The sequence below is a fragment of the Cololabis saira genome, chromosome 13, assembly GCF_033807715.1.
Source record: "Cololabis saira isolate AMF1-May2022 chromosome 13, fColSai1.1, whole genome shotgun sequence".
Lineage (NCBI taxonomy): Eukaryota > Metazoa > Chordata > Actinopteri > Beloniformes > Belonidae > Cololabis > Cololabis saira.
In genome coordinates, this window is record NC_084599.1 from 17693729 (window position 1) to 17837907 (window position 144179).

Consider the following 144179-nt stretch of genomic DNA (forward strand, 5'->3'; position numbering starts at 1 on the left):
TGGTCAGTTTCATTTTGAGTTAAAAGAAAAGATCTCTTGTTAACTGTCTAACAAAGATATATCTGTAACAAGTGGGGAATTTGTGTCATAGCATAAATACCTGCTTAAGTGTTTCTAAATTCTGTGTCAACGAGCTGGAATGCGGAGGGATCTCTTTTACTTCATTTTCCTCTCTTCATCTAAGCTGAAAAAAATAAATCTAAGCGCATGTAAATATGACATATCTGTGATATTTAAAATGAAGTTTGTTGCTTTACATGAATACATCTAGTTATGAACTTAATCTGCATTTGTTCAAAAAACAAGACATTGTGCATTTTTTCCTTAACAAGCAGTATTTATGTAATCCCAGGCAATCTTTTCATTTACACACAAACAACAAGCAATGATCTTGTTGTATTTACCTTTCCTTTAACAATTTTAATCTATTGGGCAGATTGACCAACGTTTAGATGTAGAACACCACAGTAAAAAATATATTGCTTGATCTACTTTAAAAAAAATTAAGGCAACTTTTTCGCATGAGATTTTTATGTAGATCAAGAAAGACCAGTCTTTGTATAAACTACTTAATTTTTAGTATGTACAAAATTCATTTGCAAGTAAAGTCAACTTAATTTTGGTAAATAAAGTGAACTTAATTTTGGTAAATAAAGTGAACTTAATTTTGATAAATAAAGTCAACTTAACACAATTAAGTTGACTGCACTTGCAAAATGTATTATTTACATACAAAAAATTAAGTAGTTTATACAAAGACTGGTCTTTCTTGATCTACATAATAATCTCATGCAAAAAGTTGACTTAATTTTTTTAAAGTAGATCAAGCAAGATATGTTTTAGTGTTGTGTTCTACTTAAACAAATAGAGCATGTTTCATCTAAACGTTGGTCAATCTTTTTTTAAATAGATCAAGCACAATATTTGTATCAGCGAAGATCCACACATCACCCACGGGTCTGCTCTCAACAGCAAAGTGTACAGATATTTGAGATGCGACATCTTCCCTGCTCAGAGGGGATCACAGAAATTAACCGTTTTTAAGGAAAACGGCTCTAAAGCAGAATAAAAGTGACCTGTCGGTGATTCACTGCGCGCATACGCGGTGCCAGCCGGGCAACATTCCTCGGAGACAGGAAAAAACACACACACAAGTTGAGCGTCAAGGCTGATTTATGGCTCCGCGTTACACCGACGCAGAGCATACGGCGTAGGATACGTACCCTACGGCGTAGGCTCTGCGTCGATTTAACGCGGAACCATAATTCAGGCGTTACAGTGTTGCGCTGAACGCTCACCTGGAGCCAGACCCGTCTGACGAGCCTGGCCGTTTCCCTGTAGATGACAGAGACCTGTCTTCATTCCACTGAAACCCGGAGCCGCGCACGGACGCACGCCCCCCTCGGCCAGAGGAGAGACGCGCTCCGTCCTGGACGCTGACGCATCTCAACTCCGCTTTATCCACGCTGAAGTGTCACCAGACACACCATGACCGGCTGAGGAGGAACATTCAGTCAATTCATTAAGTACTTTTGATTCAAGAGGTTTTTTGGTGGATAATTGACGCTCACAATGGATCAGGTGCGTTTCCGCCATAAGGCAATTAAAGGCAATTTCTAATAACAGTCTTCGTCTTTATCCTATGATATTACTGTGTGAATATCTGGCATGATGAGTATTTGCGTCAATATTTTGATAACGTAGACAGCATTATACATATGACTTTGTGAAACTGCTCACACACGTTTAAAGGACATGCGTCTGAAAATCTGATTTGAAACACATCTATCACTTTGATAAGGCCTTCCGACCATTTGTGATTAATTTGAAAATCGTATCTTGTTTTCAGTCAAAGTCAAAAGGAATCTTTCTCTCTCAAGAGTAAATCAGATCTGCTAATCAAGATCAAACCTCTTGGTACATGTTGACAGAGTTGTTAGAGCTGAAAGATTTTGAAAATCTTTTTTTTTTAATCTTTCACATAATCAGAGTGTGTCACCCGATAGAAAATCGTGTTAGAAGATCGTGTAAAATGCTATATCACGTCTGATACGCCATTCGAAATGGAAACCTGAGTAAAACTGGAAAGTTAGGTTTGACCGTCAGATTGTTTTGTCTTGGAAGGAGGAACAAGGCATATAACTGAAACTTTCTGAGGAAGGATTCACGAGTTAAATGTTCAACAAATATCACACACTGTAGCCTATATGAATTTGTAATTTTAGTCAAAAATATTTGTTGTAATGTATACCGTAATATGTATTTCATTAATGGCAAATTGCCAATAATACAAGTTAGGATAAATACCACCTAGACACAATTCTTCAACCTGATCAAAACTGCAAAATCAATCTTTTTAATGGTGGTATCTGTCTTGCTCTAAGTAATTGTTTTAACTGTTTAGTAAAATGTAGGTAAAGATAAGAATTATACTTGCTTTAAAAATAAATGTCACTCTTTTTGTCATCCTGAATATATAATGTTCATGTTTCTGCCTGACGCTGGCATAATGTCTGTGGGTGGATCTGTGAAACTGTCAGCAGGAGGACGCGATGGACTTTAAGAGCCTGAGGGCCAAGTTCCAGGAGGAAGATCTCTTCATGAAGCAACCCAGGACCAGACCTGTTCTCCCAGAGAAACCAAAGGTGGTGCCTCCCCCCCAGAGCCCCACGCACTACCTCCCTGCAGGAGCGCGCCCCTCCCTGCTCACCTCCATCAACCACACCCTGGACGGGAAGAACATGTATGCCCCCAGAGTGGTCTTCAAGGAGGACACAAAGGAGAGCAAACAACCTCTCATCCAGAATAACTCAAAGGGAAAAGAGAAGAACGAAGCCAAGCCGAAGGGAGGGAAAGACAAGCCTGCAAAAGCAAGCAAGGAGAAGCTCAAGGACAATGGACCCGCTCAGAAGGAGAAGAAGGAGAATGGGAAGGACAAAAAACGTCAGCAGAAGGGGGCTACGGTAGACCTGGTGGCCGCCAGTCCTCCTCCCAAAGCCCCAACACAAAAGAAGAAGGGAATATTTGGCTTCAGAAAGTCTACAAAACCAGATCCAGTGGTGATCCCATCGGATCCAATCCTAGACGCCCCGAGCCCGGATGATCCAGGACCAACTCCACTCATACCACTGATGCCATCTAATGTTGGAGACACGCCAGACATCTCAGAACCAAGAGCAAACCAGGCTGAGGTCTTACAACGGAAAGCCATCCTACCAAACATTACCTTACCTGACCCCACTGCTGTGGAGGAAGCGGCCCCGCCCTCCCCTATCCCAGAACCTCCTGACTTCTCCCCACCTCCTGCCGTCATTCCTGACATTCCAGTTCCCATAGTCCCAACGCCCCAGATCGAAACCCCAGCGGAGATAGAGGCATGTTGGAACCCAGGAAATCCTGATTTCCCTGTTTCCAGACCAGACAGCAGAAATGGAAATGCTCCCAACCCCCCCAGATCTTCGCCAACCCCTCCGACCAGTTCTGCCATCCCAGATCCTCCCCCGGTGGCGTCTGCTCCGTCCCCATCCCCTCCTGAGCCTGAGGTAGCTGAGGCCGACATCGAGGCTGTGATTGCAGCTGCTGTGGAGAAGCCCCCCTCTCCACCCATGGACCCTCCGTCTGGGGTCACATCGTCCGGAGCCGAGCGTCCGATCTCGGCGCTGTCTGCCTTGGAGAGGGCCGAGGACATGATGCCGGGAAAACGGACACCTCCTGGGGACCAAAGGATCTTAGATGCCCTGGAGAAGGCACGCAAGAAGAGCGCCAGGTAAACCATAAAACCCCTAAACTCTCCTTGAAGTGCTTTTCAGTAACTTGCTGTCGGTAACTTATCCCATGTCTGTTCTCAGCCCCTTGTCCAACCCCACCCGATCCTACTCCATCACCCCCCCTCCACTTGAAGACCTCTCCCCCCCTCAGAGCCCCACCCAGGATCTCCCATATCTCCCACCTGTAGATTACGAAGCAGGCAACGCCCCCCCACTGAAACCAGCACCAGTTAACGGCGCCGAGCACCGTAAGTCACAGCTGAGGTCATCTGTCTTCTGAGCCTCTTGCTCTTGTAAGGGTTTTTGTTGTTGAAGTCACCCTAACATGAAGTGCAGGGCCACTTACGCCATCCTCAGGACATCAGGTATGTGCCGGAGAGCTGCACAACATTATTAATTACGGTAGACCTGCAGCTACGCAATCAAGTGTGGTATGTGAAGTAAAGTTTTCTCCTGGGGTGGGGTTGCAGCTGTGGAAATGTATGCACATATGACAGCCTTAGCATTGTTGTTTTGAGCCAGAAACCACTGAGGAGCCAACAGGGCAGACCCGTGGAGGTATGCCAGCTATCAGGACGCTGCAGCAGAACGGCTCAGCGTGAGCAGGGAGCGTGCTGATGTGCTGAGACAGACTTGGGATAGCAGAAGTGAGCTGGTTACACAGACAGATCTCTCACCTTTCACGGAGCCTGCTGTTACATCTCAGTGCATGCATGTGTGGCCTCAGCATGTTTGCAGAGTTTGCAAACTTGATATTTTGAAAAGAATTTTGAAAAGATATTTTGTGTCATTAAAGCAGCACAATGTAACTTTCAGCTTTTGTTGAGTCTCCTTTGGACAAAAGCGGTAGTGCTTTACCAGTAGTGTGGAAGGGTTCCTACCATCCACCTCAAAGTTACACAGTGCCAGTGAAGGCGATACAGACCCCTCAGACCTTGACAGAGGTGTCATTAAACCTGTTGTAAGTTGATGTACCATCACAATGACTCTGGAAATATGATATTAAGGTGGAAAAGTTACATTGTGCTGCTTTAACAGGGTAAGCAGGAACATGTAATGGTACTGCCCCTTTTTAAAACAGTGCTTTAACCTTCTCAGACCTGGCGTACGCACATGTGGACGTCACACGTTTTATCGTCTATGTCACAATATTCACTTTCTTTATAGGGGCCCAAAGCAACAAGAAAAAGGTCTTAGGTGGTTAAAGCTCCTTTAAAGGAGCTTGAGGCTCCTTTTAAGAAATGAGGCTCTCTAGCGCCACCCTTCACCACGATGGCCGTTGGGGGTACTGCAGCCAACAGTGAAGCCGGCACGGGAGAACGGGGAGAACGTGCATGCAGCGTCATGTGACGTCACATCCACAGCCCAGCGCGGGAAATTCGGGGCCGAATTGCAGCACATTTTGCAGAACACAGCCTGTTCAAGGCAACGGACAGATATACTAGAGGGCTCATTCTTTTGGGTTTGGAACGCTTCATCTGACATTATTACTAGAAAACTTAAAACGTATACGGATTTTTTTCATAAATCCTGCCACAATCCGGCCTCAAGCTCCTTTAAAACAGAAGAAATAATAAATCTTTTAGAAAAAGTGCAGACCCAGTACAAGGGAGGTTTTAAGGGATATCTTTCCTCAGGAAAACACTTCCAGTGTTTGCCTGGTTTGGTTCCTTCACAAATCAGATTCCACACTTGACTTCTCTTCCTTCAGGTGCTGTTTTGCTGATATTGACGTAATGCCCTCAAGGGTGAATCTCGCAGCTAAGATGAGCGTGTCTGTTTAACATTACATGAGGCTTGGACATTGTAAAACAGCTGAACAGCCAACACCAGTCGCTGATGTATTTGGTGTGACTGTTTGCAGGACCAGGCTCTCCAGTGCTGGAGCCCACCACTGAGGAGGGGGACGAGGCTGTCCCCGAGCTGCTGGTGGTACCTCCACCCAGCCGGGCCCAACCAGACCTGGAGTGTACGCCTGACGCTCCAGAGAAACCCGACAGACCTCCCTCCGCCGACCTGAGGGAGTTCCTTCCCCCTACTCTCTCTGAAGGTAACTGCGTGGCCTCCACCGCTACGCTCACACATCACTGAGACAAAGCTCCAACCCTGCTGCTGCTTCACTTCCCTCTGCAGTGATCCCCGTTCCACCCGGCTTTTCAGAGGAGTTTGATGACGTGGCCTCAGACGCTTACTGCTCGGAGCTGCCGGTGTCAGAGTGGGGGAGTGAGGAGTACGGCGGCACACACACTCCGGACGAGCAGGACGGGGCCGACTTTTACATTAACGACGTGACTCATCCAGGAGCCGACATCCACTCGGAGCCAGCATATGAGACAGAATACCGAGAGGATCTGTTCCCAGAGCCTTCCCCCTCTGTCCCTGAGGACCCACCACCAGCAGAGGAGTAAGACCTTCAAGTCCAACGACAGCGTCTGTGCTTTAAAATGCTTGCTCTTCTCTGGGAAGCTGGCATTCATCGCTGTTTATTCCAACTTTCTGTGTCCTGAAGGTCCAAACCAGAGAACCACAACAGTGTCGGTGAAGTTGCAGAAAATATGCACAACGATGTCGGCAAATCTCCCAGCAAGAAGAAGGGAAAGAGCGAAAATGGCAAGAAGCGCAAAGGAACACCAAAGAGTAAGGGCCGGCTTGTAACGTCACGTCTCTTTCTTAGAAGTTCCCAGCAGAAATCAGAACCGGCCGCGTTGCTCCACTCCCCCTTCCACTGGTGTCATTTCATCCCCAGTTCACAATCTCAGTTCAAAGTAATAGTATTGTAAAGACAACTGATTTACCAAAATACTTTTTGTGAAAAAAATGAGACAAGAGCAACAAAAGTTATTGAATGCTGAAAAACATTCACCATCACTGCTTATGAGTCAAGTTGTGTTACTGGGTTGAGAAGTTACAGCAGCAGTGAAGAGGGCTTCACCCCAGGTTGTCGAAAAGATTTAGGTAACATTTGTAACTGTAACATAAATAATAAATTGGGGATTCATTTTATATTACATTATAATTACATTAGAGGGTTGAGATGATCTAGAAAAATGACCCCTATAAACCCCAAGAATCCCACTAAGCCCTCTCACATGCAAGATAATAATATATGAATATATAATAATAATAATAATAATAATAATAATAATAATAATAATAATAATAATAATAATAATAATAATAATGATAATAATAATAATGATAATGATAATAATTATAATTATTATTATTAATTATTATTATTATTATTAGTAGTAGTATTATTATTATTATTAATAATAATAATAATAATAATAATAATAATAATAATAATAATAATAATAATAATAATAATAATAATAATAATAATAATAATAATAATAATAATAATAATAATAATAATAATACAGATGGATTCAGCCCAAGTGAAGCGGTCCTGTAGTCAGACAAATCCGGATAAGAAATGATTGTATCCCTGTAGGAGGAGGAGAACGGGCTTGTTTTCAGCTTTATGGCATCAACAAGAAAATGTTGAGGCTCGGCTTATTTCAACAAGAGAAGAAAAACTATATTCTGCATGTATTTTTATCTCCATGTTTTTTAACTTTTCATGTTTTGGTTTACTGAAGCTGTTGTTAGAGTTTTGTTTTGGAAGGGGTTTTGTGTGTGATTACTACACCTTATGTTCAGCGAGTCAAAAGCTCTTGTGCTGAACGTAATTTCCATGTTTACCCGCAGATCCATATGCTGCTGCTGAGACTCCACAGGAAACGGTAAGCCTTGTTCTTGTTCCTCTCATGACAATCTTAGCTGTTCCTTTAGTTAATAATTGTATCTAAAATAAATGAACTCATTTCTTTGATTACAGACTCAAGAGAAAACCAAGACGGGCAGGTTTGGCAGGTAAAAGTCTGTGGTTTTGGATCCATTCCTCGGTTTCTTATGTCAGTTATCTCCCCCAAAGATTTAGTGATGAGAGCTTCTGTTTCCCGCATAATCCTATCCAACCGCTGCTCCAGCACGCTGCAAGGACCCCGTCTCAAACGGGACGCCCCCCTTTATTCTTGTCTTCCACAGGAGTGAGAAGAAAGCGGCGGCGGAGGGGCCGGATGAGAAGGAGCTGAAGAAGAAAGAGAAGCAGCGGCTGGAAAAGGAGAAGAAGGAGCTGAAGGAGAGACAGGAGCGAGAGAAGAAAGAGCAGAAGGAGAGGGAAAAGAAGGAAAACGAGATGAAGAAGAAATTTAAAGTGAGTGCTGTTGCTGACTGACAGGAGAGGTATGGAGGGCGGCTGCGCTGCAGCCGAGGGTGGGGCGCGCTCAGGCGCACAAACCTGTCGGGATTCATTCCTCCCGCAGAGACGCGCTGAGCTACATGTGCAAACACAGTCTGGGTAAACATTTGTTTCATTCGTGGCAGCAACTCTAACAGAAGATCGATGGCTCTTGTTGCTTTTTAAATACCGGTAGTACTTTTTCAGCGTTTTCAGCTGTCTCTGCTGTAGTACAACAATCTAGCCCCGAGTCGTCTATTATCAAAAGTAGGTTGGTCAGATCAGCTGATCCAGCACTTCTGGAAAAGATCTGAACACTGAAGAGGCTTAATAATATTATAATGAGGCTGTGAAGATCCCTATTATTAGGAAACTGAACTAATGCCTCATCAGCTGCTCACATTTAGTGGCTGAATAAGTTTGGGGTGTGCAAATGTGGTCAAGACGGCCTGCTGATGTTCAAACTGAGCATCACCTGAATAATTCGTCATGAACAACCACTTCTAGACTGAGAATGGTCTGAAAAAGAGAAAAGAGCTGATTAATGGCAATTCAGGTGAAAATGAAGAGATGTGGATGTCAGAGGTCAGAGTGAAGAGGACAGAATGGTTTGAGATAGTAAGGCAGCATCCCAAATAACCCCTCGGTACAATCAAGGGGTGCAGATGACGAACAACATGCTTGTTGAGCTGATGAAACCCCACAGCTCACCTGAATCCTGCTGCTGACTGACCATATCTCCTTTAATGACCTGCTGCTACTTTCAGCAGGACACCAGGACGCTTCCCAGGAGCTTAAAGAATCTCAAAGTGGTTCCTTGAACCCGACGGGCAGGTCCCTGGCCGTCCTCAGAGGGCCTCCACCGTCCCCACATCTCAGTGTAATAGAGCACCTTTGGGATGCGGGGGATCAGACTGTTCAGGTCGATATGAGACAACATCTGAGTGTTTCCAGAATCCTGTTGAAGCTTTTCCAAACAGAAGCAGGACGTGGTCCAGTCCAGGACCAGACAGACAGACCCGTGAAAGTGGCCGGTGACCATGTCCTGCATCAGGCAGTCGTCCTTCTGACCGTCCAGATTACACACTCAAGACTCTTCGTCATCAGTGTTTCTACTCACAACAAACAGTCCAAACCAGCTCAGATCAGTGACCAGTTCTACTGTGGAAGTTCTTTCTTTAGGAAAATAAAAGACAGGGCCTCGTCACTTTCCCTGAAGAATCTTAAAATCTATTTCTGGTTTGAGTGAAAATGTCTTTAAACCTCGAGTTGTCAACACTTGATTTTACTCTTGTTTTACCTGTTTTCATGCATATAAACTGACTTATATACAGGATGTATGTCAGTTGTAGGAAGTATTTAACAAAACAGCGATAACAAACTAGATTCCATATAGATGTACTCTGAGGTAGTGAAGTTATTCAGGTCTAGATCTGTTCCCCACAATGCAGCCTATCAACAAAAGGACAGACTAAATAAATCTGTAAACAGTTTTTAATCCACACCCACACCCAGTTAACTGAGACTTTGATCCACCCAGAAAAATCACCTGCAGCGACAACGTTTCCTGTCAGCTGTCATCCAAGAACGTACCAGATAAACATCCCCTGGCCTTGATTGGAAAGTTTCTTTGGTTTAATTCTGCTCCAGATCTGTCATCCAAAACTGAGTTTTACCTATAGAGAATGAAAATAAAAAATCCCGTCCATTCAGCTCGTGTCTTCTTTATCTTACTGTTACTATTTGTAATCATGAGCAAACCGCTAGATGCTGCATTTGTAACAGCGTTGGAATGGAAGGCTATAAATGATACGTTTTAACGGCTAAAACTCTCTTATTGGACACACTGCTTAAGTAAAACCACTAAAGAAAGTGATTACCCTCTTTTAAAAGTATTTCATTCTGTGACTTATCAACCTAATCTGCTGATTCCCAGTTCTTTCAGCTGAGTTTATATTTTCTTTGATATGTGAGTTGCTTTGACTTCTTCAGCTTTGTCTGGATATTTTACTCACATCCAGCACTCCATCCTCACACAGATGATCTGTTTACACTCTTTCTGAGTAAAACAGGATGTATTGTTGTTGTTGTGTAGATACTGTTTCAGTTAAAAAAAAAACAGTGCAGAAACTTCTTTTATGTGATGTAACGTGTCAGATTCTCTAAAATCGAGTCTGTCTAAGCTGGAAACTGTCCCTGAGATGCTCCGGAGGTCATTCATATTCATAATCACACCTGCCTCCTCTTTAAGATGCTGCTGCTCAGCATTCATTTCATTCAGAGAGAAGAGGTTATGAGGTTACACCCCGAGGGACTGTTTACAAAGATGCTATCAGATTCAGTTTATACAAACACCCAGACAGCTGTCATCGTGTCTGTTAGATCACGGGACAGGACGACGCCATGTACCAGGCAAAAGTAACCGTGACAACAAAAGGACGCAAGAACGATTTGCCCGTCAACAGCGGAGACATCATCAGCATCATCCGAACAACCAACTGCCCCAAAGGGAAGTGGCTGGCCAGGGACGGCAGCAACACCTGTGAGTTACACGCCCCGGTATCCCCGCCGGGGATCAAGGACGAGCCGAGTTCTGCTGGTGTCTCTGAGAACACGCCGTCACTGACGCTGTGCCTGTGCTGCAGATGGATACGTCGCCGTGGACCACGTGGAACTGGACATCAAGGAGATGCTGGAGCTGGGAAAGAAGGCTGGACGCAGGAGCACCAACACCCTCCCCGAGGCCGAGGTCACCAGCACGGGCAGCAGGTGCGTGTTCCACCCACGATGCACCTCTTCAATCAATACTATCGCTGTTTAAATAATCAACTGAAATTGCTTGATCTTCTACTACACAGGAATTCCAACCAATTCCCACAATCAACGGAAAGCTGTGAGTATCTGTGCTGTTACTGGGGATCGTGGTGTGTGTGACGTAGGGGTGGGTATTGGGAAGGACCTCACGATACGATACGCATCACGATACTTGAGCCACGATACGATACACATTGCGATATCCCGATTATGCGATATCCCGATTATTATATTCTACATAGTTCACCGAAAAATTTAAAAATGCATTACACATCTTAAAATCCAAGTTGTATATATGTACATCAGATGATAGTGATGGATCTTAAAATCCGAGTTGCACGTTCATCAGATTAAAGTGACAATTCATGGGACAAACTGAGTCAAAACAATGTTTTATTATAACTATACAAGCTAAAGTTACAACATATTTGTATATGTTTTTCATATTATTTACATCATATGAAATTAACATTAAATTTAGTATGAGGTTGCTTTAATTATGTGGCAAATGATAATAAACACAAGAAAGATGGGTACTAAAACCAAGGACAGGCACAGTGATCAGTCAGTATAGATATAAATCCATAAATAAATAAACCTCTGTCCATTGTTTTTCATTTATCAAGGACAGGCAATTGTGTTATATAAAAAATAAATTATAAAATGAAATAAAACGTGAAATAAAACCTGAGCTCAGTGCAGGGCCCTCCCAGGGTTGGTAGAGAGTGGCAATGCCCAGGACTGTCACTTAGGCAGGAGCACTGGGTGATATAATGGGAAAAAAAATCTGGGATAAAAAATATTAAAAAAAAAAAAAATCGATATTCAAATTTTGAATATCGATATGAATCGGCTGGAAAAGTATTGCGATATATTGCCATATCGATATTTTTGCCCACCCCTATGACGTCACTGGGCAGCTGTTTAATGTTGTTGTTGATGCTCAGTCTCAGATGACAGCGAGGAGTGGACCTGTGACGACGACGAGCCTCTGTCTCCCTCTGAAGCCGCAGACTCGCTCCCTCCAATGTAACTAACAGTCCCTTTACCGTGATCGATTTGGCGCCACGGCTTTTTTCCTCCCACCAAAACCTGTTTTGTTGATGTTTTTACCTCTGCAGGGGCCACGCAAGAACCCTCTCCATGCCTGATATGGGTAAGATATATCACGTCACTCGAGCGTGACGTCATCGCTCTTCCTGCTCAGAGAGGTTTTCCTCAAATAACTGACCCCGAAGTGCTTCAGCGCTCAAACTTGTATGTCAAACTAATGAGGTGGAAATCTTTTCAAACTGGTTGTTACCCACAACCCAATTATGTTGCTTCAGAGTGGCACCTGCACTTTGATGTGTTTACTTCCTCTGTCGGTTATCTCAACGGGGGTATGAGGACACGATACGCCAAGGTACTTCAAATATCCGGATTTTCTGAACCGATATGTTATCCAGTCACCCAGATAAGGTCGTTGTTTCATGCAAGATGTGCATCTCTGCAGCACGTTTCTGTTCAGGTGTGTTGTTTTACTGTGCAGAGGCAGATGGTTTGAAACTTTGTTGGTGTTTAATAGTTTTTCGCTGACATTCAGTGCTCCAAGAGGACAAAAAGTTGATGAAAGTCAAAAATTTCATTTACATTTCAGCTGTTCCATGTACAATCACGTCAGTCTGTTTAATTTAATTCAAGGTGGAGGTCAGAGAGTTTTCTGTTGCAGAAAATGGTGAATTCTCAAAGCTCAAAGCGCCTTTTAAAGGTAGACGGCATGTAATCTGTGCTTGTTCTGATGCCTTCATGAGCCAGCAGAGGATGAACAGCTGCAGCAGAAGGCATTCAAATGGATTATTTTGCATCTATCTAATTAGATTGTTGCGGGAGCGTGAGAGCGACACCGGATATAAATAGCTCTTAATGACCAGTCATTACCATGCAGAGGCCATGAACCAATACTCTGTGTTTACATGATGCAGTACACCGCCGCGCTTGGATTCATTTAGCACTTTTCAATTAATTCGTTTACATGCTTTAGTTCATTTGTCCGCATATTTTTGGTCAATTCATGCATTTCAGTTTTATTCAGACTTTTACACTAAAGTCTCAGTGTTCAAACCGCCTCTGCACTAAAAAACTATGTTTAAAAGTGAAAATTAATGTATTTCCATACACACGATGTGAAGAAAGAACAAACATTGGGGTTAAACCGCTATGTAGTCTTAAGAAAAGCAGCTCAGTCATTAGCTGACCAGATGATGCTCTTCATGCCCCCTGAGTCCAGATTTCCCCTGATGCATCAGCGTGAGACAGGCAGTGGATGAAGTGATGATGCCATAATGCCCCGTGGGGGGAGTATTATGATGAGGGGCTTCACCTGAATGCACTGAAGAACCAGGATCCGTAGATAATTTTTTTCCTCGATGGCAGTCATAACCAAAGATGATAAAAGCATCTTTCACTGAGAGGGTTCAGGGAGCCATGACAGTCGGGATCTCAGCACCACTGAGGAGCTTTAGGAGTCTGGTCTGACTCTCACATTTAAATCTAGACATTGATAACTGTTAGGACGTTGTATATGCTTACTATAAACGTATATACCACACTGTACAAAATATAAGAGTGCGCTTTTTTGTTTATTTTCGATCAGCCAATGCATAAACAAAAGTGACACCATTGCGACCTGAAACTCCGATGTTACATTACATTTCAACTTCTCTGTGAAGTCACCCTGCGTGCAGTTCATCTGACTTTGACTTTTTGAACTGTTTTATTGAACTTCCAAGTGGGAGTTGTTTGTTGATGTCAAGGTTCAGCAGGAACGTCAGCTACTCCAGTCCGACGGGTTGATTCAGCGTTGCTATCGACATTCAGCAGCAGCTGCTGCAGCTTCAATCTAACCCTGTTTAAAGCTGCTTAAAACCTAAAAACCTTTTAGATGGCGCCTCAGTCCTATATGTTGCACGTTTCGTCTGGGTGGATGAGCAGATTATTTATGTAAACAGGAAGACGTTGACTTGTAAACGTTAAATAATGACGGGATTAGTGGTATTGATGTTATTCCGTTAATTATTATTTTTCATGCACAGGAAACAAAGACCTTCCCGTTAACCATCAGCACAGTCACAGTGACCTGACCGATGATAACCCCCACATCCAGTGAGTTCCCCCTCATAGTGTTTTAAACACACACACATACATAAGCATGATATTTATTTTCCCATGTGTCTTTGAATTAGAGCAAGATACGAGGCTCTCCAGAAGTTGGCGACATTTTTCCACTCACCTCAACCTCTGGACGCAGCTGTCAGGTGTGTTATCTACACGAGCCAGTGCAATGTGCTTGTAGACACACAAACATCTTTAATGAATACTTTTCCTTCTTGTCTTGCAGCAGCCCTGAACCAGAGACGAGTAAGTCACGCCTGAAAACTCACAATTACCAAATGTGTGATCTATTTGTACTAATAGATCACACATATAATGACTAATAATGATGATATGCTCCAGGTTCCACTGCTGATCCAGAACCAGGGACGGAAGGAGGAGTCGATCTTGCGTAAGTGCAAAAGAAACCAACACTCTTACATACACAAACAGAAAAATGCCAAACATGCTACCCAACCTGCCGACGGACAGGTTTCCTTGAATCTGTCTGTGATGATGGGCTTCTGAGCATGAAAAGAGCCAGTGTTATTCTAGTGTGTTTGAGAGAAAGTGAGACAGACTGGAAAGTCGCACCGTCTCACCATTGGTTGAGCTGGCATGTTTTCTGGGAGGACAATGAGACGCTGTCATCTTAATGTCCTTAAACCCTCAGCAACAGGTCACATGGCAGCATCTTCCGGCTCCTAAAGTGGAGAATCCACACTCGTTTTTTAACTTGTTTTTTGTTGTTTTTTTTCAGCCCAGAGGATTGTTCAGCACTGGAAACAGACTTTGATCCCGCTGCTCTCATTTTACCTCCCCCTGACCTCTACGCCGACGTGACTCTGGACTGATCAATCATCTGGACTCTCCGCTGTCCTTCATGGGGATTTGCCATGCTGACCTGCTGCTTGCTCCCGTCTGTAACAGCCTGTGGATAAGGAACCGTCTGGAGCGCCATTCACCCGTCCATGGCAACTGCATCTTCTTGACTTTGACCCTCATTTACCTGGTGACTCCGCTTGTGGATCCGTACGATGATGTGCAGCGAGTGAAACACCACGGACGCAGCTGCAAATCTCTATTCTGTTGCTTCAAGCCGTGTGGAAACACTGAGCCCCTCTAGATTGCCTGGCTTTGAACTGTGGACCAAGAGGAGTTGCTGATCCCGGGAGAGAGCTTAAAAGTTGTAAAGTTTCTTTGAGGGGGGCGGGGTAATACATCTAAAGCAATGAAATAAGGACAAAGAACTGAAGATGCAGTGCTTTTTAGTTTGAGGCACTGCTCTGACACACGTGTGAGTGGGGGGGTAAAACTGCTCATTACAAGTTAGTGTTCAGAAGCTGCAGCATCTGAGTACTCATCCTTGTCCACAGAGAACAGCTAATTCTCTTTTACTTTACCAAATTTCCAGTAGACTAAACATTGTAAACCTACAAATGAAAGCACCCACATGATCCACTTGGTCCCTGCCCTGCAGTCTTCTACGTTTGACTCTGAAAAGACTTTTACCATGTTTTCAAGACCATCTTCAAAGATTGAGACATTGAGACTAATTATTTTCGCACACTTTGTGAGCTGTTTTGTGAGCTCTTCCTCTCTTTTTGTGTCTTTCGTTGTCTTTGTAACTGCTCATGTTGAGATATTTAAACTTGTTAGGTTCATGTAACTCTTTCATTGCATGCAAAAAAGCTAGAGAGTATAGTGTAACACATATGACTTAGGAATGACATCCCAGATCTGCTAAATACCATCAGAGGGTGGGGGGAAATGTCATGCGTGAGCTTTGCTTTCCTTTATTACTAGCAGTTGTGCCTTATACCTGTACGTGCCTCGGGCTCTGATGCTTTTCTTTTAACAGGAGATTATTTCAGGTATGTCAAGTTACTTACTTACCTGTGTGAGTGTTGACAAACAGACAAAAGGCTTAGGAACCAAAGTATTGTTGTTTAATATGTTTATTTTCTTTTCAATAAATATTCATTAAAGTGCAACTCAGAACAGCAATATCATGCAGTGCATAATAAGAGAAATCCAAACCCAAATCAGAGACACCTCAAACACACACTCACACACATACACGGAAACATACGAGTGCCCACGTTCATAATAAGCAACGGGCACCCACAAAGATATCCCACCGCTGACATACATGGGGGTATTTGAGGTCATATGAATCAGAATTACCCCATTACAGTTAACAGAGAGCACAGTTTTACTGTGGAAAATACTCACTTTGGTACAATGCAGAAGGTCTGCTGGCATTTTGTTCAGCCCTAAACACAGATGAGTTTACATAACTAACATGCCGATGGTAGTGCTCTGTGGTGTCCGTTACCAGGCTTCACAGCGGCGGGGGCAGAGTACAACACCTGATGGTAAACACTGGACACTTTTTTAACTTTAAATCTGACCCATAACTCCTGCAGGACAGCCCAGTTCATGATACCCTTGTTGTGCTGTGTTGTTATGAGCAACGGTACCGGGATGAAGCCACGTAACGCCAAGAAATGTAGTGTTAAGATGCTTGGATGGTATTTACACAGGTGAGTGCTGCAGCAGGAAACAAACGCAGACAGGAAATCAAAACCAAAAACCCCACACTGGTTGACATACTTGACAAGGGCTTTAGGAAGGTATCAGATGACGGGGATTTCACCTTTTTAGCTCAAAGTCTTACCAATGCTTTTATAAGACAAAGATACTGTAACCCTTTTAAACACAATGATGGCAAAAGTCAGAACCAGAGTTGCACCAGTGCAGAGTAACGTGCCAGTGAACTGAGGGAAGCGTGTCACAAAGTAACCAGTTAGTGCTACAAGTGCTCGCTCTGTTGTTGCAATGGTAAACTGTGTTTGCAGTTTCAGGCACTGGTTACTTCATTGTTGTCTTGTGAATAAACCTTGATATTGCTGAAGTTTTATTTTGAAACTGTAATTGAAAGACAAAGAAAGTAACATTGAAATGTAAATGGGCCCTCGGTGATGATAAATGTCAGCCAGCTGCTTAGAGCTCGACTTCAGAGTGAAGAAGTACCTGCTTGACGCTGATGAGGAGACTAATGCTGGCTCTACGGCTCTGAGACGGAAAACAATTAGCCAAAAGCTGTTAATCAGAGGAACATTAACAGGCTTGTCTCTTGATACAAGATTTGAAGGCAGGTGTTCAGGAAGTTACAATGTAACCAACATGTCCTCTAACAAGTTGCTGTCCCCAGTCTGTCATGCAATTTAGCTACCAGTACAAATGACTACAACTTTGTATTCAGCCTAAGGTCCAATAGATCTTTCAAACAGTTACAGTCTGGGATAGTTGAACCTTGAACATGGCAGCTCTGAATGATCTAACAAAGACCTTATTTCAACATAAACCAGTAAAACAACTCAATCCATTTTATTTCTGCTTTCTCATATAATAGTAATGCTTAACGGTTATTTCAGTGGCACTTTTATTCATGTCATTTTTCATAGTGCTGTTACTAAACACTGCCTCCCTTCCCTTCAGATAATCACGTCATCTGCCAAAGAAAACAATGAAAGAGTTATTTATTTGCTGAATAACACTGAATACTGTTTGACTTAAACTCACTCTTTTACTGCTTTTTTGTGGTAAATTACTTCTGAATGGCCTTTAGGAACCATTTTTCAAAGATTTGAGTTACCACACAACTGAAGAATCATTACACTGAGACCTCTGTGCTGGACTAAACGGCAGAAAAGCAGAAGCTCTGATGATTAAAAATGAAAGAATGGGATGAGCGATGGCTCATGAAACAGCTCTGGCTTTCATTTTACATTCAGATGAAATGAAAAAATTAAATAAAAAATTAAGATTCATAAATTATGTATGACAACAGTGTTGCAAAGCATTGCAGCTACAGGACGATGAAGAACGCTTCTACCAGTATTGATGCTGCAGTGTTCATCGGTACGGACCAGAAACAACACATACAGTTCATTCCCCACTCAGGTGGTGTCGGTGCAGCGAACAGTAAATCTGCAAACTGCTGACCTCGGTGAAGGAGTTTTAAAGTGCAGACTGAACAGAAAAGAACAGCAAAACAAAACTGACACCAGGACAAGATGCTACACAATCATAGCCGACTGATCTGATGCTACCACCTTCAGGCATTTACAATTAAACCAAAACCTTCCCATCACTCTTGTACAAAGTCGGTAAAAACACAACACGGCATGACACAAACTATGTGATTATCATTGCACACAATGGCTCACAAACACACCCTCCATCTACATGTGCAGAGTTATTGTGTTGCATTCTTTAAGGCAACTGGAGAAAGGTTTCTGTGGCTCCTGCACCAGATGTACACCATTTCACATACGTTTTGCTATCATTTTTCCCCTCCATAAGCATCATCATATACTTTTACAACAATTTTTTAAGTGCAGAATTGTAATAAATGCTTTTATATATGCATATATATGTTTGTATATATACGTTACAGTTCTACAACTTCAATATTTACTGTAGTGTTGTTTGTGTTTTGGCACCACTGACAAGTTGCCTGACAGCTCAATGTATGAAATAACTAACGATGAAATATGTTCCTATAATAATTACAAAAGGATTTATAGTCATTATAAATATCTGAGATGCACTGATTGCGATTTACTTGACTGAGATATATGATTTTTTGCGATCAGTCAATTCTGATTATCTGTGCAGCATGCAAAATATGTTCTGCAACTTTTGTTTTCATTTCACATTCAGCAGCAAAACAAGGACTGAACAAGCAGAGCTTCAGCCGGTCATAAGACCTTCTGTCTCCGGCACTGGAGATGTAAAAGATAAATGCTGCAGGGTCCTGGATGGAGGCATTTGTTCAAACTTCAACAGAAAATGTACTGCAGTCTATCCCACCTTCATGCACCACAGTACAGGTCCATAAGCTTTTCTTTTCTCATCTACAAATATAAAAATTCCACCAAAAAGTTTTTGATTTCTTTTGTTTTTCAAGTTTAAATTATGGTATTTTTGAATGTATTTACTTGCAGATCAAAATCAGTGCTTCAGCTAATAAAAACTGAGCAGCGAGACTAGACATGAACATCCAGCTGAGTGTTTGTTGTAAAGCTGTGTGACCGCCTCTCAGCAGGTACATGTCTTGTAATGCAACATCAGCAAAAGATTTCCTAGTCAGCACCGTTTATTTTGGCCTCAGGACACATCGCATTTCAGAAACTTCTATGTCCATCTAAAGAAAATTACTCATCAGTGCCAGCAGCTCTGATTGTTCTTGTAACACTGATCATCAGTGATCAATAACTCTCATCAACTCACACTATCCTTAAGATGTTTATGATTAAAAAAAAAAAAAAAAAATGTTTATGATGACTTTATGATTAGATTCAAATTAAAGCCACAGAATAACTACATTCTCACTCACATTAATGTTAAAGATTAACAGTAAAGATTAGCAGATCACCTGTCCTTCACCTTTTGGTTGCTCCTCCATGGCTTATTTCTACCTCACAATCTGTGGCTACACTGAACTCAGAGAAACACACCTCGCTTGCCAGAGGGACTGAGGGACCGAGTGTGATTGTTATCATGTACATGTATCCACAGGTTAGACCTCATCCCCCGAAAACAACAACAAAATGGATTTGTCAGTGCTGCATGTAGAGTATTTTGCATTTGGTGACTGGAAAACAAATGATATTTCCCCCTGTCTGGCCAGCTAGCGGACAGTCAGAGCAGGTCAAGCTGAAAATCATCCAATCCCAGTCATGGGACAATCAATTGCTGCTTCCAGAGGAAAAGCCCATGTGAGACGGTGTACATCTGAATGCATCACAGTCGTTTTATGAAGAGTGCTATTGTTCCACCATCCTGCTCACCTGTCTCGCATTGATCATTAATCATCTACAGGCTATTCAAAAATCAGGTTAAACTCTGCTGATTAAGTGCTTAAAGAATATAACTACATTACCTAAAAAAAATTATCTTAAAAAATAAATATGGATCTGATACCTAAATAATAATAATTTTCTTTAAGATGTATAAAGTATGCTATTTGGTATACCTTTGTCAGCCTTTTCAGCTTTGAAGTATCATATATTTATAATATAAATATACATGGACAATAAAGGTGTCTTTACAAACCATATAAAAGCTCAAATAGAACTCCAAATAAAGTAATGTTGCCTCTCACATATCTGCAATAGCATTTTATCAACTGTATCCAATTCAAATGCATGACAAGGTCCAGAACTGACCTGCGTCTGCGGTGGACCAATGAGGAGGTCCCGTCAGTAAGTGTTACAGTAGCTGATCAAATGTTGACAGTATTTATGGTAAATTGACCTTTTGTTTCATGTGAGACACCTTTGAACTGTAACCTCTTTCTTTGCTGGCTTCCACAAATTAATCAACAGAACCTGGTGGCAGGATCAGTTTTCCCATGCTGAGGCCCAATATGTATTTGCAGATGTTGAAAAAATAGTAAAAAAATAAGTGATAATCTGCCTTTGCCTACTTTCTCTCTCCTTCATCTGAGGTGCCAACTGCACAGGCATTGTTTCCCTTGTTTCCACTCAGAGGAGAGCAGATGGAGAGGAGACAGAAAGAGGTCACTCCAAACATTTCACCCCCCCATTTCCCAAATTGAACAGGTATTTTAAACTCCCACCAACACCCAGGTAACGTAGGCTATAGAGGAGGCTGACTCAGCGTGCTAGTGTAGTGATCAGACTGGCACACATCTCAAAGAAGTCCATGGTGTGTGATCCCTGGCGCAGGGTGAGCATTGGAGAGCTACCAGACAGGGATCCCGGGAGAGAGGAGCTGAGCATGGGCAGGTCAAACGCTGCGCTCGCAGAGTCGATACTCAGCCTGGGCCGGAGGAGACCGGCTGTCGATCCCGACCTCTGAGGGGTGGACGACCCCGATTTAAAGCCAACTGCCTCGATGATGTCATCTATGGATAAAATCATGGTAGCATCACAATTCATAGAGTGGAGTGGGCTGTTTTCTAATCTTATTCTGCTATTTGTTAAGAATTACCCCAAAAGCTCAGATAACTAAGTATAAAGTATGGTATTCAATAAGTATAATGTTTTGTGGAATCTGTTAAAAACAACTTACTGGGGCAAACTTTACCTGTTTTATCTGTTGGTGCTACTGACGCAAGAGATAATTAGAGAGATTATTATATGGCTAGCGAATGCCAATCAAGCCAGAGCTTTTATAAACGTCCACCCTTCATTATTCAGATTATACTTTTTTTAAATTGTATTTTGTTAGTTGAAACATGAATATATTGAGTGTTCTTTTAAATAAATAATTCCTTATGTTATGATATACAAGACAATATAGAACTCTTTCAGGACTAGTTATATATAATTTTGCCTTCATATCCTTGTTCAGAATAAAAATAAAGTATTCAAGACCCATGATTCCGTTTGTTTTGCAACAGTTTGTTTGCTACTTAATTCAAAAGTGCACATCTTCCTAAACACAACATATTTCAATCGGCAATCGAAAGTCATCAAAATCTAGTTTCCAGCTGTTTTTGGCTTTGCTTATATGATGTGGTTGTGCTAAAACACTGCTTAATCATTAGGCACTACCGCGGATGAGGACTTTGCCTCTGAATAATCATTTAAATGATCATCTGCTGCCTTCATCATTTGAATATTTTCAGCAGTGGTAGCAGCAATCACAATAATTTCTCAAAGATCAAATATGTTTTTGTCCATCTTTTTCAACATTGAGATTTTTCTTTTATGTTGTTCTGAAGAGAGGTCGCGCTGGACGAGATATAGAGAGTCAAGAGAATTATGCTCATTTGAAAAACACTGTTTAATGGAAACACCAACCCCCTGCAGCGGTACCTTTATCGCAAATTCAACTAAACGTTCATCAAATGTTGGATCATCAGACCAACAAATGAAATATAGCACATGTATCATCTTAATTTACTATTTCCTCAAATGTTTCCCAGACTTTACTTTTTCTATTTGTGTATCTTTTTGTCCTCAACTTTTCCCCGGCCGTCTCATTTACCTGCCTGCGTGTCACGCACACCTGCAAGTAAAGCTTATGCTGCATCTTTGTGACAATCACCCAATGATGTCTTAGCATTTATGACAAATAATATCGCCTGGATATTCATATGCTATAAAATTGTATAAAATTGTGAGTTTGACTGACTCACATGTGTTATTCCAAACACTAAATATAACTAAATGAGTTTTGTCACTGACCATCGATGCTCCTGAAGTCGAGGAGATAGGATCTGTTGTCCACTTGATAGAGCTGCAGGCTCATCTTCACCAAGTTTCCCGTCACTGGATTCTTCCTCCGCACCCGCAGGTGGTACGGGTTCACCACCTGTGATCCAAAGATACTGGTTATCATGAGTAGACCTACATGTGTACTCTACCAATGTCTGTTTACTATGAAAAGTGTTACCTTCCAGTCAAAACTGAGCTGTTTCATGGCTCTGTACACCTCAGCCATGATATCGTAGGGTCTGCTCTGACTCCGGATGCCCAGGTGCCACTTGGCTTTCTTCACTGCCAGTTGTTTGGGCCGGGTGGTGTTGAGAGCGTCAAGAGGACAACGAGACTTGGGGCTGTCGGCCAGGAGTGGAGGCATCCTTTCTGGATGGGGTTTCACCCCGGGGGGCAGCGGCATACCGTCCTCCATGAAAGAGCCCTGTGGAGGACTGGAGGCCAGGTAGAATTCACTGGCCTGGGTCATGATGCGCCGGTTATCTATGATGAGGTGGTAGGCTACTGCTAACTGATCCTGTATGGACAGAGGTGACACAGAAGGTACAGTGAGGACTAAGGAAATGATGAAGGCAAAAGACTTTATGGTTTCTGAAACCTATAAAAGAATTTAAATGCTGTCGCAACCCCCATGTGCTTGCTCATTTCCATTTGTAAACACATTTTTATAGTCATTTTCTTTATTCAGGGGAGTTTTTGTTATGATGATTTAAAGTGATCCCCACAACAGTAAAGGGCAACAGGAACTATAAAAAATATATATAATATTGTTTGACCCAAAAATTTCCCTTATTAAAATATATAAAAACCTAAAACCTGCTTAGACAGGTAGTGCTTTTCCTGTTTATGGACTTATATTTTATTTGGTCCCATGGCCTGTGTTTGTATTTTATGAATGACATTTTTCCCAGTTGCTCGGCCGGTACTGGCTGTGTGTCTGTCTTCCTCTACTCACCTGGTGCCCGGTGTTTCTCCTGATCCTGATCCGGCTGCATTCTGGCTGTCTGGTTCTAATCCTGCCCAGCCAATCAGCCATGTTGAACCTCTTAGACTTCAGCTAATCTAGTAATAACTAACTAGTCATCAACTGTGGCTGCTCATGTTGAACAGCACAACACACACACACTTTATCGCTTGCTTTTTTGAACTCATGGCTGTTTGTAATTCTCTGTTAGCAGATACTTGTTAAATTGTACTGGTTGGTTTTGCGGTTTTGATAACATTTGCCTATATTTGTTATCTTGTTTGGGGACTCTGTGTGTTTTTGACCCTGTTCTGGCATTTCTTTACAAAACAACATTTTGCAACAAGCGCTCATTTGTTTGTAACAGTTGATGTCTACCTGTGGATCACCGCTGTAGAGGCTGGACACGGCTTCAGACTCAGTGCATTCAAACTTGTCACACACTTCTCTGACAGCCTCCTCATCCAGAACAGTGGCATCATATGACGGGTCTTCTGGGAACAGGTAGCCTGGCAGCTCCTGCTTAAACCACTCATGTTCCCTAAAAACAGCAACAAAAACAACAAAAACAGCATCACCACTCAGTGGAATCACTGCGTACAAAATAAAATTAAAATATAAAGAAGCATCACAAAGTTTCTGCATGTGTGTCCTAAAGCAAACAGAAGTCAGGGCTGAGGCTATGACAGAAACATTTTGAACTTCATAGATTAAAAAAAAAAAAAAAAGAGCAAAGAGGAAGGATTATTCTCTTAAAAAGAAAGTGATCAACAGTGAGGACATACACAGATTACAAGTGAATGTGGATTTGAGTGCTGAAAGAAAAAAACTCATCAGAACCTGTAAACAACGTTTGAGTATTACTCTCATTGCCAGAACCGGAAAATTAAACAAGTATAATTCAAGTTGAACCTGCTGTCTTCACAACATTGTGGTGTGTCCAGTGTAAGCCTGCTGATAAAGAGCCCTCAAGTGTGTGCTAACGCAATCCCAAGGAGGACAGACACCAACAATGGTCTTTGAGAAGCAACTCTTGTCACTTATCCTTCTGAGAAGATTGATCCAAACAATATGCAACTCATCATCTACACTGACAAGATTATCCCCAAGTTGAAAACATGAGAATTCCAGAGTGCTGTCACTCTAATACATTAAGCCTTCGCTTTAAAAGAAGCTGTACTTGATAGAGGCATTATTCACTGAAAAGACTGGAGTTAGCACCTGATGTCTTTGATAGTGGCTCTCTTAAGCGGATCCACCTGCAGCATGAGCATTAGCAGCGAGGCCACGGAGCGGGTCAGGTACTCTGGGATGTAGAAGACACCTCCTCTGATCTTCTTAAACAGCGTAGGAACATGCTCATCATCAAAAGGCAGAGTGCCACACAGGAGGGCGTACAAGATCACCCCACAGCTCCAGATGTCGACCTCTGGGCCTGCATACAGCCTGAAAGAGACATTGAGCAGGTTTGATAAGTGTGAAGCAGCATAATACCAACTACTAAAATTCCTAGGTGCAGAAAAGCAGTAATTCTACAACTTTTTTCTGTGTTTTCGTAGCTGTAATCACATGTCATAAGACATATTCATGGGTTTTATTTTGAATTTTGCAAAATGAAGGGTGTCCTGATCAGTTTCTGAGCTACTGTAACACTATGGAGCAGATTTGTACAGGCATTCTGTTTGAATCACCCACACACACACACACATCTACACACGTGAAGAAAATATGTATGTAACACCTAATCATGTCAGTTGTAATCCACACAGCACTGTGCTGCAAAGCCAAATGATTGATTCATATCTATGATAAGGTATTAAAACTTAATCAGACTGCTCACTACGGAAAAAAATTGCTCTCCTTGATCATAAATGTGAACACACACACACCTTCCTGAGATGACTTCTGGAGCTGCATAGTTGGGTGAGCCACAGCTCGTCCGCAGGAACTCCCCATCTGACATCATGTTTGACAGTCCTGTTGACCAATCACAAGGGAAGCACATGTTAACGTCCATCAAACTTTACTCTGACTTCGATCAGAGGCAGAATTCTCTGCCATCCTATAATTGTTATTGGTCCTTTAATACAGATATAGGTCAAAGTGAATACTGCTGGGCAGTGAGAGTTACTGTACTGCGGACACTGATCAGATATTTGTCCTTCTTTACCCGCCAAGACTTTAAGCCATGAACACAAAGCTCCTCTAATTGGATGAGCCTCTCTCTCTGTCCGCCAAAGCCTGTGCCAAACACGAAACATCAGACAATCCACAGTGATTTGCTGACCTTCACTTTATCTTTTATTCTTGCTCCCCAGACACCCTGTCTCTCTGCTGCACAGTATCGTTGTGCTCTCAGCCAAAACACGTCTCCTGCCACACCCCCCTTGATTCTTTCCCTATCAGATGACACCGGGCCTCAAGGCTTCCTGCCAGACTTGATATGGGACCTGGACGTTGCTAAGGGACGTCTCTCCACCCCTCACGCCCTGCTGGGCACGAGGACCCTTGTGTGTTTTTGAAAATACTTTTTCACGGCCATACTTCATGAAACATTTTTGTCTGCAACTGTAAGATTTAAGGCCAAAGCTGATAAGTGAAGATCTGTAGAGACATAATTATTTAGTTAGAAAAAAATATATAGATATATACGGTGACACCACTATTTTCCACAAGAGGATCACCGAATATAACAAAAAACTGTCACATGGCTTGAATCAAACTGTCAATTACAATTTAATGCCACTCTGCTTTACAAACAACCCCTCCTCTTCTACTTAAACCCTGACAAGTCCTGTAGTTTTCTGCACCCTCTCAAAAACGTATAAAATATTCTTCTGCAATACCTATCCTTTTTTCTTTTCCTCCTCTTTATTAGTGTATTGATTAACCCTTACAAGGTGCATTCCCTCTGACTTGAGTCATTTTGTGCCGAGCCTTAGCACCTTGCAGGTGTCAAGGATCTTACCAAAATCAGCAATCTTGGCGTTCTTGTTGGCATCAAGCAAGACGTTTTCAGGCTTAAGGTCTCTGTGCACCACCATGTGCCTGTGACAGTAGTCCACAGCTGAGATGATCTGCTGGAAAAGACGGCGCGCTTCTGTGTCCTCCACCTGAAATACATAATATGAAGGAAAATGCTTTGAGTAGAGCTGGGTGGGTTTTGTTCTGATTTAAAATTGTGCAATTGAGACAAGTGTTAAGAACATATCAAAAACCTCTACAGACCAATTGCATGAAAGAGTTGAAAGAGCGAGGGAATTATGGAAAATTAAAAACTTAAAGAAGACTTAAATGAATCATCTGTGTAACATAAACTATGCATGACTCCAGATGTTAGTGTGTAAATATTTAGAGCCACTTTAGGGGAATGCAAAAAGTGTGAACAAAACTAACAAATTATGACCTTCTAAAACCATTATAAAAAGCAGTTGGCTTTTATTTATTAAATCAGAAAAAAATTACTTTACTATAGCCATGCGCGTTTTTATACCCTCTTTTAATTCTATGTTTTTTGTAAAAACATAAATAAAATCATCTGAGCCTTAGTTGTCAGACAGATGACCTCGCTCTAGGATAGTTTGTTATGCGGAGATGTTCAAGGTTGGATAGGAGCTGATTCGCCTGAAATGCTGTTTGGTTTTCTCTATGGCGCTTGGCATAAACGTCAAACAACTCCTCTTTGGTTTTATCTGTCCACAGAAAATTGCTCCTAAAGTCTTTGTTCAGATGCAGTTTTGTCAACGTCAGTGATGTTTCCAAGTTATTTTTGAAAAGAAGAATGTTCTGACAACTCTTCCAATCAAATTGTACTTCTTTGGTCCTTTTTCTGAATGTGCTGTCATGGACTTTAACACTTAACATGCTCTGTAAAGTAGAGTCTGAGATGTAGCTCTCTGGTTTTTTGTCTTTCCTTGAGGATTGCACCATCTGACTTGGGGTACATTCGCAGCGATGTTGCATATATTGCATCTCTAACTTATGTAGTTCCCTCTTACCACTCTATCAACATACACCTAAATATTCTAGATAGGGTTGCAAAGGGGTGGAAAATTTCCGGTAAATTTCCGGAAACTTTACGGAAACTTTCCATGGGAAGTTAAGCTGGGGAATTTTGGAAATATTCCAAATTGGAAACTTTCCATGGGAATTATGGGAATTTATGGGAATTATTGGGAATTTATGGGAATTAACTGGAAATTGGGGGTAATTTAAACAAACTGTATCATATCCAAACATTAGCACCTAACTTACTAGCCAGCTAGCTACTGTGTTAATACATTTTTATTTAATATTTGCAAGTTAAACATTAATACCATTATAGATCAAATATATTTACCCCATAATATTATCAAAACTTACTTGACTTTATATAGTCCGTGGGCTCAAATGTGTGGCTTCAATAGTCTTGTGCTTTGAGCTCAAATGTGTGGCCTCCAGGCTTCAAGAAATCACCTGTGCATGTGATGGAGGAATGCACAGTGCATGTAGGGGGTGTGGCCTCAATAGCCCTGCAGTAAGCTGTGTGCATGTGATGGAGGAATGCACAGTGCCTGTAGGGGGCGTGGTCTCAATAGCCCTGCAGTAAGCTGTGTGCATGTGATGGAGGAATGCACAGTGCCTGTAGGGGGCGTGGTCTCAATAGCCCTGCAGTAAGCAATGTGCTGTGTACATGTGATTGAGGAGTGTACTTGCATTAAATCTGGTTGTTTTAGCAAAGACTATGCTACAATATATTTCCCCCAACTATATTTAAGTTCCCTGTTAAGGGCCAACCTTCAATTCTGTAAATTTCTTATTTATTCCCGTTAATTCCCATATATTCCCGTTAATTCCCATATATTCCCGTTAATTCCCATATATTCCCGTTAATTCCCATGGAAAGTTTCCAACTTTGAAAATTCCCGGAATTTTGAAACCCTAATTCTAGACCAGTATCATGTTTTACATGGAAAAATACACAGGATTAAAGAGTGGGAGTAACTTTTGCACATGACTGTGTTTGTCTGTAGTTGTGTTTTGGAACATATAATGCTTTATTTAACTACCGTAATACAAAAATGGATAATTCCTCTTTGAGCTCTATTTTGGACTCTTTCACTACAGCGTGCTAGTGACAAATGGGAAACTTCGATGTTGTTTGTTTACATGCACTGTACTCTGGGTTTTTCTGAACATTTTCCACCAAATGCAACTTCCTGCTTTACCTTGCTATCTAGCTTAAATATCATATCCCATACAAGAAGTTAAAAATCAGAAAAAGCGTAGTCGCAGGATGGAGACGCATATTTTGATGTATAACACACCTGGGTGCATGTTACGGTTCGGGCCGTATTAACTGTCGAAGGAATGGCATAAATTGCTCCAAAATTATGCGATTAATACAGAATGTTCAAAATGGCCGATTTCCTGTTCGGTTTTGGCCATGGCGCCAAGAGACTTTTCTTTAAGTTGCGCCATGATACAGGTGTTTAGCGATTTTCGCACATGTACGTCAAACCGTATTGTGGGGCTTGAGGCACAAAGTTTTCTAGGCACTATGGGATAGGCAAGCCTTCTGAGGAACTCAGGGCCTTCGCTCTGGCTTGGGTCATTTTGACCCAAGTCTTAGTGCCTTGCAAGGGTAGTAGTTGAAGTTTATTTATAGTAGGATAAGCCCCTTGAGTTGTAACAACTCGTTTACGAGGGGGTCCTACACAAAAAACATCAAGACATACAACTCAGCACAATACAGTGAAAGGAGACAAGACAATACAATACAGACACGAAAACAAAACAAAAACAAACAATCAAACCAAAAAAAACAAACAAGACAGACATATACAAAAATCACTTCGACAAAATTGCGGGGGTAAAGATTTACATGTGTGAAAATAGATACAAAACGTGACTCTGAATAAAATGAAATAGATGTAGATAATGGATAAGAATGCGGAAACTTACAAAAATCATTAAAGTTGAGGATTAAAGATACATTGTAAATATTATTTTTCTTTCAGTTTTCTACTTATAATTAAAAACACTTAAAACAAGAAACAACATTCAACAATGAAATGTTTAAATAATTGTATTACCAAACAATACCATTTTCAAAGTATAAAAGCTGTGCCAGGGATTATTCCTGCTTAAACTCAGGCATAATAAACACTTTAACAACCAAAAACTTGTCTTCTGTTGTTTTGAAACGCTTATTCAAGTAAAACACAGCGATAGGCTGCTCAAAAAAGCTCAATGCAGCGGTCATGCTCTACATATTGCCATGTTCATATGGTTGCCTCGTGTGGCGATGCTGAAATACTGCGACTGTTTCGTCCATCACCTTTAAATGAGGTATAAATCCCATCAGGTGATTTATACTTTGTTTATCACCCATAAGATCATGTCTGCTTCTAAGCTGAACCAATGATGTACATACATCGCAGGTGGGGACCCCTGTATGGTTATGCCATGCACCTCCTCAGAAATGTAACTGTCCATTGATTCAATACCGTTATAGACAGAGAGAAGCCAAACTGTTCCCATGGTGGCAACTGAAATGGATGGAAGAGGCTTTAAAGCTCCAAATGCTGTACATGTTCACCACTATCATTTGCCATCTTAGCCGTCACAATACACGCTGCTGCACCAGAAAAATCTATCTGTGGCTCACATGACAGGCCCTCCCCAGAGACACTTTAAATAATGTGCAAAAACAGTCATTTCCGTTTGGATGTTAGGATTCGGCTTGTTGTAGCAATAGTACTTTGTAGATAACAACAAATGTTTGTGGAGGGCAGATTTTTGGTTTATCTGTCTATCAACACGTTGGTTGGAGGTTTACAGGACGTATCACACACACTCTGTAAAAGCAGTTGCCTAACCAGACAGGCTTGATGGACTATGTACCGGACTGTAACCAGTGCACGAGGATGTCAACCCACCATTCGGTTAAAGAGTAAAATGTCTTACCCGTCCGTTTTTGCAGATGTAGTCAAACAGCTCCCCTCCTGACACGTACTCCATGACCATGAAGAAATCTGTTGGTGTACTTATTACCTGGTAGCTGGAACAACAACACAAGCAGTTGTATTTACTGGAACTGGCTCTGTATTTATTAGACTACTTCGCATTTTGTCCTGAAATTTAATTTTAAATCATATCCAAGCTTCTAAACCCATTCGATCAACACAAGTATGTGCACAATATGAGCAAACAAACTCAAGGCTGAGCTGACTGATGTCAAACCAAAGTGCAGGTAATCCCTTCATAAAGGTCAGGTATATTAAACTACAGGACCGATCTCGTGAATGGTTGCTTGTGGGAGAGTCTGCACTTCATCACAATCAATTTCATTCCTGTCAAGCTGAGTGTAGTTCAACCCCACCGGCAATGTGGGGGAAATAGACAGATAAAACTCTAACAGACCCTTCTTCAACCTGCACAAATACAAAGTTTTTCTTTACAGTAAGTGTCCTGAGACCAATCGAAGAAATTCTGTAGCGTTTTTTTACAAATATGGTATACAGTAATTTTCTTTTGTCCTGCGTGCATGCATGTTACTGTCCACAGTAATGCAAACTGTGTGCATACCTAAGATATATTTGGATGTGCACCCTTATTTATGAATGTATACGTCTCTGACAGTTATACAGGCCTCCTGCTCATGACCTGAGAGCTCACATATCTGCCACCACTTGACAGTATGGACTCCTACCCTAAATATAACACAGGTATTGTACAGATGGATAAACAGAACAGAGTGACAAAGATATAGAGGCCAGTGACACAAGGAGGGCATTATTAAAGCTCTTCAAAGAAAATACAGAAAAGAAGTAACTTGGCTGAGAATTAACATTTACTTGTGCATGATCATATTGACCAGAGATCTGTACAGACTAGGAGAACATATTTCTTCGTTTGCTATCTCTGTGTACATTAGCATGTTTGTGTGATCCAGCCCGAGAGCGTGTGAACACACTAACTGAGTGCAGCGCCGCAGCAGTGAACATACGGGGCGAAGCAACACCATAAACAGAGAAAACAACAAACCAAAAGATCAGCATCACTGCAGCCATTACGGCAGGGCCTGAAATGGGGCTGAAAGATGTGTCGTATCAGTCCACTTACAGCTTTATGATGTGGGGGTGTCTGAACAGTTTGAGATTCTGAATCTCTCGCTTGATCTTCCCCACGACATCAAGACTACGGATCTTCTGTCTGTTCAGGATCTTCACAGCCACTTTATGGCCTGTCAGCTGATGCTCCCCGACTAAAAACAAAAGGATACACAGATGAAGGAGACACATCTGGCAGATGCTTTTAAAAAAAAGAAAGAAAGAATCATAATAATAGTAAATGAACATAAAATATTGTGCACAGGCTGTTGGCGTTTATTGAAGTGTAAATTCCAGATAATTGCATTGCAGACTATAAAACACTGAATTAAATTATAATATTATTTATTCTTGGGGGGGTTGGTTAGTGGTCATTTTCTGCCCTAGTGTCTGTCTGTGATCCTGGTGTCTACTAACGTGCAGTTTATACCAATAAACCTCACAAGGAAGGGAGTGCTTCAACTCTTTACACATTTTTACTCCGATCGCAATAATAATATTATTGTTCCGTCATGTTTCACAGCTCATCAGTCTTCACAGCAACGATGCTCGTTTAAACACGTAGCTGCGGTGCAGGTGGGGAAGACGTCCTTTAAACTGCGCAGTGAATAAGCAGGTGGGGGCAGAAAGCGCCCAGGGTCGTGCTGGAGCTGGAAACACGAGCCTGCAGCGGGGCTCCAACTGAGGGGTCGGTCCCACTGGGAGCCTTTATTTATTACCAACATGAAAAATACAAGTATAACAAGCACCTCCCAAATTCAATTCAATTCAATTTTATTTATAAAGCGTCTATTACAACAGAAGTTGTCTCTAGGGTCTTTCCACAGACCAAGAACATGACCCGCGAGCAGTTATTACATAAACATAAACAATGGCAGGTAAAAACTCCCCTAGTGGGAGAAAAACCTTAAACCAAACAGTGGCAAAAACAGTGGAAAAACTCCCCTTTAGGAAGACACCTGGATCAGGACCTACCAGATATACACACAACAAAGGGAGGGCATTACAAGACGACAGGTGGGGTTTCAAAGTGTGTATATAAAATACATAGTGTTTTGGTTTTTTTTTACCTGCCAGTGTTTATGTTATGTTTATGTAATAATTGCTCTGGAGTCATGTTCTGGGTCTCTGGAAAGATCCTAGAGACAACTGCTGTTGTAATAGAAGCTATATAAATAAAATTGAATTTAAAAAAAAAGAATATTATTTCCATTTAAACTGGTATTGGTCGCCAAATATCATACAAATACATTTTCACTGAAATGTTATTGAATGTAATGTGTGTGTGTGTGTGTGTGTGTGTGTGTGTGTGTGTGTGTGTGTGTGTTAATTGAAAAAAATTAAATAAAAAATAGGTCAAATGTACATTCAATAAACATCAAATGAAATAAATAAATAATAATAATATATATATATAATAATAATATATAAAATACATTTAATATTAAAATTTAAAAATAAAATAATAATATATAAAAAATAATATATATATATATATATATATATATATATATATATATAATAATAATAATAAACATCAAACGAATAAAAGAGGGGATTTGGTTCTCAGGGTCGGGCGTCTGTTATCGCGAGACTGAGCAGAACCCCCTCCAATAACATGATTAAACACAACACGACCCAGGTGTGAGGCTGGCTCACACGCTGCTGGCTGCAGGTATTTACACCTGTCCTCGCTGATAACTGCAGCCACAGGCGCCAGCTGCGCTGCAGGAATATGACTTTGAAGCGGGGCTATTCCCGGACCACAGTTACGCCACAAAAGCGTCGTGTTTGTGTCAGTAAAGCGTCCAGCTACGTAAACTGACCACTGTAGAGTTAAAGGGGGGCGAGGAGCTGCGGCCAAGACTTTACATGAGCCGCTCCGACTGACAGCCGCAGACGCACGCATAAAGCCCTCCGCGACACGCAAAAACACACGCACACACAACAGAAACGTGACTTAACTCTTCACTTTCCCGAAAGTCCCGACTCCGAGCGTGTCTCCGAGGACGTAATGGCCAATCTTCACCCTGCCTTCGTGCTTCTGCTGCTGCCGCTCTGCCATCTTCTCCGTGAGCGCCAGCTAAGGGGTCCGCTCGCTGCGGTGGCGCGGCGCTGCTGCCGGGCTGCCGGCGGAGGGGCGGGGGGGCGGGGCGCGGCGCTGCTGTGCGCCGCGCGGAGCCGGCGGCGGCGGCGGGAGTCCGGTATCAGAAACGAGGCGACGCCGCTTTTCCTGCGTTTCGGTGCCATCAGTCGCAAAAACGCAGCGTCATGTGCAGTGTACAAAGATTATACCTTTAAGAGCTGCGAGGTTTAACCCAATACATCCATGGGTTTAACCCCCACAACACCAAGGACAGGGTTACCAAGGTTGACCATTACAAGTGCATCAGATTTGTGGTTCTCCAGGCACTTTAGGACGTTTTTTCTTTTATATTAAGATATTTACTAGATCTATTACAGCAGACACATTTGGGTCTAATAATTCTTTTTTTCTTTCAATTCAGTTTTATTTATATAGCGTCTATTACAACTGAAGTTGTTTCCAGGATCTTTCCAGAGACCCATAACATGACCCCCGAGCAATTTAAAAAAAAAAAAAACCTTAAGCCAAACAGTGGAAAGGACAAAATAATAATGGACTATAATATGGAAAATAATATGGATTATACTGGGCTTTATAGCTCAATTAGTGCACTAGCATTATGTTATATGGGCCCGGCTTTGCCCAGAGGTCATGAACTGGGCCTAATATGGTTAAAGCATGTATCATGTGTGCCAGATGTGTCCTGAGGGTATAGCCAAGTGTCGTGTGAGCCAGGCGTGGCCAAAAATCTCGTATATTTCAGATGTTTGCAGTGTAAACAGCTTTACCAGGCACAGATGAGTCCACTATATAGGTTACAGTGTCCAAACTCCTCCTTTAGGCCTACTTATTAGTTTAACTTCATTTTTATGCATATTGCTTTCTTTCTTCTTGGATAACCTATTCTTATGATATAATTTTTTTTAATAATAAAAGTAATTTCACACAAATAAAGGATATGAACATTGCAACAGTGATGGGGGACCAATGCATGGGTGAAATCTTTATTTGGTTACTTACGCATCACAGCAGGGAACAATATGTAGTTTTGCATGACAAAGTGATAAAAATATCACTTTGTCTCCCCAAAATGATTGTGGGTGTGTTTTTGAATTTCCAAAAGCGACCGAGGCTCCTAGAAAGCTCCTATTTGTCCACTAGATGGCAGTGTAATATTGATAATTTAGCAACCTGGTTTGCTGTTCTTTCTCAAATTGGAAGAGGTGTTGAGTTTTGGTACGAGCTTACAATATCTAAGAAATAACTTTGAGAGATTTCTATTGTATGATTTCAATTTCACCTAACGATGTGATCAACTTCAATTTCCACTAAAAAATCTTTCTATTTTGGAATGCTGAGAAAAAAAGATTGAATAGATGAGTGCGTTTGTTGTCTTATTTTCCTGTTCTGTAACATGTTGTTTTACAAAAAAAACAAATGTAATTATGAAATGACAGAGTTTCCTGCATTAAAAAAACAGGCTTTGAATTAATGTAACTATAGAAAGTGTTGTCGCAGCATGCTCAAAACACAAGTGACAGTATTGAATTTAATTTAAAATTTGATTTCGGAATATACATTGCTTGGTTGTGTAAAAAAAAGAGAAAAAAATACATGTAGTGTAAGCGTAAACTATATATAGATGTGTGTGTCTCTATATATATACATTTGTGTGTGTGTGTGTGTGTGTGTGTGTGTGTGTGTGTGTGTGTGTGTGTGTGTGTGTGTGTGTGTGTGTGTGTGTGTGTCTATTTTATCTTTTTTCTTCTTTTTATTTATATTTGTTGTCACCATAGCACAAAAGTGTAACCCAGTTGGACCACACGGATCATTTGTTGTGATCAGCGTGAACACAGTGCGTGCAGCTGAAGCGCTTCCCTTCTGTCCGCGGAGCGCCTGTCCCGCCGCGCGTAACCGCTGGGGGCGCTGTTTTCACCTCTCAGTCGCTCCTGCCCCAGTCTCAACTTTTCCAAACAGGAATGGAGGTGACGAGCCACTAACGGAGGGAAGAGGAGGGCCAAAGCTGCTGGGGGAACTTGAAGACAGCTGGGGGAGGAGGAGGAGAAGAAGGATCGATATAACAAGAGCGGCTGTCGATGCGCAGCGCAATTCTCACTCACTCCAAGTGTTTGAACCGGTAAAGGGGAGCGGGCTTTCCATTCATTTACGTCCGCTGGCAACTTTTCTTACGCGAGTCCGTGGCGCAGGTCCATTCAGCGTAACTAACTTTTTTTTTTTCTCCTAAAGTTGTTATTTTTTATTTTTATTTTATTGTTTCTTGCCAAGCGAGACATCGGCAGATAAACTCCGCAACTTTTTGGAAAGCTTGTTCCCTGTTGAATTGCATGACAACTCTTTGAAGGACTTTTAGGGCTGACAGTTTCTTCACCTACAGCGTGGTGTGGAATTTTGAGCTCAATAGGTGAGCTTCTCCAATGCAAAAGTACATGTATGAGAAAGCAATGGCTCAAGAGACAAGGAACGGAGGAACTTCAACGTTAAACAACAACAATGGTGTTGAGAACACCAAGAAGAAACTGCTCATAGCGCTCGACGTCTTCTGTCTCCTTCTTGGTAAGTTTGCACACAACTCTCCATAATAAAATGATGGGCAACTGCTGTCTGTTAGGACTTGAATGTTATCTTCCGCCCGCTCGTCTGGACTTCATGCAAAAACATATCACACTGGGGCTCTCTTGTGTTCAAACCCCGAACCTGTGACAGTAGATAAACCCAACAGTGCCCGCGCCTTCTCAGGCTTGGCAATAAAAGTCTTATCGTTTTAGAAGTTTTGCAAGCTATCTGCAACTGCGGGACAACTTGGGCTGCAGCATCCTCCTTATCATCCAGCTCCAACATGCATCCCATGCGAGGGAAGCCAAACAAAGCCGCACAGTATTCACACTGTCACATTAAGGGATGATGATAAGAGACTGTTTTTTTTGTTCAAAAACAATTCAACGTCGGAAAAACACATTTATATACAGGTAATAAGACTGTAAATAATCCTAAAGTAAACTATACATTTTTCTTTCCCTTATATTTATTTCTTTCCATGACTGACAGAGGGGTAGTTTTCCCTTAGCTGATGCATCAAGATGAAATATGTTGTCTTCAACTAATATATTGATCATTGATAGTTGATGGAGTGTCAGTGTCGGAACTGAACAGGAGATGCTTCGGACGCCTGCCCACATTCCCAGGATGCAAATGTTTTGAAGTGTTTTACCCTGCCCTTTTACCGCCCTTAAAATAGCCCGCGATCCCCTGCTCCTCCCGTGCCCCGATACCCCGTCCGTGTGACCCCTGACCTGCAGTGGTGCCTTCCAGCTCGAGCTGTGTGCCTGTAGAGGTGAAAGATGGCTGAAGTGAAAAGTCTGAGTGCCGTCAGGTATTGATTAATAGCCGATGAACTTTCACCGGGGCAGATGTGATGGTCTGTGCTTGTTTTTGTGTCGGTCCGAACTTGTTATTCAGCGAGCGTCCCAAACAGATTCAGCATGGTGTGTTCATGCGTGTGTGTGTGTGTGTGTGAGCGTTGCTTTGAAAGCTGGTTTGCTTTCTGCTGCTGTCACTGTATTCCTTTTTGGGGTTTGAGATGCCATCCCCCCTCCCCCAACCACCCCCTCCTTTCTCCTTATTTCCAATTCCCCCTTTCTCCTTTTTAGAAAAGGATTACGGGAGTTGTGTTTAACTTCTACACATTCTCTCCCAGAACCCTTCAAATCCCTGGCAGGCCGCCCCTGATCACTCCACTTCAGACTGCTCTCTGTCTTCCCAGTCCTCCTTCAGCCTCTCTTGTCCAGGAGAATGCGTGGAATAATTGCCTAAGCATGTGTTGTGGCAGGGGGAGTGTTCCTCCAATCCAAAAGAAAGGTAGTGAGGAATGGGACCTGTGGCTGTACGGGCTTTAGAGGAGCAGGTGGGAGTCACGCTGACCGCCCGAGTTGTGCAACGCCGCTGCACACAGGAGCGGGGCTTTATTACTCGGGCTGTTACAAATGGTGCAGATTAACGACCCGTTCTCTTTAATGCCGTGAAGCAGGGGCCGATCTGCCTGACAGGAGTTTTCCAGCACGTTTATATCGGTTTGCTTAAAGAACCTCAGACAGAGATACACTGTTTCATGTGCGCTCATATAAATGCAGATGAGCTTTGAACATGTGGAGTGAATTTCCTCCGTTAACCCGACTTCCTTTCGCTGGTCTGTCTCCACTTGTTATGTCACACACATGTAGTGCTGCAAACACATGCCGTATATGTTTAAAGACTCGGTCACAAATGAGCACACAGATCCTCTTTTGTCATGCAAAACACAGTCTGGCTGCTCAGTGATTATTGGTTGGCCCACTTTAGCTGTTTGGGGTTAAAATGGGTGTAGGGTTTGGGGGTATTGAAAGAGAGGGAGAACGGGGGGAGTCGTGAGGGCATCCTGAATGAAGACTGGAGGATGCGGGTGCCCAGGGGCTCAGAAGAGGGCTTTTGTTTAATCTGTGCCTGGAAAAAGGTGTTTCACAGTTTACAGTTAATTAATGCATAAAAATCTCATTACTTTTAATCGATTCAGATCTGCCAGCTGGTCCTGCACACACACACGCACATCTTTATAAATGTCAGTCTCCCCATGAGTCACACTCTCATGCACAGCTAATGAGTGTGTATTTGCATAGAAAGCATCTGAGGCCATCTATAACCCGAAACATCATGAGCAACGTGTCCAATCTAAAAGAGTCTCTCACGGAGGCTGATGATATACCGGCGCCCCGCTCAGCGCCGGGCCGGTGAGAGCACAGTTGCAACGTACAGTTCTGGCAGCTGAGCTCCAGCATCACATGCTGATTTCACCTTGGCCCGGTTCCACTCTCCCACAGCAGGACGGTTGATTTAGCAACGCTATAAGGAGCGTGCACGCACAAACTATACGCTGACTATAAATACACAAACTTTCACCGCAGACTGTCAGATTTTTTGTCCTTCTGTTTTTGGCACCGCAGCGGCAATCCGACGTGCACTTTAAAAACATGTTTATTGTGAAAGCTCGCTCTCAGGAAACCATACTCCTAAAAGTGGCTTCACCTCAAATCGGTTAGCTTTTTACACAATGCAAAGACGACGTGTGGGGAAATGGTTTGGAAACCGTTTGGTGTTGTTGTTTTTCCTGCAGAACATAATCAGGAATTGTTCTCAATGCCGGGCATTTTTGAATTTAAGTGATCTCTTACTCCTTTTTGTCAGACATAAAATCATATCATGTATTGAACGTACATCAGCTGTTATTATATTTTTTCTTCGCATCTTATATTTCCCTCTTTGTTCTGTTCTGCCGTACAGTCAAGTATTCTGTGACATGAAAGTGTTCTGCTCTGGGAAATAAACATCAAAACTGGCCCCTTGGGCATTAACTTGTGTGTCTGCGCCCACCCTGGCCCCCCCCTCAGATAGTTTTGCGTTGCAGCAGCTCCCTCATTAAAGCCGGAGAGGGTTAACCTCTACCTCTCCAGCCACAGGCCACTTCAAACCGGAGCCGCTTCACAAATATTTCCCAGAATTTCTCAAATACTTCATCTGGCCCATGACTCTTGACGGGACATCTGGTGCAATTGGAAGTCAGTGAACCAGGGTGGCGAAGGGGCGGGGGTCGAGGGGCGGGGGTCTGGGTGCAGTTTGTGCATATGTATAGACGCCTCGGAGCTCAGGAAAGGGTGGGAAGTGGAAAGGTAGTGTCGGTCGGAAGTAGGTGTGGTTGTGAAATGAAATCCTGTCCTTTTTTTTTTTGACGCTTAGTCCATTTCCACCCTTTCCCTCCCCTCCTGCTCCCGGCTCCCTCTCTCTGCTTGAGCAAGTTCTTCTTCACATGAACTGCTGAGGGAGTTCTGCACGTAAGAAGGGAGAGTGTTGAAATTAAGACGATACTATAAGAACGTACATAAGACCGATCGTAGAAAGGTAATCGCGTTTAAGCGGATGTATCATTTCACCCTCATGAGCCTCATCTATCTGATAGCGGGAGATAATTAGTATTTGCCAAGTGTCTACAAGGAAACCATAATCAAACAGCAAGTGGGAGGTCTTCACACACAAACCCAAACACGGGCTCCCATCCAAAGCTGCTGACCTTAATCTAATAGCAAATATTCTCAGTCCTGCATGAGCCGAGCTGAGAAAAGCTTAACGGTACATGCACATTGGTCGGATGTTGGACTTAGTCTGCATATGTGCTGTACGTGTTGTTTTTTTGTTTTTTTTTAATGCATCAAGTGAGCCCAATTGTTTATTTTTGCAGCAGCCATGACAACAGATCTCTTATCTGCTAATGATGATGAGGGTTGTGAAGAAGCAGAGAGGTGCCGGGGCCGCTTGCATATTCAGTGTGTTTCAGTCTCGGCCTCGAGGCGCTCGGGTCCTGTGTCTGCTGGAAACCTGAGGTCACAGGTCACACAGAAAATTGACTCACACAGGACAATAGCCAGCGATGCTCTGTGGATGACATTTGCATGCCAACGTCCAGCGGGTATGCACAAAAGACCACGTTGCATTTATCTTAATACTTGCAGTGGCGCGTTTGTGCAGGGGATCGGTCTAGTTGATAGTGGAGTGCATGTGCGTTTGTGCTGCTCTGGCTGGCCCGTGGAGAGCTACGCTGCGTGACTCCCCGTGGCTGCAGGCCAAGGCGAGGCAAGGGCTCTTAAGAAGGTGACAAACGTCCCTTAGCTGAAGAGCATTATTATATTATGTAAGGAGATAACGACCGGGAGATTACGATGGCAGTAATCAGTAAACAGTGGCTGCTGCCTCACCAGGAATGTACAGCATCTGGCATTTACATCCGTGCCTAGATGTACGATTGCGTGTTTGCTGCCAGAGAGCAGTAGGAGTACGGATGCCAGACTTGTGTCTGTAACATATTCAGCCCGTCACTGTGACTCCCGCTGGTGTTAGAAGACAAGCCCCCGAGGTCGGTGTCTGCGCAGGCCTGCGATTAGAGGTGTGCTGGTGTGAGTGCCGGCGTGCATGTCTCGTGGGGTTCATGATGGAGACTGAGCACTCAAGCTGTCATTAAAGGGACTGGGGAAGGACCAGTGTGTGGGTCGCATGTGCGAAGCATCTGTGGCTTGATTTGTGTGTTTATGTGCGTCCCATGTGGCTCCCGTGGGCAAGCCAAAGGCACCAGACTCTTAACTCTTCACACTGGTGCACAGACCAGACTCATTCATCTCTTTTAACTACTTTTTTAACCGTCTCCATCCTGGCAAACAATCAGATTGTGCAATAAAGCAAAGACAACAGCATGTAGTTTACGCTTCGACAACAATGGAGCAGTAAAGCCTCTGTTTCTCCTGTCTCTGCCCACACTCTCATCTATGATTATATCCCTCCTTTATAAACACCTCCACACTGCTTATTTGGATCACTTTGGATTGCTGGGCTGGACCCTGCTATAAAGGTTTGTTAGTAGTCATTCTTGCATGTGTTTGAGCTTGTGTTTACCTTTCCTGCATGTCATCTAAATGTATATTTTGTGAAATTGTCAGTGCGGGCAATGAGGTTACTCGTAAACTTCAGGTTGTCCACGGCAGCACTGGAAAAAGTCTCTTGCGTTATACAACCCCAAATCATAAAAAGTTAGAACAGTATGTAATAAAAAAAACAAATAACAACGATTCTTAAAATTTAGTTTGGCTTTGCCAACAAATGAGTAAGAAAATGATTTAATGGTCAAGATAATGTTTCTCGGAGGGAGATTGGAAGGGGATTTGCATATTTTCTCGTCCCCAGTGCAGATGATATTACAGATTCAAGGTGTCTGGAGGAATTTCAGCATATAAAGGTCGAGAGCACAGATCGACACCTGCGATCACCGAGTGTGACTGCATTTTCCACATCTTTTCCTGATTTGGAGTCACGCTCGCAACGGTGTCTGTTTTACCAATCTGTTTCAGTTATTCTCACTTTTTTTTAACGCGGGACACAAAGCTTGAAGAGCCACCAGCGAAACAACGAGCCCTTCAATGTAAATGAGAGCAGAGACAGCAGATGATGCGAAGCTGTAGGCCTCATTACGTCTCCCCGTGTCCTTTCTTGGGCCTCCCCGCTGTTACACAGGCCCCTCTGTCTGTCACTTTCTCTTACTGCATTACCCGCTATAATCCTCTGCATTTGTGAGTGCACATACTGTGTGCATCCAGGGAATGGGAGGGGTTGGGGGTTCATGGAGATTTCACTGTTTCACAGAGAACAATGCCCCTTTTGATGCATCTCAGTGCTCTTTGTTTCGTTAATGAGGACCAATAGGCCAGTGGCAGACAGGAGGAGGATGAAATAGAGGGGGCGCGTGTGAATGAGGCAGAGATGAGAGCGTAAGGCACTCCTCACTGGGTACTCAGGACTGCTCGATTGTCTATCAGTGCTTTATGGCTGGTGCTGCTTTTAGCCGTATTGTTGACTGGATTGTGAGCTGTGCCGCTTATCTTCTAAGCACTGTGTAGTAATCAGCTCAGCATCTTTATGAGCACTGTCCTTATCTGAGCTGCAGCCACTGAGCCCTATCCTGTTTACATACACCGGCCCAAGTGTCCCCCTTATTTTGCATGAACATTCATGCCGATCACGGGCATCACAGTGCCACATTATTGTCGATCCGTGACACATGCAAAGGTGAGCGTGAGAGGAGAGTTCAGGGAAGCGTTATCCAGACAGAGGCGTCAGGTTTCAAAGAGTCGACAGCACTCCACTCTACAGCCAGGCTTTTGTCCCAGGGGGTGATAATGCCATTATGGCAATAACAGAGAAATGCCCGACCAGCCAGTCCAATATCTGATTCAGCCCCCCCCGGGCGCTGCTCGGGTTTCCCCCGGCCGGAGCAGCTGCACCATCGCAACGAGCTGTAACTGATCTCCTTAAACAAATTATAAATATCATCTCGCCACCTGTACTTGTTAATATGGGGGAAGAGTGGATACCCCCCCCCAACAAAACAGTAGCAGCTCAAACGTTTCTTGGTGCGTGCGAAGCAGCACAGGTGCCCGCCGGTGAAAGTCCCCCCAGAGAGTGTCCCGACAGACGCCCGTGTCTAAAAGGCATTTATTCCTGTGAATAAAATCTCTCTGAGTAAGCACATGCTTCAGTCAGCGGCCCCCCGGTTGCTGCAGCATTCATGCAAAGGGTGGGGGCGTGGGGGAGGTGGGGGGATTCTCTCTGTACACCGCTCTGCTGACCTCAGCCACTCCTCTGTATGTGTGCGTATTTGTGAGTTTTGCACATGTATGAAACGCATCAGCAGCATGTAAAAACACCGAAACAATGTCTTGAGCCAAGCATCCGAATCAGGGCGCGCGTGTGCTCGTGCATGTGTTTTATGGACGTATATTTCCTTAAGAGTGATTATGTGAATGGATAAAGCATGAATCATGGGTGGTTTTCATGGAGCCAAGTTTGTTTATCTGGATTGTGGGGAGATTTTTAGAGGCCTTTGTGGTCATCAACTTAAAATTGTTTGAGAGAGGCTTTGCTAGAGTTGCCAGTGGGACCGCAGTAATCCACTTTAACAGCCACAGCGCCGCACACAGCCTCACACACCCTCGCATGCAGCATAATAGGCAGTGTCACAGGGACATTTGCTGCCGGTGTGCGCCCCGGCACAACGCCGGCGCTATGTTGCATCCGTGATCTTTGACTCTTGTTGCTGTAGCTGCTTCCAGGGTCTTTCAAGAACCTAAGCTAACCTTTGCACTCCGTTCCCAAATGTCTCGGAGGCCTCACATAGCCGAGCTCATGGCATTAGTGGTCTAAAGATAAAATAACTGTGTGGGCTTGTGGCTCCGCGGGCTGATGGCGGTGTGACACATTTGATAGCATCCAGGGCGTCTGCTTGGCAGGTCATGTTTAAAACTGGTATCAGGACATGAAACCTGTTCATCACCAGGACTCTGAGTAAATATAACTTGCTGTCGTTATTCAGAAAATTAAAAAAAAGAAAAAAGAAGCGGGATAAGTAACTGAAAAGCCAAGTAAGCCACATCATTTAGTTACTTTTGGAGCCGCTCTCGCGTCATTGTGGGATGGGAGCCTTGCTTTATTTAAGCTCATGGCATCTGTTCATTGAGGTTTTAAGGGTTTTTTTTGTTTTTTGTTTTTCTGTAAAGCTCTCATAATGTCCCACTGCATAATTTCAATCAGTTTGAACCCACTTTTTGGAAAATTGAAAACTTATTGAATGTTTTCCGCTAGCGTGTAGTCTTTTTCATTGCAGAATGAGAAATGATGACTCGAGGCGGTCAGGAAATTCCTCTAAAACCTTTCCAGATCTCTAAGATCATTGCTGATGTCTTTCCTCCAGGACATTGTACTAAAACACACCTAAATGCCCCAGATCGGTAAACCGCTGAAGCTTCTGCTTTCATAGAGGTGTGTTTGTACTAGTTACTGTTTAAGTATTAGAGGTTGTATTTTGTCTATTCAAGGAACCACGTGACCCTTTTTTTGAGTCTTGATATGTAAAACCATAGAAGAGAAAGAGGGTGTGCTGTCTTCTTACTTGACTGTATCAAATAACACCATCTATTCTGTTGTGGATCAGTGTAGGCCCTTTTAAAGAGTCCTCCTGGAGTTCAGCTTATGTTTCTGGGTGTGTGCCGATGCCCTCATCTAAATGATTAAAGAATGGCAAGAGTTTCCCCAAAAGATGAGGAAATAATACAAACATTTGAACTTGAATCAAGAATATTGTAGTCGGAGATTAATCAATGTAAGGATTCAAACCTTATGAGACATGTTTCTGTTTGATGGGTTGCAGTACTGCCATAGACATTGGAAAGCCTGCTGCAGTATAGATAATTCACATCAGATCGGAGAGAGAAGAAGAGGTTCAGCTCGGCCAATCGTTTTCCAAGCGCTATCTGATCGGTTGAAAGTGGTGAGAAAAAAACGAGAGTTGCAAAAGAAGGCCAAGTTTGAGTGATTCACTGGCCATGTCTGAGGAGTCAAAGCCCACTTTAGCCTCTGCCCTCTCTAACCTTCCCCTGCATTCTCCCACTTCTTCTCAGGATAGGTCACAATGTGCATTTGAGAAACAGGAGGAGGAAATCCTCCATTAGCGGCGGCCACAATGGCCCTTCCTCTGCCCCGCTCCGCCTCCCATTCACCTCTCGCTTGCTGCTTACACTCAGGCTCGCTCACTTCAATCACAATATCTTTCTGCTTCTGCCCCTGAAAGCAGTGGAAGCCCATTAAAATGTCAATAGAAGATTGCAGAGGATGAGGAAGTCGTGAGAGCCAGAAAACTCCAAGCTTGCAACTATCAACTCAGCAAACACACAGGTGTTGCTATCTGGGGAAACTAGTTCTATATTAAGGGGAATAAGCCTTTCAAGGAAGGCAGAGCTTTAGCTGTAAGAAGAATAGCTCTTGTTTTCTAATCTGGTAAAGAGAAATGGTCGACGTAAATTGATATTCTTATCGTATGAGATTATATACCTTAAACTGCCTAGTAATGAAAAATAGCATCCAAGTGTAAATGCAAACATTTATTATGTTTCTTTTCTCCAAATTACAAAAAGATTTATGCCCGCTAGTACTACTAATACAACTGCTAACGCAGTATGCTAAATTTAACCCCAAAGCCAATCAAATAAGGCTGACTTGATAATCTCTTTTACAAAAACGAATGCACGCACATACCATCCCACTCACATGCATTGGAAGTGACATATATAGGCCGTGAGTGTGCAAACACATGCACGCACACTACATATAAGCACATGGGAATGGATTTTTGAGTCCCAATGTCTAACGAGCAATGGGGCATGAACATGTGAGTGGATTTACGGATGGAAAATAAGTGCAGGCGCTGCACTCGCACACAGCTCCCGCGCGCACAAAGGCCCTGCCATGACCCCTGCAATATAAACACTGATTCAACCAGCCGCATAAAATCCTCTCTCTGACCTGTGGTAAGTAGTCTTTAGTGGTCTGCAGCAGTTCACAGTTCTCCCTCGTAGACTTGAAGAGAAAAAATGCGTAGCAAGATCTGATAAGACAAATAGAACGGTTCCCAAACTCGCCAAGCCACCCACTATGGGTATGCATGCTTTTTCTTTTTCCTTTTAACTTCATTCATACTTCACTGCCCTGCTTTTCTCTATCTAACCATTAAAAGATTGTTTTTGGCCTCAGTTAACCTCAGGCGCCTGTTTCTGCTGCTTGCAGGTTCGAGGTCTGATAACTCTGAAAGTGGTGGTTGGTAAAGTCAGTAGCAGAACGAAGGAAGGCTGTTCCTCCTTTTAATGAGCTTGTGAAAAAGCGATCCATCACTGATTGTTACTGACGTCATGACAGAGGCTATAAAATAGCAATTTTTTTTAATTCAGTACATCAGAGGTCTTTTCTTAACAGCCCAACCCCCCCCTTTCTCTTTCTTCCCTTTCAGTCTTTACTCATCCCGCCCATCTCACCCTCTCCTGCGCGCTGGGTCAGCAGGACCCTCAGGAAGGTCACCAACCCTTTTATTCTGTTGGCATGAAAAGAAGTCATATTTCCCCGCGCTGCTGCTTGCTGTCAAAGCTCAGATGTTGGGTGCTGCTAACGGCGGAGCGTGTTTTAGTTTGGTCCCAGAGCTTCGCAGTCCGACTGTGGTATGAGGAGAATGCCCACATGCCAGGCCGTTCTCAGGGGTGAGAACAAAACAACTTGGCATCTCAAGGCTGGCAGTGTGCGTACAAAGAGGCTTTCATGAATCATCAATAGAAAGTGTCAATGTGGTCAACTGCTCGATCTCGCTTTATTTTTCCAGTCTTTCAGCCCCTCGGCTTAAGAGTTTCCCATGGCGCTGTCCGATCGGTTCAGCCTTTAGCTAGCAGTTAGCGGGCTTGTGTGTTCTTGACTTTGTTTCTCTGACCTTTTTCAACTTCTCCTTCATTAGCATTTGAATCCCTCCTCCAGAAGTAGGCCAGGGTGGCGATATGAAGAAAGACGGAGACGGAAGATGAGGAAGAACGTTGAAAAGTAGCGTTGAGATTAGTGCAATCCAAATGTCTGACACCTTTTTCCTTTGAGTCCACCTGTTTATTTACTTCACAGTTTGTGTGTGGGCCGGACACGTGGCGAGGACTGTGCGGCACTCAGCTGAAACATTTTCATTAACACTCAGCAGCCACATCTGCACTTGGATCAGCCGGTCTTGGGCTGCGTTGCTTGTCGTGCCCTGCCTTGCCCCTGTAATTCAGCGCTCACCCACATCTAACCCAGCCTTTTGTGTGGACAGCATGTTTCTCCGACACCACCAAAGCCTGGACCAGCCCTGTGTGGGCCCACCAACAGGCTGGTGCTGTGCTCTGTTTTCGCAGGTGTCTGGCTCAGTGACCATACCATCCACTGCCCTCTGCTAAACGCTGCAGACAGAGAGAGAGGGAGGGAGGGAGGGAGACAGACAGAGAGAGAGAGAAGCTTTTTTCACACTTAGACATGGAATCAATAGACAAAACGCTGTTCCCATCAAAGATTGTATCCCTAAACCTTCTACACAGACAGCCATGATGCACCATCATGTTGCTGCAGTCGCTCAGAAGGGGAATCAAACATTTTCCCTAGTTTTGATTGAATGATCACATGACCTGTCACACTGTAACACATGATCCCTACTCTTATGTTGAATTCAAAGACTTCCAACTTGTAACACTTATTCATATAAGGACACTTCTCATCTTTCCTCGGGGAGCGCTAATCCACGCTAATATTCATGCCAAAACGCCGCCCAAAGACAAAACTGATTTGCATCCATACAAGTGTTTCAGCTCAGTGCCAGTAAAGATCTCCATCCACATGACATCACTGCAGATGCATATCACACACGGCATCTGTGCTCACGGGGCGTGCACACCCAGGTGAAAGCAGGGTTAAAAACTCCAGTGGAAATAACCTTTGCTGACGGTTGTTCCTATAATAGCTCATAATGGCCTTCCTCCCACGCATGCGGACCACTGCGGCGGTATTACGTACAGACTCCCGCTACATGACAGCTGATACCAAGGACAACTAAGTCCCCAGATTACATCTCTATGTTGTTGTATTGAGGTGCGCCTGTGTGGTACCTTCTTCCGGTGATGATAAAGGCTTGGTGAATCGAGGGTATCGGGGGTACATAGGGAGCCACTGGTGAAAATCACAAAGAAAATCAGTTTAATTCTTTCATCATTTCTAAATAGTTTGGTTTTTGTCCATCCATGTTACATAGCAAAGAATTGCTTTTTGAAATGGGGTCAGGAGTTCTTGAGGGTTGGATTTAATGGAGCACTGGGTGCCAGGTACGACTGTAACAATAGATATGAAAATATGAACTAATGCAGACTTTGATGTGCTATTACCTTCAATTAAAGATTTTTAGGGAGTATGCTGATCAGAGACTATCAATCAATCAATCAATCAAATTTTATTTATATAGCACCTTTCGTCCAGGTACATGAAATACAAGGTGCTTTGACATTTTGATTGAAAAATAAGCATAATAAACAAATAAAAACTGGGAGACGAAAAAGATAAAAACTGGGAGACCAATGCACCCTGACATACAATATAAAATATATAAAATTTATAAAAAGATAAAGGTTCAAGGATTAAGGCTAAAAAGAAAAATCAGTCCACAACAATAAAAATAATAAAAACATTATAAGAGATAGATAAATAGATAAAACAGATACCTTTAAAAAATTTTAAACGGAATAAAACTAAAACTATAAAATGTGATGCTACATAAAAGCCAGACCAAAGAGATGAGTTTTTAGTCTACGTTTAAAAATGTCCACATTTCCAGCTCCTCTCAGATCCTCCGACAGGAGCTGTGCACTCTTAAGAGTATTTCATTTATATTTGACCTTAACACCACCAACAGTAGATTGTTGGCTGAAGGCGGCACTCCCCTCCTGTGTTTTCTAGTCGTCTCCACCACTCAAAGCACTTCACACTACAGTTAACATTCACATCAGGAGCGGTTTTGGTTTGAGTTATCTTGTTTCCAAGGGCTCTGAGGCATCTAGACTGAAGGTCCCAGGAGTCAAGCCACTAGTTTTCAGATGAGTGGAGGATCCCCTCTATCTCATGAGCCCTGGCTCCTTCTGAAGCTTAATCTTTATCAGTACGTTGTGTCGTCTTGAATATCAGCTCTCACTTTTTTATCTTCTTTCTTTTTATGGCTTCAGCCACAACACCAGAGTAGGGCCTAGATAACTGGCACACACCTGAGACAAGTTTCCCCTTTTAACTATGTACATTTGAGCGCAAAACGGCCACGTCTCACCAGCTTGCGTGGGAAATGTGTTTTTTGAGCATCTCCAGACGATCAGACGAGCGGTTAATGTAAGTGCTGTTTTTATCCGGGACAGACAAGTAACACGATCTCCACCTCCCATCACTGAGAAAACAGCTGTGGTTCTCAGCGGCATTAGGAACAATCAGAAGCACGTCTCAAGACTTTAACACAACCGTCAAAAAACCCCTGCTGATGTGTGCTCTAACCACGGGAACCACACGTGGGAATAGTTTCTGTGCAGTCTGACACTGAATGTATATGTTGGTGTGTCTGCGAGTGGCTGTCCTGGATGCCTCTGCGTCTTGAGCTCCCTCTGTTTATGAGTAACTATGGTCACACCGCCACAGTACGCCAAATATTCTCTCGTGCGAAAAATGTTCCAGGGTTGAATGGGCTTGGTATCAACACGTTTTGAAACCGCTAATGGAAAACTTTAAAAGTCCAACTCCGAGTTTGGACGCTGCGATTGTATTGCTTTGATTTAGAGATATGCATTAACTTTCTGTTGCTGGAGCAGAATTTCAGTGTATGTTTACTTTGTTTTGGAAAGAAACAGTCGAAACAATCTGAGCAACTGGATATTGTTGCCATGCTTTTAAACGTCCATTTGTTGATGAGATTGGTGGATGAAGTAGACGCTGATGTATGTTAAGTTTATGGAATTGTTGAAGAAAAGAAAATTAGCGTTTTGTACAAAGTTATTTTAGTCCAAAAAAAGAGGATTTTCCCACCGGCTGTACCTCTGTCATTATCCCCCACTTACATCAATGACATTATATACAAATTGCACTAATTCCTGTAGAGAGGGTTTCTTTTGTCTTTGATAATGGACTCAACAAGTGTCAGTTTCAACATACTCTGTCACGAGGGACTAATGCTGAAGGATAAACCTTGTGTAACTCAGTCAACAGAAGCAGCAGGAAAGGGTTTGCTGAGCAAACAGCTTGTTTAATGTGAGCTCAAACACACTCCCGTGAAGGTTTTTGTATGCTAATGTACCTTTAACTCTTTTTCCTCTGCAGCTAACAGGTAAGTGGATTTGATGTAGCGTAATTAAATTGACAGGTCGGGTTTGTATGCATTGTGTGTGAGAGGGATGATACATCTATCTATATGCGTGTGTGTGTGTGTGTGTGTGTGTACGTATAGCTATGCTGCCGACCCTGGTTCTGCACCGTGCCTCTATTCGACCATACCAGAGGGGTCTTTACTGCAGTGACTCCAGTCTGAACTACCCCTACAAGAGGAGCACAGTGCCCTCGTCAGTGCTCATTTCTGTGGGCGTGACACTGCCCATGGTGTCCGTAAGTGCCCCCGCCACAAAGAAGCCCTGGGTCATGGGAACAGAGAAGGCAGAAACGGGGAGGCCTGAAGGTTCATGATGCGGCTGCAAAGGAGTGACACTGTCACAAGAGACGTGAAATTTGAAGTCCTTGTCACAGCCACGTGATTGGGAAGATCGTCACTCCTTTTGCTCCAAGCCGACCTCTCATGACACCCTCAACTCTTTTCTGACATCCCATGATCCCCTGGTGCCAGCATGCTCCCGGTGCTGCCCGCTGTTCTCTCCTGTTTATGTCTGTGTCACTGACCTGGTGCTTTTATGCTTTCTTTCTTCTCTCCCTCTTCCTGTCCTTCTCTCTCTTTGTGTCTTTTGTAGCTAGCCTGCCTTTCCTGATCATTGAGACTAGCACCATAAAGCCGTACCAGCGCGGGTTTTACTGTTCGGACGAGTCCATCCGCTACCCCAAAAAAGATGGAGACACCATTAGTGATGCCGTGCTTTGCGGTGCTGGCATACTTATTGTCAGCTTCTCTGTAAGTTGACATCCACACATCGCCTTTTATTTGCTGCTTCCTTCCACTCAGACTCTTAGATTGCCTAACACGGACACCTCATTAAACGTTTCAGTGATATCTTTCTAAAATACTCAACTTTTCTCCTATACATGTGCCTTATGTGCCTCCCCCCTCCATTCTCTAAAGTTGTTTTCATCATTCTTCCATTGCTTCTTTGAGTCATTCACAGACATTTGTAATGGTTTATTTTCTCTTAATTGTGTGAGTCGGGGCACTGAGAGGCCCTCTGAGCAAGATTAGGAAATATATGTTAGTGTGCATGTGTGCTGATGCATGCATGCCAAAGAGACCAAAGAGGTTTTTACAAGCTCCTGGTCCGCTTTCATGCCCCTTTTATCTCTACAGCCCGACTCCATGCCCTCTGCGCCCCTGCACAGTACTTTGGTTGATCTTTCCCATGACGGTGGTGCCCCACTGATAGCCCAGAGCGTCTCACACTTTCGAAACAGCATGAATTCTTCCCTCACATTACTGGACTCATGCTTTGGAAAAGAGGAATAGCTCTAGTGTTATATCCGTCGATTAAAGGGGGTGCCAGCGTTAGTGGAAACATGTTATAACGACGTGCAGTGGGTGCATTGGTGACATGTGGTCAGGGTAAGTAATCTTTACAACCCCCAGTCTCTCCTCTGGAACAACCTCGTCACGAGATCCCAGACTAAGCCGTCCCCACACTGCAGTCGGCTCAGTGGGACTACACACACATTTACACATTGTACCAGCTCAGCTCTTCTGCTTAATGGAGCCAGGAGAAGGAGCTCGCGTTGGTTAGTCCCTTACATGTTCTTGTGTGGGCAAAACTGGCACGGCTAGCACAGCTGTGATCCATTAGCAGCGTCTGCTGCCATGCTGACACCATTCCTGTGACACATGCACGGACATACATGCATATGCACTGGTTAGCAGTGGCCCTTGTTTATTTCAACTGTTCAGGGAATCCCACGAGTCCTGCTAGGGAGAGTTATCCACGTCCGGCAGGCTGGGATTCCACTGTGAGAAGCTGCGTTACCAACAGCAAGACAGGGTTTTGAAAGCATAAACAACTGCAGTCCAAATAAACGCATTAAAACTCCTCTGCGAGAACTAACCTGGAAAGCCAGATACCGAAGGAGAGGACAGGTTTGAATGCAAATCCTGGCAATCCTTCCAAATAAACTTCTTAGGACCTTAATGGCCACCTGGGGCTCTAATCTCCAGCTCTGATCGGAACAATTCAATGACAAAAACACACACAAAAGCACCGCCATGTTTGTTTCTTCTTTCCGTGAGCCTGTTAGCTGGCCACCCAACATGCAGGATACTTGAGTTTGTTAAGATTAATGATAAACACACAGAATACACAAGGATAAACAACCTGATCAATTTACCTAGATCTTTGTTTGGGTTATGATCTGCTTGTCAGGAATCATTCAGTTGGTCATTAAAACGTTCCACACTACCTAAGCAAAGGTGTGATTGTTCTAACACAGTTAGGGAGATGTTTTACACTAAGAACAGCGTGTTAGTTGCAAAATAGTGGGCCAGTATCTTGAAAGAGGGAGACACACGGTCTAAATAAAATCAGTTTGCTTCCTCACGTAGAAGAGGAATGACTGACATCTCTTTGCCTGGAGCGCTGGCTTAGCGTGAGCTCCTTAGAGCAGCTGAGGTATTTCCACGGGGTCCAACAATGCTTAAAACCACCTGGCTACAATACCCCTGGACTTAAGGTATATAGCCGTAGATATGCAGTAAGTCCTAGTTATATCAAAGTCAGGCCAGTCGGATTCAGACATTTACTCAGTGTAGACGATCAGTGTAAACCTTTTTTTTTTTACATTCACTGCTTTAAAAGACTGTATCATTTCATTGAAACAGAGCACCACCATTTCTCACACTTACACCCCCTTACATCCACCCTGCCTGAAGGAAAGGCAGGCCATGCGCATTATGAATGTTTGTCCGTGTTAGTCCCATTCATGCTGCTGTCTGTCATCTAACACGTCGTTTCCACTTAACCTTCACTCTTCCACCTGCGTTTGAATTTGATTTCCTGGATGAGTCATACTTATGCTAACTTTGTACTGCATGGTTTGCATGTTCATCTACATTACTATTGTCAAATCCAACACAATCACTTTGCCGTCTTACAGATGTAATTATTGTGTTTACTACAATAAAAAAGGAGACGTTTCTTTTAGATCGTGATCGGAGAGTGCTACAGGATTCATCAGCTACATGTGGGAACCAAATCATTTGTTGGGAATCCTTACGTCGCAGCTCTCTACAAACAGGTCAGCACTGCACAACTTCTCCTTGAGTGATTAATCAGGACTTTTAGTTAAGATAAGTACTTCTTTCATTATGATTTTACAACAAAACATGAAATGTAGACAGGGATTAAACCTTTTAAGTAGGCTATCTATCCAGAGGTGGAAAAAGTACAAAAATATTGTACTTAAGTAAAAGTACAAATTTTCTGCTTGAAAATTACTTAAGTAAAAGTAAAAAGTACCCATTAAGAAAATTACTTAAGTAAAAGTATAAAAGTACCTCAAATTAAATATAATAAAGTACCAAAAGTACATGGTGTAAAATGTACTTAAGTACAAAAGTAAAAAGTAAAAAGTACAAAGTACAGTACAGTTTTCATTTAATGTAAGACTTTAATTTGTAGCGAGTAACGACGTGTCCAATTTTAAATATAGCGGATTAAAAGTACAATTTTTTCCTTGAAAATGTAACCAAGTAAAAGTAAAAGTACAGAAAAATGAAAGTATCAATAAAAGTACAAATTCTCAAAAATCTTACTTAAGTACAATAACGAAGTACTTGTAGTTCGTTACTTTACACCAGTGTATCTATCAAGCTGCTTTTGGAGGCACGGTTCTGTCTCTGACAGAAATTAGTCACTCGGAAACATTAATGAATGTTTCCGGACTCTGTTACAGCTGATAAAGTGGGTTAACAATGCAGTCAGTTCAGTTACAAAATTAAATCTTACACACACATGAAAGAGAAGTCTGTTTTTATCTGCCGCAGATTCAAATCTGATATCATGTGCAACTGTACAAACTATGAGGTCAAACTGCCCCGTCATCGTAATGAATCCAAGACTGACGGCTGAAGGAAAAGTGGGGCGTAGGTCTGGCTAAGTGTTAACAATATGAATTGTTGTTTTGTCTAACCACTGTTGTGTGTCATCTTGCAGATAGGCGTGTTCCTCTTCGGCTGTGCCGTCAGCCAGTCGTTTACAGACATCGCCAAGGTGTCGGTGGGTCGGATGAGACCCCACTTCCTAGATGTCTGTAAACCAGATTTCTCCACCATCAACTGCTCAGTGGGATACATCACCGACTATACCTGCACTGGTTTGGACAGTGAAGTACAAGAGGCCAGGTTTGTAAAAATAACTGAACATACACCGAACACACCATTCTCTTTGTCTTAGTATCTATGAACATTTTAAAAGAAAAACAAAAGCCCAATGAAACTCATTGTCTCCACAGGAAATCCTTCTTCTCAGGACATGCCTCTTTCTCCCTGTACACCATGCTCTACCTTGCCGTAAGTAATCACGGTTCTCTTGTACACTCACACTCAAGTGCAGACAGTCGTGGAAACAATAGCTTACAGGCTGTGGAGGGGGTCGTGGAAAGATGGCTGGGCTCTGATTAGGGAATTCACTCGTTGAAGGAACATTGAAACATTGTTTTCATACGCCGCTCCACCTCCTCTCTGCTATATTTCCACCCTTTTTTTCCTACTCCTCTTTAAACCTTGGAGATATGGATGGATGCACTCCACCTGTTTTCTGCAGAGCAGCTGCATGTGCACTTCCTACTCTCTATCCACCCTCCACCTGTTTCAGCAGCCCAGAGGCATGAAACGCTTCAAACAGGCTTAATTACACACACATACAATTACCAGCTTACAGCCCCCCCCCCCCCCCCGGTTATCTCCTCCTCCTCTTCCTCTGTTTACACAGCAAAAGTTTCAGCCCCACTTTGCATGTGAGCCGGAGGAAGAGAGCCAGTGTTTTGGTTTTTACTGGCTCGGGTACGAGGTGGTCTTGGTTCTCACGGTGGATTGACAGCTGGAGCTCTGGAGTATTGTAGCGCGTTGCCATGCAGCGGAGGCTTTCTGCGGGTGTTTCCCGGCCTCTGGGTGAACCTACAGCCGCACTCTGGTCAGACCATGGAAAAGATCTGACTAAAAAGCAGGGAAACTGCAGAGAGGGAATGGAGATGAGCTCCGTCCAGACCACATCGTGACACACTCGTCAGAGACCAGTGCTCCAGTTGTGGCAAACTCAAGACTGTGGCCAGAGGAGGCTGGTCCACACGAGAGGACGGAGAGAACCGGGAGGGGAGGCCGAGCACTTTAGAGAGGATGGATGCATAGCCAGACACGAAGTCCACAGTGGAGGCAGTTCTTGTGGAGAAAAGACAGGGACTGCCTTTTTAAAGTTTGTTTGTGTGTGTCAGCTGAAAACCAGTCATGTGTTACTTTATTCTCAATTTCCACTGATGGCTTCTCAAAAAAAGGTTTCTCGTGCACCTTATGTAAAGAAGTTTTTACTTGTCAAAATAAAAAGAATGTGAGGATTGGTCAGCTGTGACAGTTTAATCACTATCTGCGTAGCCAATAAAAAGAAATGCAGGACGGCCTGGCAAATGCAAAAGTATTCAGCTTAAAGGGGACCTATTATGAAAAACACATTTTCTCTTGCTTTAACATATATAAAGTGGTCTCCCCTCAGCCTGTCAACTCAGATAAGGAGGAAAGCAACCAAATTCTGCAGTGTCTGTACAGCCGCCCGGATGAGCCATCCAGTGTGATGTGGCTTCTACGAGCCGTTCGGATTCTGCTCACGTCGTTACGTAACGACAGAGCAATTTACATCAGTTGGCCTCCGATGCGTGAAACCACGCCCACAACTAACTCCGCCGGCCGGAGCTTCCACCATTTTTCCGTAGCGGTGTATCGCGTCATTCAGGCAGCCAATCAGCACAGTTCCTCATTATCATAGCCCCGCCCACTCAGAATCCCACATAGATAATGAGGTTAGAGAATGGGAAGATAAGGACATGGCTCAGAGGCTGAATTTCTAATTTATTTAGCAAAAAAAAACAAAAGGTTGTTTTTAAGACATTCAAGGTCTGTTTAAAATAGGTATTAGATGCCATAATAGGTCCACTTTAAACTAACGTGAAAAAACTTTTCTCATCATCATTTCCTGAGCAGCTCAGGGACTTTCCTGATATGTGCTGAAACATATCAGTTATTTTTTCCTCTCAGAGTCCGATGAGCGCTTCATTAGCGTCTGGACTGGATGCACTGTGTCGACACGTTCAGGAGAACCAGATTATCAAGACGTTTATTTTGTCTTCAACAAAAACACGGCCGTCTCCTCGTGCACAGACAAATATAGGTCTCCCCTTCGGCTGGTTGCCTCGCTCAACCTTGGCCGGTGTTTTTGCTCACCAGCATGACAGAGTGCTTTCCACAGTGAGGCTGTCACCTTGCACCCTCTCCCACATGCTCTCAGTCATCTGCTAAATGGCGCTCTGTGACCGAGAAGCATTTCATATCCCACTGAGCACCTCTCAGCGCTGCATGCGCCGCTGATGTGGTCGGAGCGTCGCAGCCTTCCGAGATGGCACACAGATATCTGGCACCAGCCACACTTCTCGGTGTGCAGCCACGCCGCAACCCCACAGAACAAGCGTGTGCAAGCATTCGCTCGCGCCCTGTTGTGTCTAACATGCACATTAGCAGACAAGTGCTCTATCTGGCGGCAACAGGGTTGTTGTTGGTTCAATAGAAAACAACGTTTGAGATATAAATGCTCTTAAAACCACAGCTATTCTATTGTGTCACAGTTATGGTGTGAACCCCGAGAAAGGAAAGGACAGGCATGTAAAAAGCGAGCCCACATGCACCATTCTTTCTCACTTTGTTGTGTTTGGGGTTTTGTGCCATTTTAACAGTGACTTTGAGTCAGAACACACTGTCTCTTGCGAGAACGTCTCACCGGAATGAGCCGGATTCCTTTAAAAACCACCAGACTCTGTGTCGCTTTTGACTCCGTCTGTCATGAATCCATCGGGGCTCCTTCTGTTGCGCTTTATTGCTGTCTTCCTCAGACCTGAATGTTACAAAACACCGAGAGGACGGTCGGATTTTAAAAAGGCAGAGGCCTGACTGGAAAAGGAGATTGAGACTTTAGACGGTCATGGACTCTCATTCACTTATCGCAGCCGTGAGTGCGCGACTTCTGCTGAATCAGGGCTGAAGTGGGTTATCTGGCTCGACTCACTAGCCCTGCACTTAGATAAGGTCACGTTGACTGGCAGGTCACTGCAAACTCCTTGTTGTGGCTAAGTTTCAAGTCGCCATCCTCTATCAAACCTCTCCTAAAGCGTAGAGATTCTGCAGTTGTGCATAGCTGCATGACTGACGTTGTTATCGGGGGCCTGTACCCACCACCTGAGAACCGCGACGGAGGAAGTCTGCAGTCTAAACATCCCTGCCAGGGAGGAGCAGACCAAGACTAGAAGGGATGGGAGGGATCGCTTCCTCTGCTTCCGTCAGGAGAAGAACAATGATAGAGTGTCGTAGAGGAAGCGCGAGGGAGATTTACATCCACACCTCGAAGGGCTGGTTGTGGACGGGGGCTGCTGGGCGGCGCTGCGGCCGCCTTTAGGTATTGTTAGCGTGGCTGATTATATGACAAAAGTATGGAGGCTGCGGCTGGGGTAGGAGCGGGGCTGGGGCGGTCTGTCTCTGGGTGTGAGAGACAGGAAGTTAAGCGTATTACTGGTGCAGGAACACAGGATGTCTGAGGAACCTGGGCTGACCTCACTGCTGAGCAGAAGTGGATTTAAAAGAGAAACGTCTGGGTTTGCATTTGTAGCTCGTAGTAGTGACTAAAAGTGGCCTTGGACTCGCTCGTTCCTGTTTTGGTTCCCTTCAGTCTTTATCGTGACCCAGATAAATCCTCTTCGGCTACAAGCAGAAGGGGGAGGGGCATCTGCTTTATCTTCTGATGACTGTAATAGAGGTTAGAGAGTTCATCCCAACGAACGGTGGAAATGTACATGTCAGAGGGTGTATGTATGCGTTAACGTGGGTGTGGATCCGTGTGTGCTGCTCTGCCCTCTCAGTGGTCCGGCTGTTTTCACAGCTGGGATGTTGAACCACGAATCAGTCATGTCCAGGTCTCAGGTGCTGGAGTGTGTGTTGTGGAAGAGCCCGTGTGTTTCTGTTGGTCTACCAAGGCTGTCAGCTTTGATTAAGTCTGGAGCTTGTAGACTGTAAAAACACACACGCACACAGACCTTTGCTGCAGGTGCAGGGTTAAGAAGGCAACTCCTGCATATATTACCAGCCAGGTGTGTTTGAAGGTTCATTGCTGGTAACTTCAGATCTAGCTAGACTCGACGTTGGAGGATGTGTACTAGGGCTGCACGATTCTGGACAAAATGAGAATCACGATTCTTTTGCTTAGAATTGAGATCACGATTTTTTTCCAATATAAAATGTATTGCACTTATTACTTTAACTTTGCAACAGCTGAACAAAAATATAATAACAATAAACATCTCTTGTCTTCTTTACACAAACCTTTGAATAATTTAAACAATGATAACAATTTTGAACAATATTTGTTCCTCCCTGAGTTGAACACCCTTTCAGAAAGGGGACTTGTAACAGATCCTGTAGTTCTGAGGCAACAAATTATTCCTCTGGCTGCTTTTTGCTGTAACAGCTGACATTGAACATAAAAACAATAAACATCTCTCTTGTCTTTAAATAATTTGAACAATAACAATTTTAACAATATTTATGTGCAATATGTATATGTATAATATGTGATGAGAAAGGTAGATGTTTCTCCAAATGTAATCCACAATCATTAACAAAATATAACAAACATGACAACATGATAGTTGACCATGACAGGACTACAACAACCTAGAACATAGGCCTAGTCATTTTTTTATGCAGCCATCTTTAAAAAAAAAAAAAAAAAAAAAAAAAAAAATTTAAATCGTCGTCATTTGGAAATGAGATTGCGTTCAAGCATGAATCGAGATCGCGATTTTTTTAACGATTAATCGTGCAGCCCTAATGTGTACTGTACAATAATGATGCACGTTGGTTCTCAACCTCTTCCCTCCTTGTTTCCAGTTCTACATCCAGTCCAGGTTCACCTGGCGCGGCGCTCGTCTCCTCCGCCCACTGCTCCAGTTCACCTTGTTGATGATGGCCTTCTACACCGGCTTGTCGCGCGTCTCCGACCACAAGCACCACCCCACCGACGTGCTGGCGGGCTTCGTGCAGGGCGCCCTGGTGGCCTACTGCATAGTGAGTACACGTGACACCAAACACGCCATCCACCCCGAACAGAGCATTAACACACACGAGCAGCAGATTCTATTATCTTCCAGCAGGGATCCTTCGGCTCCAGTTTCCCTCCACGTATCTGTCTTTTTTTCCTTTTTTTTCCCCCTCTTCCCTTGTTTTGGAGAAGTGGAGCGGGCTGGGAAGTGAGCAGAATCTGATTCCTCTTAATGAATAACACATTGCTTGGAGCCAGGCCTTTGCTCAGAAGTGTGTGTGTGTGTGTGTGTGTGTGTGTGTGTGTGTGTGTGTGTGTGTGTGTGTGTGTGTGTGTGTGTGTGTGTGTGTGTGTGTGTGTGTGTGTGTGTGTGTGTGTGTGTGTGTGTGTGAGAGCACACTCTGCTGCCCTCCTCTCTGCTCTTCGGGACATTTCATCACAGCCATTGCCAGATGATTTTCGTAACCCTCATCATTACACTGAGCATAGACGGAGCCAAGGAAAATTGAATTTGAGCCAGCAGGAAAACCGGGGGAGTGTAAAGAGGAGGAGGGCGAGTAAGAAAGAGAGGTTGAGGCTTTGATAGTGGAATGAGGCTGTTAATTATTTGGGTTTTTTTTTATTTGGTGGCTCTGGTTCTGTCAGCACAGCAGGCTCCTGCTAAACTCCGCTGCCTTTGGCAAGATTGTGGAGCCAGTACACACACACGCACACACACACGTGCACACACACACATGTGAAACCCACACAGGCAACCCTTACCTTTATACAGGACCCAAATCATGAACGTGGAAAGAATTAGATTCATAAAATAAGGCAAGACCTTAGCTGTGGCGCCTAGGCAGACCTTAGCACACCACACACACACACACACACACACACACACACACACACACACACACACACACACACACACACACACACACACACACACACACACACACACACACACACACACACACACACACACACACACAGACCTGGTGGTTTGGCAGAAATCACATTAAAACAAGAGACTCTAACTTCAAAAGTCTGCCCTCCTCCAGCAGGGCGGAGGTCCTGTCCGCCGTCAGCCTTGACAAGTAAGATATTGACGTTGTCAGAAAGTCGCTCGGCGCACCGAAGCTCGACCTCTAAGTAAGCAGATCTGCCAGCACGAGAGAAGGGAGGGGAATGACAGGAGAGATGAGCCGCGTCTGCGTCTTGGCGCAGGACGAGCGTGGTTTCAATCCAACTCAGATTCCACGCGCCTCCAGCTCTCAGAGAGCTTAACGCACACGTCATCCACATGCAGACCGTTCAAATATATCTGTAAACACTACATCTATGTCCCTAGATACACACACGCACACACACGCACGCACGCAGTCGGTGCCTGCCGATCAAGGAAATGGGGTTAGTTTTACAATCCCCGACGCCCCCTCTGATTCGCCCCGTCTTGGTAGGAACGCACATCTGTGAGCACTTTAGCTCGGCTGTTTCGGCCTCTCAGTGAGCGGCGGAGCAGAAACGACCTGACGGGACATGAGTGGAGGCATGACAGAGGAGGTATGAAGCCCAAGCACCAGCCTGAAGTACTAACTCAAGGTGTGAACATCTTTAGATCTTCAGGTGGCAACTGCACGTCGCATGGTTATTGTTTCCAAAGGGAAATGAAGAATTAAAATGTTCAGAGACCCGGAGAACCGAAGCAGGTTTATATTCCTGCTTCTCTTTTGATCTGCAGCGTGCGCTTAGTTTATGATATTTACTATATGTCACAGGCCGTGCACTTTGAGGAACCTTAATCTTTTTACTCTCTTTTTGATGCTCGTGTACGCTTTCATGCTGCGTTTCACTTTCAGACAGCGTGTTGGGCAAAACGCTCCACTGCTTCCATCTGAACTTGCACGTTTGTGGTAAACGTTCAGTCATCCAAACCTGAAAGTACGCTGGCCGTAGATGCAAGAGTCAGATTTGAAGTATTAAAGAAAACATTGGTGGGATTTCTGGCTTCGTAAATTAGCGCTACATGCTAATTCTAAGTACCTCAGAAACCTTGGGAATAAGTGGCATCTTTTCTAAATACCAGACATTTTCATGAACTAATTTCATCCTTCTCTGTCACATTATTGTCCCTGCATTTCCACGTTTCTCCTGTGTCATCTTTAATGCCAGTTCTCCCCCTCTCAATGCCCGTTAACGGACATAACTACACACCCGTCAGTAATGGCGTGTATCGGCTGCAGCTACAATATTAGTTAACTTGGCCGAGTTAAATCGTGCCTACTTGTGGGTTGTTTTCATGCCGTATACATCTGAAGTGACACCATTATCACTGTTATGGATCTGTAATCTGAAATACAGCCACAGTCACATCCTCTCACTTCCACTGAAGTGGCAGCGCCGTGGCGTACCGCGTGGTTAAGCTGCAAAAGTAAACGCACGCAAAAAGCAAAAGAATTCATAGCTCCATCGCTCGATACATGAAGGAGGGGTAAGAGGGTAAGTGGGTAATGTGGGTTTTTATGTAGGCATGCAAGTTCCATCTGTCACACACTTCCTGTGTGATTAATGTTCCGTCATGTGTCCGGGCTAATTTTGATCTGTAAGGCACAAACACAGAAGCTAGGACTCGCAGCGTACACGTGCCTTTAAAGGCCCTGCTGTGTGCTTCCAGGTGTAAATGATTTTAGGTGCACGGCCAAACACAATGGAGCTGGAGGCTTTTTACAGCAGTGAAACAGTGAAAATTACACTGCCTTTCACATGCCAGGGCATAATTTAAAAGTAAGAAGAATTGCATCAACATTATCACGGCTGAGCTCGGCCCATCGTCCAATAGCTTGTAGACACACTCTTGGAGCAAGAACTTGATTTGTTCTTCTTCCTCATCATTTTGGAGGAGTTCCAGTACACTTTTCTAAAGATTGCATCAGTTCATCAAGGTCTTTTTTAGACACATCTTTCACAATGCCCCTCCGCGTCATTCCGTCTGAGGTCTGGGCCTGACTGGGTCACTGCAACACGCTGATTCTTTTCTATTTCAGCAAGTCTGTTACAGATTTACAATCACTGTCCTGCTGCATGACCCACCTTCAGCTGTATTTCAGTTATTGAACAGATGGCCTCATTTCACTCTTGAATACTTTACGGCTGCCTCAAAGAGAGAGAGGTGCAGGGGGCGTGTGGCTTGTAGGACTGGTTCTTGCTGCTTTTCTCTATTAAACTTTTACACGATCCACGTTGTCACCATCTATCTCCACTTTGATCTCAGGATATTGTTATAGGAGTGTGGTCGTTTGTTCAGATGCAACTTTTTAAACCCCATTTTACCATTTTTATTAAGGATCAGGTAATCAAGCACATTTGATTAGCAGCATCTGGCTGCGATTTACTTCCTTGGTTCCCCTGGAGGCATCACTTCCTTTTTCATACATTACCGTCGCTTTACTTTGTTTTCATCTGAGATCTAATTTTAAGACGTCATATCCATACATATTATTTTTCTCAATTATTTCCTGATGCATGAAGCCTAAGAGTTAAAAAGTGTAGTTTCCTTTTGACACGACTGTGTGTGTATGACAGACAGGAAGTGGTGAAGTCACGATAAGCCCTCCAGCATGGCGGTTCAAGGGTGATAGGTTGGAGGTTGGGTGATGCAGCAGAGTGGACGCTGATGAGAAATGAATGGCGAGTGTTTCCCATGATGACTCACGCCACCCTTAGAGATATGACCTCATACCCTTTCCTTTCTCCTAATCATATCGCAATATACCACACCAACCAGGCCGTGCGGCCGCGTTGCCGTGGAGACAAAGAGCCCCTTTGAAAGCGTGACAGCAGCTGTACGTTACGGAGGTGTCTACCTACATGTCACCAGTAAGGGCCACTCTGTGGTCAGTAAATGTCAAGCTGTCACAGAGGAGAATGTCTTTGTGTTTAGCTCGCCGCAGAATGAGATGCTTGTTGTTGCCGTGTATAAATAGATCGGTGACTACATGGCCAACATTTCTCCGGAAAAACAAAAGGACAGTGAGAAGGCTTCTTGTGTTTCCTGCAGGACATCTCTCATATGAGACATGTACGATGAGGATAATCCATAGGTGTTTATTGTAGGAGCTGATACGTGGAGGTTAGTGTTGAATGGCAGCTGCAGCCCCCCCCCCTTACCTCCTTGGCGCAGGCACAAAGCCCGCTCTGGACTGGCAGCTCGGGAGGAAAAGCTGCTGTGCCTGCCAGTTTTGTCTGTGTGTTAGTGTGTGTTAGTGTGTGTTAGTGTGTGTTGGTGTGTGTTGGTGTGTGTTGGTGTGTGTTAGTGTGTGTTGGTGTGTGTTGGTGTGTGTTGGTGTGTGTTAGTGTGAGGCTCAAGCCGCTGCTGCTTATGAAACGGACAGTAGTTTCCATGGGCCCGCTTCCTGTCCATTCCTACTCACTTTCCTGTTGCACAAATGATGTCAAGATTTCATCTCTGGGCCTTTCCCCCTCTTCCTTACCTCATGCTCTGGAGTACAAATTCATCCTTGGAATGTTTTCCTTTTTTTTTTTCTTTTTCTTTTTCTTTCACAACACCATTCGGCGTGGTCCACAAATCCTGATGTATTGGGGTGAGCCACACTTGGATCACTTCCGTCAGACGGACTGCTCATCGCTGCTCGGTCGGGGGTGATGGGGGGACAGCGTTTCCTCATCAGGGGAATTTGCCCCGGCTCACACCTCCCCTGCAGACAGAAGCACATCTGGCTGCAAACTCATCATGTTCCTGCGGAGACTTGCTAAAGTCACGATTCAGATGATTAGTCTGAATTAAGCGGTCTTTAGTATTTCACTTTGCCTCAGCAGCAACATCTGGTTATTCAGATAGATATGTAACCATGTCGAGTTTCCGATGTACAAGTCCTTCTCTGCTACAGCAAGCAGCTGCATATCGGTTCTTAACTGAACACTGACTCTGTATTTTACATCTTCTGGCTCTTCATCTGGCCTTTCTCTCTGTGTCTGCCAGGTCTTCTACGTGTCCGACCTCTTCAAGCCCCGAGTGAAGGCGGTGACGCCCCCGCCCTCCCCGATCAAGAAGGAGCTTCTCCCTTCATCCGACATCATTGAGAGGAACAACCACCACAACATGGTGTGAGGGACGCCTCGCGCCGCCCCCCCCCCTCCCTTCCCGTGCCTGAGGAGCCCAACACAGCGCTGCTCACCTCCCATCGGACAGTAGAATGTAGCGACAAGAGACGGTAGCTGCGTCCTAGACGGCATCCTCCTCCCTCTCGCGGTGCCCGCCGGGGCGCTTTGTGGACTAGGGTGTCAGATTTGAGATTTGCACAGCAGAGTCCACCCACACTATCCAGACGTATTATCTACTATAACTTTTACCTACTTATCAGCATTTGAGAATATCCTTTTGAGCACAAACGAAAAAAAAAAAAAAGCATCGACAAAATTAATGAAGGGATCGACAACTCGACAGGCAGAGCTGAAGGCGTGGAGGCGGGATGGAAGGTTAATCATATGAAGGGAGAACACTTGTGAAGAAAAACATATGACAAAAAAGAGAAAAAAAAAGACAACCCCCCCTCCCCCAGCCTTGGGAGAGAGGAATGTCCTTCCTCTCTGAACTCTGTGGCCTTGGATCGCTGTAGGACAACAACTTCCTTAGCAAAGGGAAGGATATTACTGCAGAACAGAGATATTAGCAGGATAGAACGATATAACTTATAGCACTGTTTTAACTTCATTGTCCGTCACCACTTGCTGCCTGAGATGTTTAACTGAAATAAGCGAAAGCGCTGATGTAACGAGACAGACGTTAACTCCTAGAAACCTTGCAAAAGAGCTGTGCAGGAATGGCACGCCGGTCCCGTTTGGCCTTCATAACAGAGCTAACAGCTAACAGAGCTGTGTTTCTGGTGTTGTAGTCGTTAGAAAGTGAAGCCCTCCAGACTCACACACACACGTCTGTCTCCGGACCAGCACGCCGAGCTTCTTACAGTGGACGTTCAGTGCAGCCCAAACCCGGGATGTTGCAGTTCTTGAGGTTAGATGTAGTAATGGGGGGGGAGGGAGGGGTGTATTCTGTGGAGGGAGGGAGACAGACTTCCCAGCCTCCCGGCACCGGCCAGAGACGTGCGGCTGTGCCGCGCGGCTCCCAGGTGCCCGGGGCCGCCCGTCGGCCTCCCTGGACAGGGAGGTGGTGGGTGGACGGAGTGAAGGGGTGTGGTCTGTCACCTTGGAGACGGTGACATTTTACAGCTAAGCTGGCACATTGTTTTGGGATGATTTGGGCTCTTTCTGCTGGCAAGGAGGGGCTCTCACCCACCCGATCACTCATTGGCAATGGATGTTTGTCGCTCAGTGTGTGTATGTGTGTGTGTGTGTGTTTTGTATTATCTTGTTCTTGTACGTAAATGTGAGTGTGTGTGTGTGTGTGTAGGAGCGCTGCGCCCTGTGAAAAGAGCCCCCTCATGATAAACTGTGTGTGTGGCAAGTATAATAACACACACACTGTCAACTGTGCCAAGTGTGTGTGTGTGTGTGTGTGTGTGCGTGTGTGAGCGTGTGTGTGTGTGTGTGTGTCCATGTGTGTGTCCGTGTCCGCCACTGTGCGCCAGAGAGCAGGTGAACGTTATAAAAACTGTGGATCTAATATTTTTATTTTCAGCTTGGAAGCATCTTTAACCCTGCATGTTTATAGCCTGTCCCGTGTAATCACTAACAGCTGTACAGAGCCCAACTCAGAGTTTCCTTTTATTTACAGCCGACTCAGATATCCTCATCCAAGATCACACGCCGCCATGTTGCACACCTTTTTCATCGTATAGTCCGTCCTATCAATTTAAAAAGCCGTTTTCACACCCTTTTTACAAATATATAAATAATGTATAGATCACTAAAGTTTAACTCTGTAAGATATTTTTTCTTAACTTGTTTAGATATATCCACTATGATTGCAGACCTGTGTTCTTTACAAAATGCTGCTTAAAAAGCATCGATTGACAGATTTTTGTATCTATATAACTAAACTATTGTAGATTGTAATAGTTATTTCAGTATTTGTTATATGCATAAAAAAAATACACCCTCAATTGTATTGAAATTCAATATTAGTATTTTTGTATTGTCTCATTTTTTGTACAAAAGAAATAGTAGCAATGCTGTTTTTTTCTGCTAAATGTACTTAGCTCCATTATATGTGCTTTTAAATAAAAAGCTCATTATGAACACATATGTTGCTGTTTTGATTGTTTTTGTTGTTGTTATATTTTACTCAATGGACAGATTTTTTTAAATTTTATTATATTAACACAAAATCTGCTTGAAAGTAATCCTTCTGTCTGTCATTTATACCTACTCATTCTTATTTAAACTGATGTGGATGACTATGATGTACTGATGTATGTGGTCCCCTGTGGCACGGATGATGAGCAGAAAGAGGGTTTGGTCTCAGTGAATTTAGGGACTCAAGATAAGATGATATACCCCATTTCTAGTACTTTTATAGGCTCAAACCTTTCTAAAACAGGAATGAGGACACTCACCTTCTGAACAACTGTCACAAATGATCCCTTTAAAAGGTAAGATGGTGGTATGGAGGTGTAGTATAGCCTTAATTTTGTTAATACGAACCTTAAACAAGCTTATCTGTCGTAAATAATGGGGTTTGGTTATTTATTGGAAGGGATTAAACTGATGATTACTGGGTGTTTATGTTGGGTGCCTTGGTAAAACATCTGGAAGGTAAGAAAAAAAAAGTGACCAGCAGGTTGAACTTAGAAGAAAATTGTTCAGCAGATACAAAACAATTACTGATAACAATATCTTTGAAGTCTAACTCTCCCTGTGCCATTTTCTAAAGTCTGAAGTATGTAGTAAGGATGGAACATGGTTTTCATTTTGACACGCTGACCACGCTGTACATCTGTACATCCACCTCATGAACATTAATTGTTTTTTTTTTTTTTTGAAAATTTTATTTATAAGATTTTTCAAGTATAAAACACATACAAAACAGCAGAGACAAAACATAATGAAAAAAAAAACAAAAAAAAAAACAAAACAGATCAGGCCCAAACAAAACAAAAACAAAACAAACTGCCAGCAGGGATATAGTCACGTAATAGTAACACTTATGCATGTCAGCTCACATACAGAGTCAGGGAATACAGGTAGAGTAAAAAGTCCAGGACAGAGTCCACAGTGTCCAAAGAGTGAGGTCCAAGCGTAGACAAGGGGGCAGAGACTTGACTGTGTCTAGCTTAACGTGGACTAAACAAGACAACATGGGATGGAGAGAAGAATCCAACATCACTGGTCCAGAGGGCGATGTCTACCATTTTAAATATACTCAATAAAGGGTCCCCAGGTATCCAGGAACTTGTAGCGGGTGTCTGACAGAGTATACCGGATTTCTTCCAGGTAGATACAAGATACCATGTCATTCAACCACTTCTTGAAACAGGGGGGAGAAACTGATTTCCAGTCTCTAAGAATAACTCTTTTTGCTACCACCATGCCAAACATAAGGGCTTGCTGCAATGATGAGGGAAGAGTGAGAGAGAAGTTGGAGCAGCCGAATAAAATCAGATGACTGTCAGGGGTCAGCTGTTTACCATATATAAAACTATACAAATTAAAAACATCCACCCAGAAGTTCTGAAGCTTAGGGCATGAACATTAACTGTTATCAGATAATCAGCACTGATCCTCCATCTGAATCACGTTTAAGATCAACATGTGCCTGTTCGAGGTCTGGCTACTAGAAGACTACAATGTTAGTTCAAAACCGTACAAAACATTAGATTATGATAAGACTAATTCATTTTTATATGATTAAGAAGACTTTTTCTTCAATGTTTGTGTACTGAGATGTAAGTCACGGCACTGTTCAGCATTGCTTGATCCTCCATTTATTGATAATTTAATTATTTATATGTTCAGCTTATTGATCATAAACCAATCAAGCAGAGACTCCAAAGTAGAGGGGAAACACAAAGAAATATGAATACATTTGTATTACAGTCTACTGTAAAGTGTTTTTCAAACTGTGTTTCAGCTACTGGATGCCCTAAATTTCTGGATAAATAAAGTATCCATCTTTTTATCTATCTATTAAGTGACACACAAGCTATCGGTTTAAACATGGACTTTCCTATTCAGCGTCCTTTTTCTACATGTACTGTAGAAAAAGAAGAATCTGACCGTAACTTATTTCAAATGGAAGAAAATGCGTGAGTTTGGTGATGAACTATTTAGAGATCAGAACATGATAATCAGAACTGTGACGGCCATCCTGGTATTGCCCCACTGACAGGTCCTTCTCTGTCCCGCTGGATGCTTCGCTCCGGTTTACGTGTTTTACTTATGCGTGGAAAATGGAAAGCAAAAGAATATTTGCCTCCCCTTTTCTTCACTCAGCTTCACCAAGTAGATCGATTCAAATCTGCGCCTCAAGAACGGTGATGGGATTTGAACCATGAGGCGTGTGATGCCTCACAGTCCTGGTTGGAACCGTGGATGATTGTTGGTTTTTCATTTACAAATTCCATTTTCCGAAAATTGTGAGAAAAAATTCCAGTGTGACGACGATTCCAACGAAAGAAAGAAAGAAAGAAAGTAAGTAAGAAAGAACGCTAACTTGGCCTCCAGTGCAGTGAGGGGAAGTCTCTCAGTGGCAGATCAGCTGATCTGAGGTCGGCTGTGACAATAACAACACCTAGCAGAGATTGACGATGCCTGCGAACAGCTGGTGGAGCTGAGGTCAGCCATGCATGGCTGTAATAGTAGAGGGCCTGCTGCCGAGGCAGAGAGCCCCATGTTGTGGTCTTGTTTGGCAGCGGCAGAGCAGAGCTGGCAGAGGGCCTTCACAGGAAGGCCAAGGCATTACACAGTGCTGCACCGCTCTCCTAATGCGCTGGGTGTGCTCCATCACAGTCACATACTGCAGAGTGTGTCCACTCCCTCTGTCTCTGTTACTCATGCTCTACCTGCTGCCTTGACCTCGGTGTTCTGCCTTCTGTAAAATGTCAAATCCGACGTGCAGCTGCCATGTGAAATTCTCGTAATCGGTGATGTTGACACTTCTGACATAAGCTAAGGCAGATTACGTCTTCCTCTGTGGGCTGACAAATTTCTCCACCCTGTGTCTTATAAAAGCTTTTCAGAACTCTCTTTGGATGAAGTCAAAAGTGTGTAATGGTCCTGTGAATAACAAGGAATGTTTCCACTACATACTTCAGCCACACGGAGAATTCACTGCACACTAGTGGTGCAAGAAAAATATCCACTTCTCACGGCAGAACCTGACACATGGAGCAACTTTGACCAACTTTTTTGTGTGTCAACTCAACTGACAGCTGGTGGTTGGAAGTGGCAGGTTTGCTCGGCTAGATGTTAAAATTCCAGGATAATCACGGCTCCTTTCTGAGCAGAGAGCCCGGCCGATAACATACTGTATGTGTGCACATACCAGGCACTTAATGACCGATCAAATGCGCTGCAATCTGAAAGCCTTTGCTTTGTAAAGCCCTGGCCACATGCAAGTATGCACAAGTGGTAAACAAGTGGGCGACAGTGAAAGACCACCTTTAATCTGTGTTCTGCTCAGCATGGTCGTTCCGAATGGGCCAAAGTGGTGAGCGTGGCACGCTGGTGCAGGTGATCCAAGGCACGTATAACTAACATATTCTTCCGCTGCCATGAAGCGGCTGCAGTTAGAAGGCCCACAGCGAAATGGTCCACTGGCATACATGATATAAAAAGCAACACAGCATAACAAGAGTGCCACTGTAGGTGGCTCCGGTCGGGTTTGAGTGTTGCCAGTGAGTGTGTGTTAGTGAGCTGGAGCTGAGCTGCGGTGGAGATGAAACCTCCACGAGGGCCACGAGGAGGCCTCCGGCTCTGAGGGCCCTTTTCTCCGCCCTGCAGTGCTGGAGGCAGAGAAGAAGCCCTGCGTGCAGGGCTGGCATGTACAGAGGAAGGCCTTCTGGTCACGGTCCTGCACTTCCTTCAGGGGAACTGGGAGCAGAGACTCCCAGCAGTCAAATGTTTACACTGTGTCCGAGTCTGCTTTGCTGGGTTTTTGCACACATGAGGTGTGTAGACATAATATGACCCACCCACATTACACACAGAGGATGAAAGGGGAAAACCGGTGTGTAAAAATGAAATAGGAGGAGAATGAACCCGAGAAGTTTGGCACCTTCAAAGCTGATGTTTTCCACCACGACTTAAAAAACTCAAATTTGGAGATGGAGATACTCCTGAACTCCGGGATTCAACAAAAATACAGGCACTAAAGAAAATAAAGCAGCCTTTCAATAAATGAAAAGAGGATTGATTATTTTTAGCATTAACCCAGTTTCTCATAAGTCTGCAGTATTCTGTGACCATCAGTGATTAAAATAATGACAATTCAAAGCTCAGGAGGCACATGTGTGGGCAGCATGAGGATTAGCAAGGATTAATATCACCTCTTTGTTTCAGCGCAGATATTCTGATCCTTTACATGTGAATGAAACCTCAATCCAGGGAGCATCAAATGTCGTTATTAATATTGCGTTAATTGCGGCAGACAGGAAGACTGGATTAACCTAAATATCCTGTCCCAATTTGAAGGTTTTATGTTTCCTGTATGGAGTATGAGTAATCAAACTTACCCCATGCAGAAACATCCTGTTAACCAGTTGGGGGGGGGGGGGGGTTTGAGGGTTTTTTTGTAGTTTTTCAGCCACAACAGAAATATCTCAGTGAGGATTAAATATCCCTCACACTGCATGCAGCCAGCACTATTTCAAGGCTCATTGCATTCGGTTCATACGATACACAATCAGGGTTTATAATGAAATATCTTCAAAACCAACAGTTTTATTGACATTTGCTGCTGTTCATGCTCATTAGTCAGGACTTCAGCCAAAAATAAAACATTTTCATCATTGGCCCACCTGTCTGTTAGCCCGATTTAACAGAAATAAATTCTGGTGTCTGTGGCTGAAAATGCACCAGATACCCGACCTCATAAATGTTGATTTGTTTGACAGGGTTTTTAGATTTTCACATAAATAATTTTCTGTTAGACAAACTATTCTGAATTCCTGAATGCTCAGACTTTATAACCTATAATTTATAAAAATGTGGATACATTGATGAATGCCAATCAAGCACAATGCGGCGCTGCTCTCCCACAGCTCATTCATGAGGATGAATCCCCTCCCAGGGAGGAGTAAAGGTCAATCAAGAGGTGAGGAAAAAATGGTTAGGTATGAAGATGGATGAAAAAATACACTGACAAAAACATTCTGCAACCCCAACTATTTACATAATGTGAAAATAACAGACCATAAAACCCTTTAAGGTTGGAAAATCTGATGATGACAGGCATCTTCAGTTTCATTCTTTATTTACAGAAGGTCGACACGAGTAGATTTTATTCATACCGCTGAAACATTCTGTGCCACATATATTTTCACGAATGTCAAAACAGGCCTAAATTTCTCTCTGTGAACAGAAAGTACAAATTTACTCTGCCCACAATTCATGAATAAGAGCCAGCATCTGTCAAAATGTATTTCAAGAAAAAAATGATTGGACTATAATACTTTAAACTACAAGAGAAATGGAACAATTTTTAGTTCAGAGGCGTGAGTGTAGAGGTGAAGTCGCCTTTGCTGCACAGCACATGCTTTTGCAGCAGATCTCTTCAGCGCCTCTGCTATGATGTCATTTCATTGTTGTTAATGTGTGACGAAGTGCCATGAACAGATGCATAGTTTCTGTAATTGACGCCCTGGGATGGAAGTCCAAGACTTTAATATGCTGAAATATAAGATATTAAAATGAGTGCAATTGTTGCGTGGTTGAAATCTGAAGAAATCTGCGTGAAGGCAGTGGGGTGTAATATTTGTTACTTGGCAGCGACTGGGCTGACGATGTCACGCACAGCATCAGCAGACAAGACTCGTAAAGTCACTCAGAAGAAATGGAATCTCATAGGCAGCAGGTCAGTATCCGGGGTGCAGAGACATTCCTCCGCAGTCTGGTCATAAGAAGCGCCGCAATCCCTCCTCTGTTGCAGACAATCGGTGCGTTTACATGGGAAGTTTAATTTCTCTTTAATTCAGAATTAAAATTAAATCCAATTTAAAATGATTAAAAATTACCATGTAAACACCTAATTCCGAATGAAAATGGCCATTAAGCCAGTAAGTGGCTGGTTTATTCAGATTTTAAATCCGAATAGAATAATTCCGCGATCATGTATACATTCATTCTGCTTTAAATTAATTACAGTATTTCTGTGCTGCTCGTTCCCTCGCCCGTCTGTCGCTTATATTCCGCGCTGGGCTTGTTTTCCAAACAAAGTTTCAAGATGGCAGCACGCAGTAAACGGTGGTCAAGAGCAGAGACCATTTATTTAATAAATAGCTTGGAGGACCTGGTCCTCCATGTTGTTGCTAATCGAGTAAGTTTGTTTTCTTCCGGTAGACGTAAATACGTAAAGAAGTCCACCCCCCTATCCAATCAGAACCTTCCCAACCCCCAGACCTTAAGCGGAATTGGATAAAGCCGATCAAACGTGTTTTCCATGTAAACCTCAATTCGGAATTACTATTTCCATGTAAACCCGAAGGAATAGTTTAATTATGAATTATTTAATTAGGAATAATTAATTCCGAATTAAAAAACATTATGTAACCGTGGCCAATGTTGCTGCCGTGGTAGCAGTCTCTGTTTCCCTTTCTGAACTCTCACTGGAGAGTTGCTGGAGTCTACTGTGTGTTCCTGCAGCCACAGCTCAGTGAAACACATATTAAACAGTTCCTGGCACTCCAGACTTGTCTTAATTAGTAAAGTAGACTGTGAAAAGGTTCCAGGATTACCAGCAGAGAGTTTAGCTGCACACATCCAAACCAACAAAAGGCCAAATGTTTTAGTGTAGTGTTTTAATAGGGAAAAAATAAATACATCTCGAAATGTTGCAAAGAAAAACCCCAATATGACCGGACCTGCAGCCACTTGTGCAAGACCAGTCGACCTGAAAGTGAAACCAGGTTCAACTCAGTGAACCCCTAAATCCCTGAATGCCCGGGCTGTAGACTTTCTGTTCTGTTTCTTAAATTTAAAAATCTGTTTCATGAGCATAACATCTAATTGCTTTCTGCACCGAAGGCAGCGTAGCCCCTGCGTGACTTTCTGTCTCCATCTGGGTGGAGAGCTGGATGGAGAAAGAGTACACACATAGAAGGATAATAAACTTCACAGATGTTTGGGCAGCAGCTAATTAAGTCATCCTCACATAAATGGCCTCCATGTTTATTTCCTCTCCCTCTCTCTCCTAATGTTTGTCTCTCGTCCAAAGATTTGTTCAACATGCATTTCAGAGCGCTGTTTCCCACCTTCATCACAAGCACATTCTTTCAGTTTTCAGTTTTCAGTTTTCAGTGAGCGCTAAAGCTTCTCTCACTCTCCCAAATCCCCTAATCTCGCTTCGTCCTGCATGGAAAAGACATCAGTCCACCGTCGGCCCGTACGGGGGACCGGACAGGTCAGTAAAGCAGCGCCGGGATTTGATTGCTGTGAACTTTTTTTTATGAGACATGATTTTTACAGATGCTAAAAAGTTTTATTGGTGGTAATTTCCATTTTTCTATACGGAGACACGGGTTATTGGCACTAAAGCACTGGTTAATAGATAAACTTGTTGGGGTTGGGTGGACAACTGCTGGCGTCTTCTCATTTACAAACGCACGTACAGTAGACACGCAGACCCCGTTACTGAAGACGGCAGCCAAAGTGTTTGCAGATTGAGGGCCTTTACCAGGAATCGGCTTTCATCTGCCCAATTTCTTCAGAGGAGATGAAGAGAAAAAGATGGAGAAGAAAGGGAACAGATGATGAAGGGCAGGGCTTTCCTCTTCTCGGAGTTGCCAGGGGAAATTCTGCCATGCAGCCAAAATCATGTCAACCCCGGTGGTTTACCTGCTCATGCACAAACACATGTTGCTTCCTCGAACAAACAAAGCGGAGACGTGCTCCTCCCCTGCAGAGTCCCAGGGTTTTTATGAACAGTCTTAAACTTAGCTCCTCTGGCTGTGATTCAGTGGTTGCTTCTTGATTTACTGGTCATCCATGTGAGTGTGTCTGCAGAGCATTTTCACATCTTTTGTGTCATTGTGCAGGGAGCCAGCTATGAGGTCAGCACTCAGGGACCATGCATCTGTCTTGTTGACAACTAGCTGAGTACCCGCTCCAGACGTTTAGCCCATCCATCATACTCACGAAGCCGTGATGTTTGCTCACAGGAATTTACTGGAAAATACGTGTTTTCAGGTTGAAGACTGCAATTTGGCTGCAAAGGAGAAATTATTGTAAATCCTGTGATTCAGCTTGTGTATTATTGGGCTTTTCTCACGGGGAGGAGCCGCGTGATTCATGGAAGTGCTCATTTCTGGCTACGTTAGGGCTGTCAATCAAATCATTTAATTGAAAGATTTTTATAATTACCTCACGATTAATCACAATTTTTTATTTTCTGTTTACCTTCAAAAGATCATTGTTAATGTATAATTTGAGAGGTTAAACTTTGTCCCAAAAAGCAACACTGATTCTGAGTAATTTGAAGTAAACAACCCCATTTTCAGTTTTTAATAAACATATTTACAACCGAGTTCAAAAAATGACTTGGTTTGTTTTTGTTTGATTTCACATCCATGACAACTCTGAGGGGGGTTCATTTTTTTTGTACCACCTCAGCTGAGTTTATATGAAGCAATCCCTTTTTCCCAGTATGAGGCGTATCATTTTCCCTGATCAGCTCAGCCAATTGCATTTTTTTTTATTCATTATACAAAGTTAAGGACATAAATCCTCAGTTTATGCTAACTCAGTATCTGATTTGGGCACCAAAATAACATGTGAAACTGGATATTCTGCTGTGAACATTCGCCAGCAGCTCCTTCCACGTGGATCAGCTGAACGAGCTTTGATTGAGATATTATTGACTTTGAGTCATTCTTTTTTATTATTTAAATCTATGAGGAAAAAGTCTTCCAAACCACACACAAAGGTCATGTGCCTGAAGCTTTGTGCATTGTATTTTACAGTCTGTTCCAGCTGCATTGGGCCAAGAGTCATGTTTCCTCTACCAACCGTGTGTGGTGTGGCAGCGGGAGGCGGCGGGTGACCCGTGCTAGTGGTGCCCTCATTTTATCCTCTGCTACTACTTTCTTGACTTTCTTGGGCCTCTTTCAGAATACGCAGTTCTCAGAGTCAATGAACTCCTGGACTTTTAACATAGCAAATTACTTCCTGTTTGATAATTGGGAGATCTGAAGTCTATTGTACTGCTCATATTATGATTATTTAAGGACACTCACACACTACACAATCTGACAACTCGGCCAGCAATGTCATCACTCACATGACATTTCATCAATAAACCACATGGAAAAGAGGCGTAATAATGAGCTGGCTGATAGCAGTCCATCGCCATCAAGGTTTATGAAAGAACTGAACTGAAAAGAACACACAGACTGACCTATACTCACACAACACACACATAAAAAACGCACGTTTAACCACCCTCCATTGGCTGCAGCCTCATGCACCTGCCTAACTCTGTTTATTCTCTTATTCTCTGTTCTCTCTGGACGGGCTGTATTGGAATGAAATTTCATTGTAAAATGACTGATAAAGGAATCTCATCATTAGCTGAAAATGATCCGAGGGAGGAAACACGCGGCGCAAGCGGTTTGTGCTATGATTTGTTTTGAGCAAACGCTGTTGCTCAAACAGGGATTCCCCTGACGGCTCAAGATATCTGAACCCGTTTAATATCAGTCAGCTGTCGGCAATAGTATCAACCAGAGACTTTGACAAATACTTCTGTTTTTCACACATAACAATCAAGGGGTTACTCCCAAACACTGGCCAACTGGCCACCAGCCCATTTGCAAGCTCTGCGACTGTAAAGTCAGACCTTTGTGTTGTCAGTGAGCGCCCTTAGTCCTCTCTGCCATAAGGCTACTGTGGCTCTGTGAGGTGCTTCTGTCATTGTTAATGGGTGAAAATGCCATACAGTGATACGCAGGTGTGGCAAGAGACAACCTACACCTGAGTCCAAAGTTACTTTGGTTGGTTTTTGCCAAAAATGGGAACGGGGAAACTGCAAGAACTTGAACACGCTTCCGAAGAAGCTCCCTGGTACCATAAGTGTTAAGAATGGTTTAGTAGTGTATTCAATTGCATCAAATTGCGCCAAATCATTCTGTGTAAAAGCATCATAGTCTGTGAATTGTATCATTCCTCAAGCATGGAGACGGATTTTTGATTGTATTATTAAAAAAGAGAAATAAACTTGTGTGTATGTGTCTCCACAATGCATCATCCAGGCTTTCCAGAGATGGTTGAAGGTTTTTCTGATGAATCGCGGCAGAAATTCAGACTTGACTCACAGTTTCCTCAAGGGGGCTGTAAACATCCGTGACTTCAGCATTCTTTATCTGTTCGTGTATACACAGTACACGTGCAAAGGCATGCACGCTGGGGTTGTTGCCAGATGTAAACTATGAGTACGTCCATTGTGAGGGTCTGTGAAGCCTCAAGGACATCATGATTTGTAGCAATTGGCAATTATTTACTCTTGTATACAGTACATCGATAGATCTCATTATCTGTGTGTGCGTCTAATTTTTTTCTCAGAACCATGACTCATTCAAGAAAGAAAAAACTACTACAAATACCATGTGTGACTAACAGGAACTGACTAAATCATTAGTCTCTTACTCCTCACAGGACAATTTGCATGCCACCCCCCACCCCCGCTGTATACCCATACGTGCAGATGCAACTCATAACGAAACGGAGTGAGTCAAATCCGTGGAGAATAAACAGAGAGCACTTTCACTGCACATGAAATCCCCCTGCAGAGCATTGGTACTGAGCACAGCTACAGAAATGTTTCGAGGTGTGGCACAGCATTGTGGGGCGTCCTTGGCCAGATGGTCGTCTTTTATCTTCCTGAGGCCTGGGCAGCGACGAGGGAATGCCTTCTCTGACAGTCTGCACAATGAGCCTCCGTGGATGTTTTATGGCTTGTCTGCAAGACAACAGCAATGATGTCCTTATTGCCTTTGCATGTCAAAGAGCTCAAATCCAAAAAGGGAAAGAACGTCCGCCGCACTGACGACATAACTGCTGACGGCTTGACATTTTCATCCGGGACGGCTTTAGTTATTTAAGGACGCATGCTTTCCAAGTGCTTGTTCTTTCATCTACCGTGCACGGCTATCAATAGAGCATGTTGACAGTAACAGCATCATAACTATCAGACTGACCGGCACAGTTGCATGTGACTTATTCACTGCAAACAAATCAAACACACTTGCTGGAACTCCAAACTCAGCCCCAGCTGTTTCAAACGTTACACCAGACTCTAGACAAACTGGATGCTTTTGACTTCAGATCTTTCTCTTTTATTCCTCATCTTCTTATTGTGTTTGTATGTTTTTTTTAATTAAACCCAACGCCAGCTAAGTTTAAGAACACAGTTTCTGTGTGTCTTAGCTTCTTTCTGCAAGTAGTAAAAAAGTAGATAATGAACATTTCAGCAGAACACAAAGGCAGGAAACATGTGACCCACCAGAAGGCAAAGTGTCTGCAGAGCAACTTTACTGGTTTGGTTTAACAAAATCAGTTTAATTAGATTGTAAGAATTCAACTCAGGAGCTTATTTGTAGTGTAAATAAATGTCAACATAGTCTTGAAGGAAGGGAGGAAAACCACACAGCTCATTGGTTCCATCCACATACACAAGGTCATTTGGCCAACACATAATTAGCCAAGAATCTCTGACAGCGTTATACTTTATGGTTGTTTAACAACCTGTGTGATGCCTTTTACATGCTCAAGGAGACTGTTAGTCTTAGGACTATAACTTACAGGAAGTCCACTACGTTGTGGTGTTAGTTTTAATGCTAAACTGAGAAATGTACGGTATCTTATTTTTGGAAATAGCATGTAAACATTTACAATATCTTACGGGTCCTCCATATCAATATCTTACAAACTATTTTAGTCAAATTCTTGCCCCCTCCACACAGATAAAGACTTTGTCTTCACTGGAGGGACAAAAATCATAGGAAAAAAATCAAATGTTGATTCTTTCTTTGTGAAAGTTGCATTAAATGGGCTTCCAGGTGACTTAAAGATCTAGACCTGAGTTCTGTGTTAAGAAGCAAAATACAACGGCAAGACAAAATATGTGAATTAATTCAACATTACCTTTTGCTGCAAAGGCTCTGGATCAGGGCTGCGTTTCCTGTACAAATACAAAGCATCAGGAAATTCACTGAACCTTTGAAATGTTGTAACGATTTAAGGTTTTAGTGAAAACATCGTTAAAAATATTATTTTTGTTCTTTTTTTCTGGTAAGATGAAGTATTTATATCCAAGAACAGACATTTTTAGCAACAACTTATCAAACATTGCCAGCTCACTTTACAACTATATATTTGTTGATGCGCAGGTGATCTTCTGTTGCCGGGGTAACTACCTGCCTCTGGTTAAGTCTGCCATTGTCAATGTTGCAACCAGGAACTAAGCTTCTAACCTCAGGTCAAGACGGGTCATTTCAACGGCACGACTTAAAGACACTGTGTCTGAGCTTTGGTTCAAATGCCGGTTTTGGGAAACATCTGTTTGGTTTTACGATGATCGTTTTGTGGAGCGTATCAACGTCGATGCCTCCATTGTTCAGACTATAGTTTCAGGAAACACATGCATCTCACGTGCTTCCAACTGTGTTTGGGAAACGTTCAGTAGATCTGAATTATGTTCAGGAGGGTCTTTTTTCCACCTTTTTGAGCTCCATGATATTATGGGATCATCATTCGCTAAACTTGATCATTAATTCTCCACTCGATGATGGCAAGTAGTCCAGACCCCGAGGCGGTGATACAAGCCCAAATCATGATGCTTCCTCCACTTTTTCTTTCGCCGTTGGAATTATTATCATAATATGTCATGTGTGTCCGTTTTTGCTTCATATGTAATGCTGGGGATTCTTCCCAAAGCATTCAACATTGTTTCATCACTTCACAACCCATTTTAGATTGCCATTGCGTCTTTTATTTCTTCTTTGTTTTAAATTTTATTCAATTTACTTTTTTTTTTAAAGGAATTCCTTAGGTAAGGTTTTTGTGGTACTGGTTGTTGTTGTTGTTGTTGTTGTTAAAAGTATACAGACAGGAGTATGGGGTGGAGAATGGGGAGGGGGGGTCATGAAGCAAAGGGTCACAGGCTAGTTGAAGCTGCACCGGCTGAATACTGCAAGTAAAGCCTCTGTCCATTTACTTTTTTTAAGTGTGAGACACCCATGAACAGAGATGTTTGCCTTTTCCAGTGATTTCTCCTCCGTGGGTCCTTTACCTCATCTAGGATTTTGCGTCGTATCCTCTCAGGCATGTCGGCTGAGTGTCTACTTCCAGGAAGAGCAGTCACAGCACTAAACTGTTTCCACTTCTATACAGCAGACTGACGCATACTTGAACACATACAGAATACTTTGTGTCCCTTTCCGAATTAGCATTGATTAATTCCTCTCGATGGCGTCTTCAGAGACCTTTTTGTGATGCATGGTTCACATCAGCAGATGCTTGTCATAAACAGCAAATTTAATAACTGTCTTATCAGTCTAAGTAGCTCTGAACTACACCTCTAAACTCCTTTCACTCCCTTGACTCCAGTAATGATATGTAATAATAATAAGTAGTAGTGCTAGCAGCAAGCCCGGATTACCCAATGGGCATTATGGGCGGGCGCCCAGGGGCCCACGCGCATCAGGGGGCCCATGGCCGAGCCTCTTTTTTTTTTTTTATTTAATTTTTTTTTTTTTAGGGATTGGGGCAGCTAGAATTGGAGAAACCCGTAGACTGTATATAACCAATAAAAATCACGTTGATTTTTTTTTTTACCAAACTGGAATGTTTTGATTGGTCAAACAGCTAGCAGTCGGACGTCACTGTCCTTATAAACGCCGCACTGACAGCCCCGAGTTGTGGGAGTGTAGGAGTTTGATTGGAGAAAGATGAGTGAGAGAAGTGGTTGTAGTAAAAGAAAGCGGAAAAGAGAAAAGGAGGAGAGGGAGGAAACTTTTTTAAAAAGTGTGCCTTCCATCCAAAGCAGGGATGAGGAGGAAGAGCCGTCGTCGGCTCCGCCGGTACAGCCACCACCGCGCCAGCTCCGCCGGAGCCGGTCCTGCCGCCGGGTCCTCCGGAGGAGGATTCTGGACAAAGCGCGACACAGCCGGTTGCTAGTTGTAGCCACAGCGCGCCGGGGGATGCTGCTTGTTGGATGTACACGCCTTGTACATCCAACAAGCAGCATCCCCCGGCGCGCTGATGGCCATTGAGTCTCAGCTCGTCAAGAAGTTGGACTTTGATGAGATTGTGACTGAGTTTGCGAGTAAGAAAGCAAGAAACAAGTCTTTCTGGGAGAGTGATCATGAGAAAAGAAGATGGGAGTAAAATGGAGAAAGAGCTGAGAAGGAGAAAGAGAGAGAGAGAGATGAATGTGGGAAAAAACATTTAGAAAAAAAGAAGAAAAAAAGAGAGAAACACAGAGGAGGAGAGGAGAGAGAGAGACACACAGGTATTGTTTGTGTGTGTGTGTGTGTGTGTGTGTGTTAGGACAACCTATATTACATTTATTTTTCATTTTTATTTAATATCATAAGGCTTTTAGTCTAGTTGACCAGTGCTATTTTGCATCCTTTTTGTATTAGCAGAACATGATGACAGCCACACTGAAACACAGATGAGAAGGAGAGGAGAGAGACAGACAGGAATGAGACAGACACAGGTATTTTGTGTGTGTGTGGGTTTGTGTGTGAATAATGTAGGAATCTGACTCTGAATCCACAATCTGGACTTGTGGAGATGAAGCAGCTTTTGTTTGCAAATGGTAATGAGTAACAATATGCTGATAGTCTTGATATTGTAGCTGCTTGCTGAGGAAAGCATAGTTGCAAGTATGTGTAAATCCTGTATGATGGAGGATATCTACAGGTGCCGATTTTGTCCATTGTAATCATACAGACAGTACCCTATCAGTGTAAATCCTGTATAAGCTACAGGTGTTTCCAACAAATAGCAGTCCATAATTCAAAACCCAGTTTGTTTGCATGTTTGTGTGTTTTCGGGGGAGAGGGGGGGCCCATCAAGAATTTCTGCCCAGGGGCCCCTGCCCTCTTAATCCGGGCCTGGCTAGCAGTAGTTTTAGTAGTAGATTAAAAGCAATGATCTGTTGTCCCTGGGTTCGGAGATTACTGGCATGAAACAATAATAAAACTTTCTTCCCATCATTTTTTCTGTCTATCCTTCTTAATAGACTGGCTTTTGTGTGTAAATGTGTAAAAAAAAAACCCTTGCTCAAGTTTGTGAGAAGCAGAAGAGGTGGGAAAACCCCCTTTTGTGTGTTCTGTGGGAACCTTTCATAACCTAAAAAAAAAGGTAAATCACAAATTAAATACTCTGCCTGAAGACCATGGCGGAGTCATGTCATCGTCATGCCAACTTCCATGTAAAATATCACATCTTACAGTAAGATCCCTCATTTCTTTTGTAATCAGTGAAAAATTCTGGTAAATCTGGTAAATCCATGGAATATTAGCTTTGTTTCCACGGAAAAGCAATTCATCTAATTCCCAAAAGTCTGGTCCAGTGATCGTGTTTTCTTTGGAGCTTCCATTGTGGTAATTAAGGGAAAGAGGCATGAACAAAGTAAATGACGCACCCCCCCCTAAAAAAAACCAACCCAAAACAATTAAACCGAAGTGAGGAGTGGGACTAATTATTCAAGTCTTGTACTTTGAAACATCAGCATTGTTAAAAGCAGGAACACAAGCAGATCTATGGTGCATGGCAGATCTCGCTCCCTTAATCTTGTCCTCTTTTTGTCAGGATCTGGATAGCACCTAAGATTTAAAACAACCCCCGAAGGGGTTACACGTTGTTATTTCTCTCACCCTTCATCTACCTTCAGCCCCGCTTCTGTAACTTCTCTGGCTGCCTCCCACTTCTCCTCATCCCTACATCTGGTTTCCATCTCTGGTGAGATTACAAACGTAAGCAGTGCATCAGCAGTCCCCTCTCAACCCTCTGACCACTATTAACGTTGTGTTGTGCATTTCCCAGAAAACTGTGACGAGAATTTTATTCAGATGATGGGATCAGTTGTTTTCTTTTGCTTTTGCTTTTTTTTTTCCCTGAAATGATGCAAAGACAGGAAACTGCACTGAGCATGAAGAAAAAGTGAAAGAAAGAGTGGGGCTGTTGTGTGATGAATAACAGGACACTGACCGTGACCTCCAAGGAAGAAAGGTCGAGGGGTCAGGATGCAGAAGATCATGTGTGAGAGGTCGTGGGTTCACAGGTAGCGGAGAGAGCTGCAGGATGAAAGGTAAAACAGTTGTTTATGGTCGCTGATGCTGCAGAGGGCACAGCGAGGGCAGTCCTGCTATCTGGGGTGTCTGTCTCGGCTCCCCGCTGTGACCCAGATCCCCACTTCTTGTCTCTGTCTATCATCTGCTGTCTGACCCTTTGTCTGTTCGCATCTCAAACTTTTCATCCCCAGTATTCAGGGTTGGTGTACGGTGGCATGATAGTATGGTGTCTAGGGAGTATGTACTCTAGATTTACTAATTGCAGAGTATAAGACAATTAGTATGGTTACATGTGCATCTAAATCGAGCTATTAGCAGTAATCGAGCTAAGGTGGCTGGGGCCAGTCATTAGCTCGGCTAACCGTGGGTTGCGTCTACATGCTGAAATACACTGCAAAAACTCAAAATCTTACCAGGAATATTTGTCTTATTTCTAGTTAAAATGTCTCATTTTTAGTCAAAAAAATCTCATTACACTTAAAACAAGAGTCATTACCAGAAAAATAACTTATTTGACAATTTTCACCTGTTTCAAGTAAGATTTCAAGATTTATCTTCTCATTACAAGCAAAAGAATCTTGTTCCACTGGCAGATTTTTCTACTTATTTTAAGTGAAAATCTACTTTAAACAGGTGAAAATTGTTGTTTTTTCCAGTGATGAGTCTTGTTTTAAGTGTAATGAGATTTTTTTGACTAAAAATGAGACATTTTAACTAGAAATAAGACAAATATTCTTGTGAAGATTTTGAGTTTTTGCAGTGTAGCTCGATTTAAGGCCGCATTATCTGGCTCTAGTAGCTCGATTTCAAGAACTCCAGTTCGGTTCGACTACAGCCCAACTAAGGTGTATGCCTGGCTTTTAAAACTTTGATATCAGGCAGAATAATGCAACTTAGTGCATGTTAATGTACTGAATGGATTAAGAGAGAGTAATGTCAGTAGAAAAGAAGAAGAGACCAAGACACTGACACTTTGTGATTGTTCACACAGACAGTCCTGCCTGTACCTGCACGGGATCAGAAGCAAATACACGTGATCAGATGCATGTATCCTACCTGTATGGGTTGCTATGGCGATGGTGTGGGCTTTCCCACTGTGGTTTTGGCCCATCTTTCTGAAAAAGCTCCAAAAGCACTGGATCCTGAAGTTAGCAAAGTATGAAAGTATTTACGGTAGTTAGAAAGTATGTTTTTTTTAAAGTAAGCTGTTCCGAGAAAAATGTAACTGGTTGAAGAAATTACAAAAAAAAGAGAAGGAGAAGGATTGTTGGTTTTATTTTTGACCACACAGACCATCTTAAGTGTCAGTGTCTCTTTTTTTAATCCTGTTTATCAAAAGGCTTCCAGCTAGTTATCTTAATCAGTTTTGCATGATGCCGACGTGCCTAAATGAGAGGAAAAAGATTTCCATTCTCTTGCAGGTTGAAATGAAAAACTGACATAAATAACCTCCGGCCCTGAAACAGAGTCTGTTGGCTCAAACACGCATGTTTTCATAAGTCACAAAATGCTGTCATGCTCCTATTTTTTAAGCTTGAGGATTTATGTTTTCAGACAATTTAAGTTCGGACAAAACATTAAATCCATGAATCTCAAGCTAAGTCCATGAATCTTAATCTTAATAAAAACATCTAATATATAATAATATATCTACTTTCTTTAGCTTTGCAAACAACTGTTATTGATATCAACATTTTGCCTTAAAAGGCTGCAAAACTGAACCAGGTACATTTGTACGATAACTCGTACAAATATTGAAATATTTCAGATGAAATGTAAAGAATTCCCTTAAAAAGAAAAAAAACACCACTCAAACAAAACAATGGAGTTATCTTACTCTTCAGACAGATAAGATGTTACAGGTTGATCACAATATTATTTATTTGAACACATTATCATCTACATTTTGGACATTTTCTAAACACTGGGATCTGATGCGCCTCAGCAGCGAGAGTTGCTCAAGCCAGATTCCAGTGAAGTGTAACTCTTACTGCAGATGAAAGGGGGACGTTTGCGTCTGCACGGCTATATTCACATGATTATTATTATTATTTGATGGGGGTGATGCAGAGGTCTCAGAAATCCACGTATCAGATATGATACACCTGGTATTAAAGGGTTGAAGAGGGCTTCATCCTGGATTTTGATCTCTTATTGGCTTTCAAATATCTTTATTTGCCCTTCAGTCCTGTTTATATACGTTATCCCATGGATCCTAATCTCTTGTCTGCATTTTCATTTGCTGCCTTCTTGTAACATTTGTATCTTCACATGGGAGCTGAACAGGGCACCCAGTTTGTCTGGTCTCGTGGAGCCGGGGGTAAGAGCAGGAACAGGGTGGCAGGACTCCAGCGCCATGGCTCGGACGGTTTACGCTGACAGTTAGAGTTTGTGTGCAGGTTAGGGCTCAGGTCCAGTTGGGTAGTGTCCTGTTTCCTTTCCCCCTTTGCAGCTGCTGTGGTCACAAATCCACAATCCTCCTTTCACATTGACGCAGACATGCAGTTCGAACATGAAGTCGGCGCTCCCATAGCTCTGTCACCTACAGGGAGGCAGGAGGAGACAGAGACGGAGAGACGGACACAGGGGCCTCGGATTTGGGAATTTGATTTGTACCACTCTCCACTAATACACCTCTGGAAAAATGACGGACAACTTCCGAAGTCAGAGTTTGTGTTTAAATTCTATGTACTTAACGTTGACAGAGGTACCATTTAGAAAGTATGCCTGCGGATGTGAAACACGAATGCAGTTTACATTAAGCCTTTAAGTCCTCCGGCTCACAGTGATTTATACACATCCCAGAGTCTCTGCCCTTTTCTTACAGCTGCCATAAAACAAGATAGCAACAGGTTATCTGAGCAAATACCTCTCCGAACGCTCACTGAGCAGGAGGCTGCACTCAAACGGAGATATCCATCTGGGATGGGCGTACCCTAACGTGATTGACCCCTCGCGTCTGCTTTGTTTGGCAATGTTGGAAGATGTGTGCTTGGGGATGGTAATGCATGTACATGGACGAGGCGTGTACACAACACATGCATGACTGTTCTTTGACAACAATCATTTGACAATGTAGAATTCAAAACTGTGAGAGGGCTGTATCTGACCAAAAAAGCCTAAAAAAAACATCGTGAAAGGCAGTAGCTTTGCCATCATATGTTCTGTCGGTGGCGGCTGGCCAATAGAGGGCGCCGCTCCACCAGTCACCACAAGAACAAATAAATAAATAAAATACTTCGAAATATATGTTTATAGTTTTTTTAGATGAGCGAGACAATTCATATACAGTATAATTAGTGAGTAAAGCTTTTTATGTTCATCTATGTTGTCTAAAATACTGATTGGTCACGTGTTTCCTCCCCGGGGCCCGAGGAGATCGACATAAAACAGCTTGGACCTGATCAGCCATCGCTATCGATCAACCATCGACTCAGTCTTTGTCCAGGAATCTTGCAACGGTTCAGACAACATACAAAATATCAGGTGAATTAATATGTGTGATGTTTAATATTTCTGATATTGTATTATTCCCTGTGATGCTTGAACTTAAGAAAGTTGTTTTACCTCGAAAGCAAAGCTTAACTTTTATCTTCTGGTCCTGTTCAGAGGTTCCCTCCCTACTTTCTCTGGAGAAATGTGTCAGTCACTACGTTTACATGCACTAACAGAAACTCGAATTGTTGCCTTGATCCGACCGATATCGAATTTTTAAAAGCCATGTATACACATTAGCCGGGCTGTAGTCCAACCAAACTGAAGCTCTTGAGATCGAGCTTTTAGTGCCAGATAATGCATCCTAATTCTAGTTATTCCTGCATGTATACGCAACCCACGCTGAACCGAGACTCCCCCTTCTGGAAGTGACGAGTCGCGAAAGCCAGAATATCAACACAGCAGGAGAAGAATAAGACGAACAATAAAGAAGGAACGGGAAGAATGCCATTCAGAACGCCCTTAAATTACTACTACTACTACTACTACTACTACTACTACTACTACTACTGTAATTTAGCAGATGCGTTTATCCAAAGTGACCTACATCTGAGAGAACAACACAAGCACAAAATCACAGGAGGGTTCAGCTGGATAAGTACTGGTTAGACACGGATGCTGCCATGCCAGTGCTAGAATGTTTGGGTTTTTTTCCGCCTAACCCAACAGCCCCTTTATACAAGAAAGCTACGTTTAAAAAGACACCATCATGCGATCATCTTGTCATAAGTGCATGCAGCTTACTCAGTGCTGAGTCCTGCAAGAGCTGGGGAAATCTCCTAACTAATTCTGATGAGCAGAGAAGTTTACTAGATGCAGAAGTGCTCCTTAAAGAGTCTTTAGCTTGCTCTTAAAAGTAGGTCCAGACCCTGTAGATCTGACAGAGTTTGGTAGGTCGTTCCACCATCGGGGAACAATGGAGGAGAAGAGTCTAGTTACTGATTTCACGCCACATTGTAGTGGAAGCACCAGGCGTCTTTCACTGGCTGAGCAGAGCTGTCGAGAGGGAGTATAGTTCTGGATGAAGCAGTGAAGGTGCTATTTGGGTAATTGTTTGGTAGCCAGAAGCAGAACTTTGAACTTGATCCACGCTGCAACTGGAAGCCGGCGCAGGGTGATTAGCAGCGGAGTGACATGAGCTCTCTTGGTCTGGTTGAAGACCAGACGTGCTGCTCTATTCTGGATCATCTGCAGAGGGTTAATTGAGCGCGCAGGAAGGCAGACCAACAAGGAATTACAGTAGTCAATGCATGACATTCACTACTGTAATTCCTTGTTGGTCGCATAAAATTCCTTGTTGGTCGCATTAAGGGGCATAAAATAATTTGCTTTTATATATTAGATTATATTGTAAAGCTGACTTATACCCATCTCCATATTCTATTAAAGGGATGCATTCATGCTTGAGGTTTGTGACACCATCTTAGGCCGTGCACAAGACCGGTTCTCCTTCACCACGTAGCGGATAAGTGCTGAACTGCTACGAGCCGACAGATTCCAGCAGTAACAAGCCTGCAGCAGCACTGAAGCAGCACACCACCATGAAGGTTTATCCTCTACTGAACAAGAACAAGTTGGAAACTAAACTGGGCTTCATCTACAGCAATCATGAGTTCTGTGGCTCTGTAACAGCTTTTCACGGAGAATCATTTTCAGGACACAGACACAGCATCGTCTTCATGCATTGGCCATGCTCTCTATGGAGAAGACACTTACAGAAACATCCCTGACTTTAACCAGAGTCATTGAGAAATGTGCTTCTCTCTAGGATCGAAAGGATAGAATTTATGCCTAAAAAATGAAACACTGCCATGTCATCATAATGTTGCTATTGTTAATTTAATGTGTTCAAATACACTGATCTGATACTTTAGTACATGCTTGCTTTTTGGTGTATGTCCATTTTGGAGTTTGGTATAACCCCCCCTAGCGAAAACTACACCAGCCATCACTGTATTCCGTGCGGTCCTCACTGCTACTTTCTCTTAAACCATGCATGCTCCAAGTACATAAACAGGTGCTCGATGCAAGGATGTGATGGCATATGTACAAGTGGGAATCAAGCTCACAACTGCAGTAATGTCAGTGGTAAAGAAGAGCGGATGAACCAGGGCTGAATGTGGTACCGTAGAGCTTGGCTAGTACGAGTGCACCTAGGGTTGCCACCCGTCCCGTAAAATACGGAATTATCCTTTATTTGAGAAAAAAATGTTGCGTCCCATATTGAACTAATACGGGACGCGATTTGTCCCGTATTTTCATTAACACCCCATACACACGTCTGTCACACACACATCAACACTAAATTTATCAGTAATTAACAAAATAAAACACAGATTAGAGAATATTTTATGAAATCAATAAACATTTCCATCATCAAAATTATAAAAAATAAAGGTTTAACATATCTTGCTTTGCATGTAATAAGACTAGGTAATATATTAGTTTCACCTTTTAAGTTGAATTATTGAAATAAATTAACTTTTACACCATATTCTAGTTGAATTATTGAAATAAATTAACTTTTACACCATATTCTAGTTGAATTATTGAAATAAATTAACTTTTAAACCATATTCTACTTGAATTATTGAAATAAATTAACTTTTACACCATATTCTACTTGAATTATTGAAATAAATTAACTTTTACACCATATTCTTCACCTGTAGGCTATATTATACATCTGGGTTGATGTGGACATACGTAGCATAGGAGGCTATTTCAGTTGCTAGTATGGTTGGCTGTCTCTACAGTCATGATGAAAGTTCAATGCTATTAAAGCACTTTAAACTTTAAAACAAAGCATTTTGTTTTTTCATATAAAATAAACACATTTTTATTCAGTTTAGAAGTTTTGGGGCTTTTTTTTTGGCTCCTGCGCTGCTGAAATCAGGGTGTCCCTTATTTCTATTTCTGAAAGGTGGCAACCCTAAGTGCACCCGAAATAAGTTTCTTTACTTCTGTTATAATTTTTTTCTGTGATGCTAACAAAAATCCTTCATGTACTGTTGCTTCATGTTGACTTCTACCTGAAAGGCAGAGGAGAGCATGTGGAAATGGCTGCAACAAGCTGCATCCCTTAACTTTAGGACTGACATCACTCTTATAAATTTATAATGAGATTTGATAAGAAACTGATCCGCATCCGTATAAGTGTCTCAAGTTTCTATCAGAGAAGATCTTTGCCCAAATTACGCCAGTGTAAATGCATATCACAGGCCCTTCCTGGCTCTCTACTCACACCAGTGAAGAGAAGCTGAAAACCCCGCTGGATATAACATTTGCTGCAGAGTTTTCCTGTAAGGATCTTCTTCCTGCACATACAGGCAGTTGCAGTATTATCAAATGCAGACTTTGGCTGCATAGCAGCTGATAACAACGACAATAAAGTCAGCTGTGTTTCCGTTGTTCCATGTTCATGCTGTTGTCTACGCTGCTGTTACATTTCTGTGGTGTGTGACTCAGAAGAACACATCACTAAAGGAACGTGTGCAACTACAGTATGTCATCACTTCTAATGGCTTTTTTTCCTAGATTTTGTCTCTCCACACTAAACTGCACCGGTTGACATTTGCAAACTAAAACAGGTCCTGCAAAGGATCAAAGGGGATTTTTGACAGCTGAACTAATGTGTACGCCAGGAAAAACTGTAACACAGTTCTTCTGTTGTAAGACTTTTGTCACGGTTGCGAATTAAAGACTGTTTTTAGAGTCTTTCCACTTTTGTTACAGTTTGTTACTAATGTGGATGCGGCCAAAAAGCTCTTCACCGAACTCATTATCTCAGAGTACTTCACAACTAACAACGATCTCAGGCAAAAATGGTTGACCCTGGGGATGTAAACAGAAACTGAGCAGCATTTTACACACAGTATAGTGCAGCAAGAACTGCACAAACCTTTACACAAGAGAGCAAGAAAAAAAAAGTCACAACTCCAAAAAATGAATGGCACAACCCGTCAAACCCGCCAGTAAAGGTCAAGACCCAGCGGTCCACCTGCATCTCCAGGATAAGGAGCTCTCTTTGAGGACAGTAGCACACACATTCAGGGCAGAAAAGAAAGAAGGTTTCAGAGATGAGTGAAAGGAGCCATCTATGTTCAATGGGAAAAACCAACATTAAACAGATGAGGTGGCCGCAGGTTTCACCTATCCAGTCCATACAATGCAGCCTTGAATTTCCTCCCCAGGTGGTCTCACAGCCATTTACACCTCAGTTCATGTGACCAAAACGTCTCACATGCTGACGTATACACAACCTACAGTTGACAAAAGACCCTAACAACCCACAAGAAGGACGGGAGGGTCGGTGACTTGGATGTCTCACAAGAAGGAATGACCCCACAACAGTTTACAAGACCAAACCCACTCTTCACTCAGGAAAACGTGAAGAAGCAATTCAGATGAGAGCTGAAGCATGTTCAAGAACCAACCAAACAACTCTTACATAAATGTTTAAGAGTTCAGTCAAAGTGCTGGTTTTAAAACACTTGAAACTAACCTATTTATGAAGGAAAAGCATTCAAATAACATACACAATTAAAATCTTGCACAGATCTTCAGGACATAAGAAAAGAAATGAACGATTCCCATTAAAAAGTAAATATAAATTTAATGTTTATTGCATACTACATAAGGGAAATATGGGGCTAAAAATACTTACCTTGTCAAAGTCTGAAAATGTCATTCAGGAATTCAAAACAAAGTAAAATGAAAAAAAAAAGAAAAAAAAAAAAAAAGAGGTGCACCTCATAAATGACGGGGTGAAGTGGAGGTGTAACAATCAGACTAGTAAATTATAATTATATATATATATAATATAAATATATATAAATTATAATAAACACTACCTTATTTGGGTTTAACTGAATCTCTATAAAACATTCTAAACACCAATATGTCAGTTCATCTTTCACATAAATATACTTTTTTTTTTAATTGACATTGATATATAACACACACATACGTGCAAATATATCAATTTAAATCAAAGCCCCATTCTGACCCCCATACTTCCAAGTGTCGGGTGACACATCATCCCAGATGTGACTCAGGCACCAGAAACAAATGACAAAATATTTTATAATATATTACAGTAAGATATGACATAACAGATCATATTTAAACATACAAGTGAAACTCTAAAATCAAACTTTAAATTAGTTGGTCTTTCAGAGATACAGAACATGATGAGTGAAGTCCTCATAGTCAGTTTGGATGGTTTGAGCAGTGTGGCCTGTCTCACCCCTGATATCCCCATGAACCATCCTCATCCTCGTCATCATTAGCACTGGAGGCAGCCAAATTCCCATCACCAAAACCCCTACTGCCACCATGTTCAGGACAAGCATCAATATTTGCGTTCCTTTAATCACTGAGGACCGCGGGAACCTGAGCAGGGCCTGATGCGAACAAGTCATCCTTTGGATAATTGAACTATCTTTCACTGAAGAGAATCGACACACGGGTGAGACGAACCCCCAACTACTGTTTCCTGTTTTGGTTTCAGTTTGTTTTGTTTCATTGTGCGGATAACCGAGGAACAGTTGACTGTGACTGCAAGCAGTGTAAGGGAGGCGGAAGACGCCAACCACAGACATTTAAGAGCAACAGGACCATGAGAGACTGTTGAGGGCTGTGGCACACATGTGTTAACGTGAATGGTGGAATTATGTGGCTGTATTTATGTAAATAGAGAGTTGTCTGCAATTTTTCTTTTTTCTGTCTTTCATTATTTGAGTTTAGTTTAACTTCTAAATGTTAACGGCCACCCCCTAAAGCTCTGCTATGGGAATAAGCACATAAGATGCTCTCCTGTTCCGAGCATCGACCAAAGAACATCACAGAAATTGTCTCACCGTTTGGAAAAATAGCACAATATGCCCTCTTTATATCCATAAAAAGAATCCCCAAATTTAATCTCAGAAGCCACATCAAAAACAACATCTCAGCCAATTATAATAGGACAATATGTTAATGAGGAAACTTGTGTAGACGAGTTGTCTGGCCACACAAAGAATAATGAGAAGAAACATGTGGATACTGACCAATGACTTCTTTAGAACAGAAGGGCAGAACATCTGGATTGTTTCCTGCTTACTCAGAGTCAGGCGCTCCTCAGATGTAGCGCGTAGCCTGCTCTATTCCGATCGCTGGGTTCAAACATTGGACGGTTGCCCCGCCGCTCCAGCCTTCGTAGGCCCTGTGAGCACGGGGTGAACCCTGGGAACCTGACGCCCTGCCGTGATGCCGGCAACAGCCCGTTGGCCCGCTCAACCAGGTCGGCCGACTCTGCCAGCCACGGCTCCCAACCCTGGACTACTTATCAGTTCACTTTCCAACAAGGGGGGGGTCTCATTCAGGACCTTAACCGGGACTGCAAGTTGGATTTTCTACGTTTAATTGAAACATGGCAACAGCCTAATGATTACATACACCTCAACGCTTCTGCCTCCCTTGAGTTTGCCTTTACCTCCAAACCTCCAACCCAGTGGAACGTTCTGTCAGTCCATCTTCCTGTTTTCCACTCTTTTCAATGTCTTGCTTTTTAACTGCCAGGAATTACTCCCACCATTATGTGCATTATCCATTTACCACCTAAACCTGATTAATCTTTTTTAAATGACTTTACAGTTATTTTGGCCATTCATCTGCATTATCTTCCGATGTGGTCATTTTCGGGGACTTTAATATTCATATGGAAAATGACAATAATCCTGCATAACCAGAGACTTTTGATCCTGTTTACATAGTTTTGGTTTACAGCAATACATCAACTTCCCAACTCCTTCCAAAGCTCATATTCTGGACTTCGTCTGCTGCTCAAGTGTTAATCCTACGGACTGCAAGGCTCATTTCACTCCCTTCTCTGACCATAAACTAATCTCCGTCAAAATGTGTCTCTCTGTTCAAACTCCACCCTCCTCCTGGTTGCATTTCTTTTAGGAAAATTAACGACATTAAACACATTCTCATTGGCTATAAAGAATGAATTAGCTTCTCATTTTAATAACAATCTCAACAAATCTCCTTGAAACATTTGCTCCTCTGAAACACAGGTCTGTTACCTTTTCCGGCTCGGCTCCATGGTTCACTCACACAAAGCCAAAAGATGCTGACTTGGAAGCCTGGCTATCCATAAGGATATGTATAGCAATCATATTCTGTTATATAATGATTGCTTCTGCTAAATCTATATACTACTCTGGTGAAGTTTTCTCCAGTGAAGAGAACTCTAAATCTCTCTTGCCTCTGCTCTGCTCAATGATATTACAAGATCTCCGGATTCGCTCTCTGCTCATGCGTATGGAACAGACTTCTGCAATTCCATTTTATTCTTCTTTACTTCGAAAATTTCTAATATCGACCTTCAACTCACTGCTTCATCCACCATCTGGACTGTTTTCATTTGCGAAACATTAATGGCTGGCTACGTTCATCTCTCGCTCCGCATGCTGCTGCCTCATCCACAGCCTAGTCACCCTCGAATTTGACTATTGCAACTCTCTTCTTTTTAGTCTTCTCAATAAGTCACTCCAGAAACTACAGCTCCCTCTGAACTCTGCTCCAATTATAACTCATACCTCTTCCTTATTAGCCCTGTCATACAACAACTTTACTGGCTCCCAATTAAACAACAAATGCTTCAACTTCAAGATATTGCTTCTAAGTTTCAAATGTATTCATAATCTGGCCCCTACCCGTCTGATTTGCTCCACATTGCCATTCCCTTCCGCACTTCAGTCTTCCTTCTCCGTACACCTTACTATTCCCTCGGCCCATCTCACCAGCAAGGGAGGCAGAGCATTCAGTCCATCTGCTCCCTGACTCTGGAACACACTCAGCGCCGAAACATTTCTTCAATTACATCCTTCATATCTGAACTTAAAACTCACCTTTTCAAGCTGGCTTTTTCTCTATTACCCTGACTCTATATGTGCTGAAGCAACGGTTCCTAATTTGTTTGAATGGTTTTTTGTCTTACCTATTTTAATGTTTTAATTTTGTAAAGTGACCTTGGGTGAAGAAATGAGCCAATCAAATAAAATTTAATATTATTATTATTATTTATTTTATTTTTTTTATTTACGGATATCTTTGTTGTGTTACTGACCTTTACTTTTGGTGATAGCAATTTTTATCAGCAGGTGTTGAAATCCATAAATCTTGTTTGAAATTTTTTTTTTTTTTTTTTTTTATATATGTTTTTATTGGCAGATTGTTTCCACAATACAGAGCAAAACAGATGAACACACCTTTTTTTTTTTTTCTCCCTCTCCCATCCCTCCCCCCATGGTTATCATCATTAAATTTCCTTTGGGAATAGCAAAAAATAAATAAAAATAAACAAAAAAATAAAACAACTTGTTTGAAATTATGAGATGCATTTGACCACTCTAAACACCACAATGGAATGCAAACAAATTTGAATGTTGAATTATTCATGATGACTCATGAATAACCTCTACTCAAACCTCTCATCTGACAGTGCCACAAATATCATTGCTTTACAAAAGGCTACTGAATCCACAAAACAATATTATGAACAAGTACAAATAGTTTTTAGCTTGGTGGTTTGGCTGATCACTCTTACAATCAAACCCATCCACATTAAAACTATAACAGCGTAACAGCGTAACAGTGTAACTCGATTCCAAACATTTATGGCATGCTAAATACTTTGTTTTTCATTTTATAAGCAGCACTTTGAAAATGGACTCCTCATTTATGCTTCCATCAATGACACATGAAACCGCATGGCTCAAAAGTATTCACACGCTAAGTGTTTCCTGTCTGAATGGTGGGTTGCCACAGAGCAGCTGGAGAATGTGCAGACAGAGAATGAGGTTTGGTCTTAATTGGGTCTGTTAATCCCTCTGTTTATGACCTTGGTATAGAAGAGGAGGGGCTGTCAGAGCACATTCCTCTAAAACCCGGGAGCTTCATGTGTAAATATGCATCGCTGAGATTCTGGAGAAATCTGCGCATGTAGCAACAACTAGTTTTGTAAGTTACACTGCAAAGTGTCACTTAATGACTTCTGTTGATTGACTTTCAGATTCAGAAGCTTTTATTGCCCCGCTGTGGGGAAATGCACTTATGTCAGCTCAACAATAAAATGTGATATGAAGATATGAAAAACATGTTATGAAACGTTTTTACACCGTACACAAATCAAGATAAATTGAGTAAATAGGTAATATTTTACACTTTACATGAGATGGGAGGGATGGGGGTGGGGGGCTACACTAGGGTTGCCACCTTTCAGAAATAGAAATAAGGGACGCCCTGATTTCAGCAGCGCAGGAGCCAAAAAAAAAGCCCCAAAACTTCTAAACTGAATAAAAATGTGTTTATTTTATATGAAAAAACGAAATGCTTTGATTTAAAGTTTAAAGTGCTTTAATAGCATTGAACCTACACGACTGTACAGACAGACAACCATACTAGCAACTGAAATATCCTCCTATGCTATGTATGTCCACATCAGCCCAGATGTAGAATATAGCCTACAGGTGAAGAATATGGTGTAAAAGTTAATTTATTTCAATAATTCAACTAGAATATGGTGTAAAAGTTAATTTATTTCAATAATTCAACTAGAATATGGTGTAAAAGTTAATTTATTTCAATAATTCAACTAGAATATGGTGTAAAAGTTAACTTATTTCAATAATTCAACTAGAATATGGTGTAAAAGTCAATTTATTTCAATAATTCAACTAGAATATGGTGTAAAAGTCAATTTATTTCAATAATTCAACTAGAAAATGGTGTAAAAGTTAACTTATTTCAATAATTCAACTAGAATATGGTGTAAAAGTCAATTTATTTCAATAATTCAACTAGAATATGGTGTAAAAGTCAATTTATTTCAATAATTCAACTAGAAAATGGTGTAAAAGTTAATGAAAATACGGTACAAATCGTGTCCCGTATTAGTTCAATACGGGACGCAACATTTTTTTCTCAAATAAAGGACAATTCCGTATTTTACGGGACGGGTGGCAACCCTAGGCTACACAGTAGCATTAAAAAGTCTGATGGCAGCAGGGGTGAAGGATGGTAGTGCTCCTTCTGAGGATGCAGGAGTCTACCATTGGAGGAGCTTCTCAGTTCCTTCACAGGCTGGTGGAGTGGGTGGGAGCAATTGTCCATGATGTCAGCTTGGTTGACATCCTTCTCTCCTTTACTGAGTCTAGTGGGCTGACCAGGACACCACCGGCCAGTCTCTTCCTGTCCCGGTCAGTGCTGCCCAGCAGACCTGAGCGTAGAAGATGGCAGAGGCCTCCAGAGTGGAGAAGGTCTGTGTGGCAGGGTGCAGGATTGGGGCAGGGTCTGCAGGGGAGAGAGGGAGTGCAGGGGAGTGGCGCACAGGTGATGCGGCTGGAACAGCTGATGGTGCACAGGTGTGTCTAATCACTCTGTGTATTTCAGTAAGTGTGCGGGCCCTGGAGATGGGAGAGGAAGGAGGCCGAGCGGAGCTCTGCTGCAGCAACAGAGCTGAAAGTGCTGTGGGAGATCTGTGCCTGGCTGAGACGTCTGATTATAAATAAAATACGAATTCTCCCCGAAACCCGGTGTCCGCTGTCCTGTCTGGTGACCCCGTAGCAACGAGACGTGCTACAGTCTGCAGCAGAGGCCACCAGGGTGGAGAAGGTCTGCAGCAGAGACCCCCAGGCTGGAGAAGGTCAGACCCAGAAGGACCTCAGTCTCCTCAGACGCTGGAGGGGACTTTGGCTCTTCTTGTAAAGGAACAGTTTTTTGTTCAGGTGTACACCCAGGTACCTGAACATACCTGTCAAGTTTTGAATTTAAAAATGCTGGAAATTTTCCGCCGCTGTACCACCAGCCCAACCGAGATTCATTATCTTACATTTTAAAACCGATTTACGTGAAATCTAAAATAACTATTTGTCCAAAACTTACAAACTACAATTATGTTCTCAGAATCTGATAGGATGACCTTTGTTGACTGAAATCCTGTGGACATTCCTATGTATGTAATTCCTGTAATAGAGCCTAAATGAAAACACAAAAGTGGATTAAAGCACATTTATTTATTTCAAATATTTTCAGTTAATATACACATTAATTGTCTTCAAGTGAAACATTTACACATTACATTTACACAAGTTGTCTTTTTCACTCATGTGCCTCTCTGGCATTCACTGACTGATGACACAGACGCATGTTTCTTAGCCTCTAGCTGAAATAACTTTCAGAACAGGTAACTGAGCCCCATCCTGCTCCTCTTTAGGAAAGTAAATTCGGTTTCCCATTTTTAGAGATATTTACATGAAGTCTTCACTTTTTTTGGCAGAAATGCCTTCTCTCTGGTAACATCCATCCATCTCTGATTTGTTGTTTCGAGTTTGTTCCCGTTGTCGCCACTAACCTCGTGAGAACGGCCACCCAGGCTACAGCAGGTGATAGTTCTTGCGAGGCTAGTGACAATTTATTTTGCTGTTTAAAAATTATTATATTATAAAACTGGAAATTTGAGGGGAAAATACTAATAGGGGAGGATGTCGGGAAAGAGGGGTCAAATACGGCCAAAACGGGAGACTTGACAGGTATGTACCTGAAACTATCCACCTGTTTGATAGCTGGCCTGGAGTGGTGGTGACGTCTGAAGTGAACAGGCTGAAGAGGAAAGGTGACCCCGGTTGACCAAAGCTGTTCCATTTAGGGAGGTATCGGAACACGTGCCTTTTTCAGAACACCAGGTCATTTTGTCCGAACATTGTGTTCATCTGTTTGTCTTTGCGTGCTCGTGTGTATGATGGAGAATAAATCCTGGGAAAATCACATTAATGTTCGCTGGATTTGCTGAGCTTTGTCTTTTTAAATTATGTGAAGCTTTCACAATATCTCCACATCGCTCCATTTATTTATTTCTAAACCTCCTAGGCTTGCTTAACATTAAATTAGAGCAGGCACCAACAAGCTTTCCCAACCCTGAAACTTAACTCTGACAGTCTCTCACACAGAAATGGAGAAAGAATAAATAAGACAGGAGAGGGAAAAGGAAAGGGAGAGACAAAGCTTTCCAATTTCTGAGAAGTGCCTGTTGTTACTGATGATGAAGAAGGTATGAGTTCCTCCGAGAGCTGACGGAGGGTTGGCCTTTGTCTGAGTAGAGAAAGGTTGCTGGTTGTGGTCCAACACACACACACGCGGTCATACACATGTCAGCTATTCCTAATTTATCTAAAGCGTTTGACGTGAGCACAACAATAAAATGAAAAGGGCAACAGGAGTCCATCCTAATAAAGGCCAGACAACCAAATGAAAACCCCAAGATGAACTTGTAACTGCATCAAGAGCAACGTCACTATCAGCTCGTGAACAAAAGGTTTACACAAGGAGGCAGAAGAAGAGCGGAAACGTTGCAGAGTCACATGTTTTCTTAAAATTTACAGCAAGCCCTTCGACAATAAGCCGACTGTTATATCGTAAATACACAGAGATTTAACCGGACACAGTTTTGTTTTCTCTTAAAATCTCCATGTTTGGAGGGCACTTCAAGTTTCGTTGGGTTGAAAACATCTGAGCCACCATGTTTTCGTCAAATACACACCTTCCACACATCCACTGCATTGTTTTTAATCTTCCAGTAACAAGGTGTGTCAGTGATATTTTAGTATGACAAGTCTGAATCGATAATCACACCAACAGACAGGAATCAGATGGTACGCAGTCAGCAAACGAAGCTCAGAGGACAATAAAATAACAACACTATCGAAGCTTTCATCTTATTCGAATTGCTTTTACATACAATGTGTAGCTCCAGCACCGAGTCCAGCTGTTCACGACTTCTGAGCAAAATTAACCAGAGGGAGGGCTGGATTTCACTAAATAACACCCGTTATGAAGATTGATGAGGACATTAATGTTACGTATCTCATGTCTGAAAGGTGTTTTACTGTAAAAAAAAAAAAATACAGCATTAATTTGTACTCACAGGGTCCAGTTTCCAGAGAACCTCTTCATGGTGTACATAAATCCATCAGTGGGCTGCTCCATCTGAGAGGATAAGTAGCTACCAGGAGGACTGCAGCAGGCAGGGAAAGCCATTGCAGGCAAGAGAGAATACCTCCAAGAATATAATAAACTTTAGGAAACCTGACCTGCGTGGCGCTCACCCAGCACATCATGATGATGGAAAGTCGCTAAATAAATTTCCTTGGCTATTTTGGTGCAGTAATTTAAGTATTTCACTTATACCCTGCTTGGTTTCCACTGTGCAAAAATAATGTATAAGTTCTAAGTTTTTACACATGTCAATCAGGTTCACTTTTGTCTATTGTGAAAGTGATTATAACCATGCACAGTGAAAGCAGCAGTTCAAAGTGATTTTATTGGTGTCAGGGCTCTGTTCTGGGACGCCTTTGCCTTTCCACATGGAGGATTGTCCCAGGCAACGAGAGCAGCAGCAACAGACCACAGAGAAGAGCAAAAAAAAGCACCATCAAATATTGCTAGCGCTGTAGCGCTGTCTTGCTTTTTTTGTTTTTTTGAGAGGGAAAAAAAGGTTATAAGAAATGTTAATGTTGCATCCATACAGGAAATATGGATAAGACCACACCAATGACTTGAAAATGGCATTTGGTATGTTCAATTTGCATTTATTTGTAGCCAGAAAACTTAGATTTGAAGCTAAACGAACTTATGTGCTACCATAACCTCTGCTCTGCTTCATCTGTTATTCACAAGGGGCCACATCCGGCATCCTAAATCAACACAATCCAGTCAGGTCCTCAAATGACCACAATCAACTGGCAACAAAAGCGGATGATGAACAAAGTTGTGGGTTCAGTCTCAGTATTCGCAGGAACACGTACCCTCCCACCAGACTTGGTGCTGTCGTGGTCTGTCATGTTCTGTACAATTGAGCATATAGATGTCACAGCATCCTAACACTGTGCTAAGATCTGATAACACATTTTTATAACATTTTTATATATGCTATCAGGTATATGAGCCAGAAATTTATGTCAAATTATTATTATTTTTCTCTTTTTTGAGTGACAGCTGCTTTGTATGTTTATATGTAAGTAAATCTTTGATGTTTTTGTTAGATTAAAGTACATTAATGGGCATCAAAACTGTCATTGTAAAAGATTTAACTTTGTGAATAAAACAGGCAGTCAGTTAAGTTTAATAGTCAATAAAGAATGTGGGGAAAATGCATTAATTTAGTAGGAGATGAGAGAATCAGAGAACATTTGTTGGAGGCAGATGTGTTTCAGGACTGGCTCAGAGCGGCCTCAGCAGAACCAAAGGCCATACTGGCTTCACTTTTCAGTGCTGAAAATTGAATTAACTCAGCAATCCTCACAGCAGAGCAGGAAGACAGACGCTTGACTTGTGCAACTCCTGTTATATGTGCTGCTAGAAGCTCTCCACCTCCATCACAAATTCAAGAAACACCTGATAGTTTAACTACTAAAACATTACGTGTAATGGCCCTCCTGTGAACATTATTTCATGTCTGAAACGTTGTGGTGAAAGAACTGTGCCCCTTTTCTGATCTTGTCATTTGTGAACAGTACCACGCTTCCAGAAACAACTCTGCGGAATCGTTTAGAGCTTAACTTCGTAAATGAACACTGTACTGCACTCATCTCAGATGTCCGACACCAGCACCTGGCCATCAATTATAGGCTTTTTAAAATGTATTTTAAACGTAAACTTTAAAACACCATCTGCTAAGTCTGTTCGAGGTTGCTTTGTCTTGGATTCCCTGTCTCTCTTAACTGCGTTTGCCAAAGTCAGGAGGGATTGCTGATGGCTGAAGTTCGGACGATGACCAGCTGAAAACACCTTGCGGTTGCAGTGTCTGTTTTCTGAGTCGCTGGAGGTGCAAAGACGGCGCAACGAGCCTGGTTTATTTTAATGCTTATCTGATTCAGTGAATCTAGCATCAAGATGGAGATGAATTCTTATGTCTGAATTATTTCTGTTGTTTGTGATGGGAGATAAAGGAGGTGTGTGTGTCAGGTGGGGGGGCTTCTCAGATAAGATAACCGTGTGGGTTGAGCTGTGGTCAGCTCACTGTCAAGGCTTGTTTTGTCTGGTGGGCCATTCATCATACGGAGCTTCCCTGCTTGACGTTTACCCCCAGTATCTGTGCAACCTTTCATCTTGTTCGGGTCAAAGGCCTCGGCTAGAAGTATAACCTGAAATAAGATCAGAATTTGGTCATTTTTTTAAAAATTATTTACTTATTTATTTATTTTTTTATTTGGCTTTATTTAACCAGGTCGGTCCCGTTGAGACACAATGACCTCTTTTCCAAGGGAAGCCTGGCCAAGACAGCAGCATAAAATAAATTACAATTGCAGACACAAGTCACACAACAAAACAACAATTACAAGGCATAGAAATGACAACACACAGATAAAATACATTTCAAGGGGGAACAGTGCTAAGGCTCTGGATTCACATTAAAAACAGAAACAAGTACGATAAGAAGCTGCTCCAATTTATGTAAATTTATATTATAAAATCTATATAAGATATATTATATCAATTTATAAAAGATGCATCTCTTTACAGATGCACATCTTGTGCAGGAAAATCTGAATCCTGGCAGTCGCAGCGCTGAAGTCACCGTTCTGTATTTTTAATGGTACCTGTGATTTTGAAGTGAGAAGTGAAAAGCAAGACAAAAATGTCAAAACTGGCCTGTAGTTCCTGCTGCACACACACATGCACACACATATGCACATGTGAAACACCATCTCCCTCTGTCTATGTACGGGTAAAATATGTGAGGTGTGTTTTAGAGGTGAGTGATACTATATCAGAAACACATGGCGAGCCTGCAGGCTCTGGCCCCAGCTCTTTGCCTCATTTATTCCTTCGCTCCTCTTTGCCCTCTCACTTCTTCATTTCCACTGCTGCTAAACTCAGGAGGTATTTCTTCTTTTTCCTCTGTCACCTCCTCTTTCAGCTTTCCTCTCTCTGTCTAGGACTGCAAGGCCTGCATGGTAAGTCTTTGTGCACTTGTTGCACAATGTCAATGTGCAGGAACATTAAAACAAAATAAACTTTGTTATATTCTGACCATCATGAACCCAACAACAAAAGATTATGCAACACTCACATGCTCTGCATTAGCAGTCTCCTCTATCTGACTCTTAAGCCCTCTTTTCCTCAAGACTTGTCCTTGATGATCTTCCTGTGAATAGAAAACACACCCTGCTTCAATTTTAAAGTAAAATTGGGGATATAAAGGTAAAATAAACCCCTGAGGATAATGTGGCCTCTGGAGGAGTTATTGTTTATTTAAGAAAATAAATGAGTAAATAATTCCAGATGTAGGATTTTCAGAGTTTCAAAAGACTTTAGGTGCTTGTTAGTTTTATAACAGTTGGAGAATTATTTTTTCTGTAACAAAACTGCAAAGAAGTGGGGACAACAGTTACTGCACTTTGTTGAAATCCTTTTGCAGCATCTTTTTTAGGTCCGACTTCAGAGTAGAAGCTTCCTCTGCATAAGAAGAACCATCTGTGCTGCAACTGGTCAAAACAATGCAGCTGGTGACCATTCCACATGATGCAAGGGTGTTGTGATTGGTTGAGAGTATGAGTACAACAACATAACCCGGTACAGAACACACAAATAAAAATAAATAAAGGGGGAAGAAGCTGGCTGTATTTACTAAACACATGTCCCGATGGCCAAAACCTTATGTCTTCCTCCAGAATGCAGCCAAAGAAAGCGAAGTGCATGAGGGTAAGTTGTACTTCAGGGAGCCCCCCGGTCCCCATAACCTTCAGAGAGCCCTCACAACCTCGTTCTGACAGCTCCTCTCCATGGCACGGAGATGAAAGGTCAGGAAAGTAGGTCAGGTGTGAGGCGGCTGTCGGACCTGTGAGGGAGGTGATGAGGGATGCCTGAGTGGAGGTGGCTGTGGGGTTGTTTTTCACCGGCTCACCCTCATCTGGCCTTCTCTTCTGTGCTCAGCAGGAACATAACACACCCCGTCTCCTGATCCACATATCACACATTCCTGTGCGGATAAAGAGATGGGGGGGGGAGATGGAAAAGGGAAGCAAAGATGAAGACAAGAAGAGAGAGAGAGAGCTTCAACACAGATTGGTGGGCATCGGTTGGGGTGAGAGAAAGAGGCTGCCGCATTGCACACGGGCGGGGGGCACATTATTCAACCAAAAGAACCACAAATCAAGCTCAAAACTGACACACGCTTGCTGATAAACAGGTTACATGAGCCGCCGGTCTATGAATGGACAGTGCGTGTCCATCCGGAGCTCGTATTTAGAGCTGCATGTGTCATCCCGTGCGTGTGTTCTGCTGTTGCCTTTGTGAATGATGTTTGCACACTTATATTTAAGTTGGCTCACTTCCACAGAGGCCCAGAACTTTTGGGAAAAGAAGTTTCATAGCAGGATGTTACATCACTGATGTATAGTGTCTGGAGGTTTGTGAATCCTTCAGAATGTTTCTTTAATCCTGGCCTACAAGTGAATAACTGCATCTAACTAATTGAATTTGTTGAGGGACACTTAGTGATCGTGTTTCAGCTACGTCCCTCGCTTAACGGAGGGGTTGCCACGGCAGAGCTGCGCGAGCTTCACCCCTAGAGAAATGCCAGAGCAGGCGTGCCAAACCTGTTGGAGAAATGTTTCAAGCCGTATGAGACAAAAATAAAACTTTCTGCTGTAACATCAGAAATGTTATGCATTCCAGCATCAGAGGAAAAGCATCCGTGAAACACATTGATGGTAGTGTCATGGTTCAGACTTAATTTGCTGACTCTGGATTTGGACATCTTGCCATTTGTGATGGAAGGATAAATTCTCAATTATATCAGCAAATTCTGAAGGACAATGTCATGACCGCTGTCCGAATTAAAGTGCAGGAAGAGTTAAGTGGCTTTACTGGAACGGCCAAGTGCTGAACTGACAGTGTAAATGCAGAGAACCTGACCCTCGAGGATCTAAAGGACCTGAAATAAGCAGTTAATGTGATGATTCCCACCTAAATCCCAGAGCTGAAGCAGCACGGAGGAATAATATGGACAGAAAATGGTTAGAAGCTGTTACTACTGTACACCCTGCTGCTACAGGGTGGTGGATGTAGGACCCAAATGCAGGAGACCAAAGAGGCAGGAGTTCCAAAACATGTGATTTATTACACAAAACAAACCAAAAAAAGGTCAACAAAAACACAAGGGCTTACCACTAAGCAGAAAAACTTGACAGGACACAAGGGGGGTAGAAACAGTACGGACCAGCCCGGGAACAAGGGAAAGACAAGACAGATATACACAGAAGGCTTGATGAGACACAGGTGTACACGATCAGGCCAGATGGGAACCAGGGAAGTCAAGACATAACTGAAACACAAGGATACGGGGTTTATATATTTATATCTTAAAATAAAACAGCAACTAAATAACAAAAAAAATGACACCTACATATTTTTAAAGAGCATTTCCCACTTTTTCTTAAAAAATAACTATTTATATTTTTATTGCACCTTTTTTTTATTTGGGTCTTTCTGTCACAGGTCTGATGACGGTTTGGACACTTATAGAAGTATGTGTATTTATTTAGCCACTTGTTTCTGCTCATGTTGCTCCATGACGGTGAAGTGGTTGGTGCAGCTGAGCATGTACATACAAATAATTCATGTCACTACTGGTAATCACTCTTATCAACTGGAGTAGAACATCTGTCCAAACAAAAACACTAAAATCCATTCAGCCAACACAAAACTAATAGGATTTCTCAAACTTGTGTAAGGTCATAAACTTCTCCTGAATTTATGAAATCCAATTATGTTGTCATCGCTCCCCCTCCCCTTTAAATGTTTTTTAATAAGCTGGCATAATCTCAGTTTGCAAAACGTCAAAGTTCACTCCCCTCCTCCCGTTTCACGCCCAAAACCACTAACCAAGATGGAAAATTCCAATCCAGCCATTATTATTTACGAGGAAATTGCCTCTTGGTCATAGATGAAAATTGCTTTTGGTGTTTCGTACAGTATCCACTTCCTGGAAATTAAAAAGAGATGAGGGGGGGGAGAGGGGGAGGTAGGAGAGGTGACATGAATGATGAGGAAATGATATCGCAGAGATAAGTTTAGAAAGTGAAGAGGGCAGATAAAGTGTTGTGGTAACATCATCCTCCCTGAGCATAAAGTGCATCAGTGATTTAAAGGGCATCGGAGGGAGGGTTTGCGAGTCTGTGGTCTATCTGCTGACCTTCTGCCATTTAACATTGTCTTTGCAGATATTGTCTGCCAGAGGGAAAAGACAACAAAGAAGGGAGCAAAAAACTGAACCGAAAAGCTGGAGCTGACCTGCGACCCTCCTCTCACGATGAGTGCAGGGGCGCTGTCAGGAAAAGGAGCTCTGTGTGCGTCAGACCTCAAACACAAAGCTTTCACTCACCTCGTCCACTCAGCTTATCTCCCCGCGGTCTAACTGATCCCATTTCCCCAGGAAAAAAACGAGAGACAGATAAAGAGAAAGATGCAGGGTGTGGTGAGAACCCTGAACTAACATGACTTCAAACATGTAAGCTCTGGGAGCGTCGGCTTATGTCAGGCTGGGTGTGAAATAACGGGAGGGCGGAAAACTGGACGTACAGTCTGAGAGGAGTGAAAAAGTGTGAAAATGACTGGGATTTACCCAGATTAAAGGGGCACATGCGAACTCAGCTCAGGACCAGATAATGCCGAGCTGCTGGAGAGTTCTGGATCGGGAGGGTGTGTGGGTGGATGTGGAACAACGAGGGATCTGCGTAAAACAAGTGATAATCACATTTTGAGGGGGCAGGAATCACATGAACATTTCCGGTTTCCCCCTCGTAAATTCAAAGTCCAATCTGTTTGACAGCAGCAGCGTTATGGAAGAAGTGGATTAGTGAAGAACAGATCAGTCCCTGAAATAAAGAGAACAAAAAACATAATGAAAAACACCTAATCTTGTTTGTTTGGACACAAGTCTGCTTGCAACATCCGATTGCTCTCGATATTTGGATCAGGCGCTCGAAGCGGAATGAAGACCATGACGCTCTCTTCCTGTCTGGAACTTCCTGCTTCCTGTGTTCTAGGAAATTAAGTGCACATGTGTTATATTTAACCATCAGAACAATGTCAATTAGAGGAATAGATCGAATGTGGTTTGGATTTAAAAAAGTTAAATCCAGATCATGCACTCAGCTAGAAGCCGGAAAAACATCATTTGTTAATAATCAAAAGTCATATAAATCTCTAGCTTACCAGGAAAAAGTCAATGAATTTGTGGAAAAATAATCAGATGTAAAACTGAGGACATCACTTTGTTTATTTCAGCTGTTTCAGCACCCGCGCATTCACAGTTCCTGACACACTGCAGCCCTCGCTGCTTCCCCTCCCCTCTGAGTGCGGGTCAGGAGAACAGGCTGTCTTGACTGTGACCAGCTGATTTCACAAGAAAACATAAATAGAGGTGGCCTTTATCAACTCCTGTTATCAAACAGACCTGGATTTTCCACTGGCAGCTTTGTTTTGCCATTCAGAGACCATAAAGTATCAACGAAGTTTACAGGAGCAGATGCAAGAGGGTGTGTCCATGTGTGAAGTAAAAACAGTTATATCTTCTTTTATTAACTCTTATCTCTAGTTCAGACTGTTTTTTTATTTTACATTCGTGTTAAAGTGCATGTATGTAATGGCAGGTCAGCCGTTTCCTGATTAGCTGAGTTTCTCCCACCTCTGATAGGAATCAGCGGTGGGGGTGTGAAATCGTTGGGCTTCTGTTGCCGGTCAGGAAGGGAAGACAGAGCTTCACAGAGCCGTTAGGAACTTTGAGAAATCACTTACCTTTTCAACAATGACAGGCCCAGAAGTCTGATCCGGATTCCTGGAGTATGAAAGATGTCAATCAGCAGAACCACGGCAACAACCACCGCCTGTGTTTGTGACATCTGTGAAAAGAATCCAGCTTTTAATGTTTGTTGCATTCTCTTAGATGAATACACATTTATTATGGAAGCAAAAAGAAAAAGGCTGTGCGGTCAAGAATGTTTACTTGGATTGAAATTGAAGACCTTCTCCTGTGCCCAGGGAGAATATGGCTCGTTGGTCTAGGGGTATGATTCTCGCTTAGGGTGCGAGAGGTCCCGGGTTCAAATCCCGGACGAGCCCAACTTTATTGAATTTCCCTCGGGATTAAAAAAGTATCTATTCAATACAAAGTAAAAACAACAAGTAATTAAAAAGTGCAAATATGCAAAATAAGGATTTATGTTAACTGTACATACTGTACCTACTTTGCTTAGGATGTTGATGCTTCTGGAAAAAAACGTTCTCTCGGTCTGTTAGTCCTTACTTTAAAGTTTCTGAAGTGCCTGCCAGAAAGCCAAAGCTCAAACAGCTGAGCACTGATAGTGATGATAATTTCTATAAATCACTGCCACACTTCGGATACGTCCACATGCCGTGTCCACTTTAAGTAAGACTTCAAGAAATCATTTCAATCTATCTTTATAAAGCACACGGAGGGCCGTCCCTCAACTGCTTTGGGCTTCAATATTTTCCCTGCAACACTCCTGCTCTTGTTTGACCTTGAATGTGAAACTTCTTTTAAGCTGATGCTGCTCATATATTGCAAATGCACGAGGAAGCACGCGCCTGCTAATGCATGCATTTGCAGCTCATTTCCACTACTTCCAGGAGGCATGAGCATGCATTCATTTTATTTTACCCCAAACAAGCTGTGTTGTGTCTCATGTGGGGTCACATGACCTCATAAGTAATTTGGGCGACACCATGTTTTATGGTCTCTGATGGAGACCCCATCACAGGAGGGATCAGAGGTTTTGTGGGATGGAGCCAGATTAAAGTCCTCACACATCACTGTGTTGGAGATCACAACGGATCCTCAGTTTGACTGTGGTGGCTTTCAGACTCTTGCCTCCCCCCCAAAAAAAGAAACCGTCACCATAAAAACCACTAACTGACTGGGAAAAAGGGAACTGCATCATATAAACAATAAACCAAGATCTTGCTATCACACAAGAACATTAACAGTACAAGCAGGCCTGAAATTATACACCAGCACCCACAATATGGCCAAAATATGCATGCACACACAGATGACATACTACAGCCACACATACGTCCACATGCAGAGATTGTACGGACACAAACACGGCGTTCTTCTAGTGTAGAGCGTCCCGGTCCTTATTGGCAGAGTTTTCATTCCCACAACCAGCCTCATCCTGGCCTCCACTCACATACCAGGAGGAGTCCAGAGGAGACAGACTGGAACTCTAAAGAGTGTTTAAGAACCTCTAAGGACCCCGGCATCTGGTTGGACCAGCCCTCCATCCGCTTAAAAATACACAAACAACAACATGAGTGGATCTTAAGAAATCAGAGCTGGCTTTTGAGACAGAGTTCAATGGCAGTTCTCAGAGCCTTACCATAGACAGAGAGCCACAGAAGGAGGGGCGCATGGGATGGGGAAATTATGATAAATCTGGCAGTAATTTTGATTCCTCATAATGTTGTCAGATCCACCACAAAACACTTCCAGCCGAGGAGAGGATGTTCCTTACAACATTTTATTCTGTCAGTGTCTGGTTTGGAGGAGTCAGAAAGGACTCACTTTGATTTCTTATCACTTATTTCTTATTATTTATTAGCATATAATCATCATTTTTATTACCATTTTAAGCTGAGTTTGGTAAGTTGCCATCATGACACTTATCCCTCCTTTATTTACCACTGTCCAAAAGACTGCAAGGCCACAACACTCCATCTAGTGGACGCCGTCATAATTACACTGAACACAAACTGTGTGGAGGCTCAGGAGCTCCTGGCTGTGGATGGGTATAGGAAGATAATTAGTCCTAGTGGACATCTGAACATTAAATGAGATTGAACAAACAGCCATTACAAAGTTCCAGTGGGCCCAGAACAAATGTGATGGACAGCCTGTTTTTCCAAGCCTGCCATTAAGAGTAATGGGAAAAAAAGAAGCTGCAAACTCAGCATCCTCTACTGAAGAGCAGGCCACAGCTGGGTTGTATGGCTTTTGCAACAGTAAAGAAGGCGAGAGAGCTGTTTGTGTAAAGTGCTGAAGTGGTTCTGGTTTGACTATTAGTCCATGATAGCCATCTTCCGAGCAGTAAACAGCACTTGGTAATATCATCCACCTGGAATGCTGTCAGGCCGACTCCGTCTCCTGTCCCGTCTCACACCATCTTCTAAAGCATCAGACAAACTCCCACCTGCAGTGCAAAAGCACTGTCGCTCAAAGTGCACTATCACACCACCAGTCAGGCGAGGTGAAAGTTCCGTCTTCCCCTGACATTACTGGAGTTGGGGAAGGACATGGGAAGGCCCTTCCAGGAACAATAGACTCATACAGAAGGTTATTTGTGGAAATGAGGGGATATGGTCCTGAGATGGCCAGTGGAGGCGACTGCATGGTTCCTGGCACTGTGTGTAAGTTTGATGACCGTGCCAGGTGACTGGCTGGGAGGGACATCCTCTTTCTTGTCTGCCTTCCTTGATGGCCGACAGCTTCCTCCTTATGTCTCCATAAGTTTTTCCTGTCAAGCAGTTCTGTGAGTCACGTTTGATGTGTGGTTTGCTTACATCTGTCACCACAATATATCAGTATGTTGTCTGGGATACAGCTTTGCCTGAGTACATGAGGGTGTGTGTGTGTGTGTGTGTGTGTGTGTGAATTTCCCCTGGTTTTTCATAGCTTGTAGCATCTATACTGGACTGGATTTTCTTGCAGTCTACAGTTAAATCACTTTTACAATTGATGTGAGACATAAAGAACAGAGACATTTTATTTCTTTTGAGCAAATGTACTTTAAATCTGGTTACGAGTTCCTGGTCAAGATCAAAGAAACATACATGATGAGACATACTTTCTGAGGGATGTTTTCCTAAGAAAACATACAAAAACTACAGTTCTGACACACAGGCTTATATAAATTCTTTGTAAAAATAACACAAGTTGGAAGTTAAGTGGACTGATTCCTTCAAATCAGAGTTGTGGAACATGTTAGTAGAAACATGAATTGCAGACTTTTCCATGTTTCTGACACATTTTCAGCTTTAGTATAGTGAAATACCATTTTGAAGCTCAGCAAATCAGATAAATGTACGTAGTCCCATCCCGGTTTAGAAACTATTTGGCTTTTAAAGGTGCTGAGAAGACTTCCTTCTGGAGATTTTGGTTTCTGATGTTGCCTCGTTTGGATGTCATAAAAGTCATAAAAAGCAGGATTTCGCTTGCCATCTCTCAATATCAGGTATGCCACTATGCAAGTTCAGTTCAAGAGAACTGTGAGGATGCAGTTTGGTCTTTCTTCTATAGGAATAGTACAATATTCAGTGACATCACAGCTCAACTAGCGGGTCGACACGTATCTGATAAAAATTGTGTGGTGGAATGTGCCTCCATTTGTTGATGTGAAATGCTTCTCTGAGAGTTTATCATCTTAAGTCTGCACTGGATGAACACTCAAAAAAAATACCTTCAGGAAAAACATGCAGGAATGTTTTTTTATACCATAATTGGCCCGAGTTTGACTTGGGACAGTACTTTGGTTAATGTTTCACAAATCCATGAGAGCACACATGAGAAACAACCCTTTCACAGTCATATTCGTTACGCAGTGTTTGCCTACACATTCCCATAGCCGGGATCGTGTGTGTTTAATAGACATCATTGCATTTTGCTCTTGTTTTCATTATATCTTGAAAAGAATGTGTATTTGTCTGTAAGTGGAAGTAGGCCAACCATGAATCATGGATGCGTCTTGTTTTTTAGGGCTGGCAACATAGCAGTGGATTTATTTTTTCAAGACATTTCACAGAGGACTATTTTATGAACAAGGTGTACACGGCTGGATTTGCAGAAATACTAAAACTGAAAGTTGATTCTGTTCCAATGCTTGAAGCTGGTAAGTCTGAACCACAAGAGAGTGAGTCTGTCTTCTGTTGGCAGTGTGTGCATGTGTGTGTGTATTAGTGCAAGGACTGTTGGTACGGTGACTGGTGTGACTCTCATTTTCATGTTCAACAACCTCAGTTGGCAACGATGGAGTCAAAAGTTTCTGACAGCATTATTAGCTCTGCCGTTTCTTGGCTGCAGATGTTTTCTGAGTCAACCATCTTACTGTACTTCCCACATCTACACCTATCATCACAGGCACGCATGAAAATTATATATAGACAGTAACTTACTTAAAGAAGACTTGATACTGTCACAGGAGAGGAGGTCATTTATATATAGCAGCATAGCATAGACGACATTCTGCTGTAATCTTTGTCGCTGTCCGTTGTGCTGGTCGCTTTCATGTTCTAAATCTGTACATCCGTGGAAGGATTTGAAGTGTTGAGTTTATTGACAATAAATATTGATAACTCATTTGCACCTTAAAAATGTGTATATGACCCTCTCTTTCTTCCTCCTTTTTATTTATCTTTTTATTTACTTTTCTTTTGTTTTGGGGTTTTTTTTTTTTCTTCTTTTCTCCCCCTTTTTATTCATCTATTTTTTAATTCATACTGTTTAGCTTTAATACTTAAATATTACTTATATATAAGAATATAATAATTTTCATGTATTTGTCATTATTTTGTGTGGATTTTTTGTTCTGTTCTTAATCCAAAAAAAAAAAAAAAAAAGGAGGTAGACTGTATATCTTTTTTTGTTTATTCCTGTTCAACTGTGCCTTACCCCCTAATAAAAATATCAAAACAAAAAAAAAAATGTGTATATGACCAACAACAGGAGTTGGTTTTCTCTGCCTATCGACAAGCCTCCAAAAATTCTACCTGTCCAGAACATCAGGTCTGTTTGTTTTCTGGAAGAGCCTCTTCATGTTATTCATTGCCTCTGAATATAATTACAGGTTTTATGGAGTTGTGCTGGATGCAAATGTAAAAAGTTATCAGATATTAAAATTAGATGTCTGAAAAAGAGCAGAATATAGCTTTTTATAGTGCACTTACTGTATGTTCCTGTGTGTAGGTACCGGTACTCAAAAATACCTGCATGATCTCATTCCAGTTCACACTGAATATGAGCTTAACAGTTTAATGAATCTTTTACCAAAAAACTCATAACTCCAGAAAAGTGAAAGCACGAAGACAGATATTCCTGATTTAAAATAGGAAAGTTGGGAAAATGCTTCACCCCGAGTCAGGTGGCTTCCTGGCCTGCCAGTACTGAGACCAAACAGTTTCCATTTATCATAGACAGACAGACAGACAGAAAGACAGACAGACAGACTGGGAAGTTGAGGGGGAAAGACAGCAAGCTTTACGACTTGGATTAAGGGCTTCCCAGAGGGAGTCAGAATGTTGGGTCACCTGCCGTATATCACTCAATGCCGAACCTAGGTACAGTTAGATGACAGTCAGCAGGTACCGGAAACCTGCACAACAGCTGAGCAAGCTGAGTGCAATCTAAGGTAAGAAGACAAATCTGAGGCCCGCGGACATTCAGGCTGAGGTGCAGTTCAAATGAGCCAGGCCACTGAGGTGGGTGGTCATGTTGTGGGTGTGAGTTATGTCTCCATGTTCATGACCAGGAACATAACTCTACCAGGAATAAACCACAGTGTGACTGTGGCTCCAACCACAGTGACTCACTGCATTCGAACCGGCCGCCAGCTGATATCCTGCTGCTTGATATCAACGTGTCAGAGTATAAATACAATATTTAAGCAAATCTTGTTAAGCAAACAAGTCCGTGCGTGGGTGTTTGTGTATATACAACCGAAGGCCATCATGCACTTATCTTAATGATGTTGACTTTGCTATTGTTTCACAGGATTCCTCCACAGCCACAAACCGTAAATTGCACTGCTTCTCTCTCATTTGTTTGATATACATTTATGCAAAATGTCCTTTGCAGATGTCGTGGATCAGTCGCTTTCTTGTCATCTTGTCCTGTAGAGGTTCCCAGCACAGATGCTGATGGTTTTCTCCACTCATCTGACTTTGCATGGGTTCTGCAACAGAGAGGCTTCAGGCTTCAACAGTGTTTAGGTGATTTTTCTAAACGCCAGAACACTGGCCAGGTGAGGAGTACTTGATATGGCTTAAAAAGCCGAGCTGTGCAAGTACACGTATGCTGCAGGTGTTGACAAGGACACTTGAAAGTGAAAAAAAAAGTTTCTATGGTTCAGCACTCACATATATCCCACCAAAATCAATTTTACAGGAGAAAGAAAAAGTTTCTTTGAATCTCTCAGAACTGCTTGCCAACACCTCTGAGTATAAACAAGCTTGTGTTTGTTGAGGCAAAACATCTCAGATCCTCTGGGAGGACCTGCCTGCTCCAGTTCATGTGCGTTGGTCATCTGTGTATGTTTGCATAATGCCGTCCTGCTCTCTGTTTCTGCGGCGTCTCCTTCGCAGGGCCCAGAGAGGCCCTTCTACAAAAGCAGACCTCCCTAAAGGAGTCAAAGATCGAGTCCAGGGAGAGAAGGTGAGAGGTGAAAGAGGGATGAAGAGGGCCTCTCCGAGGAGGATGGAGATTAAATAAACAGAGGTGATGATAGCGAGCTGTCATAACCACGTTCAGGTTTGAGGAGGGCAACATTTTGGTGAGCACCATGCAGCTGATAGAGACTAGTGCAAATGGACGGGTGTGAAACGATGCCGTATAAGTGAAGGGGAGGAACATGAGTGGTCATTCAAAGCTATCCGTGGAAAGTGTATCTGTTAATGATGTGCAGTTTGACATATTGGCAGCAAATATGCAAGCTACTTTATCATCTCTCAGAGAGATCCCACCCCACAAACAGCTTGTGCAGATTATTCACACACCATCAGACACAGATTACACGGTCATGTCGTGATAAATGTATTGCAGACAAGAATTCTGCATACTTTTCCACACAGGAGCATGCACTGGAAATCTCTGAGATGAAGTTACATTTTCACATGAACTCCCTGGAAGAGGGGGCCTTCATTGTATTGATTTAACAACAATTGTGTTGTTTTCTATCATCATTGAGATAAAATGTCATTGTGTTATGCTCAACCTGTTGGATAGAAGGATGAAAACCTGCACTAACTTCATCTTCCAGTGAATCCGCTTTATGAAAACTAATCTAAAATCTAAAATCTAAATCTAAAACTAATCAAGCAAGCATGAAAAGATGCTTGAATGCTCACACATAAGATAATGACACTCAGTTTAACATTAACTTTTCCACTTTCAAATACAGTTTTCTAACCAATTGACGTTAAAAAAAAAGAATAAAGCTTTTTTCACCCCCATTAAAGATGACATGCTTGGATGTTTGGATGGTGGTCTTGCTCAGTTCTCTGTCTTTGTTGGTTTTGGTCATGCTAACAAGAAGTAACTGTGATCAGCTGTTAAATATAAAACCAGTGTACCATGGTTGCAAGTGCACGTGCGTGTCTGTGTGTTGATGAAATCAAGAGCAGGGACGTGTTACACACGCCTGGCTGGGAACTGTGGATTGTTTCAATTGTGTCAGGAAGTCTTTAATCCAAACCAGTGACTGAAATAGCGCACACACGCTCACGAGGACACTCACACAAATAGAAACTTGGAAAAATAACTTTAAAGGAACATGTTGTTTCTCTGTACAAGATGCATGAAGTAGAAAGCAACACAATCACTCTCATTCATCAGTAACTGATTTTGTACGATTCACAGCTTATTTTGCACATAACTCAATCTGTTGACGCAGGAGCAACCAGGAAAAGCTGATGAAATCAAATTTAAAAAACAAACTGGCCTGTGATCCAGTGCTATGCTAGAGGGAAGATTGCAGGGGGAAGAGCATAATACTCCTGGGGTCAGAGAGGCCTCTCACTATATGATGATTCAGTATATGATACTGAATATTAGACATGTCTAGCTGACAAGAGACAGGACACTTTTGTGTCCCGGTTGTCTATCCATCCATCTTCTTCTGCTTATCCAGGGTCTGGTCCCATGGGCAAAAACCTTAGCAGGGAAGCACCGACTTGCTCTCCCTGGCCACTTTTTCCAGCTCATCTGGTTGTATTCCAAGGTGTTTTGAGGTCAGCGGATAGACCTAGTGTCCCTCCAGTGTGTCCTGGGCAGAGGTGGACAGAGTACTCGACCCCAGTACTTGAGTAAGAGTACAAATACTACTGGTCAAAATTTACTCTGTTACAAGTAAAAGTAGCTCAGTCAAAATATTACTCGAGTAAGAGTAGAAAAGTACTTGCTTTTAAAGGTAGTTAAGTATCCAAAAGTAAATGCTTTTAGATTTACTTTAAGTAAAAGTAAGAGTAAGAGTAAATTTCTTATTTTCCACATCAGTAAATTACTATATTTTTTATAAATTAATTGAAGGATCTTTTAACTCTTGTTTCTGAGAATTAACTCTTTGAAACCAGCTGTTGAGTTGTTGAAAGCAGAGAGGTAGTTCTGCTTCGGCAGACACAATAAACATTTGAAGATAAATGTCTGTGGTTTTTCTGTGCCCTGGTTTTTTACTCTGTCGAACTCAAACATTGAGTTAAGATACGGCCAAGGATTTTGTGAAAGTCCCTGCTCCGAGTCCGGCTCATTATCAGACTCAGACGACTCAGCGGATTCTCTTTCTTCTCCTGACGCAGGCGTAGCCATTGTTGCGGCTCTTTGGCGGTATCGTTTTGAGGAGGCTTGACGTATTTCCGCTTTACGTACATCCCAGTGGAGAGCGTGCACTGTGATAGGTCTCCTCCTTTGACAAAAACAGCTTGTGTCCAATAGGATTTTAGGGAAGAAGAAAAAAGAGCAGACCTGAAAGTAACAAGTACTTTTCAGCCTTCCTAGAAATTTACTTGAGTAAAAGTAAAAATATTTGTCTTGGAAATGTATTCAAGTAAGAGTAATAAGTACCAAAGAAATCTAATACTCAAGTAAAGTACAAATCCTCTGGATATGTACTTAAGTACAGTACTCAAGTAAATTTACTCCATTACTGTCCACCACTGGTCCTGGGTCTTCTACAGGGTCTCCCAATGGGACGTTCCCAGGAAACCTCATCAGGGAGGCTTTCAGGATGCATTCTCACCAGATCCCCGAGCCGCCTCATCTGACTCCACTCGGTCCATTCCAGATGACCAAGCTTCTCGCCCGGATTCTAAGGGAGAGCCCAGACTCCCTCAAAACTAATTTCCGCAGCTTGAATCCTTGATCTTCTTCTTTTGGTCACTGCCCACCTCACCTGACCATAGGTGAGGGTAGGAACGTACACCTTTCAGCTTAGCTCCTTCTTCAACACAGCAGATCAATGCAGTATCCACATCACTGTAGATGCCATACCGATCCATCTGTTCATCTTCACGTCATTCTTCCTTCAATTGTGAAAAATCCAGAAGATACTTGAACTCCTCCACTTGGGGCAGGATCTGATCCCCAACCCGAAAAGGCCACTTCACCCTTTTCGGGCTGAGGTCTCGGATTTAGAGGTGCTGATTCTAATCCCAGCGGTTTCACATTCTGTTTTGAACCCCTGCAGTGAGAGCTGCACCTCTTGGCCTGGTGAAAACAGTGGAACTGCATCATCTGCAAAAAGCACAGACCCAATTCTGAGGTCACCAAACCGGACCCCCTCCACTCCTTGGCTCTGCCTATAATTTGTGTCAATACAGTATAAGATATTATGAACAGAATTGGTGGCAAAGGGCAGCTTTGGCAGAGTCCAACCCTGACTGGAATTAAATCCAACTTACTGCCGACATTACAGACCAAGCTCTGACAATTAGGGGTAACCCATATTTCCAGGGTTCCCCCCACAAGAGTCCCTGAGGCTCACAGTCACAGTCCAGAGGCACTGTCCCCAATGTTCACACGATGTTGCACAAGCGTGGCAACTATAGCCGCTTTTACATTGACAGATACCCCGCATTTTATGCGTGGATGTAGCATGTTGTTGGCCCATTTTACCGACCGACCCGGGGTGGCGTGTCGAGCTGCCCCCGGAATAACTGGCTTCCGGGGGTAGTCCTATCCACGGGTCAGGTCTTATGTAAACAGAACTAATGCGGGGTGGTGGGTCGTGGGAAGGATTTGTTGATCACGTAACCTGAGTACAACCCACCATGGGAGGTTTTAAAAAGAAGTATTATTATCATTTTATAAAATAAGGAAACAGCTGATGAGAGTAATGGCAGCTGTGGGATGTCACAGGTAGGGCCTATATTTGCAAGATGAGTAACTGGTGAGACAAGCCGATGCGTGAGTTACTCAGCCTCAGAGTCGAGGATGCCATAAACCGGCGTATGTCCAGAACTACGAAGGATGATCCATTGTTTGAACAACTGGCCACAAAAATGACAAATTGCGTTAAACGCACGTTCATATCCAGCAATAATCATATCTAAAAAAGCCATAAGACAGCCCCACAGCATTCAGAGCTTTAAGAGACTCTGGATGGATCTCACCCACCCCTAGGGGCCACCACCAAGGGGCTTGTCAACCACCTCTCTGAGCCCAGCTCCATGAGAGAGGTGAACCCACCTCCAAGTTTGTGGGCTCTGACACTGTTAGTCAACACAAAACCAAAAATGTCATGAACTTACAATGAATTTACACATGTATACAACTTACAGTATAGCACACACAGTTTAGATAGATAGATAAAGAAACATATACTCAGCCATTTAGATTTGTAGAAGACTGACATCACTCAGTCTCTATTGACCTCTGTGTTAAAATGCAGCAGAAATGACACGACCCCCGGGAGTTATTTCAGGCAGGCGATCTCTGCACTGCCCATTCACCTCTCTGAATGGTTCATTCCAATTACTCCATTTGTTCTTTGACCTATTTAAGGAGCAAGAAGTATGCATTCTAGATGCCTTCAGATGTCTCACCTACAAAGCTCACTGTCAACCCCACCTCCACCCCGGCTTCCACCTGTGGACTCTAAAGGGGGGTTGATCCTACACCCGTGTATTTATGTGTAAGCCTGATAAACTATGCTTGAATGCAACCTAAAAGCCAAAGCCAAATATGTGCTATAATTAAAGTGTTTCAAACATACTGCATGAGTTGTCTGACTGAAATAAAGATTAAAATGTAATATATCACCACAAATGTATGCATAATAAGGGGCGTGGCTTTATGAAACAGCTGCATTGAAATCTATTGTGTCAAGCAACTGTTCATACTTTAGCTGCTTAGCAGTTTCAGTGAACATGACCTCTGAGTGGTCAATAAGGGCCTAAGAGAGCATAACTGTTCTTATTTTAAAGACAATGTGGCTGGTTAGACCACCATGATAGCCTTACGGTTGGGCTAGTAGGGTCTAGGTGAAGGTGGCTGCAGCTGGTTGCTCCAGCCAACGAACGCTAGCCAGCAGCAGGAGAAGGGCTAGTAACTACAGCCGAGCCCAACAGCTCAGGCAGTCCTGTCAAATGAAGTATTTGACTAGTCCCACTAAAACCCAGCTGATTTTAACGGATCAATAAAGACATTAGGGTTTGTTTCACTGTGATATATCACAGAGATTTCAGGAAGCTATCAATTTTTTTTAAAAGTGCACATTATATCTCCTTTAACTATGCCCAAAATAGGTAGGGTTCGGGGGAAAATCAGGTCAGGAGATCATGTATAAACTTAGAAACATGAGTTAGTAAAACATGATATGACCTGATGTGCTAATAATGCACTGTTTTGTGGGACCGGGTTGCTCCGACCCTATAAGTACTGTTACAGCTGCAGTTGAAACAATATCTCCACTGTAAATGGAGCCTTTCACAAGATTGTTTTCTCATATTTCCCTCTCACCAGAGGAGCTTGCACAATAGGATGGTGCTTGACGATGAGAAACATTTGGATTCACACTCTAGCACTGGATTTTCATTCTGGATGGACATACAGAGTTGCAAGGATAAGTTTTCAGGTGTTGGATAAGCTTTGGGCTGGAGGTGAAAAATAATCGAGTGTTGGAGATGGATGAGGTGAACAGACAAAATGCAGAGATATCCAAATGAAGCAGGCCCGCTAGCATGATGGGACAAACGCACCGACTACTGAGCCCACAGGGGCCGTACATGTATCTTATTCAGCGGACGTGGATCCAGCAACACTGTAGGATCCATCACTCAAACATATGGTGGCAATCTTCACAAGCGCTGGGTTGCAGAGAGGGAAAGTAGGACCAGGCGGGCGGGGGGTCCATTCAAAGCTTAAAAACAGGGAGGTTCAGGGAGTAAAACAATATTGGGGGTAAAAAGAGTAGAAAATGTGAACAGGGGAATAGAATTTAATGGGTTTCCAAGAAGCAGAAGTCTGTTTTCCATCCGTGTAGAAGTTGTTTTCAATTTAACTGCATATAAAAACCTTGCAGCATAAAATTCTCTGAAGTGAATGTCATGATTCCTGTACTCTCTTGGGTTAGGGTACTTCTGCTTTTTATTCAGTTGTCAGCTGAAACTATACTCTTGAGCAGTTCCACAATGTGAATGACAGCATTACCGCCATTGCAGGGTTTCATGATATCGTACAGAAACGAGTCGCTCAGCTGGAGCCGGTCTACCTGCCACACCCAGCGGTCCTCGGCGAGCTCCCATTAAAACAGCCATGAAGCTGTCACATCCGCGCACAAAAAGCATAGTTTAGCCTGCATTAATTAGGTGATGTCATGCAAGATGTAGGAACTTAAAGCCTAGAACCGCTGAGCTGAACCCAAGGTATTCAGACTATATAATGTCAGGCCATTAATGTCACTCCATTTGGCTATGCTTTCTGCTCAAACGTTATACAGTTCTTCTATAAAGGGGAAGTTAAAATAAATAAATATAGAAATAAAATCAGCGTGTGCGATCTGTAGTGCTGATTTATGTCTCCCGTTTCATCAGTAAAAGTGGACACCAGCCTTCGACTGGATAACTGACTTCAAATGTGACCTAAAGTTATAAACTGATGGGACATAATGCTGTTACATGTCACGTAGGTCTTGTGTAATATTTTCCAACCTGAGTGGAATTCATACGTTATGCCATTATGCACAAAGTAAACTTTATCAACGCAAAGCTAAATGCTGAGAGTAAACAGCAGAGCTGCAGACTCATGCTTCAAGCATCACATCTCTCTTGCAAGGTTGTGAAAACATTAAGCAAAATCCTGTTCTGAATTCTGTCTGAATCGATGTTGCCTGAGAGCCGTGACAACACGCAGATCAAAGCACGCTGCTCCAGGGACGAGGATTTGTTGCAGTGGCGTGCTTTTGCTGCTCAGTTTGAACCTGGAGAGCCAACCAACTGGTAGGAAGCCAGAGTGTGTGTGTGTGTGTGTGTGTGTGTGTGTGTGTGTGTGTGTGTGTGTGTGTGTGTGTGTGTGTGTGTGTGTGTGTGTGTGTGTGTGTGTGTGTGTGTGTGTGTGTGTGTGTGTGTGTGTGTGTGTGTGTGGAGGAAGGCAGAAAGTTGTGTGGTACAAGCCCAAGATGACAAGAGTTCAGGAGTTCACTCTGTACTAAACAGCATCGTTGTTGACTTTTCAGATATCCTGAAAGTGTCCAACATTATGCTGATCATACTTGGTTCAGGAATAGGTTACACTGCACTGAGCTGCCTCAGCTTCGTAAAACACTTACAATGTGAGCTGAGCTTTATTACCAGCAGCCCAAGAGCTCTTTTACTCTCAGGACCCCAAAAGCCCCTGGTTTACTTCATATATAGTTCTTTGTAATGCGATTCATTGCAATAGTCCAACATTTCCTCAGGAAAATGTATAATATCTGGTAACATCTGGTGAGCCAAAGTAATCTTAGGGATTCAGAATTAGTTTAAAAACTAGTTTTAAATTGAATTTAAAATGCTCTTTGAGTTGAGTGCGCATATTCTTCTCCTGTAACGGAGTAGTTTTACATGATTCACAGTTGAAAGTCTATTAATGCCATATTGGCCTTTTATCTTCTGAGTGCAAACCCCGGAAAAGCTCTGGTCTCCATAAGGCGACTCAAATTTCTTCTGACTGGAAGCTTTAAGAAGAAACTGGACCTCATTTTTGCAAGCTCGTCTCACATTTCTGCTCATGTGGAATTTCTAAAAGTAAACTGTCACATGGCTTAAACCTTCGTCAGACATGGGATATGTGGTTCCATTAATATGTTAAACGTAAGGAATTCAAACATTCAGGCATGCTTTGGGCCATTGTTGCATTCATGTTCTGTAGGTCTTAATTTAAGTCATACCCACCGAAAGTTTGCGTTAACCCTCAGAAATAATCATCCTGCTTTTCCCTGAGAGTCATATCTGCACGTCTGCCTCTCTGCTATCTGCTGTGAGTCTCAGAAGAGAACGCAGGGTGCAACAACCCAAAAACATTCAGCTGGCTCAGAAACTTTGACAAATGTTCTGGTGCTGTATCTAATAACGGCAGGGAAAACATGAAGCAGGTTGGATGGTTCTGTCCCTCTGCCAGCGGCTTCTGTCTGTGATCATCCGTTAATATAACTGCGGCGTTTATGTTTCTAAGTCCAACCAAATAACTGTCATCACGACATTTCACAGGAGCGTCCCAGTGCTTTAAGCAAAAGCATTAATAAACCTGCTTTAGTATAAATGTGTTCAGTTTGGTTATTATATATACCACAATGTCTTTAAAACAGCTTTTTTCTATATTATTTGAATTAACATTTGAAGCTGCAGAATCTGCCACCGTTCTCAGGTTTGCAGGGAACTGCAGCGCAGCGTTTAGCTGCACAGCCCACAGCTCTTATGTTTAGGTTCATTTTTCAGGCAGCTGTTTTCGGCCTGAAGGCCTGCTGAGCTCTACCTGCTCAGCACCAAACAGATGTCAAACACAGTTATCGCTTACAAACCAGGGAAAAAGACAGGATAGTCTCAGAACACAATAACAAATCATCTCATCCCTACCACACACTACAATTAGCTAAATACAGCAAAAGATAACATGACATATTACACATATAAACTAAGCCAATATACTGTACACAAATCTGAATGACTGACTGCACCCTGTAAATCAGTAGTTTGCACCACATTTAGCTTTAATCGCTTCAAGTTATCATTTTCTTTTTGATATTATCAGTTTTCTTTTGTCATTGTGAAAGAGAGAGGGTTGAGTAGGTCATTGTAACACATTCATTTTAGAGTTTTAGGTGCCTAGGTTCTAAATTATAACCCAGTCCTGTAGAAGAAGTCTGTTCTGATAAACTGCGTTTGCGTTTTGATTAAAATGACAACCAAACATCTCCACTCCCAGTGTTTTTAAGAGAGGAATGTCTTCCCGTGGCCATCCCAGACAAACCAAAGCTGTTAAGTGCATTTCCGATGGTGCTGATATGGACTTTAGTGTCTAATCGAAGTCTGTAGTGTATGACATGTAGCTCTTGGGCTTTTGGTGTTTTCCTGGGAACAATCACTCTCAGAAAGATTAACAGCATTCACAAGAATGCTTTGCTCTTGTGAATACAGTTTCTCACTGGAGATTGTTGAACTCCAGATTGTTTGGATTTGGTTTTATAACCTTGCAGAGAATGATGACCAGCAACTATTGCTTGTCTAAGTTCATAAATGATGTCTTCTATCTTTGATTTTGTGTTAACAAATGCTTCAGATCAGCACATTTTAAATATTTCTCCTTTTATAGATGCGGTCCAAACATCCATTTTTTTTGTTGTTGAGTGGCCTCAATTACTGAGGATAAATGGATAGCAGCACCTGTTTGGTGCTTACTGTCTTAATTACTGCCAGGGATATGGGGGAATGGACCCAGATGCAGGAGTCCAGGAGGTAGGATTTCCAAAAATGTGATTTATTTTATCTTAAAACAAAGAAAAGCACTGCTTAGCAGGATACAAAAATAACCAGAACATGAACATGACAAAACCCAATACTACAAAAACCTGACCTGAAACATGGAGGAAGGAACAGTACGGACCAGCAGGGAGCAGGGGAAAGATAAGACTAGATACACACAGAAGGCTTGATGAGACACAGGTGCAGACGACCAGGGCAGATGGAAACCAGGGAAGTCAAGACATAATTTAAACATAAGGACATGGGATTTCAAAATAGAACTGGAACTTATGGCACTTTTCCACGAGTACCTACTCAGCTCTAATCATCTCAGCTCGGCTCGACTCAACTCAGCCTAGTTTCTTTTCCATAACAATTCACCTGGAGCAGAAGTAGGAGGTTGGAGTGAAGCTGCTGTGACGTATTTGATTGTGAGATCTAAACGAAGAAGACAACAACACTAAAGATGTAGAACCTGGAGGAGATGATAGATGTGCTACTGGGTCTGTGGCTTGTGTTCGATATCAAGTTTAAAAAAGAGAGTGAGAGAAGCTTCAAGTGGTAACGCTTTTTAATGTTTTTTTTGTTCGTCTTGGCGCTGCTGTAAAGTCCGTTGGTAGCCGTGAGCAGCTATGAAGTGACAGAGCTCCTGGTAGATCTGTTTGTTCCTTATCGCCCGTCTAGATCCCTTTTTATTTCTCCTCAGCCACCAGGTTTATGAACATCTGCACCTCAGAGTTGGATCACCAAACAGACTTTTGCTCTACCATTGCCTGTCAAATAAAATGAACAAGAAGCCGTCACAGTCGCTCTTTCGCTGATTTCCGCCTCCTGACTCAGACGTCTGATGGCCCCGCCCCTTGACCAATCGGTGGCCTGTAGTGTGATGACGTCAGATACAGCCAACTCAGCCGCTTAGAACATCGGCAGAATAGATACAGAAAAAGTTTCTACTCGGCACGTTAGACCCCTAGTGGGAAAGAACCAAACCGAGTGGAGGCGAGCTGAGTAGGTACTGGTGGAAAAGCACCATTAAACACCAAAACTGTGACCAACTCAAAAACGTGACAATTACAACTGAAGTAATAACCATGTATTTCTTTTTTCACACACTGCTTTTGCACTTTTGTTCAGTTTTTGTCAAATAAATAATGGTGTATATAATATGTGATGTGTTGAACTGAGCTTAAGACTGTTAGGAATCAGATGTTTATCTAATAACATGTCCATCCATCCATCCATCCATCCATCCATCCATCCATCATCCATCCATCCATCCATCCATCCATCCATCATCCATCCATCCATCCATCCATCCATCCATCCATCCATCCATCCATCCATCCATCCATCCATCCATCCATCCATCCATCCATCGTCTTGTTCTACTGCATCCTAATTAGGGTCATGGTGGTCTACTGGAGCCTATCCCAGATGTGTTAGGGGGAAAGACGGGTACACCCACGTTGCCATGACTACAACCATCTTGTATACTGTAAGGTATCCTGACCAATTGTCCGAGCTGCCCAGGTGAACTACATCAGGAAGCTGTTTTTGATGTGGAGGAACAGTGACTCTACTCAGATCATCTTCTAAATGACCAAACAGTTTTTTATCCATCTTTAAAAGAATAACTTCTTTACTGTAAAACATGTAACCCCCTATTAAGGATATACATATTTAGCAATATACTTGAATTATTTTTACTAATAACAAATGTCTTTATATCCTTACAAGTTTTCCATCAGATTTAGTTGACTTTCTGTTATGAATATTCCTGTATTGAGCATGGGTCAGGTTGCACTCTCTGAGTGTATTGAACACGCTGGCCCTTTTTGTGGATGGATGTCATTTGTTAGCATTAACAACAAGTGCTGACGTACGAAGTGCTTCTCAACCAGCTGAATCCTTCATTATGAACACATGTGGACAGCAGTGTTGTGGTTTACCACTTGAATATACAGAGCAATAGCAGGGATCCAGCTTTTTAATCCGCCTCTGAGCCCCCGTGTAACCTCCCAGGAAGAGGCTTTCTGGACAGGATGACCATCGTTGCCGCTTTGTGAATCAGAATCAGAGAGCAGTTTCCAGGATACCTCCCTGGGGCTCGCGGCTGGGGGTCCTCCGTGGAGGTGACCACCTGTACATGTGTCAGAGGCAAACAACGGCTGGTCCTTGCTTAATAAAGTGAATTCTGAGTGAACCGAAGGAGGAAATTGCCTTCAAGATCCAGTAAAGTTACTGCAGGGAGGCAGAGAAGGGGGGTTGTGTGGCATAATACCAAGTGCTCTTCTGAAGTTAGCTCTCTTTCTCTCTTTCCTCTCTTATTTCCCTCACAGTCCTGACACACTCAATAGTCCAGGCAGCAGGGTCTCTTCAGGAGTCTTTACTCCATCCAAGAGGAATGTGAGAGCGCTGAATGCTCTTACAGAAATGCACACACACACACACACAAACACAAATGGGGAAGACATGCAAACACATTCACGCAGCTGTCTTTGGAGGTTGGATATCTGGCAGCAGCAGGTGGTTTCAAAACGCTTACTGGAATCGCAGTCATTCCCTCATCAAGGCAGCATCGCTGGCAAACTTGTGTCACCGGCGTTTGCGTATATCAGTTAGTTCTCAGAAAAGCTGCTGACCTAGTTTAACTTTTTCAGCGCAACCTTGGGGGACTTCGTTCACACTTGCAGGATATTTCCGAGGCCAGAGTTCACAAAACGTTTATGTGGGAGGAAACCAGAGTAACCTGAACAAACCCCTACACAGAAACGTGGAAAAAAATGCAAAGTCTACACAAACAGACGCTGCAGTGGTCCTCCACACCACTTTTCTAGACATTCTTCATGTCACAGATTTCTAATCCATCCAGGATTACTGTACTCAGAATGTCACCTAATATGTGCTGGCAACATGATATGTGTGTGGATTTTAGGAGCCGGGTGAAGAGATGGATGGATGCGCTCATTTAAGATTCTCAACAATAGACAATGTGCTGTAGGTGGTGCTGGACTGAAATCAATCCACAGAATGGATTCAAACTTGCAACTATTCATGTCAGAAAAATGTAAGAATGACTTCATTTGGCTATACCCTGATCTCCGGCTTTGGTGTCTTTGACAGTTTCATGGATCTGGGGTGAAACCTTCCTGATAAAGCACACGCTTTGTCGCTTGTAAACGTTCCAATAAACAATGGTATGAACTTTCATACATCAGCTTACAAAGATTTATTGTGATCTCCGCTTTTTTTCCAGATACTCAAATCCACCGCCCTATTTGTACATTGTTTTCCTTCCTCGTGTGTTCTGTGTTATGGCAGCCACTCTGGACTTATATGCACATCGACCGTACGTTAGTCTCTGCCGTGCGGTACAGTGAAAGGGGATTCTCCATTCTCAGCGTGAGCCACGTACTTGCTGATGCTGCTTTTAAACATTGATGCTTTCAGACTTTGCACTTCTTTACTCTTTTCTTTATTCCAACTAAACAGAAAGACAGCGCTGAAATTTGTTTCAAAACAAACGGATGCTCAGTGGAACATATATACAAGATGGTTGTAGTCATGGCAACGTGTGTGTACCCGTCTTTCCCACAAAGACATCTGGGATGGGCTCCAGTAGACCAGTGGATGGATGGATGGATGGATGGATGGATGGATGGATGGATGGATGGATGGATGGATGGATGGATGGATGGATGGATGGATGGATGGATGGATGGATGGATGGATGGATGGATGGATGGATGGATGGATGGATGGATGGATGTTGTGTGTGTCAAATGTGATGGCATTAAGAAGGTGCTTTTAGATGCACCATGCACCAGGCAACAAGAAGTAAAGATGTTTATTTCTTCTGCAAACATTTTAACTAGCTTTTGAACATAGCCCCCCAGTGGTCAGTCGAGGTACTGCAGTTTCTCATACTGGACAGTGCCAGCCATCCAACTTCCGGGTCGCCTCTCAGGCAGAACTAAAGCCTGGATTATGGTTCTGCGCTATACCAAAGCAGAGCATACGCCGCTGCCGTGACGTCATCGTGAACCCTCCGGACTTCTCCATCACTCCATTTCGCTGCGGTGCAATACCCCCCGAAGGTGCTAGGGGGGTGCATTCTTTTCCTGAATGGTTTATCCGACTTTTCCAGTCACAGTGAATCAAAGAGATAAGGACAACTATTGTGCAAAAAACAAAAACAAAAAAAATCACACACACACGAAGAAAAAAGAGCGCTGAAAGTTCACGACTGCTTCACGAACCGGAACCGGAAATGCGTTGCTTCCAAGCAAACCAATCACAGCCCTCTCGGTCTGCGTCGCCTCGACGCGTAGTCACAATTTTTGGGAGGTGCGTGTCAGACACAGCGTGCCGTGCGCTGTGGGGTGCTCATTGTGGCGCAACATGCGACGCACGCTCGGTGCGATTTAACGCAGAACCAGAATCCAGCCTTAAGACTTGTTACAGATCCTGGCCGCTAGAAGCTGGCTGCATGTTAAAATGTCCAACTTTATATTTACTGTCATGTTACAACATCGCTTCATTCATTTCCCATCTTTATTCGTATCAGAACTGAGTACACTAATTTTTACAGGTTTGTAAGGTGGAATGGTTGATGGATATTTCCTATGAATACAAGATTTCAGACAGTCAACTGTCAGCGGTCATTGTTGTCTGATTCTCACTGTCATGATGTGTCAACTGCATTTTCAGTAAAGTTACTACAAGTAGGAATTTAATCAAACAAAATCTCACATTGTCCAACTGAAATAAGATGATTTGAACCTTGTAGGTAAAGACGATGTGTCGTTGAGGTTTTTTGAAATAAAATGTCTCACAAATATTGTATATTGTACACTTCTTCATCACTGCTACCTTTCCATAGAGCCGTATATGAGCCAGCTCCACAACATCACTGTTGCTGGCTTTTGCAGCGTTCACTGAAACAGTCTTTGTAGTCGCTTCATCTTTGGAATGAAGAATTAATATTTATAAAAGTGAGCTGGAACTTGAGTTCATCTCATGTTACTGTTTTTCTGTTTATTTGAGGTGAACCTGGTGTTTTCGGCACAGAGTTGATACACAGCCTTCTACTTGCATAAACAGTTTCTGGTTACATCTGGCGGCTGCAGCAGTGGACTGCATTGAGGGACAGTCATTATACAAGCTACTTCCAAGCACATGTGGCTGTATTGGTCATAGTGGCGTGACATTCTCTGATGCAGCTTCCTCAGGGCTCAAATCACACCCTCAGGTCCCTAGTTTCCTACAGTGACCTGTATGCACCGAGAATTTGTTAAATTCTCTAAATTTGCAGTGTTGACAGACCTTTAATTTTTTTACAGACTAATTTAATGGTTTTTCATTTTTCTCTTTTTTAAATTCTTATTTTTGTACAAGGTAGGTATAGGTTCCCTTCAAAACTAATACTGGCCCCCTCAACTGGCTTAGTAATCATCTTCAAATAGAATCTCTAGAGCCGTGTTACTTGTGTTTTAAGCAAATAACTTTTTATTTATAATATTATATACTGTAGATCCTATTTTTTTTCCTAGTTCGTCACTGGAATCAAATTCTTGATTTGTTGATTTTCTCAAAATGCAGCGAAGAGGGTCAGTGACGGCTGTGAAAACCATTTTGTTTGTGCTTGTCTCTTTTAAGAGAAGATTCAAACAATCAAATGGTTGACAGATTTAAGTTTTGTGACTATTTAAAGAAAAAATTTTAATTATTTTGGACATTTTTTCTCTTCCCATCAATCAAAAGCAGGTTTGGTGACAGACAAATCATTTTTGAGGATGATAATACATTTTGCCACAGAAGGAAAGTATTAATCCATCATAAAAGCCAGCAGGAGTGTTAAAATATATAAATTTGGATTTTTGTGTTTCATAATTCAATAATTTTTCTTTTACTTTATCTGAAGAAAATGCCATTAAAGGGAAAGTTTCGTTTTTTACAACCTGGACCTTATTTCTGGCATTTTTTATGGTCGTAAACTCACCCAGAAAAGTTTGGTGTCATTTGGAGTCCTTCGGAAGATATTAGGAGTTTTGTGCGAGCCGCTTATCCATATAATGGTAGCGAATGGGGGCACAGCGGGACACAGACGATGCAGCGTCTAAATAACACATTATTGCAGCGAAACTCGTTCATTTCTTTTATGAATCACTAGATCTGCTTCTGCGCGTCTTCCAGGACCTGTTGTCTACATCCGAGGCTGTGTGTGTAACAAAGAAATCAGTTTGTAAACAAGATCTCTAACCTGCATGACGTCATCTCTGTGCGCGCATCCCGGACAGGTACAGCTAGACTTAAAACGGTAACTTAGACTAGAAAACGGTAAGGACATCCATCATATTCAAAGTCGTCGTCCACAACCTCAGAATTTGACAAATATTCAGACATGTTTCAAATAACTAACAGTAAACTAACAGTAGCGAACTCCAGCTGTACACAGAGCTGTGTCTGGGATGCGCGCACAGAGATGACGTCATGAGTTCAGAGGTCTTGTTTATAAACAGATTTCCTTATTGTTAGTGAGTTATTATGTGTTTAACTGAATAAAAACCTGGGGACTAAGATGTAGCAAGAGTGGGCAAAAGAAATGAACGAGTTTCGCGGCAATCATGTGTTATTTAGACGCTGCATCATCTGTGTCCCACTGTGCCCCCATTTGCTACCATTATATGGAGAAGCGGCTCGCACAAAACTCCTAATATCTTCCGAAGGACTCCAAATGACACCAAACACCTCTGGGTGAGTATACGACCATAAAAAATGCCAGAAATAAGGTCCAGGTTGTAAAAAAACGAAACTTTCCCTTTAATTTCAACAACTTGTTGTTATAAATGTGGTTTACAACACTAGGATGTTCAGCTGTTGAATAAAACAACTTTGTGTTTCTGTGATTGGTTTCTTACAAACTAAAATAGCTGGATGAAGATCCTTTAAGATCCTGACAGGCAGAGAGAAACACATCTCCCTGAAGGTCCGCTGTCCTAGAGACAGCATTCTATAAACCACAGCCTCACACTTTCCTCTCAGTTTCCTTCTGCATTTTTCCAGCCTATCCCTCCTTAAAAATAGACCACACCAAGTTTGGTTTGTCAGTGGCCAACCACACTTTAGCATTACGATCGTCTTTCACTCATTGAGCATGTGTAGTGATACTGTGTGTAGCATCCGCTGCTTATACCGTACCTGGCAACGCTAAGGGCAGACAGGATTTGACGGAGTCGTTGTCGGTATCGTTTATAGCAACTGTGTTCGAGGATCAAAGCATTGCCTGAATTATTGGACCGTGGCCCAGTGGGAAGGGGAGAGGTTGTTCATGCCTGGCACACATCAGGGAGCCGTTACTCCCTACTTACTGCTGTTAGAGTCAATCTCTGTGGTTGCACAATTACTGCAAATTGAATGTGTACGTGCAACATGCTGATATCTTTGTGTGTTTCCAAAACGTTCAGAAATCGCATTTTATGTAAATGCATCATCTCTGTTACAGACACGGTTGGATTTTCTTGATGGACTGACTCATTGGGGAGTGGAGTTGAACCCAGAACATCCTGCTCCCCTGGGTGTCTCTCTCAGCCAGACATTGTTGCCATTACATTGTTGCCATTACGCTCACGTCACAGACAAGAGGGTCGGACACACTTTATTACACATGCATGGTCCCTGGATTCCCCTCAGCGATGGGGGATTAGCAATTATTGGTGAACCACTTCCACTGGGGTCAGGGTGAGGTTTGGTGACTAAAGCCCCCTGAGGACAGCAACCTGATAGTGTCTCGGACTGAAGGCTTGAACGTCTTCTTGGATCTCTCGGCATGCGGGCGGTGCTGGCTGACGTAAAACTGCTGTCTGCAGCTGCTGAACCTGCTGTACTGGTCAGGGTTGAATGTATGTGTGTGTGTTTTTGTACCTTAAGCGAGCCCAGAAAGCAACACTAATGGGACTTGCTTGTGTGTGCGTCAGAGTGGCAGAGTCTGCTGAATATGCACACAGAAGGCCGCTAGCCTTGGATCCACTCTGGCATTCAGCGGATGCTTCAATCCAAAGCAGAGTGAGGACAGGCAAGCTCTATCACAGTCACACCTCAAGTGCTACTACTGCCAGAGAGTAATAAACAAAAGTATTAGTAATAGTAGATTGCTAAAGGTGCAGGTGACAAGCAGTCGGAGAAGATGGCTGTAGGAGTATAGGAGGCCGGAGGAAATCAGGGAGAAGATAGAGAAGTGCAGGTAAGGATCTGTTGGGAGTGATGCATTAGAGGAGATTTTCTCAGAAGACATTAGTTTCAAGAGCTTCTTGAAGACAGAGGGACACCCCTGCTCTGGTAGCACCCAGGGGATTGATCCACCGTCAAAGCAGTGTGTGAGGGGATAGCACTGCTATGCCTGAAAAAAAATAAAAATTAAACAGTAAAGCTCACAGGTTTTACAGAGTGGGGGTTTTCATTGTTGCATTCTTTCTTCTTCTTGGTAATCCCTCTGGACATTTTCCGTTGATGGAAGGTCAGGATGGGAAGCAGTTCGGTCCAGTAACCATTCCCCTCCCTCATTCCCTCAACCATGTGTTCGTAATAAATAGAAAATTGTGGTTTTGCATTATTTTGTTGAACAATGCATGGATGTCCCTGAAAAATACGTTGTTTTGAAGAAAACACATGTTGCTCTGCAATCTCAGCCTACTGTTCTTCATTAATGCTGCCATCAAAGAAGGGTAAATGAGCCTTCCCAAGGACACTGATACTGTTGCAGAGCAAAGCGTTTGGTCTTGCTCATGATAACAATCTGGATGGTCTTTTTCATCTTTGGTCCAGAGCTCACAGTATATCCTCCACAAAAGATCTGACATGTTGATTTGTCTGATCACAGTGTGCAATGGTCCAGTCCAGATGCCTGTGAATTCAGTAATGTAGATGCTGACTGTGGATAAGCTGAACATGGGGTATCTTTGAAAAAAGAAAATCAGATTTTTCTAACACACATTTGCTGAGGAAATAAAATTTCATGGATACTGTTTTTGTGCTAAATCATATTGCTGTCAATTCCGGACTATAAGCTGCTACTTTTTTCCTGCACTTTCAACACTGTGGCTTATAATACGGTGCGGCTAATGCGTGTTTTCTTTTCTATTGGTCTATTGTCTTCGCGCCAAAAACAGTAGAATTGATGAGTAGTTCACAGCGGTCCAATGAAATTTCACAGTAAATTACCATCTCATAAATCAGCCATTACTATTCAACCTCATTAACATGGAAGACACGTGAAGAAAAGCATACTGTGCTGCTTTTAAATTAAAGGCAATCTGTCTGGCGATTGAAGAAGGATATCGAGCTGCTGCACCCCATTTTGGCATAAATGAATTGATGTTGAGAAGGTGGAGACGCCAGTATGAAGAACTGACTCGATGCAAAAAGATGGCAAAAGCGTTCAGAGGTAATCACAGGAGGCCGTGGCGTTTCCACCGTGCAGATCAGGCTGAAAGCTAAGGCAATAGCCACCGACATGAAAATCGAAGATTTTAGAGGTGGGCCATCTTGGTGTTTCAGATTTATGAGCTGCACAGCATCCGGACTAAAGCTTCCACTCATGGTGATTTTTAAGCGGCTGACAATGCCAAAGGAAAAAAATCTCAAAAGAAATCGTGGTTTAAGTTAACAAAAAAGGTTGGATGGAATAAAGCCTAATGAAGGGATGCCTGACGGAGTGCTATGGGAAGCATCCAGGGGGATTTTTCACAGAAAAAAGCACTGCTCGTGACGGAGCATGAGGGCCCACATAACAGACTCAGTGAAAGCTGCCATCAACAGTACAAACTCAATTCCAGCTGTGATTCCTGGGGGCACCACCAAGTATTTGCAGCCACTGGACATCAGTGTGAATCGAGCATTTAAAGTGGCACTGCGCAGTGAGTGGGAGGCTTGGATGATGAGCGACGAGAAAGGCCGGGCTGCTGCGAGTGCTCAAGCGGCGGAAAATTCGGACACTGAAGAAGAGGACTTTGATGGGTTTCGGGCGCAGAAGGAAGAAGAAGGCGACCACTGACTTTTCCTGTTTGGTTGCACTGTTCATTAAAAAGCATTTGTAATATGTGCCGCATTTGTTTGTTTTACCATACAGATTAAATCAAACATTTAAAAAATCTGCACGTGTAATATCTTTCTGTGTAAATATTTCATACAATGTTAGATACCTGCGGCTTAAAATCCGGTGCGGCCTATACAAGTACAAAATTGATTTTCTTTCTAAAATTACAGCGTGTGGCTTCATAATCAGGTGCGCTCTGTAGTCCAGAATTTAGGGTACCTGCTTCGAATAGCATCATTATCTTTTTTTTATTTTCTTTTTTTCATTTTCCCCTCATTACTAGCATTTATTGGCTCTGTACCAATGTTTTCTGAATGTGTTTCAGGTCTGAAATGCAGAAATCGATTAAGATTAACAAGTAATTATGTTGATGAGAACTAAAAAGAAATATCTTGGGTTCATCTTGTGTTTCTTATTTGGGACTGTTTTACAAGGTTTCTGGATCCACATTAAATGCCAAAAGTAACAAATATTTTACAAATATCAAGGTACTGGCAAATTTAAACATAGCTTTGAATGTTTAGAGAGAATCTCTGTCCAATATTGCTCAGGAATCTGTGACTGATCATAGTTAAACTGAAGAGGTTCATTCTGATTCAGAACAAGAGAAAAGCTATGCAAGTATATGTTTACACGTGCATTCACATTTAGTCACAGTGCTGGTGTTACTATGATGTGAGGGACAGAGCTGGTTCAACATGAGGACATAGTGATTGTTTTTACAAAAAAAAGACAGTATTCCTCCACGCCCAGCCCTGCACATACACACACAAAATGAATAAATACATGCAAATGTATCCAAAATCAACTAACAGGGCCGTTGACAGAGGTCAAAGAATTATAACTAAACTCAGACCAGTGGAAATGAACGAAGTATCTCCAAACCACTCAACAAAAAAAACAAACTTATCTGACACAAAAAAACAAAGACAACATACAAGTTAAAAACGGTCTGATCAGACTAGTGTGACACACAGAGAAATTAATACTAACAATCTGAACAACAATGATGAAAATTTAGTTTAACAGTTAAGTTACTTCAAACTAATAGTAATCAAACACAGAATTAAAGGGGACATATTATGAAAAAGACGTTTTTTCTTGTTTTAACATATATAAAGTGGTCTCCCCTCACCCTGCCAGCACAGGGGAGACAAAATACCATGAAATTCTGCAGGGTCTGCTCCCCCCCCTGACTGAGTCTTCCAGTGTCACGTGACCCTTTTTTGAGCCATTCTGAATCTGCGCCTATGGTGACGTCACCATAGGCGCTCATTTCCATAGGTTCATCCTCCGCTGCTGAAACCACGCACACAACCAGCTCTCTCCGCTGCTGGAGCGGTCCTTCCTTCAGCCAGTCGGACGCGGCGCCGGATCCGGGTTAAATCATCCAGGTTCCCGGGTGGTTTGGGAGCTGGTTCGTCGGGGGTCTGTCCCAGGTCGGACCAGCTTCACCCTCACCGATTTTCAGGCAAATCTGTCGGTTTGATCCCCGTTAACGGCCGATGCGCCGCGGATGCGCTCCGGAGCGGATCCGTGCGCCCGCTGTGGAGTTGCGGCGCCTGTCGCGCAGCATCCGCCGGGCAGATCCGGCTGAAATTCCGCTGGTCGGTCCCCGGGAGTCCCTGCTACCAGTCCAGGCCGGTTCCTGCGGTCCCGGTCGGTCGGAACCGGTCAGATTCCCCCGTTAAAGCCGCGGTGATGCGCGCTGCTCCAGCCGCGGAGCCATGCTGGGCGCCCGGCGTGGCTCCGGGGCCAGCGTTCAGCATCCGCCGGGCAGATCCGGCTTAAATAGTGCATAAATGTTATTTATATACAACTCATATTTTATTTTTTTAACAATAAAGTTTCCATTTGTGAAAATTCAGTGTTGTGATAATTTACAGGCTCGGGCTGCTCTGGCGGAGCGAGGTTTATGCTCCTCCCCTGCTACACGTCATTCAGGGAGCCAATCAGCACAGAACCTCATTATCATACCCCCCCTTCCCTAAAAATGAGGCGCAGAAAAAGAGGTTAAAAGCGGTAAAACTAGTGACAGGGCCCACAGGCTGGATTTATGATTTATGTAGAAAAAACAAGCTTTAGATTGTTTTTAAGACATTCAAGGCCTGTTTAAAATATACATTAAATGCCATAATAGGTCACCTTTAAATGCCATAATAGGTCACCTTTAAGTAGATATCGCAAATCGAATAAAATATAATACATAACGATTATATATTCCCCATGACGCAGCTGATCCTCCTTTGTCCCCGGTCTGCTTGTATGAAACACAGCTTGCCTGCAACCCCCAGCCAATGGATTCCCCAGCAGTGTTAAAAAAAGAAAAATGAACAAAGTTGAACATGTTAAAGTTAATTAAATGTGCGCATGACAAATGGAACTAATATACTTAAAGATAATGATGCTAATGCCAAATAAACAAACAAAACCTGTGTGATACTAATAACTTATGTTCAATTGTTGGTGCATGGGGTTACCGACTTTATAGTAAAGATACTGTAAGTATTACAATATCAACTCCACCAATGAAGCTCCAGACCGTGACGTCAGAATTCCCAGCGTGCACCACTCTACAATGTAAACAATGCCATTGTGGCAGTAAAGCTGAAGCTTTAGGATAGAAGGATGTTTCTGCGCCAGTAAACAGTAAATGATGCCTGATAGCTGTTGTGCGCCGGGAGGCCAGAAAATTTGAAAAATGGGAACAGATAGGTCTTTTTATCGGATTCCTTCAAATCCAGAGAGGCGAGATAAAAGGATTTATCCCATAAAACGCGCGACCAAGACAGCTGACACATGAGAGATGCTCTCACCGAATCCAGCTGCAGTGGGCCCCAAGAACAACACCATCATTTATGACCACTATCCATGCCTTCAACGGGGGGTCATTTAGTCTTAGTCATATCGTCTGTGAATGACTCACCTGAGAGAAAAGGCACCTGCATAGTAACTTTTTATCATAGAAGTATGAAATTAATGCATGATATGGTGCCTTAAAATGTTCATTCACAGAGTCTAAGTCATCCCGTGAAAATCCACAGGAACATTTGATTCAAATTAACATGCCAATCACAGGGTCCCTGGATAGCTCAGTGGGTCAAAAACTCAATATATTGACCAGCCATGCAGAGTGTCTGCATGAACATGTTGAATATCAAAGTGTCCATGGTCAACATCACGGCCGTGACCGTTTGCCCTCCACTTTTCCTCCCATCCAAAACACCTACGTCTATTTGAACATCTACACAACATGAAGTGTGCAATGACGTGGACGGCGAGTGTTTTGTGTCAAAACAAAATGTTTCCTTTGAGGATATATATCTATATTTTTTTTTCTATCAACAATAAACTAGCTGTAAACTGTAGGGAGGTCGGAGCAGGGTTCTGACTATTGGGGAAAGCTGGGAAAATCCCAGTCCGCACCCTACGCTGGAAAAAATTGTCGGTACGCTGAAGGAGGGGGCTTTAAAAGTGTCAGTACTGCATACCGGTGCATACCGGCCAACTTAAAGCACTGGTAATATTGAGTCTTTCAAGTTTAGAAACATAGTTATCTTTTGGGTTTAAATGCGCCGTAAACTCGGACACTGAAGTTCATGTTTACGCCGTGACTCGCACGAGTGGCTCTCTTTCTTGCCCAAACGGCGCTGTAAACAAAACGGGTTACGTGGGGTCCCGAGCTCTGTGGCAGAGTTTAGTGTCTGTAATTCCTGGAAATCATACCAGAAATTACTATTTTGGGGGAAAAACACTACATAGAAAAGGAAGGTCCAGTGGGCATGAGTGACCTGGAGCATCCAGAGAAACAGACATTTATAGGTCAAACAAACACCTGGGTTTATTTAGCACGTCGTGTTTACAGAGTTTTGCAAGATGACGATCAAGATTTTTCCCTGTTTCACAATGATTCCTCTCTAAACACAGTCAAGGAAGATTATGCAGCCGCGAAGTCGGCTGCTTAGGGAAATCCATCACTGCAGTTGCTAAAATTCTCAGAACATTTGGCAACAGCAGCGTAATGAGAATGTGTAATTAAACAGCCTACGCTGGAATGGTCTTAAGACTTCCGCACTGAGGTTTTGTGTTTGGCTATCCTTTTTTACATGTGACTCACATTGAAAAACAAATATTCCCCTCAGTTTCCCAACAGAAAAACATTGTATATGAGTATATAAATCCTATCAAAGCAGGGAAATACTTTCCCAGTGATTGTTCAGTTTGTGTGCAATGACAGGATGGTGTTCTGCTTATTGTAATTATGTGGCAGTGCGGTTAAAACAGCCTTAAACAGCAGGCAGTCTTTGCAGCGCTGGACTGTATATGTGGGGTTTAACAGGCCCTGAAATGAGCTGAGTTAATGAATTTACCACTGCAGGAACTTGACATATCCGAACACTAATACTGACTGCCAGGCTCTATTCAAGCAAAAGATATCACCATACCAGACTCCATTAATCTGCTCGGAATTCTGTGAGATAAAAAAAAATGGATATCATGATTTAATAAACTGCACAAACATTTATTTTAACCAGAATTTTGAGTGCTTTTCCATTCTTTTAGGAAGTCAGTGTTGACAATGCCGGATAAAAGGAGGATTCAGCCATACTTTGATGTGATTAGCGGAGAATAAAGCACATGCAAAATACAAAAAAAGAAAAAGAAATCTGTGCAAATATGCATGCATAATTATAGTCCTAATCACTGCATCCTTGGGGAACAAGAAGAAAAACACTGGGCTAATTTTAGGGCAAAAGAAATAAATAGAGTGCCGGGATGTAGTTAAGTAGGAATGCAGTGAAAAGTTTCATCAGTTCTGGAGAACTTCTTTCTAAATCTGCTGTCAGGCCAAGGTTGCAAATGCATTCCTGCAGAAATGGAGAGGGTCAAAAGCAGGGATACTCACAAGGAAAATCTCTATTAGCTTAGTAATGATCTATCAATGTTTCGTAATGTTGCTTACATTCTTGAGTTTAACCCAACATTAAACTCCTGTGTGATGTAAGAATGTCATGACCTTCTTGAAAGCTATTACACCATCATTTGCACCAGAAGTTGATGCGCTGAAACAGTTTGTGAGCACTGCTGTAGTTTGCTGCTCCAGCCAGTTACTGAAAATCTCGTGGTTGTTTCCAGGCTCAGTCTACACATGCATCACTTAATGAAGTTACACCTGCTCCTGTGTATCTGGGACTTTAATCATAACAGCTGGTCGAAATAATTTAATTTCACAGTTTTCCATATTTGTATAGATATGACATCATATGTGGCTTTTGGGCCTAGTTGATATTATTTTTTTGCCAAAAACTTCTATTTGACATGTTCCTGTTTATAATTTATTATAGTTATGTCATTACAATCCAGGCTAAGCACTTGATTAAATTGTTGATATAAAAGAATTACAACTCAGCTACCGTTCAACAACTTCAATGACACGATTCAGTATCCAATGTCCTTTATATTTGTCAGGAAATAAATATTTAAATCTGTACATAAATAAGTTGATTGCATGTTGGGTTAATGTTGACGTTGTGGTGTCCTTCTGGTTTTCAGAGTTTAATTGCCAACAGCTGAACCTGCCCTTGTCCTGACACCGACATCATGTTCAACTTGGAACAAACTGCAGGTTAAACTTGAAATATTATAGTTTAGGTTGTAGAGTGTTAAAGGGCAGCCAAGTTAGCCACGTGCTAACTGATAGCACAGTTGGCCCTGTGTGTCTCAGTTAATGTTCGTAAGACAGTTTAACTTCACTCAGTGATCCCCAGTATTTACTCTCACAAGGCTCTAAAGCATTCCTTAATGCCTTTCCTCTACATTGAAGTCCACCGATGGCAACAAGTCCTTGATGTTTCTGCTCATTTATTGCTTTATTGAGTCAGTGCTGAATATAACACATAGTTGAAAAAACTACAATCAAAAAGTAAAGTTTCAAGCTGGTTGTTCTTGATGGACACTTACAGTAGAGCACGTCTCAGCTTCGTTGGAGATACACACCGGCCGAGCTTCAGCAGGAGAGGAGGTATATGCCCAGCCTCAGATAGTGATGGTTCCTCCGGGTTGCTGGACATATCTTCCTACAATACCAATTCACACAGCAGCACTCATATCTCACATGTTACACCTTAAAGCAGCACAACGTAACTTTCAGCTTTTCTGAGTTTGGCGGCATCTTTTGGACAAAAGCGGTATTGTTTTACCAGAAAGAACACTACGTTTCCCATGAGCACCAGCGCGTACTGCCGGAAAACTCCTGTCCCGTCGCGTGCATTTGTTTTGAGAGAAGATGGGACGCTTTTCTGTTTCACCAAGTGAACAGACGGAACGCTGTTTTTTTTTTCATCGTGAGATTATTTTTTTCCTCTGCAGCTACAAATCAAATAGTTAATATTTTTTCCTCAACAAAATTAATCGCACCGCAGAGAGCTGGCCAGCAACTGTGTTTAGCTGGAGAAGTGGGGAATAAAACCTGTTTGAATGATCCGACCCCGGTCTGTGAGTGTTGGTTTGTGGTTTAATAAACCCGTGTTTTGATCCGACGCCCGTCTGTGTGCGTGTTTGTTTGTTTACTGACGGACGTTATGTTTGGTCGGACTCGTTACAGCCGCGATCCAACCGAGCCGACGACTCTTTTACTCTTTTAATTTGTTATCTCAGATAATTGGCCGGCCTCCGTGGTTCTGCCTCCGAGCAGGAAAGCAGTGAAAAGTTAAACCATTAGCGATCTTTTCCCCACGTCTGTTATGTGGAGCTGCTGCAGCTACAACACAGCAACGGGTTACCAGCTTCTGCGTAGCTGCGCTACAAGCCCCACCCATTTTCGTCTCGACTACGAATCGGGAAGGAGGGGGAAGTGACGTATGCCGCAAAGCAGTCAAAGTAGTAAAGATGTGTAGTTTTTTAGTGTGGCAGGGTTCCTACCATGCTCCTCAAAGTTACATAGTGCCAGTGAAGGCGATACAGACCCCCCCAGACCATGACAGAGGTGTCATTAAACCTGTTGGAAGTTGATGTACCATCACAATGACTCTGGAAATATGATATTAAGGTGGAAAAGTTACATAGTGTCGCTTTAATACTGTCACTTCCTATGAATTTTACTGGAAAATAAATTCCTCATGTAATCCATTCATCCAAATGAAGCTGATATTTGTGACCAAGCAAGAGTTTTTTTCAGTATGTAAATACATAAGCAGAAACATTATTCAACCTTTAATAGCCTTCAAATTCTCATGAAAATGACTGGGAGGAATTTGTGCTGCTGAAAATCACAACATTTCTGACACATTTCTGTTGATTTACAAACTTGTTTACAATTAGAATTAGAGGTCTGAAACCTTTTATATGAAACAATCAACAATAAGTTCAACTATTTTTCTGTTTTGTATACGTTTGCTCACAGATCACTGATGATGATCACATGATCACTGCCATAAGTCCGGGCAGAGAGGCAGGGGAGGCCTAAGAGTAAAGCTGACTGATTAAAGCCTTTCATTTTCGGGGATGAGTTCAAAATAATGATCAGAACTGAAGATCCTCACGAATATCCGGTCTTTTTAAGCTCCTTAAACAGGAAGTCACTCAGACTCTGGATTATTGCCATTCCCATGGTAATGGTTTACATAGCATGGGTTGTGACCTATCACCTTTGATCCCCTTTCACCTCTGACCTGAATCCTCTTTTCCCCACTGAAGATCCCCAGTAACTGAACTTTGCTTGACAGCCTAAGTCTGCCAGAATTAGATCAATGATCACATCTGAAGCCACAGAAGACAGACTCCTCGCCACTCAATACACTTTTATTGATTTCCAAAGATCAGGGAAAGTTTGGTTTGTTTACCTCACGACCTGCTTGAAACATCTACTCGTACATTCAGTATTTACTGCATGCGTGCCATGCCATCGTGTGTATTTCTCCTCACTCGTGCCGCAACCCCGCCCCTTACTTTTCTGCAGTATTACTCAACACTATGAGTTGCAGACTTGGAGACCAATACTGATGGGATAAACAGTGTCAACCTTGAATGTACTGCAACAGACTCACCGTAGCATTAAACAAGTTTACAAACTATACTCTTAGCACAACTCAGACAGGCTCAAAGAGCAATCAATTTTGTATATGCAAGTGCAGCAGCACATTTAGCGCGTGTTGTTGACAGTATAAAGCAGTACTTTTTAGTGTGTGTTAACAGGAGTGTTGGCAGCCTCGGACATCAGTCTTTCTGAAGCACTTACGTCCATCTCCTCTTGTAAAGATGATTTAAACTGGATGGAAGAGTACCAGTGACTATATTCCTGTGGATGAATCTGGAATTCATTTAACAGAGAAAAAAGGAAGAGGCTTGACCAATATTAGACGATAGGGCATCATTAAAGCCCTGGTCGGCAGTATTCACCCTCTGAGCTGCCATAAGTAATTGTGGGTTTCTTTAACATTCTGCTTCATGAGTGTTTTTTAAGGGCTTCTGATATTTATTTTGACCAATCAGGGTTTCAGAAAAACCATCCATCCATCCATCCATCCATCCATCCATCCATCCATCCATCCATCCATCCATCCATCCATCCATCCATTTTCAGCCAGTTATCTGTGACTGGATCATGGGGGGCGACAGTCTGAGTAGAGATGCCCTGACCTCTCACTCCCCAACCAGCTCCTCTAACTCTACCAGCACAACATCCAGCCTCTCAACTGGGAGATATGCAAGTCAGCAAGTCCTAAGTCTGTTCCAAGACCTCCTATTGATAGGACATGTCATAAACACCTCTTCTGAAAGTTGTCAGACAGGTATTCTTGCCAGATAACCAAACCACCTCAACTGGCTCCTTATGATGTGGCAGAGCAGTGGCTCTACTTCTTAGAACCTCCCAGGTGGCTGAGCTCCTCATCCAATCTCTAAAGGTTAGCCACACTTTGAAATAAAAGCACATATTGACATATTGTGTATAAAGCCTAATCCCTTCAGTTACCATCCACATTCCACAAATATAGGTGAGATTCAAAACATTGATTGAAATTGAGAGCTTTGCTTTTCAGCTCAAGCCTGTCTTCATCACAATGGGCCAGTTGAATGTCCACAACACTGCAGATGCTGCCCCAATCTGCCTATCAGTCCCGTGCTCGGTCCTACCCCCACTTGTCAACAAGACTCCAAAGTACTTTATCAGCTGAGGACCAGGGTTTCAGACATGGACATCCCAGGGTTTCATCTCAGCTGCCTCACAGCTACAAACTGGAAACCTCTTAATTTGCCTAGAAATTCTGTCCCTAAAGATTATGAACAGAATCAGCGACGAAGGGCAGTCCTGGTGGAGTCCTACACATTAGAAATGGGTCAGACTTCCTGCTGGCAATGTAAACCAAGCTCTCACTCTGGCTGCAGAGGGACTGCATGGCACCAACAACACGGGGCCTGCTGCTGAAACTCAACCCACACAAGGGATCCCGTTGTGAGCCTACTCTAAGCCCACCAAACTCACGGGGACTGGCCGGGTGACAAAGAGCTGGTCCACTGTTCCACAACCAAGAAGAAAATCATATTGCCCAATGCAGTGGAAGAGTTTTTCTCTGAAAGGTAGTGTAAGGTCGGTGGCTGCCAACCATATACTCTAGGGAAAATCCCCATCAGCCCATAAAATGGCTATTAACTTGAATCAGGTGTGTTAAAGCAAGGAACTATCTAAAAGATGCAGTACAGCAGCTCTCGAGGACTGGAGTTCAACACCTGTGCTGTAGTGTATACTGCCTAATAGCGCTTACATACCATAAATCTTATATGCTACGTAAGTGCTACATGCACTTAATCAATAATGCATTGTCTGAAGTGCGTGCAGTTTATAGTGCAGAAACTAAGAAATGTCTTTTCTTTCACTTCCATTATTTCAGTTTATTGCATTAAATTATAAATAAGTAAAATCTGCATGGCACAGACTTAATATGCTTCATTTTTCCATTAACGAGTGCTGGCTGGCATTTACAGTTTTGATTACGGTAATGTTTTTGTGAATATTTGTGGAACATTCTCATTATATTGCATTAAGATTGTGTCGAAAAATGCAATAATATTATTTCATTTTGTACCATAATACCCAGCACTAATCCAGTATACTCAATTTTAGACTAAGAAAAAGAGCAAAATCGAATAAATTGACACATTTTTTTCGGATCCATGTAACAATACCCAAGAGAATTAAGTACGTAGCTCCTTAGAGCAGGATGACACTGTGTTGGCAAACTTCCGGGGACACTCAGAGAGGAAGAGTGGCAATGATCCTCCACTTTTAATTGAACATCCCTTTTATTTAATCTCACAAAGCTTCTACTATGCTATTTCCCCACTCTCATCTTACAAGTGCTCCTCTGGCCTATTAGAGGTCCGAGCTGTCCACAAAGCCAGAGGTCAGTGCTTAATGGCTCAATAATGTGTGAATTGTTGTGGCAGTGTAGGGGGAACATGGGGTGGGTCCAGCGCAACAGGAATGCAGTGATCACTCTCCTGGTGGGGAGATACAAAAAGGAGCTTTGTGAGGAAACTAGAGAGTCAAGAGCAGAGGAGATGGAAAAAAAATCTATTTCAAACGTCACATCATATCTCGGAGATGTTTTTGTGAGTCCTGCTGCGGTCCTATTTCTCTCGTGGACTGGACATCCCACAGACAGACAGGTTATTGAGTGCCATTATGCAACTCTTCCAGAGAGAAAAGTCTGTTTTCTTACTCTGGACTTAGGGATTATCTTTCCCATTTGCTCGCCCTGAGAATCAGAGAGTTTGACTGTGGGTGTGTGCCTTCAACATATACACAATAACACTTTCACATTGGACCATGCCTAATATTCCTTCCTGGACATCACTCATGTCAGCATGAGAGTGTGGGTTTGAAGTTTGGAGGGCTGCTGAGTAAGTGTTTTCCCTTAAACCCCAAATTCCTACCACCCCACTCATTCTGCCTTTTTTGTGCACAAACAATCACTCACACACACACACACACACAGGTGCATCAAAGACATGAAACTTTCCTGTGCCAGAATGTTGTTGTCTGATATGTGTAATGGGTGGCAACGAGGCTGATCTTACCACTAAGGTAATTTAATGACCTCATCTCTTTGCAGCCTGCTAGGAAAAAAGCACATTACGTTAACTCTGACTGTAAAGTGTTCCCAGGCCTGCAGGTGGGTTTTACACAGTCAAAGACACATGCAACACCCACACCAGACTGCTTAGTGCATGAAAACGTACATCTGACTCCTCTGAAAATATTTATCCAATCTGTAACTCTGAGCTGCAGATGCTGAGGGAAAAGAGGAGAGTATAGAGGGAGAGAAAAAGAGACAAAGGGAATGAGTTGGACTTCCCCTAAACCCCACCGAACACCATGACACTCAGATTCATGTGATTTTTCTACTTATAGTCAGGCTTGACTCACTGCCGAGCACATTCATTACACATTCTGGCAGGTCCCATGATACACATTAACTAATAACTCTAAATCACATTTCCTAAGGTATGTCTAAGAAGGGGTATAACTGCTCCTCTGTGACTCTGTGACCGAGGTGGTCATGAGTT

The 144179-nt window shown here is 42.7% G+C and overlaps 3 protein-coding genes, 1 long non-coding RNA gene and 1 other non-coding gene across 7 annotated transcripts; 3 read left to right on the plus strand and 2 right to left on the minus strand.

Annotated features, from left to right (window-relative positions):
• The first annotated feature begins 1378 nt into the window (after positions 1 to 1378).
• Positions 1379 to 15953, plus strand: LOC133458312 (FYN-binding protein 1). 2 transcript variants are annotated; one of them, XM_061738080.1, is made up of 19 exons: positions 1379 to 1581; positions 2541 to 3766; positions 3849 to 4015; positions 5632 to 5817; positions 5901 to 6171; positions 6277 to 6404; positions 7482 to 7516; positions 7612 to 7646; positions 7821 to 7989; positions 10396 to 10555; positions 10659 to 10782; positions 10872 to 10906; positions 11775 to 11856; positions 11949 to 11983; positions 13902 to 13971; positions 14052 to 14123; positions 14207 to 14226; positions 14323 to 14371; positions 14720 to 15953. In XM_061738080.1, exons 1-19 carry the CDS (start codon positions 1573 to 1575, stop codon positions 14811 to 14813), a joined length of 2967 nt encoding a protein of 988 aa, XP_061594064.1. In that variant the 5' UTR covers positions 1379 to 1572; the 3' UTR covers positions 14814 to 15953. The 2 variants fall into 2 exon arrangements, with proteins under 2 accessions (XP_061594064.1, XP_061594065.1); XM_061738081.1 differs by having other exon boundaries at positions 14210 to 14226.
• Positions 15902 to 33378, minus strand: prkaa2 (protein kinase, AMP-activated, alpha 2 catalytic subunit). Its single transcript, XM_061738082.1, has 10 exons — positions 33240 to 33378; positions 31288 to 31429; positions 30130 to 30223; positions 26150 to 26294; positions 25071 to 25158; positions 24403 to 24627; positions 23560 to 23722; positions 22396 to 22734; positions 22188 to 22314; positions 15902 to 20899 (listed from the first exon to the last, which is right to left on the minus strand). The coding sequence occupies exons 1-10, from the start codon at positions 33337 to 33339 to the stop codon at positions 20649 to 20651; spliced, it is 1674 nt and encodes a 557-aa protein (XP_061594066.1). The 5' UTR covers positions 33340 to 33378; the 3' UTR covers positions 15902 to 20648.
• A 1966-nt stretch (positions 33379 to 35344) lies between these two features.
• plpp3 (phospholipid phosphatase 3) lies at positions 35345 to 64364 on the plus strand. 2 transcript variants are annotated; one of them, XM_061738085.1, is made up of 7 exons: positions 35345 to 35934; positions 49808 to 49962; positions 52699 to 52791; positions 53709 to 53896; positions 54007 to 54064; positions 58694 to 58870; positions 63829 to 64364. In XM_061738085.1, the coding sequence occupies exons 1-7, from the start codon at positions 35796 to 35798 to the stop codon at positions 63955 to 63957; spliced, it is 939 nt and encodes a 312-aa protein (XP_061594069.1). In that variant the 5' UTR covers positions 35345 to 35795; the 3' UTR covers positions 63958 to 64364. The 2 variants fall into 2 exon arrangements, with proteins under 2 accessions (XP_061594069.1, XP_061594068.1); XM_061738084.1 differs by lacking the exon at positions 49808 to 49962 and adding an exon at positions 50319 to 50476 and having other exon boundaries at positions 35347 to 35934.
• An 11609-nt stretch (positions 64365 to 75973) lies between these two features.
• On the minus strand, positions 75974 to 86696 carry LOC133457772 (uncharacterized). Its single transcript, XR_009783901.1, has 4 exons — positions 86498 to 86696; positions 82176 to 82261; positions 78099 to 78135; positions 75974 to 76914 (listed from the first exon to the last, which is right to left on the minus strand). It is a non-coding gene; the product is annotated as an uncharacterized LOC133457772 (long non-coding RNA).
• Positions 86697 to 106852: 20156 nt separating this feature from the next.
• trnap-agg (transfer RNA proline (anticodon AGG)) lies at positions 106853 to 106924 on the plus strand. The gene has a single exon. It is a non-coding gene; the product is annotated as a tRNA-Pro (tRNA).
• The last annotated feature ends 37255 nt before the right edge of the window (positions 106925 to 144179 follow it).

What these genes read in the sequence shown, in the direction of transcription:
- LOC133458312 (XM_061738080.1), top strand. An exon ending in GTCACCAGCACGGGCAGCAG is followed by an intron (nt 10,783 to 10,871) that starts GTGCGTGTTCCA and finishes TCTACTACACAG; the next exon opens with GAATTCCAACCAATTCCCAC. An exon ending in CCTCTGGACGCAGCTGTCAG is followed by an intron (nt 14,124 to 14,206) that starts GTGTGTTATCTA and finishes CTTGTCTTGCAG; the next exon opens with CAGCCCTGAACCAGAGACGA.
- prkaa2 (XM_061738082.1), bottom strand. Translation starts at nt 33,339, where the DNA reads ATGGCAGAGCGGCAGCAGCAGAAGCACGAAGGCAGGGTGAAGATTGGC. An exon ending in CGCCAAGATTGCTGATTTTG is followed by an intron (nt 25,159 to 26,149) that starts GTAAGATCCTTG and finishes ATTGGTCAACAG; the next exon opens with GACTGTCAAACATGATGTCA. An exon ending in CGACTTCAGGAGCATCGATG is followed by an intron (nt 20,900 to 22,187) that starts GTCAGTGACAAA and finishes TTTTATCCATAG; the next exon opens with ATGACATCATCGAGGCAGTT.
- plpp3 (XM_061738084.1), top strand. Translation starts at nt 35,796, where the DNA reads ATGCAAAAGTACATGTATGAGAAAGCAATGGCTCAAGAGACAAGGAAC. An exon ending in TACTTATTGTCAGCTTCTCT is followed by an intron (nt 50,477 to 52,698) that starts GTAAGTTGACAT and finishes CGTTTCTTTTAG; the next exon opens with ATCGTGATCGGAGAGTGCTA. An exon ending in ACACCATGCTCTACCTTGCC is followed by an intron (nt 54,065 to 58,693) that starts GTAAGTAATCAC and finishes CCTTGTTTCCAG; the next exon opens with TTCTACATCCAGTCCAGGTT.